Below are 144,179 nucleotides of genomic sequence, written 5' to 3' on the forward strand. Positions count from 1 at the left end.
ATAAAGTAATATCATAAACATATGACACAAAACGTCTAGCACTAAATGCCAAAATAATGAACGAACCTTTAACCTGCTTAATTTGTAGAATGGATTTGTCCATCTTTAAATTTGGAACAGTCCATTCTAAGTTTAAGGGATTCTCATATCAAAATATAAGAACTTAGCTACCAACAGTCACGGATTTATATTACATATTAAGTTGTAATATAAATCCGTGCAACAGTATAAAGCCTGGTCAGACTACAAGGCGAGGCCGTAAAAATCCCTGTCTACAATCATTCGCACTGGCATGCACAAAAGTAATCAGTTCCTTGCAAAAGTGAAGTAAACTGCTTGGTATCCTGCCAAAGAACGATGCAGTGACTGAACTGTGCTCTGGTAAAATTCAGTGCAGTTTACTCCCGTGATCTGGAGGGCAGACTACAGTAGACTACCAACACCATCAGCGAGCGTGCAGGCTGGCCTGGCTCTATACTGGTACAATGTAGCAAAGACTAAACACTTCCGGTTCCAGCAGGTTAAGGGTTAACAAGAAAACATCTATATACATGTATATATACAGATGGTTGTTGAACACATGGACTAATGTAAGTCTTTTTTTTAACCCTAGAAATCTTATCACTGTATAAAGGTTTTTATATAATAAGTTTTCACAGTGTTAGTTAATATAAAATTATATTGACAGATTTCTATTAAAAAACAATTCATTATAAATATGTATTGGACTTTGGCAGTGCTTTGTTCAAATAAATAATTTCAATACACTGAGTTTTGACAGACTGAGAGTTAATTTCATGTTATTGTAACCAGTTTTTGACATTGTTCCATTTATGGAATTTAAGATATTTTGAGAGATTTAATGTTCGGTGCTGAGAATACAGTACACCGAGTTTTAACAGCCTCTTGTTAAACATCTAAATTTATAACATACCCGTGTGGCTTTTGTGCATTAGTAAATATGAAATTGCACAGCCATTTTTTGACGTGACATTATGTGCGTCACACAAACATTGTGTAAAACGTGCAAAATGTTAGCATAACAGCATAAGCACCTAAACTTATATATACATGTGTATTGTGTTGTAAAAATATTTCTCTCAGGCATTGAGACAAGAGCCAGTAAATATGATTATAGTATTATAACCAGTATTTCATTACCCAGACTTGTGGGGAAATTTTTGACATCCCCCCCCCCCCAAAATAACAACAACATACAAAACGGCATGAAACATGTATCAACTAACAACATAATTAATTTTTACATACTCATAGGAACTAAAATTTAGTCTTGTCAATTAATAAATAATGTATATTATATAATGAATAATGTATATTATGTTAGTATAACTTACTTTTAATGATTGAAATGCAAAAAAGAATATGGTTATGCATCTAGTATTATAGTTTTATAACATATTGACATTCTTAGCAGTGCAATCTGGCATGACTTGGGATTTTAATCCATCACCTGCTTAAAGAGACCACAGTGGCCTTTCTAGAATCCTTGGTACTGGATCTAACACCGTACCTCAGTGCTGTGCCAGAAACCAACCCTTTTTGACAGTCATCCTTTTTATGGCTGTCTTGAGTTAAATTGAGTAAATGCAGTATTCAAAAGTAAAGCAGACGATATTTTCCCAGCATTCAAAGGGATGTTGGATTTTTTCCCACAATCAAGCCAAGCCTGCAATTTTCATGTAATTTTGTTGTGATTAAATTCATTAATGCTTCTAAATGATCACACTTTATCCAGATTTATTAGAGGAAAGAGGTTTAACACTTTATATTGTTTTTAGTATAGGACTTTTCTTGCTTAAAAGACTACCATAAATTTCTCATGATCTGTATTATGATTTGAATAACTAAATGTAACACTATACATATTGGGTTACTAAATTGATCGAATGACATGCATGTACAATCAATGACATCAAAAATTACTGAAATATACATGCATCTCGTACAAATATTCAAGCATAAAATACCATGCACAGTACATATGATGAAACTTTAAGTCTATAATTACTTGACAGGGCCCTCCTATCTGATATAAATATGTTATAAACAAACATAGGAGATTGTGAATTAGATAATGTGAATAATATATGTCTATATACATAATATTTCATAAATCACTTTGTTTCTCAGATGTTAACATTATTCAAAGAACACCATGGAAACTGTGGAATATCATGTCAATACTTCTTAGTAATCGAACAACCAAGAAAGAAAACTTATCACTTTTTAACAAGTTTTAAACCTAGAGAAATAAATCTTTTTAATGAGGAAAAAAATCTTTTCTCTCATTAAATCCTATTTCTTTGTAGACCTAAATTTTAACTTGCCATGAAGAGAGACTTGATCCTTTGTTTTTGGATGGATTTTACTTCACACCAATAAACACATTTAATTAGGTCATATGGCAACTTTTCAGCTTTACTGGTGGCACTCTTTCTATAATTTCAGGCACAAACTTAATAATTTATCTAGAACTGTATATCTTTATGACACATAACAGTTTCAAAAGTTTTGAATTAATTTTCATGCATATTTTTTATTGTATTACTTATTTAGTATGGTGAACCCTTCCCTTATTATTACAATCAACAGTTTTAAAAAATTAATAAGTAAATTTAAATGCATAAATGCATTTCATTTATTAATTTAGTACTTTGTACCCTTTTCATATAATAAGTTACAGTTTCAAAATATTTATTTGACATACTTAAATCAAAGATTTGTCTTATGAACAAAAGAAACAAAAAAATAATGGTAAAAAATGACTGAACAAGATTTCATAATAGTTTTTAAACGAACATGAGTATTCATGGTGTAAATAAATACAAAACTAGAAAAATATCCTTTTTTCAAAATCCTTTTACAATTTGTTCAAAAATAAAGAATACAAATTAAATTTTGATATTTTAACTAAAATTTGTTAAACAGAAAAAACATAAATTTTACGACCAAGAAAAAAGGCAAAGAAAATTGTAAGTTTGAGACAATATATATTAAATATGAGGTAGAATACAAAAATAAATTAAACAAAAATGTAAGAAAACAAAATATAACTTTCGAGACATAACTATATTAAATAAACAATTTTACTTTTATGTTTAAAAATCTATCATAAATTTTTCAGAATATGAACTGTTTAAAATAAAGAGGTAATATTTCTAATTAAAAACATAAAGTAAATAACCACAAAAAACAACAACATATTTGTTGACCATAAAACACATCACATCATTTTATATGTACTGAATAACTAACTGTTCAACACAGCTATGTTTAACAGTAATATTTTAGCAAGTTTTGTAAGATAACGAATATTGAAGTTTATATGGCAATATTTTTGCAAATTTTATTACATAAGTAAGAATGATGTTTTTATGGAGTTATTTTATGGCAATATTTAACAAAATGGTTGCAAGATTATAATTTTAATGCTTTACAAATGAACACATAACAACTTAATTAAACAATTAATCCCCCCTAATATGATGAACATGACTGAGACAGTTTTACAGAATATAAAATATGCTGATTCATCAACAGTAAAATGCCAAATTAGCAATATTTCATTTAATACAAATGTAAGATGCTTATTCATAATCCTTATTTAAAATGCCAAATAAGCAATATTACGCAAAGTTAGATGGTAATTTATGATTATTATGTAAAATGCCAAATTAGCAATATTTCACCAAGTAAGATTCTAATGAATGATTATATAAATGCCAAATTAGCAAGATTTCACTTACCGTAGTTAGAGATGCAAAAATTGCCAAATTATCACTATTTCGTTAAGTTAGATTTTATAAAAAAAAATACAAATAAGCAATTTTGTTTACAGCTCCAAAATGTACACAAAAGCCTTAAAACATTATACAACACATAACTATATTACATGAAGAATTATATCTATATGTACAAGATAGGAAGTCATTTATACGATTCCTAATACATGTATTCAGCACAATGATTTTAGGATTTAAAAAATAATCGAGGTCTAATTTTCAACAAATGCCCTACTTTAACTTTAGAACACAATCTCTATATATACATCTGTGTGAATCCTCCACTTAACATCTTTCACAAGAACACAAGATACCCGCTGTCTTAATTAAGTCTGTCTTGTCTTCTATTCCTTGTTTCTGTTGAATGCTGTCTTAATTAACCAGCATCTTTCATTTTTGAAGGACCCTGATTTAACATATTTACTTCCAACTGTATTATTCATTAACGTGATCAGCATTCTAACACCAAGTTTTTTTTGCCACATATCAGGACGAATCATCAAAATTTCAATAGTCTCTTTTCATGATCCCAAGCATCAACACAAGACACCCATTTCTAATTTCTTCACTGAATCTTTAAGCTACATTGATTTAGAATAAATATTATTCTTTAAAATAGTTTTCACAATGCAGCTTGTATGAAAATTGTTCACATTATAGCCATTATCATGCACCATACTTTTATAATATTTTCTGGCAATAATTACACTTAACTTGACTGGATTTACTGTTCCACAAACAATGAACACTAACAGCAGCCATTATTATATCACACAGGTCAGTTTTGGCATTTGATTAGTTTAGTGTAAAACAGAAATATAATACACAATCTCCATCTTTAAGATAACAAATTAACACTTGGTAAACACAAAATTGTTTTTTTTACAATAAAGCCATTTTTTTTCTCTGTACAAGTAATGTTCTGATGGCCATCCTTGCTCACCATACTGGATATGAATATGTAAATGATGACCAGGTACGCAGGTAATGAATGTATGTATGATGGCCATTATATTTCACCATACAGGTAATGCATGTATAAATGATGGCCATCTTTGCTCACCATATGTATAATGAATGCTGAAAAGACCGTCATTTTTTTTCCAACTTTACAGGTAATGAATGTGTAAATGATGGCCATCTTTGCTCACCATATATATAACGATGGCTGTAAATAATGATGGCCTTTTTTTCCCACCATACAGGTAATAATTTCTGAAATGATGGCCATTTTTTTCACTTTACTGTTGATAAATGTGTAAATGACGGCCATCATAGCTCACCGTATGTATAATGAATGTATGAATGTTGGCCATTTTTTCACTATACAGGTAATAAATGTGTAAATGATGGCCATCACTGCTCACCATACATATAATGAATGTATGAATAAATGGTGGCCACTATTTTTCACCATACTGAACACTTGTGAACAGGATTCATTCTGCTACCCAATGGACAGTTGTAAGCCCGAGAAAAGTCTTCAGAATTGGCAAGTGGCAACCTTGCTCTGAAATACAAAGAAGCTAGGATAAATTTTAAATTAAAAAAAAAAAAAAGAAACAAAAGAGCTTAAACCTTCCAATACAATCTAAATTCAGTATAGACTTAAGCTTGAAAATCAAACAGTAAAGTAATGCCTCATAAATACACCTATAGAACCTATATAAAATACTTAATGGAGTGGAGTACTGTCCCTTTGCATTAACATCCTAAACTTTTACTGGATTATTGATAATTATTTTGATAACTATTATTAATTCTAACACTCCTTGTGATTTTGCCTTCGTGGTCAATCTCTACGCATGAGAACTCCAAACCGGTGTTAAATAGCTGATAAACACCGCTCAGACTTGATATTATTTCTTAAGTAAATGTGTAGAAAAGTATCAGAGACATAATCATAATCCGCAATGATAACAATTACCTAATTGGGCCAGGACTGTGAGCTGATGTTCTGATTTTCTCTAGAGCCGCCTTGTCCCTCATGTTACCACACCATATCTGGGCAAAGTTAAGAAAGAACAGCTGGTCATGTGTCATGTCAAGACCAGGTAACAGAGGTTCGGGACCATGCTCTTTCTCCCACATCTTATAGGCCTGCAACAATAGCAAACACTATACTACATTATAAATTAGAATATTGTATGAAAATGTCATATAGTTATGCAACAATAATATTCAAAATTAAACGATTCCCTTACAATATTTTATGATTACATTAATATGTTCACAATTGAACCCTAATAGTTCAGCACTGATTAAAGTAATTCAAGTTTAAGATAAAATATAATGATTATGACAGTATAATGTCCTGGAACTTGCGTGGCATTTGCTTGGCCAGAAACACACACAACCAAATTTGATTTGATGCCAAAACAGCCCAAAAAAGTGAAAACCAATGCCGAGACTTATCTGTACATATATTCTGTGAATTGTCCCTTTTATAATAAACCATACTTTATCCTATTTTAAATATCTATTCAACCCCAAAATACAACAACAATCCTATCAGATTCTTATTTTCTGTCAGGTTTTTCAAGTTGTTCTTCATACTACATAATTTATATGGCAAAATGCTTTACAAATGTAAAAGCTAGATTAAAAGTTACTCACCCTATATGCTTGTTTAAGACCACCATTATCTGCTATATTTTCACCTTGTGTATTTTTACCATCAATCTATAATATTTAGTCAGTACATGTATATAGTTTTTATTGTCAGTTTATTTTCAATATATGCAGATTATTATCAGATTATGGGTGGTTTTATTTAATATTGTCAATTTTATTTGTGTGTGTGTTTGCGTTTGTTTACCCTGGCCACCGGAAAGAGACCATATGGGCGAGCATATACTTCATTTATAACCTAATAATAGGGGAGCTGACATTTCTTTACTTATTGTTATATCCGTACATGTGTTATGTGCATACCATATCCCCCATGACAGGGTAGTCTCTACGTACAACCTCTGCCATGGGAGGAAGATGGGGCAATCCCATTCTAAGTTTAAAAATTCTAAAATTAATTATTAAAATGCACTTATTTTTAAAAATGGCCAAGACGTTTATAAAGGTTACCGTCTTTTATAACAGGTCAATTTACATATAAAACTTAATCAACTGCAATGATATGCAGGGCATAATTCAACTGCTATGCTATGCAGGGCATAATTCAACTGCTATGCTATGTAGGGCATAATTCAACTGCTATGCCATGCAGGTCATAAATCAACTGCTATGGTATGCAGGGCAAAATTCAACTTATATGGTATGCAGGGTATAGTTCATCTACAATGCCCTGCAAGGCATAATTCAACTGATATGCTTTGCAGGGCATAATTTAACCATTTATGTTAGCAGGCATAATTTATGTTAACTTCTATGCAGGACATAATTCAACCATTTATGCTATGCAAGCATAATTTTTGTCAACTGCTATGCTATGCAGAGCATAATTCAACCATTTTTGCTATGTAGGCATAATATAAATCAACTGATATGCTATGCAGGGCATAATTCAACCATTTATGCTATGCAGGCATAATTTATGTGAACTGCTATGCAGGGCATAATTCAACCATTTATGCTATGCAGACATAATTTATGTCAACTGCTATGCTATGCAGAGTCAACTTCTCTGCAAGGCATACATCAAATGCTATCATTCTAAAAATCTTTCAAAAATGCTGTGCATGTTTTACTTACATTGACACCAATCTGTTCTAACTTAACATTAGAATATTGCTCTATAATACACTGGGTTCTATCCTGAAATGCTTGTATAGTTTCATTCTTCCACCACTGCTTCATGTTACCATCTTTATCATACTGTCTCCCTAAAAATCAACAAGAGCTGTCGGAAGGACAGCACGCTCGACTATTCTAAGTGCTTGATAGTTAAAGAGTCTTGATAATGTTAATTTTCTAAGTTCACAAAAGGGCTAGTTTTTTTTTATAAATTCATGTTATAGGCCTTAAAGAGAGTCTAATTATACAGTATTGGCTTGACTATTTGGAAGGTAATGTCACAAGGGTGTTTTATTGAGTATAATAATACTAATTACCTATGAATACATAAAATTGACAGAAAAGGTACAAAGGCTTGTTATTAAGATGTTTTATCAAGTAAATCACTGTTTATTATTATGAATGCATACAATTGTCCCAAAAAAGGCACAAACCCTTCAGTAGTTATGGCGATAACAGCTTACAAGCAAAACTTTACCATGAATTTTTTAAGTTGAAAAAGGGAAGAAAAATCAGCCTAAATGCAAGATAGAATTATGGATCTTTGTCAGTGACCTACAATTCTGACCCTAAATGCATATGTGAAGTTTTAAATAAATATCTTTCATAGTTATTGAGATATGTAAAACTTGCATGTAAACATTAACCAAGAGACTAAGTAGAAAAGGGGATATGAATCAGCCTTAATGCAAGATAGAGTTATGGAACTTGGTCAGTGACATACAATTATGACCCTCAAATTATGACCCTAAGTACATGTGTAAAGTTTCAAGGAAATATCTCTGAAAACCTTTAACCAAAATCTTTAAGTTTCAAAGAGGCAAATAATTCTGCAAATATTGCAGACAGAGTTACGCAATTTTGCAAAATGATGTACATTGTTACTATAAAAACAGTATTGTAAATTTCAATTGAATATTTCAAGCAATAATTGAGATATTTGACTTTACAAAAAAACTTTAACCAAAATTTCTAAGTTTCAAAGGGGCATAATTCTGTCAATATTGTAGGCAGAGTTATCCAACTTGTCAATCTGATGTACCTTATTACTATAAATAAGTATTGTAAGTTTCAATTGAATATCTCAAACAATAATTGAGATATTTGTCTTAACAAAAAACTTTAATTAAAATTTCTATGTTAAAAAGGGGCATAATTCTGTCAATATTGTAGGTAGAGTTATCCAACTTGTCAATCTGATGAACCTTATTACTATTAATAAGTATTGTAAGTTTCAATTGAATATCTCAAACAATAATTGAGATATTTGTCTTAACAAAAAACTTTAACCAAAATTTCTATGTTAAAAAGGGGCATAATTCTGTCAATATTGTAGGTAGAGTTATCCAACTTGTCAATGTGATGTACCTTGTTACTATAAATAAGTATTGTAAGTTTCAATTGAATATCTCAAGCAATAATTGAGATATTTGACTTTACAAAAAACTTTAACCAACGCAGACGCCGACGCGGACGCTGACGCCGACGCCGACGCCGGGGCGACTACAATAGCTCTCATATTCTTCGAATAGTCGAGCTAAAAACGTAAGATTTGAAGATTTTTTTCCAAAGCTAATGGGCAAGATAAAACCTTTATTCTTAACTGCAATACACCTAAAGAATGTCTAAAAACTTCAATTCTGCTAGTTAACTTAGACAGTTTGTCTGTAAGTGATTTATAAATTTATAACCATTGAATCTTGTTTTACAATTACAAAATAATGTTGAATACGAAAAAAAGATTCTATGATTAAATAAACCGGGACCAAGTGAAATTTAAATTGTTTCTAAGTCTTTGGCAGGATTCAAACCCACAGCCATAAGGAGAATGAGATTTTGCCATAATGGGAATGAGATTTCAAGTCAGTTATTCTAACCACTCTGCCAAAAGGACCCAGCTTTAAATCAACCTTTATCCTGTTGGCATCAACTGAATCTACCAAACCAGTGCAAACCAAGATCAGCCTGCATATATGTGCCATCTGGTCATGGTCTGCACTGTTCACTGTACATTCAGTACTTTTGTTTGTTTGTTTATTTGTTTGTTTTAGTTTTTGTCCTTATCTTAACACATTTTTGGTCCTATCTCAGCTGTCGGTCCACTTAATCTGATTTCCTGGATAACCATTAATTATATTTAGCATGTTAAGGGCTAAGATGCTGTATAAACTTACCTTTGTCATCGAAACCATGTGTAATTTCATGTCCAATTACCACACCAATACCACCATAATTTAATGATCTGAAATATAGAAATACAAGGTACTTTGTCACAGTGGTGAAACAAAAATAAGATAAAGCTGATTTCTGTACTTTATTCATATTATTAGAAAAGCCAAAATAAATATGCTTTAGACTGCTTTACTTAATCAGTAAGTTGAACTGAACTGAGCATTACTTGCATAAGTTTAGCAACTGGTTTGTGTTCAGCACAATCATAACTGAAATCTCCCATAAAAATAGGCTTCTTTGATAAGTTCAGTCACTTTAAACTCTTTTGAATAAGTTCCAAAAGAGTTAATAATTTAATAATCAAACAGAATATGGAAAAACAGAATCTCTAAAGAGCACCCAATAAGGCAAATTGAAAATGTTGCAGGCACAGTTTGATTATGCCTGTTTATGGATGCTAGTCGAATTTGAAAGCTACTGCAAATCTCTTGCTGAAGTACAGTAAGTTCAAAGTTATAAGTTATCAAATGGAGCAGAAACCTGACATTTTTCTAAACAATATCACAAGTTAAAAAATCTCAGACCAAAACTGCCTATCAATACATGTACCTCAATAAACTATAAGCATCAGTGAATTTATAATGTATTTCTTAATTATTTCAATAGAAATTATATGAGCCTATTTTGAAAAGTTAACTAAAAATATTTCTTATATAATAAGAAATAATTTTGTGTACTTACTTTGGAAAGTATTCACTGTAGAACGGTGGCTGAAGCATTCCAGCTGCAAACACTGAAATAATAGTCAAACAAATGAGCCGCGTCATGACAAAACCAACATAATGGGTTTGTGACCAGCATGGATCCAGACCGGCCTGCGCATCCGCGCAGTCTGATCAGGATCCATGCTGTTCTCTGAAAAACCCTATTACAAGTAGAGAAACTGATAGCGAACAGCATGGATCCTGATCAGACTGCGCAGGCTGGTCTGGATCCATGCTGGTCGCAAACCCATTATGTTGGTTTTGTCGTGACGCGGCTCAAATATTGAAATAATAGCTAATTAAAATACATAGAGGATATTCAAGTTTTTTCTATAAATACATGATTTATTTTCATTGAGTGTTATGAAAATAAATATTTCATGAGTGGCGGTAGCCACGAGTGAAATATGGTAATTTTCATGCCACAAGATGAAAATAAATCATGTATTTATAGAAAAAACTTGAATTTTCTATTTATTATATACATTTTTCTCTTTTTTGACATTAAAATTTAAAAGACTTTCCCTTAAATTTTGTGTACTAGCAGAATTTAAAAGAAAGTAGTCCGGCAAGACACCAGTGAAAATACAGAAAATATGTTTCACTGCAGTGAAAAATAAATTTTTACAGTGAAAATACGGAAAATGACAGTACACATTTTATTTCATCAACATTTCTCAATATTTCATTTATAAGTATATAATAAAGTGATATATTTCTTGGTTGGTTTTAAAGCGGCCTTTAGCTTTTCTAAAGGTTTAATACATGTATATTATTTTTAAACCATTTCATATAATTGTCAATTCAAAAGAATTAAGGTGTAAAATGAAATTTGCCTTAATAAAATACATAAACAATTAGGAAACCCCTCTATACCTCTAATTTACCAGTGTGCTCTCTATATGTAAATTAGTAAAGCAGACAATTTGTTTCCTGATCTTCTATTTTTAGAAACAAACATCACTGGTGCCCTAAATGCATAGAATAAGTAAGTGCTCCTTAATGTACCTACAGTCTATAAAAGTCATGATAAGTAGCACCGATAACATGATTGGTAGCATAAAAACATATTTTCTCTCCAATTTACCTTCTCACAAAGCTATCTTTCAGGATCATTTAGAAACAGTTACAAGGTCAATATAATTCTATGTTATTTAACAATTATAAATGAGGCTTACTGTTTGCTAATATCGTTCATTTATGTGTAAATTAAAATTCCAGCAGCAAGAGTTAACAAATATTCCAGTGGGGAATGTTAACAATGCCTCTAACACAAATAAACATATGACACGATGATAAAAGTTTACCTATATCAATTAGTGTTAGGATTATAAAAGGCGTTCACTACAGCTGGGTCCTGCTCCCATCTGAAATAAACAAAAAAAAAAGAAACGTGAAATGTTTGTAAAACATGCATGCCCCTAAATTTTACCAACTACCTACTAAGTCTGAAGACTGCATGCCAGCTTTTGTGGGGAAAAAAACATCATCAATTGACATACTGACCTCAAAATCAAATCTTTGACCTATTGAACCTCAAAATAAAATCTTTGACCTACGGAACTCAAAAATCAAATGTTTGACCTACAGACCTCAAAATAAAATCTTTGACCTACTGACCTCCAAAAATCAAATATTTTGACCTATTGACCTCAAAATCAAATCTTTGACCTACTGACCTCAAAAATAAAATCTTTGACCTACTGACCTCAAAAATAAATCTTTGACCTATTGACCTCAAAATCAAATCTTTGACCTACTGACCTCAAATCAAATCTTTTGACCTACTGAACCTCACAATAAAATCTTTGACCTACTGACCACAAAATCAGATCTTTGACCTACTGACCTCAAAATCAGAGGAGGTCATCTACTAGTCATGACCAACCTTATACATGTTATCAAATCAGAGAACTGTAAGTCAAAACTTTCTCTGTATATTTGGTCAGACAAGCTTTTTATTCAGTGACCATGACCTAAAGAATCAGCAGGGATCATCTATAACTCATGATCAACCTGCCAACTAAGTCTGAGGGCTATGACCCAATGTGTTTTCTAATTATTAGTCAGACAAGCTTTTTTATGGTTAATGTCACAGTGACCTTGACCTTTCGCCATCAGAACCTAAAACCATTAGGCTTCATCTTCAAGTTATGATAAACCTTCATATTACATAATTACCATGATCATAGCCAATGAGTTCTCTAGTATTCAGTTATTCAAGTCTATGGACTGACCAACCTATCAACCAATGCACAACATGCTAATTTATATTCTTCAACTTCAACAAATAAAATACTTGAAGAGGCATGAATGCCACAGATTTGTAGTTACTCTACTTATACTGGAGGCAAAGGTATTACTTTAGATACGGTAACCATATATCACTTTTCATTGAATAGCACAAAAGTGTCACACTGACTGTTTATTCCATGTTCAGTGACAAAAAAATCATATTCTGTAAATATTTCCAATTGAAACATCATTTTCATGTATAATGTAGAATTCTGCTTATGACACAGTTAGAGACATGGGTAGTAGTCTGCATTTACCGATGCAATCATTGGATAAAATCTCTGAAATTAAATCGACCCATAACATTTTGATTTTTGCACTGTTTGAATTCCTTTTCGACTACACATGTACCATTAATTTATAAATATTTGTTACTTGAGGGTTATAGGTGAAATGGTAAAACATGCACTTACACATCTTTCTCCACCGGTTGTCTAAATTTAGCCATTGTTCTGTTAGAATCATATCTCTCTACTCGCAAGATGTTCTCGAAATATTCATCTGGTTCAAAATGCAGCTGAAATAATAAAACCAACCAATCAAAATCCATTTTTTCCTGTTTTTTTTTTTTTTTTACAAACCAACTGTTTTTGAATTTGGAACCTAAGGGGATTTCAAGATAAAAACAAGAGCACCGCATGCAATGATAATGTTTAACTGTTTAAATTCAAAGTTAAGAAAAGGGGCAGAACTCCAAAAATATTGCTTTCAGAATTATGCCCCTGGATTACAATTGCATCGTGTCATGATAAGCAAGTATTCCAAGTTTTGTGTTGATAACTTTTAAAATGTTTGAGTAAAAGACTACATTAAAGTTTTTGCATGATGATGACAACTAAACTGCAGCAATCATAATAACTTGACTTTTCCCTCCAAACTGATGAGCTTAAATTTGTGCAGGCTGGCCTGGCTCTATACTGGTGGCAAAGGCAAATCATATTTGGTTCAAGCAGGTTTAGAATGAAGTAGAATTTTGAGATCTAATTTTAAAACAAGGTATATGACACATCCTTCAAAACTGAGGAAATATTGCTTGTATTAAAAAACAAGTTAAGAGAAGTTAATACATGTATTTTTACCTACACATGTATTTCTTTTAATGTAAAGAATAGGAAACTAACTATATTTCAGTGTGAGATGACTGATATCTCACTGAGATATTTTCTAGTACCCTATCAAAGAGCATGAAATAAATTCTTATACCCAGTTAAAATTACCCATAGGGAAAACTGAAACTAAGGTCTTACTGTCTCAAATTTTTTATCCAACTTTTCTGGATCCAGTATAAAATCTGGATATCCTATTCTCTCCTTTATTGCAGTAGCCTGAAAATAACAGATGTTAAACAATTGTTCACTTGAATGTAAAATATCTCCCTTCATTTTCAATATACAATTATCTCCTTTTTTTATTTGGTATTTCTCCATTGTTTAGCATAGACCTTGAGTTTTGACAAATGTCTTAAGCTTTAAAATACTAGAAAATACTATATTAAGTGCTTTCTATAAATATAATTATTTTCTTTATGGCAACCAATAATTTTACCTTCTCCCTAGCAATAGTCTTAGTCCACAGTGATCTTACCTTCTCCCTAGCAATAGTCTTAGTCCAAAGTGACCTTACCTTCTCCCTAGCAACAGCCCTAGTTTCATTATCCATCCAATCATTCTCCAGCAGTAAGTCTATGAACGCAGCTCTCAGGTTAGCTATCATTTCTAAAGCCTAAAAGAATACATTGCAAGGTATTTTCAATGTTATACATACATACATCATTTTGCTTTTACAAATCTTATATGGACATCCAATTGTTTCATCAAATTATCATTTTTTTTTCTTTAATAAATTTGTTATTGCACCATAATCATGATACATCAACATTACTTCAGTCATTTGGCTATGAACCATTCAGAAAAAAAGTTTTGTGCTCAGGTGAGCTACAAGTACACCTGGTTGTTCTCATTTTATCATGGTAATCTTTTAAGACATTAAATGTTTTAATAAAACCCCAAAAAGTAAAGACCAAATCACATACCACATCTTTGCTTTCCTTCCTAAACTTTTCATGTACAAACATGGCACCTGTAGCCAGTCCTAGCCTCTCATTGAGATATTCTACACATTTATTCCATCTTGGTTTGTCCCGGATCACTCCCTGTTAATAGAATATAGATCAGTAAAATATGCAAGCTTATAATGTCATGTTAATTTTTTTAAACTCTTTTTTATTTGTTGTGTTTTAGATGCACCAACACAGTATAGGTCATAAAGTGACTTTCCAGCTTTACTGGTAGAAAAGGATTTCATGTGCCCTTCTGTGCATTATTTCAGGCACGAACATGCACCTGAGAAGAACCACTGATGTTCTGTAAGCTAGTTGAATAGCTGCCTTGCATGAAAGAATCAAATATCCCTGGGATTTGAACCCATAGCAGTGAGGGGCAAGTGGTTTGAAGTCAATGACCTTAACCACTAGGCCTTGGACATGAAATATTTTGGTCTGGAACTTGTATTTTACACCAGAGAATTTTGCTGGGTAAGGAATGTACAAGACTGGCTAACACCAAGTTTGAAATGTTCAGTAAAATCTATGAGAGCTTACTACAAGAAATTGATCAAGATATCATAATTTTTATAATATGCCTCTTTATACTTCAAGCATAATTCCACAATATGTAAGAAACATCATACCAGACAGGTATACAACTGAACCCTTATTAGTCAATTTTATTTTTATCACTTACACTTTACAGACCTTTCATCAATTCCTCATCCACAAGAACTATTTTGTAACAAGGAACATACCTGTACAACTTTTCTGTAAGCACTTCTTGCCTCCTGGAAACTTGATGTTAGTTCTGGTATAAATCCCAATATCAACCTCCATATTACAAAATTACTCACAATCCTGTAATAGAATTTAATGATTATTTATTAATCTTAAGTGTGGGATGATAAAGTTTAAAGATTTCCAGGGTAAATAAAAACTACACACAGTTATCAAGTACAGGGTCTGAAACCAACACACTTAAAATTATAGAAGAAGCAAGAGCTGTCAGCAAGGTAGCATGCTTGACTTTTCTCAGTACTTGACATATAACTCTGTTATAAAAGGTAACTAAAGTTAAAACTTAACCAAAGTGTGACGCTGACACCTGAGAGAGTACAAAAACTCAAGAAGTCAAGCTAAAAATCAACAAAAATGATATTATCAATATGAAACTTTTTTCCTTATGTCCTCAAATTTTCATCAATTTTTTTATAAATATTAACTAAACAAGATATGTTTGTAAAACATGTATGCCCCCTATCAGCAGCCAATTAGTCATGTGAAAAGGTTATTAAGCATGACTTCTGACCCAGTGATCAAACAATTAATAAGGGTTATCAAGTATCTACTGGTCATGACCTTAACCTTTGACCCCTTGACCCAAAACTCAATAGGGGTCATCTGCTGGTCACGACCAATCATCATACAAAGTTTGAAGTTCCTAGGCCTAAGCGTTTTTAGTTAATTGATCGGAAACCGTTTTAACATACAAGGTCAATGTGACCTTGACCTTTGACCCCTTGACCCCAAAATCAATAGGTCATCCGCTGGTCATGACCAATCACCATACCATGTTTGAAGTTCCTAGGCCAAAGGGTTCTTAAGTTATTGATTTGAAAGCATTTTTACCTACAAGGTCAATGTGACCTTGCCCTTTGACCCCTTAACCCTAATATCAATTGGGGTCATCTACTGGTCATGACCAATCACCATACCAAGTTTGAAGTTCCTAGGCCTAAGGGTTCTTTAGTTATTGATCGGAAACCGTTTTTACCTAAGAGGTAAATGTGACCTTGACCTTTGACCCCTTGACCCCAAAATCAATAGGGGTCATCTACTGATCATGACCAATCACCACATCAAGTTTGAAAGACCCTAGGCCTAAGGGTTCTTTCGTTATTGATCGGAAACCGTTTTTTACCTACAAAGTCAATGTGACCTTGACCTTTGACCCATTAACCCCAAAATCAATAGGGGTCATCTGCTGGTCATGAGACCAATCACCATACCAAGTTTGAAGCTCCTAGGCCTAAGGGTTCTTTCGTTATTGATCGGAAATCGTTTTTACCTACAAGATCAAATGTGACCTTGACCTTTGACCCTTAAACCCAAAATCAATAGGGGGTCATCTGCTGGTCCATGACAATCACCATACCAAGTTTAAAGTTCCTAGGCCTAAGGGTTCTTTTGTTAATGATCAGAAACCGTTTTTACCCAAGAGGTCAATGTGACCTTGACCTTTGACCCCTTGACCCAAAAATCAATAGGGGTCATCTACTGATCATGACCAATCAACCATACCAAGTTTGAAGTTCCTAGGCCTTAATGTTCTTAAGTTATTGATCAGAAACTGTTATTGCTTACAAGTAAATGTGACCTTGACCTTTGACCCCTTGACCCCAAAATCAATAGGGGTCATCTACTGATCATGACCAATCACCATACCAAGTTTGAAGTCCCTAGGCCTTAAGGGTTCTTTAGTTATTGATCGGAAACCGTTTTTGCCTACAAGGTCAATGTGACCTTGACCTTTGACCCCTTAACCCCAAAATCAAATAGGGGTCATCTGCTGGTCATGACCAATCACCATACCAAGTTTGAAGTTCCTAGGCCTAAGGGTTCTTTCGTTATTGATCGGAAATCGTTTTTTACCTACAAGATCAATGTGACCTTGACCTTTGACCCCTTAACCCAAAATCAATAGGGGTCATCTGCTGGTCATGACCAATCACCATACCAAGTTTGAAGTTCCTAGGCCTTAAGGTTCTTTAGTTATTGATCGGAAACCGTTTTTGCTTACAAGGTCAATGTGACCTTGACCTTTGACCCCTTGACCCCAAAATCAATAGGGGTCATCTACTGGTCATGACCAATCACCATACCAAGTTTGAAGTTCCTAGGCCTAAGGGTTCTTTAGTTATCACTCGGAAACCATTTGGTCTACGGACCGACGGACCGACAAGTGCAAAGCAATATACCCCCTTTTCTTCGAAATGGGGGCATAATAAAATTCTCAATGAATGTCTCTTGTAGAATTCTGAATAAGCATGCCAATTACACAAGCAAAGTTGGTAAAATGTCTTAAAATAACAAAATAAACTAGAGGATGCTTTTGTAAAAAAGCGCATGTCTCCCCCACTGCTGAGAATAACTGTGAATGGAAACAGGAATGGAAATGGAGATAAGATAATGTAAATACCCGGTAGTCACTTCAATGAAGGCTGTCTATGGATGGTTTCTATTGTTAAGGTTGTATGAGAAGATGCTTCCTAAACTGTTTGTTTTTAACCAGGTATTCAATTTTGAAAATCCTGGTTATTCAATCAGCGTATGGCAGGCGGGCGTCAAACGAAATTGCACTTGATGGTCATATCATATATAGTTTCACAAATGAAATTAAATGAAATTGTGTCTGCTCCATAATTCTTCAAACCTTTAAAGGATTTTGATGATACTTGAAACAAACGTAAAACAAGAGGGATCATCTGCTCAATAAGACCAATCATCCTATGAAGTTTGAGGGTTGTAGGTCTAAAGGAACTCTAGTTATCATCCGGAAAAGGAGAAATTAACCAACGGTCGCTGTGACCTTGACCTTTGACCTACTGACCATTAAAACAATAGGGATCATTTGATTAATAAGACCAATCATCCTATGAAGTTTGAGGGTTGTAGGTCAAAAGGAACTCTAGTTATCATCCGGAAATGAGAAATTGACCAACGGTCACTGTGACCTTGACCTTTGACCTACTGACCCCAAAAACAATAGGGATCATCTGCTCTATAAGACCAATCATCCTATGAAGTTTGAGGGCTGTAGGTCAAAAGGAACTCTAGTTATCATCCGGAAACGAGAAATTGACCAACGGTCACTGTGACCTTGACCTTTGAACTACTGACCCCAAAAACAATAGGGATCATCTGCTCAATAAGACCAATCATCCTATGAAGTTTGAGGTCTGTAGGTCTAAAGGAACTCTAGTTATCATCCGGAAACGAGAAATTGACCAAGGGTCAGTGTGACCTTGACCTTTGACCTACTGACCCCAAAAACAATAGGGATCATCAGCTCTATAAGACCAATCATCCTATGAAGTTTGAGGGCTGTAGGTCAAAAGGAACTCTAGTTATCATCCGGAAACGAGAAATTGACCAACGGTCACTGTGACCTTGACCTTTGAACTACTGACTGACCCAAAAACAATAGGATCATCTGCTCAATAAGACCATTCATCCTATGAAGTTTGAGAGCTGTAGGTCAAAAAGGAACTCTAGTTATCGTCCGGAAACGAAGAATGGACGGACGGACTGACGGACGGACGGACTGACGGACGGACAGGGCAAAAAACAATATGTCTCCCCCAGTTTGAGGGTTGTAGGTCAAAAGGAACTCTAGTTATCATCCGGAAATGAGAAATTGACCAACGGTCACTGTGACCTTGACCTTTGACTACTGACCCCAAAAACAATAGGGATCATCTGCTCTATAAGACCAATCATCCTATGAAGTTTGAGGGCTGTAGGTCAAAAGGAACTCTAGTTATCATCCGGAAACGAGAAATTGACCAACGGTCACTGTGACCTTGACCTTTGAACTACTGACCCCAAAAACAATAGGGATCATCTGCTCAATAAGACCAATCATCCTATGAAGTTTGAGGTCTGTAGGTCTAAAAGGAACTCTAGTTATCATCCGGAAACGAGAAATTGACCAACGGTCAGAGTGACCTTGACCTTTGACCTACTGACCCCAAAAACAATAGGGATCATCAGCTCTATAAGACCAATCATCCTATGAAGTTTGAGGGCTGTAGGTCAAAAGGAACTCTAGTTATCATCTGGAAACGAGAAATTGACCAACGGTCACTGTGACCTTGACCTTTGAACTACTGACCCCAAAAACAATAGGGATCATCTGCTCAATAAGACCATTCATCCTATGAAGTTTGAGAGCTGTAGGTTTAAAGGAACTCTAGTTATCGTCCGGAAACGAAGAATGGACGGACGGACTGACGGACGGACGGACTGACGGACGGACAGGGCAAAAACAATATGTCTCCCCCCGAGGTGGGGGAGACATAATGATTCAAATCTTCATACTTATATACTACATAGAAGATACTGGATGAGTGTAGGTTTATTACTAAATTTAATGAGTTAGATAAAATCTTATAATATGCGAGCCTCTGACGCTGTAGTTTATGTGACAAAATACAAAATATATTTGAAGTCAAGATAAAACAACAACACACTGACCTTTCATCCGTCTGCTCCACAAGGTCAACCATGTCACGGAGGAAATCTGGAGCGAACACAACTATCTCCTCCGACTCGTCAACAGTGACAGGTAAAAACCGGTTAAAATATCTCAGCCAATCAAACTGTAAGAAATGATATCATACAAATGATGAGAAATAATACATGATTACATTAATTATGCTGAAATTCAAGCCTTTCTGTACATGATTGGTTATTTAAAAGTTACGCAATTAAAGCTCTCTAGTAGAAAACAAACTCCACATTTAGTAAAAGAGAAGTCGTGTAAAAGAAATTTCAATTTCATAATAGCGTTTATGTCAGTTAAAAAATCCATGCTAGAGTCATTGTTAGTGACCACTTATAATGATCCTCATGACATGTGAAATTTCAAGTGATAACCTTCAGCATCTTATGCCATATGAAAATTTAACCAACTGTTGCACAAATTCCATTGCTTGTATGAGAAAAAAAAGGCCCTCATTCTTTCAAACCCTTATTAATCTTGTGACACCCTAATAACTTAATTTGGTACTGTCCATCTTGAAAATATTCTTCAAAGAATTAATATAAATGCTAAACTTAATATAATTCAAAACTTCCAAATTATGTACTACTTTGTTAGTTTTTATAATGTAGCATGGGACTCCGTATAATTGGCATTGTTAACATTTTCTGTATATCTACATTAGATTTAATTAATATTTTTAATAACGAATATTTTGAGAGAAGCAGAACAAATTAAACTTATCATTACATATTTTATTTTATTGAATGAGGTCAAAGATTTTTGACTCCACCTTATAAAGGACCACATTTGACAAAATACTGAGAGTACGTAGGTAATAGAGTTGCGCCAATAATGCAGAGTTTAAGTAAATCTTGAAAGGTGAAATTTTTTTGTCAAACAGAAAAGTTTTAAATTTACTTGTAAAATACATCATTATGTTGCTATAGTAACAATATATTCTCACATTGTGCACAGCATTCTATATAACTCCACTGAGGTCATAATTTAGTTTTTCTAAAGGAGTTGCTAAAGATATATCACAGTATCACTCTGTTGCTATGGTAACAAGAACAAGAGGGCCATGATGGCCCTGAGTCGCTCACCAGAAACAACTGCTTTTCAGTGTTAGAATGTCAATATATTCTAATATTAAATTTAAGCATAGAATATGTTTCAAAAATAATTTGAAGAAATGCCATGACCTGGGGTATTTAAGGTAATCAAATTAATATGAGCAAACTTGATAAAAGACTACCTGATAAAAGACTACCTAAGAATGCTTCAAAGTTTGGTGATCATCTATCAATTATTTCAGTAGGAAATGATGTTCGAAAGTTTTTTCTATTTTTAGCTTTAGTGGCCCCTAAAAGGGGCTAATCAAATTAATATAAGCAAACTTGATAAAAGAGTACCCAAGAATGCTACAGACAAAGTTTGGTGATCATCCATCTATTGGTTTTGAAGTAGAAGATGTTTAAAGGTTTCTATTTTTAGCTATAGCGTCCCCTAAAACGGGACAATCAAATTCATATGAGCAAACTTGATAAAAGATTACCCAAAAATGCTACAAACAAAGTTTGGTGATCATCCATTCATTAGTTCTGTAGGAGAAGATGTTTAAACGCATTTCTATTTTTAATTTTAGCGGCACCTAAAAGGGGCTAATCAAATTAATATAAGCAAACTTGATAAAAGACTACCCAATAATGCTACAGACAAAGTTTGGTGATCATCCATCAATTAGTTCTGAAGAAGAAGATGTTTTAAAGGTGTTTCTATTTTATGCTTTAGCGGCCCCTAAAAGGGGCCAATCAAATTAATGTGAGCAAACTTGATAAAAGATTACCCAAAAATGCTACAGACAAAGTTTTGTGATCAGCCATCAATTAGTTCTGTAGCAATAGACGTTTAAATGTATATCTATTTTTAATTTTAGCGGCCCCTAAAAGGGGCCAATCAAAATAATATGAGCAAACTTGATAAAAGACTACAAAACAATGCTACAGACAAAGTTTGGTGATCATCCATCCATCAGTTCTATAGAAAAAGACATTTAACAGTATTTCTATTTTAAGATTAAGCGGCCCCTAAAAAGGGCCAATCAAATTCATATGTCAGCAAACTTGATAAAAGACTACCCAAGAATAATACAGACAAAGTTTGGTGATCATCCATCAATTAGTTCTGTAGAAGAAGATATCTAAAGATTTTTATTTTTTTTAGCTATATAGACCCCTTAAAGGGACTAATCAAATTAATGTGAGCACACTTGATAAAAAGCTACCCAATAATGCTACAAACAAAGTTTAGTGACCATCCATCAATTAGTTAAGAAGTAGAAGATGTTTAAAGATGTTTCTATTTTTAGCTTTAGCAGCCCCTTTTAGGGGTCAATCAAATTCATATGAGCAAACTTGATGAAAGGCTACCCAAGAATGCTACAGACAAAGTTTGGTGATCATTCATCCATTAGTTCTGTAGAAGAAGATGTTTAAAGGTTTTTCTATTTTTAGCCCTAGAGACCCCTAAAAGGGGCCAATCAAATTAATATGAGCAAACTTGATAAAAGACTACCCAAGAATGCTACAGACAAAGTTTAGTGATCATCCATCGATTAGTTAGAAGAAGATGTTAAAATGCTTTTCTATTTTTAGCTCTGCTGACCCCTAAAAGGGGCCAATTAGAATGACATGAGCAAATTCCAGTGTGACTGTCACAAGGATGCTACTGACCAAATTTGCAGTAAATCTGCTTAGTAGTTTCAGAGAAGAAGATAATTGTTGACGCATGACGATGGAAGCCAGAGTATCCCCCTTTGATACTCATAGCTCACCCTGAACCTTTGGCTGTGGTGAGCTAATAAGATAAAATATTTTGGTTTTAGCAGTGTAACAAATGGCCCAATCTAGCACCTTATATGTCTCTCCCCTGTGGTTTACTCATCTATAAAAAAAATTTATGAAAAATTTTGCTGATAAAAAATCTATAAATAGAATCCATCTATAAAAAAGCAAATTTAAAAACTGCTGACAACTCATCTTTATAAAAAAAAAATTTCGCTTTTCACTGTAAATAATTTTGAAAAAAAAAGAAACATAAAAACAATTTCCATATTTTTCAAGGGTAAAAAGTGAGTTCTATTAAAAAAAATTATAAAATCATTACAAACAAAACCCATTTTTTTAAAAAAATTAAACGGAAGCTAAAAATAAGTCATCAAAATTTCTTTTGAGCCGCATCATGAAAAAACCAAAAAATTTTGTGTTTGCAACCAGCTGGGTCCGACCAACCCCTGCCCAATTCCCCGGCAAAAATCTGATCAAGGGTCCATGCTGTTCCCCACCAACCCTTTTAAAAGTAGAAAACTGATAAACGAACCCGCCAAAGGATCCTCATCAGACCTGCCTCGGAAAACCAAAAATGGTTGGAAAACCTGCTGGACGAAAGGGGGACTTGGTTTTGGCTTTTTTTGTATTGGGGGCTCCAAATTTAAACAAAACTATCAAAATCCAAAAAATTTACATTGGCTATAACCAAATTTCAAACTGCCCGCATTCTCCCTCTAAATTTTAAAACTGTTATAAAGGGTTGGGGACCAAAAACAAATTCTGCCCAAAAAATCACACATGTTTTTTGAGGTAAGCCCTTTAAAATTATGAATCTGGGTCATGTAGGTAAAACCTCTTTCTGGGCATTTTTCCTAAAAGGGTGGCTCATTAAAACCCGTAAACCCCTGATTAATCTATAAATTTGTTACTAGAGATGTGCCCATAGGATACAAATTTTCATATGGACACAAATTGTTTTAATTTATTTCCACTGCGCCTAAGTCTAATAATGTACATCCCGATCTACGCTCTCTTTCCAATTTTCAAATACTCATAACGAAAATTTAAAACCTTTGACTGAACAAAACTGTTTTAACTTGTTTCTTGAATAGACAAGTTTAAGTTTTGGTGCACACTTTTGAGCTTGAGCTTTTGATCTCAAAAAAAACCAAGGGTCTATCTCAGACATGACCAACCTCCATTCGCCCCAAATCTGTAGGACTATCCAGCCAAAAATTATCTAGATATTATTTGAAACAACCCACAAACTTTTATTGGAAAAAGCAAAATGACCTCCAATGGAACCCCTTGGGATCCTCTGCCTTTAAGAAAATAGAGGTCATCTAGTCCCTTTTATTGACCAATTTATGTTTAACAGCCTAACCAAAAAATTTGAAGAACTGTAAAGGCCAAAAACGCTTTTCCCATATCTAATTTAGTCCCAGTAAAGGCCCTTTTAAACAGTCGAGGCACAAGTGACCTTGGGCTTCTGACATTGACCCTAAAAATCAATAAAGGAAAGTGATCCCATTGGCCTTTGGCAATGTCCCCCTTTCAAACAAATACCAGAAAAGAGGTGAAAAATTAAACAAAACAAACTATAAAAATTCTAAAACACATCTGATGTATAATTTTAAGATTTGCTCGTAAAATAAAATTTTTACCAAATGGGAAGAATGCATAATAAAATTCCGTCATCCAAATTTTGACCCTTTAAAGTTATCATAAATATACCCCGGGCATGAATATTTGATTGGAGGAAGGTTTTTATCATCCGGTCCTACCCTCAGACATCTAGAAGAAATTCGGGGCATTAAATATTTTCCCCAATCTGCATATCCCCAGGCACATGCTTCCAGGATAAAATCTTCCGGCGCTGACCCACTTCCCTTTTCTATCACTGGCCAACGTCCCAACTCTACCAAAAAATGACCTCAAAAGGTTTGTTCCCCCACTTGTTTTATTTGTTCTGAAAAGGAAAAAAAGGTGCTTTATCCGAGTAAAGTAAAAAAAAGTGTATTAAGTATATAAATTTTCTTTAAAAATTTTCCCCTTTTAAATTTTTAAAAAAAATCTTCCCAAAAATTTCTGTATGAAAAAAATTTAGTCATATTTTTTTAAAAAAAACGAATTGCCCACGCACAAAATCAAAAAGATTGAAACAGTTTTAAAAAAAAATTTATACTTAAAAAGCAGCATAATTTTTTTTTCCCAAAATTTTTTTTTTTTAATCACACATGTTCATAAAAGTGTTTGATTAACCCGAGATTAATTATTTTTTTACAAAATCCCCTTTTCAAAAGGATTTTGGAAAATTCCAATTTTACTGTTAAAAATTTATGAAAAAATTTCCTTTTTTTACCCCCTTTAATAACAAAGTTGAAAAAATTATCAAACAAAGTTTTAAAAGTTATCCAAAAAAATGCTGAAAGTTATCAAAAAACATGTTTTAAAATTAAATTAAAATAACAAAGTGAAAATTTATTAATAAACTTTTTTTGGGTAATTTTTTAATAACATGCCCAAAGTTTAAGTGGTTGCTGAATTTTTTAATGAATCCCAAAGTTTTTAAAAAAGGGAAAACCGCTGGAATTTTTTTAATGAAAGGGTTGAAAATTTAAATTAAATTAAAAAATGTTGAAATTTTATTATGATTTTTTTGAAAGTTAAATAAACTTTTTGAAATTTAAATTGATAAAAAAATGCTGAAAATTTAAATTTAAAAATTTGCTAAAAAGTTTTTTAAAAAAATTTTGGAAATTAAAATTAATTTTCCAGGGGCTGAAAGTTTCAAAAAACATGTTGAAAAGTTATTAAAAACATGTTGAAAGTTTTTTAAAAATTTTGCTTTTTGGGAAAGTTTTTTGATAACATGCTGAAAGTTATTAATAATGTGCTGAAAGTTATTAAAAACATGTTGAAAGTTATTAATAACATGCTGAAAGTTATCAATAACATGCTATCAATAACATGCAACATGCTGAAAGTTATCAATAACATGCTGAAAGTTATCAATAACATGTTGAAAGTTATTAATAACATGTTGAAAGTTATTAATAACATGTTGAAAGTTATTAATAATATTATGTTGAAAGTTATTAAGAATATGTTGAAAGTTATTAATAACATGTTGAAAGTTATTAATTATTTCAATACTAAATCTGAATATTAACACATTCATAAGTAACAATAAGAATGCCTCAGATTCAAAGCTGCATAATGATCCATCACAGAAATTTCAAGGTGTTAATGTTAAATATAAAGATAAATTAAGCTTACACCACAGACCACATGGACACATTATCACAAGAAATAAAAATATATTTTCTTGAAATATTTATCACCATAGGCTGTTTTGTTTTCCATTCACTTAATAATGCTAAATTGAAGCTGTAGACACATTTATTAACAAACAGTCAACAGTCAGGCCCTTAATGATGCTTCAGTGATTGAAATAATTCCTCTGTTTAAACAGTGGCAGCTTCATATACTTATCAATTTTTTAAACCCTTTTCCCTTTAAATATCTTAAATGGACTTGTCCAACTGTCAATCTCGACAAAAGTATTTATCATATTTTAGGTGGATTTCAAAAAACAGGGGCTGCTTCATATTTGTATATTTCAATGTTTTAACCATTTCCCGTCTAAATACACTAAATTGACTTGTCAATTTGTCAACCTAGACAAAAACATTTATTACTTTTAGGTGGAATTTCAAAACATTTACAATGTACTGGCTGAAAAGCTAGCAGCTCAGACCATGATCAGACGACACAGACGTTCTTTGTGAGTTGACATTATGTTTTTTTTTTTTCATCTTCTTTGATCTCATCTTCTTTGATCTCTTAAAACCCCATAAGCAACCTTTTTCCCCACAAGTACAAGTCTGTATGGCACAAACATGGATATTCACCCCATAATGTCACTTGAGTTGTACAGACTTGCCTGTTGATCTTGGTCTGCAGTGGTTGCATGGGTAGATTCAGATACCGCCAGCAAGGTCAAGGTTATCAAGGTCAAGGTTATCAAGGTCAAGGTTATCAAGGTCAAAGTCATCAAGGTTAAGGTTATCAAGGTCAAGGTTATCAAGGTCAAGGTAAACTCTCTTTTTTGTCAATTTACAGCATACAGATTTCTCACAGAAATTCACTATATCTATGAGAATAAAGCTTTATTTAACAATTCTTCTTTAATGTGTCTCGCACATTTTCTCATCAGTCAGTACAAAGATACCCAATAACCTTGCAGTAATTTGTCACAACACAGCCAGTGCTTTAGAGAGACAATACTTTCACATAGATCACATAAATCACAATGAAAGGAAGCCCCACACACTTTCTATCAACAGACAATCAGTGAAAAACACTTCAATGGCTTGTAAATAAATGGAAGGAGTCTCTCCAATTTTCTCAATGAATGAATTCAGCTGCTGCAATGTTTCATTGATGTTGTTGATCAACAGTATATTGACAGGTGTTGATACACAGCTGTGTTTCATCTTTTACTTAACCCTTATCATGCTAAATATGAACAAAATATGAACAAAACCATATATCTTTTATAATAGAAAATTTCAAAATATGTACAGTGACTGAATAGCAAACAATGCAGACCATGATCAGAGAGCTCAGTTAAAATTTTTGTCAATTTGTGTTGCCTCAGATATGTGTCGGATATTCACCCACAGAGCAGACATAAAGTATTTCACTGTGCACTTTCTATACATTATTATATCATATGTTAAGTTAATTTTCCCCACTGCTCCATTTATCATAAATGTTTTATATTGACCTTTCTATCTTTCACAAGCTAATAGATATTACCTTGCCTGGACTTACTTTCATGACAAAGTTAGAAAACAAAAGTAAATTTCGAAGGTAAAAAATAACGGTTTCATAAAGTAAAAATATTCTGCCATCCATGAATTTCAAAGTAAGTGAAGAATTTACAGATGTAGATTTCAACGTAAATGAAGTATCCAACAAATAAAATTTTTAGTAAGTGAAGAATTCAACAAATCTGAATTTCAAAGCAATTTAAGTATTCAATAATACAATTTTAAAGAATGTGTAGAGTTAAATAAATGTGAATTGTATTCAATGAATTCAAAAGTAAATGAAATATTCAACAAAATCTAGTGTGAATTTCAATGTCAGTGCATATGAAATAAATATTCAACAAATTAGATTGTTAATTAAAAGCATTGATAAACCATAGGCCAATATGATTAAGTTTGACTAATGAGCAATGAGAAGAATATTACCATAGTAACTGATATATACTTACAAACATTCACACAGGACTGGTACAAAACTTTGGCCTTTAATGTAGCATTACTGTCATAATCTTTAGGTGTGTCCTCTAACAGTGCTGAAAAAAATTTTGAATACCACTTTTTTATTATAATACTGCATTGTTTGCATTTTTGATTTCATTCAACAATCATGATACTATTGTAATTCCTTTATATGAGCCACGTCATGACAAAACCAATGTAATGCGTTTGCGACCAGCATGGATCCAGACCAGACTGCGCAGATGCTGTTCCATGCTGTTCGCTTACCAACCCTATTACAAGTACAGAAACTGATAGTGAACAGCATGGATCCTGATCAGAATGCTTGGATGGTCTGGATCCATGCTGGTCGCAAACCCACTATGTTGGTTTTGTCGTGACGCAGCTCATATATAGCTGCTGCAAATTGTTATTCAATTTTTGTTTTAATTTGCTTGTTTTGTTTGGTTTTACAGCACACCAACACAATTTAGGTTATATGGCGCCAAAACAGGAAAATATTTTGGCTAACCTTGGGTATCAATTAATGAAAACAAGATTTTATGTATGCACTATCATAAATTGTTATTACTATTATTATAACTATTAATAATATATTTTTGACAGATTATATGGCCACATATAAAAAGTTGTTTACATAATAATTATGAACTTTATAATGAATTTGTAATACTGCACAAATGATGCCTTTATTTGACGAAAAAAAGGAAGAAAGAAAATCACTTCACAAATTAACAGCAGCTGTGTAACTTTATAAATTAAACAAGAGCACCAGATGCATTCTTTACTCTTGTCTGTTAAAATAATAATTTTGACAAAAGTCTAAATTTAACAAGGGGCAAAACTTAAAAAATATAGCTTTCAGAATTATGCCCCTTGTCTTACAACATCTAGCCAAGATAAGCAAGTATTCAGGGGCGTACCTCGGCTGATTTTGAGTGTACGCCGTGTGCAGGTCTTTAGCCGAAGGGTCGCCAGAGATATATATAAAATATAGCTGCATGTGCTAAAATATGGATTTTAGAGGACATCTAAGCTAATTGTACTTCTATTGTCTTTATTATCTATATAGTTATGAAAATAACATCAAGTACATGCATTGAATGTAAGAGAAATTTCACAAAGTCTAACACTGACAATGTTTTAATTTACTATTAGAAAAACAAAACATAGCCAGGTATCACTCTACTGTAATAAAAATGTTTAACAAGTTTTGTCTTTGTTATTGTTCTTTTGTTTCATCAAAACTTAACATAAGATACAATCAAGGTAAAATTTGCTTTAAAAAGATCTGTATGACTTTAATACAAACACAACAGCTTTAATGTTTTAGTGTAACAATATGTTATCGTATTTAATCAGCTAAGATGTAGTATTGCACAATCATTTATTTTTAAATGCGTATTATGTCAATGTTGAAGACAACAAATATTGTCGCCGATAATTTTATTTGTGAATTAGGAAAAATAACATTATTTAAGTTTAGTCTACATGTTTAGACATTAATATTTGCACATGAATATGTAGGCGGTTCACCCATAACAGTTTTTATTCTCAACTCTACTCTTTCAGTTTCCATTCCAAATATCTAACATATTTCATCACCTTTTACAGTTTTTATTCTCAACTCTACTCTTTCAGTTTCCATTCCAAATATTTCATCATGAAGTTTAATGCCTCACATACATAAAAGGATGCTCGCCAACTTGTTATCTAAAGTTGGTGAAAATAAAAGTATTGGGACATGACGTGTCTTATATGGCTATACATTGTTCTCGTATATTTGTCTATGTTTTGTTTGTTTGTTTTTTTGTTTCATTTTACGCTTTTACCCAACAGTATTTCAGTCATATAGGCCGGTTGTTTCCTAAACATTGTTCCTGGAGAGTTACACCAGTACTAGACTACCTTCCTCTGTGCTAAATTACCAAACCATCCCCCGAGGATCGAACCCACGCCAGAGAAATAACTGGATTAGAAGTCATTGACTCTAACACCTAGACCATGGAGGCAGTCTTGTCTATGTTTTAAATATGTATAGATGAGACTATGTATTATAAAGAATATAATATTATTATATGTCATTGTTTGCAGAATTATGCAACTTATTTCTATACACAATAAAATAATACAGTAGAAACATCTTTCTGTAGTGATATATTTTGTTAATACATGTATTCATTTTTACGGTCAAATAAACATAAGGTCAAATAAACAGAAGTTTCAAATAAACAGAGTTCTGTTTGTAACCACAGATGCTGGCAAAGATCTGATTCATAGGGTCCAAAGTACAATTTGAAATGAATATAAGATAAACAAATGTTACTAAATTCAAAGATAATATACAGACTTATAGCTACAAGGTAAATTCCATACAGCTAACTCCGCAAACTCCAAGTTGCAGACAAGATCTTAATATTGCATATAGATCTAGATGTAAAACATGAAATAAATGTTTAGTTTTCATTGATACCTATAGAATCAATTAGTAGCTCAATCTACGTCCAAATTATTGATTTCATTTTGATATTTTATTTTTTTCGAAAACTCGTTTCTTTTTATACACCTGTGTGTATTGGCGTATCGGTAGGTACGCCCCTGGTATTCCAAGTTTGATGTTGACAACTTTAAAATTTTTTTAATAATAGGCTATGTTAAAGTTTTTCCACCAACACCACCATAACACAGCGATCATAAAAGCTGAACTTTTTCTTCAAAACAAATGAGCTAATAAATAAGATTATCCAATGAAAACAGACACTAAAAACATGCAGTATTATTAATACATAATTATCATAACTAATATTTCTACATCAGTGGAAATATTTCAGGTTCTGTAATTATATATGTAGGCTAAATTATGTATATCCATTGATCATTTTATATTCAAGTGATTAACTTATCACCCATTAGTTTATGAATAATATTTCTGTTAATCAACGAAACTTCAAAGACTTCAAAGAAAAAAATATGACCTTTAAATGATCTTTACAGATCATTTCAAAACTGGAAAATGTGTTCACAGGACACAAATACCTCTGCCAATTTGGAACCAAACTGATATGGCATTTAGACTTCTAGCTACTTTTTCCTACAATGTCACATAGGGATTTAATTTTATCAAGGTAGGAAGATATCTACAAAATTTTACCCAAGGTTTTATGGTGATGACCAGAATAATGTACTCAATTGAAAGTGCAGTATACACAGAGGTGGTACCTTTTAGTTTCTTTACTCAAAACACAAGAAATTCTCAAAGATATTGATGTGATTTCAAAAATCACAATTTTTTTTAAAGAAACTCATCCTTAATATATGACTTTAACCCTTAATTGCTGAATTTCTTGACATTCTGTCCATTATCATTTTTAGGGATATCAAGATGATGATTTAAGCCGCGTCATGACAAAACCAACATAGTGCGTTTGCGACCAGCATGGATCCAGATCAGCCTGCGCATCCGCGCAGTCTGATCAGGATCCATGCTGTTCGCTATCAGTTTCTCTACTTGCTATAGGGTTTGTAAGCGAACAGCATGGATCCTGATCAGACTGCGCGTACGCGCAGGCTGGTCTGGATCCATGCTGGTCGCAAACCCATTATGTTGGTTTTGTCATGATGACGCGGCTTATTTACTGTCAGTCAACATTATAGAGCCTGGCAAGACAGGCCAGACATGCAGACTGGCCTTGCTCTATACTGGCGGCAAATGCAAGGCTTAGCAATTTCCGTGCCAGCAATTTGTGGGTTAATATCTGACACATGAATCAAAGAAAAACATTTCTATTTGTTACCATGTGTGAACATTTATCTCACCTCGAAGAGTTAATTGCAGCTCATCATAAAGTTTCTCAAATGTGTTGTAACTCGTGCGATCTTCCGGTATAAAATTTTTCTTGTTCCAATTACCACAAGCATATTGAAAGAAGTTGTTGCACGGATCTACAGAAGAGTCCATCGAGCCCAAAATATGAGCAGCTGAAAAAAAAAACAAACAACATAACAGTTTATTATTTATACATGTAGAATAATTCATTTACACACTTACACAAGTATAATAATATTATTTCATGAGATAAATGAGATGTGAAGCAGCAGCTATATTCCTTTGTACACAAACAGATTATCAACTGACTGTGCACAATCAGTACACAATCAGTTCTCAAAGTACATGCAATAGATATACTGTATGTTATAAGCAATCATTTTATTACCTGTACACAATGAGTACTCAATCTTTACACAAAAGGCACTCTTTCTTTACACAATTATTACTCTTGTTGCACATAATCAGTACTCTAGCAGTACACAGTCAGTACTCTAGTTGTACACAATCATTACTCTAGCTGTACATAGTCAGTACTCTAGCTGTACACAGTCAGTACTCTAGCTGTACACAGTCAGTACTCTAGCTGTACACAGTTGGTAATTTAGCTGTAAACAGTCAGTACTCTATATGTACACAGTCATTACTCTAGCTATACATGTACATAGTCAGGACTATAGCTGTACACAATCAGTACTCTAGCTGAACACAGTCTGTACTCTAGCTGTACACAGTCAGTACTCTAGCTGTACACAGTCAGTACTCTAGCTGTACACAGTTGGTAATTTAGCTGTAAACAGTCAGTACTCTATATGTACACAGTCATTACTCTAGATATACATGTACATAGTCAGTACTCTAGCTGTACACAATCAGTACTCTAGCTGAACACAGTCAGTACTCTAGCTGTACACAGTCAGTACTCTAGCTGTACACAGTCAATACTCTAGCTGACACAGTCAATACTCTAGCTGTACACAATCAATACTCTAGCTGTACACAGTCAGCACTCTAGCTGTACACAGTCATAACTCAAGCTTAACACAAACAGTACTCTAGCTGTACACAGTCAGTACTCTTGTTGTACACAGTCAATACTCTAGTCATACACAGTCAATACTCTAGCAGTACACAGTCAGTACTCTAGTCGTACACAGTCAGTACTCTAGCAGTACACAGTCAGTACTCTAGTTATACACAGTCAATACTCTAGTTGTACAAAGTCAATACTCTAGCTGTACACAGTCAGTACTCTAGCTGTACACAGTCAGTATTCTAGTGTACACAATGAAGCTGTACACAATCATTCCTCTTTCTTTACACACAAACTATATTTTTACACAATCATTATAGCTGTAAACTATCACTATCTTATTGAAACATAATCAGCACTCTGTCTTTACACAATCATTACTTTTGCTGGTCACAATCATAATAATCAACCATTACCCTTCCTGTACCCAAACATTACTCAAGCTTTACAAGATGAGTGTTTAAACCAAACAATTCAATCTTTGAAACAGCTGTACATCAGCTGTTTAAATATCGTCATTGTAACATTACCTGTTTGAATACAATTTCCTGTCATACAAATATCTGTTGTCTTTGTCTCGTTCCCTGAAAATATAAAATTATTCAGTAAATCCATCACGATTCTAATAATAAACCAAAGAAATATTTCTAAATAAATTATCTTATCTCTTATATCAAGAAGTTTTTACCAACATGAAGAGAAATTTGAAAAGTAGCAGATAATTAATCTTATTATAGAAGATGTTTTGGTTTCTAAATACGGGAAAATTTTCTTTGTGGTTTTTATGTGTACTCCGATTTCAGAGCTTAGATAAAGTTACTGAAGACTATTGCAAAAATTGTAAGCAGCTTTAAATGAAGTACCATGTCTTTTCCAATTCTAAAATACAATACAAGTGCCAATTCTAAAGACAATTATTGAAATAAAAGAACTTTACTTAACCAAAGGGTTGCTTCTCTTCATGTACTTAACACACAAGGGCTGTAACTCTTTCAATGAATTCAAAATAAATGGCTGTTACTCTTTTTATATACTTGAAATACAAAAGTTGCCTCACTTGCTAAATACTTAAAGTGTAAAAATAAAGAGGTTAAAATATCATCCTCTATAAACTATAAACAAAGGGCAGTAAATCTTCCAATTAATCTTTAAATAAAGGGCCATTACTCTTGTAATATCCTTGAAATATGGCAAGTATTCTTGTCTTGTTATATCCTTGTTTATTTTAATCAAAGGGCTGTTACTCTATTTTCAACTTTAAGATAAAGGGCTGTAACTACTTCTACATACAGGAAACAAAGGGATGTTACTCTTGTTATAAACTTTTAATGAGCAGCTTTAACAAATTCTGTATATGTAAAACAAAGGGATGTAATTCTTGTTATAAGCTTATGATAAAGGGTTTAAAGGGACTCCACTGAGGTTTTCTGACATGATGGGACTGAAAATATTTTTTCCAGATAAATGTACAATTTGATGTAGGTTTAGACCACTAATTTTTGTGCAAAATGTCAGATCATTCAAGTACGACGTTTTTCCAGAATAATTATTCAAATTGTAAAAAATAACCCAAATTGAAAAGCGTTTAAATGCTTTTCACTCAAATCGGGCTAAGAAAAGCATAAAAATACAATTTTCAATTTATTTCAAAGTATATTTCTTAACTATCTTTGCATATATTTCTGTTTAAAGTGCCCCAGCTCATTTATGTAAGAAATTCAAATGATATGTTTTTAGACTTTTAAACCTCAGAGGAGTCCCTTTAACTATTTTTGAATACATGTATATAAAACAAAGAGATGTAACTCTTGTAATAAACTTTTAATAAAGGGCCTTTACAAATTCTGTATACATGAAACAAAGGGATGTTACTCTATTAATACACTTACAAAAACAGCTGATATACACATTCACAAATTATGAAAAGAAGTGACAACTATTTTACAGTATATTACAGTATTAATTTTGTAAACATCACATAAATAAATTAATAATTTTATTGAAATCTTGATACAGGGTGTAAGCTTCATAAATCTTGTTATATACATGTATATGGTAACACAAAAAAATCACATCTAAAAGGGGTTAAATTTTACCATCTTCTATTTCGATAACCTTTAAAAATTTAATATGAAAATAAAATTGAAAAATTTCACGGGCTCAAAATTTAAAATTTACAAAAAAATTTTTTTTAAAATAAAAAACTCTGTTAAATTAATTACATTTTGAAAAAATTTTTACGGGTTTTTTAAAAATTTCTTTCATTAAATAAAAAAAATTAATTTTAATATAAAAATTGGGGTTTAAAAATCAAAACCATTCAAGGGTTCTCCTTTTAATAAACTTTTTTCCCGCGTAAAAAAACAAAACCAACATAGGGGTTTGTACCAGATGGATCCAGACCCCTGCGGTCCCAAGCTAAAAAGGATCCATTTTGTTAAAACCCTATAATAATTAAAGAATAGAAAAAACAGCTTTGTCCTTAAGACTGCAATCGTATTTACCCCCATCGGTCGAAACCCGCTTTTGTTTTTTTGTCGTGCCCGGGCTATTTAGTTTACACTTGAACCGAAATTTAAACAAATTATCTATATTTTAAAAACAAAAACCTTCAATATACAAGGATGTTGCATTAAGGGGTACTGGGGGCATTAATAAATATGAATGCTTTTTAAATAAAGATTCTTTTAATAAAGCCGGGACAAAAATCTTTTTAAGAGTCACTCGTCCGCAACGAGTGGGTTTCTAAATAAAATCTGTAAAAACAACTTTTTCTATTTGTCCTGATTGAGTTTTTTAAATTCCTCGTAATTAAAACGAAACGGGGTGGGAAAACTCAACAACAAAATGATTTAAATACAAAAGAAAAATTAAAATAAAAACCAAACTGTAAAATACTTAAAACCTAAAAAATATTAAACTGGTAAAACAACATATTTTTCCCCTTATTTCCTTTAAATTTTAAAAATGTATATTTTCCCCTTTTTTCCCCTAAAATAAATGCTTCCATCACATTTTCTTTATTTTAAAGGTCCCACCAAAAACTGGGTAAAAAGGTCAGCTTAGGGTCAAAGGTTAAAAGACACTTTTTAAAAGACAGAGTAATAAAGGCTAAATCCCGGTAATTTTCCACTCCCTGGGGAAAACTTTTTGAACTTTTCAGGTGGATCTGAAAAAGGGAAAAAAGATGATTTAAATAAAAAAAACCCCAAAAGTAAGGTCCATATTATTTACCAAAATACTTTATTTAAATTTTTAAAATAAACAAACCCAAAATTTAATATCAAGCAAAATGGCCAATTGAAGCAGTGTTAAAATTTGCAAAAAAAAAATTCAAATCATAATTTAAAGGCATGGTCAAATGCCCTACTTGACTTAAGCATTTTTCAAAAAGTTAAATATGTTCAAGGATAAATACAACCCATGCACTTACGAGACCACCCCTTAGCTAGGGCCACACTCACCTTTTTGTTACTTCTAAAGGCAACCACATCAGAGAAAGAATATTATAATAAAGAGTATAAGATCATTCAAAGGTCAAGGACATCTTGTCTGTTTGGTCATATGTGCTCATTTTTCCCAGAAGGAATAAAATCCATAAATAAATAACAAAGCTATGACAATTTAAGCAAATTTTAATAATTTGACCTTGACAGTCAAGGTCAATTAAAGGTCAATCATATTAGGATAATTCAACATGTCACTTTTGTCACTGATCTGACATCCTTTTATGACAATAAACATGTAAACCAAGTTTGAAGTGAATAACTTTTACAGTTACTAAGAAAAAAATGGACCAATTAACAGAAATGTTAACCAATGCCAACACCAACGAGAGTCAAGACAATAGCCCATGTGGGGTTTGAACCCACATCCCATGTAGATTTCTGTTTTCTTCCTGAATATTAAGTCTTTGAAATGGAGGTTCTAAATTATGTTTGGCTTCCTGTAAAGTGATTCATTAATTTTTTTGCTGGAAATTTCTCTTTTCCCCATTTATCAAAATTTGTGTCAATTATTTATCTGAAGAGCTTTCAATCATTTCACAAAGTCACAAATTGTTAGCACAACTGTAGTAATTTTTTCCTTAATTTACGTATAAAGTTATACACCTAAGAAATTTCACATTTCAGTGGACCAATTAAGATATAAACTAATCCTAAATAGATGAGGAAAAAATATCACAGTGAAAAACAACAACAAAACAACACTTGTCCAAATCTGCTCTCTGGAACCATGCTGTTTTAAGGGGAAAAAATCTTAAAAATATAACGTAGTGAAATTATGAAATTTCCTCTGAAATTATGAAATTTCCTCTGAAAAAATAACAAAAATTTAAAACTGACAATCACAATAAAAGTGTGGTTTAAAATCCATCATCTTTTTCTTGAAACAATCATTCTTCAACTTGAATTCTAAAAGATTAATGCTCTCTCATCAATAGTTTTTTTTGTTAACATTTTGAAAGGAAATAATCAAACTTCCGCTAAAATTCTCCCTGTTTTGTTTATGTTTGAGGGTTAAATGTTTGTTTTTCCTAATTTGAATCATTTACAGACAGATTATTATCATTACAGCAAGAGTTTCTGGATTCGTTACCAGTACTGTTTTATATTTGCTGATATGTGAGTACTGTACCATATTTGCCAGTTCACTTACTAGTACAATTTTTTGCCGGTTGTATTATGTTTGCCAATACCAGTATTGTTACATTTTGCCAGAGCCAATACTGTTGCATTTTTGCCAGTTGTATATGTTAGCCAATACCAGTATTGTTACATTTTGCCAGAGCCAATACTGTTGCATTTTTGCCAGTTGTATATGTTTGCCAATACCAGCATTGTTACATTTTGCCAGAACCAATATTGTTACATTTTTTTCCAGTTGTATATGTTTGCCAATACCAGTATTATTACATATTTGCCAGAATCAGCATTGTTACATAATTGCCAGAACAAGTACTCTGTTGCATATTTGCCAGTTGTATATTCTTGCCAGAACCAGTACTGTTACATAATTGCTAGTACAAGTACTGTTTTATTTTAAGAACTGTTACATGTTTGCCAGTACCAATACCATTACATAATTGCCAATACTGTTACATATTTGTAAGTACCAAAGCCTAGCGGTAAAGATCACTGGCCTCACACAGTTTTGGTTTCAAATCCCATTAGGGACTTAGGGTTATTTTTTTCTATTAAGGAAGCTATCATGCTAGTGTACAAAAGGTTGGTGGTTCTACTTAGGTGCCTGCTAATGCCTGATATATGTGCATTGAAAGGGCCACCTGAGGTCTTCCCCTACTAGTCAAGCTGCTCATATAACCTTAACAGTCCCAGGGTGACCTAAAATCCAGCAAAACTAATCAATTAAGACATAACTCTTCTTACAGAACTAGCACAGCAGGAAAATTCCCGCCCGATTTTTACGGCAAGAAATAACTAGAAATGTGTCCATAGGACACGGATGCCCCCACACGCCACTGTTCTGTCAATCTTATGACTCTAGGTCAAATATTTTTTGGACTACATGTGCCACAAGTTGAAAACTAAAAATCAACAAAGGGCCATAATTCTGTTAAATTTGGTCGCAGCACAAATTCCTACCTTTACTGCCATCTACAAATTAAGGTTGTTAATCCCTGGAAGTTTAAGCAAAATCTGCCATCCGGTTTAAGAGGAGTTGCGTTCACAAAATTTCTACATAGTATATAATGAAAAAATCAACAAAGGGGCCATAATTCTGTTAAATTTGGTTGCAGCAAAAATTCCTTCCTTTACTGCCATCTACACATAAAGGTTGTTCATCCTTGGAAGTTTAAGCAAAATCTGCCATCCGGTTTAAGAGGAGTTGCATTCACAAAATTTCTAAATAGTATATAGTGAAAAAATCAACAAAGGGCCATAACTCTGTAAAATTTGGTCGCAGCGAAAATTCCTTCCTTTACTACCATCTTCACCCTAAGGTTGTTCATCCCTGTAAGTTTAAGCAAAATCTGCCATGCGGTTTAAGAGGAGTTGCTTTCACAAAATTTCTACATATAGTATATAGTGAAAAAATCAACAAAGGGCCATAATTCTGTTAAATTTGGTCGCAGCAAAAATTCCTTCCTTTACTACCATCTACACATTAAGGTTGTTCATCCCTGTAAGTTTAAGCAAAATCTGCCATGCGGTTTAAGAGGAGTTGCGTTCACAAAATTTCTACATAGTATCTAGTGAAAAAATCAACAAAGGGCCATAATTCTGTTAAATTTGGTCGCAGCAAAAATTCCTTCCTTTACTACCATCTACACATTAAGGTTGTTCATCCCTGTAAGTTTAAGCAAAATCTGCCATCCGGTTTAAGAGGAGTTGCGTTCACAAGATTTCGGGACGTACGGACGGACTGACGGACTGACTGACGGACGGACGGACGGACAAGTGCAACGCTATATGCTCCCACATTGTGGGGGCATAAAAATCGCAATTATTATCTGCAATATCGATAATTTCAATTAACAGACCATAATTACTGCATTTCATGCACTAATAAAATGAGCACACTTGTTTGAAATAATAACCATAAATGGTTCTGTTTCCGATATAAATCAAGTTGTATCACATGCTGAAAGCCATATAACTGCATTATTGATGCTCACTGTGCATGGTAATTTCCTATCATTATTGTATTTGATTAAACGTCCAAATAATCCCCTACTGCATTTTAAGAACTCTCCAAAGCGATTAATAACCAACAAAATAAAAAAATCTGTATCTTGAGAAAGCCTTTTATCATGATGATGGGTATTATAATTTTGATCAAAGAAATGTTTTCTTTAAACAATTTTTATGCCATTAATATAATGGTTAGAAAGATGCTTGTTTCGAAAAGAAATATATGACTAAATTATATGTTACAAATATTAACCATGTCGTTTATGTTGCAAGAAACTCTTAATTTCATCTAGATAAGAGTAGATATAAATCTGAATAAATATTTTCCAGAACTTAGCAAACATGGGTTTATCCTATTTAATCTGGTGGTACAATCAAACGTTTACCATTATAGCTTCATGTTACACTTAGTTACTTTTCACTAAAGAGTAATCAATGTGCAGCAATTATTTTATATAATTATAATATGAGCCACGTCATGACAAAACCAACATAATGGGTTTGCGACCAGCATGGATCCAAATCAGCCTGCGCGTCCGAGCAGTCTGATCAGGATCAATGCTGTTCGCTATCAGTTTCTTTACTTGTTATAGGGTCTGTAAGCGAACAGCATGGATCCTGATTAGACTGCGCGGATGCGCAGGCTGGTCTTGATCCATGCTGGTCCCTAACACATTATGTTGGTTTTGTCATGACGCGGCTCAAATTATTAATAAGTTGTGTTGTAACTGTAAAAGTTTGTTTGTACCAAGGATTAAGACTGGGAAATTGAAAAAAAAAATCCCTATAAACAGTGCCCAAAATAAAAAAAATCCCTATAAACAGTGCCCAAAATGATAATATTGACAATTATGCAGACTCGGTTTGATTGAGACTGTGAAGGTACTTGAAAATGCAGGCTACTATTCAAGGCCCCCCAAATACTGGTTTATTTTTTTTCATTTATTTTTTTTCTATTGAGTTTTACTTGGCAACAACAAAGTAAAAGTAATATGGCGACTTTTCAAACTTTGCTAGTGGAGGCAGACCTCAAGTGCACCTCTTTGTGTTATTTCTCCTATGTAGAACCACTGACATTCTGTAAGCTCGCTGGATTGCTATATTGCAAGAAAGAATCTGAAGACCCTTGCGTGGCTTGATATACTGGTTTAAGGACGTTTTAGAGAGTTTCCATATAGACATACAGGCAGAATTAAAACTGTTCAATAGAATTTCTTTAAACTTAGCATGTTGTTAGAATATTATGACAGAAATATTTTAAGCAGAAGAAACTTGGGTGTCACTTTATAATCTCAATTTTGAGTCATCTGTTCTTAAATCAGAATTAAACCCAATGGGTGATACTAAATTAGAAGATCACACTTTAAAACAACACCCCCCCCCCCCCCCTCTGCCCAAAACACCACATTTGCAGAGTTCTAATAGAGGATTACAATTTAAAATTACCACCCACCCCTGAAAAAAACAACAACAAAACAACCACATTTTCAGAGTTCTATAGTGTCTCCATTACGTAGCTTGATTAGTCCTAAGATTAATAACGCGTTAAAAGCAATAATTACAGCATTTTAATTATATAAGGTCAGCTCAAAATTTAAAGCAGGGTAAAATCCATTACACAAATAAAGTAGAGTAAAGTATGGATGATAATTTACTTCAGCATCTCAATGAGTTGGAATCAGTTTTCTCCTGACTTTAAGAGATTCTAAATGAGAAAGAATGGGATAATGTAACACAGAGCAAGACATTCATGCATCAATCATTCATGTTTTATATCTCAACCTCTTAATACAGCATGATTAATGAATCTATAGCCTTACAGGATTTGTCTCCATTTAAAATTATAAATTACAGAAGCAATAGACTCATGCAGGAAATAAAACAAAATGTGTTTATAGAACAAAATGCAGCCAAATGGGGCTTATTGAGTGTATTTGGGTCAATTTGATCCAGTGGAGGTAAATTACTCAAAACCACCAAGAAATCCCTCAAAAGCCTTTTATAAAGCTGTCTTGTGGTGGTTTAGGGTTCTGTGACCCGAGCTTGGTCAAAAATAACTCAAGAGTATATTATCAAGGCACTGTGACAGTTCCAAATAAAGTGGATTTGTCTACAATTTGTATATTTTCAAGTATTTCAAATATGGATAAAAACAGTAGAAATATATCATTTGGATATTTTTACAAAATATTTCTTGAACAAAAAATGTTGAATTCTAGTTCTTAGTGATTTACTATGATAATTGTTCTAGAACACTTTATTATCCACTACCGGTATAAATAAATACATGTATGTCATATCCAATCATATATCTCAGTACAGCAACAGGATCCATGTATAATTATTTCATAGTTTGTTCTTATATACCTATTCTAAATACTATCATCATAATTTTTTAAGGTATTGAACATAGCAATTTACTTTAACACAAAATGACAAATCTAAAATTTAACAATCTTCATAAAAGTTGGTCAGTCACGTTAAAAAAGTCCTTATCATTCAGATATTATCATTATTTCCCAGTGAAAATATTTGGATATTTTGCAAATATCATCCATCAATTTTACAATTTTATCCATCAAAGCATGGGAAATTTGGACACCCCATGAATACACTATGACTTTTATTTAAATTTCACCAATTTCTGTAAAGGTTAATATAAGTTTAAAATCCGTATCTATAAATTACAATGAAATCAGACCATTTTTGTACATTTAAATTGAAATGGATGGAAAAAGCTTTTTATTTTTCAGTTATTTTATCAATTTATATTTTAATTCTTTACGTTCTTTTCAAACAGTATTTGACTAGTGCCAGTATGACATCATGTATGTCCCCCTTAAAAATATTAAATTTAATGTACATGACACAAATCATTATTTTACAACCATTTTGTATTGTGGAGAATATAATAAAATTATTGCCTCATATATTATATAATACTATACTATTTCACTTTTTTTCTTATAATTTCTATTATAGCATTTTCTTATCATTTCTATTATAGCATTTTCTTATAATTTCTATTATAGCATTAACAAAATAAATCAGATTAACAAGAGTATTCTAGTTCTTATCTGTTTTATACGTAACTACTTAGATTATATGTGATAATGGTTACATATGTCTCTTATAAATCTCAGTTGATTGGTCTTATATGTATTTTAAATGTATATACTGTATTTGTAAATGTGAGAAAGAGACTTAAATAAACAAAATAAATATGTATAAACAACATAATGATCAATAGAGGTATGTATAATGTAATTACTTAATAAGCTAGTTAAGACAATCTTCTTTTTAAAGAAAAAAACATTGGTCACATGGTGTCTTGTTTCTGAGATCATATGATTCTAGAAACCAAGCAGAAACTAAGCAGTTCTTTACCAACAGAGATACCATGAATATAAAAAAACAATCTCGTCATTTACAATTTTTATACAAAGTATTCCTCCACGGATGCCGCAAGGATAATTTTGTTATATTTACATAGTTTTCCTGGGAAAGTTTTATCCCTTATGAAACCAACAGGTATTTAGAAAATCATTAATGAAGAAAGTTTCCTGGTTTCCTGGACAGCTTTATCCCTTATGAAGGATAACAAGACCTTTAATCAGAGGCAACAAAATGTTCTAAGAAAAAAATATATCCCTTACAAAAGAAACATGTTTCATTTACTATTGAGGAGAATAATTGTTTAGAAAGAAATTATCCATGCGTAAGCCACTTACATCCTTAGCTGTCAATCAAAAAATGTCTTGTCTTTTGCTATAATAATTAACTTCTTATTCAAGAAATAAATTTTGAGAAGCCAAGTAAAACAGAGGAAGTTTTAAAGGCTCATTTAGGCCACAAACAATATTTTTTATTTCTAAAACAATTTGTGTGTATGTTTTTTTTGTGATCTGTTACAGGTTTTCAAAAAGTTCCTCATTGGCTATAATATTGCAGCTGAACCTTCTACAGTTGCATTTTTAACATTTAGTACAGTTGTAGTGATTTAGTATACTTATTATGTGGAAGTTAAAATACCACTTTGTTAACATTTTGCTTCCTTCATGATAATTGATATCATTTCACATGTAGAGCTACTTTCTTCAAGTGATAATTATCTAACATGCTCTAAATCTTTTACTGTAACATTTATAACGCATGTTTGCTCAGTCTGTAAAAGACAAAAAAAAAATCTATTCCTCAGGCTTTATGTGCCTTTAAACATTTTATCTTGTTAAAGACTCATTGGTACTATTACAAATGCAATACTTACTCAAAATTAAATACACAATGAAGGTTGCTTTGTAGGCTAAAGTAAATTATTTACAACCAAAGGTAGTATTTTATAATATTATTTATAAGAAGACAAAGAGAAATAATATTTAATTGTACATTCATAGAAACTTTGATCTACTTTTACCTATCATTTGTAACCAGAAGTAGTTTAATCACTCATAACTTTATCTTTGTGAAGGCAAATAACTATGTCTTTGTGAAGGCAAATAACTATATCTTTGTGAAGGCAAATAACTACATCTTTGTGAAGGCAAATAACTAAATATCTTTGTGAAGGCAAATAACTACATCTTTATGAAGGCAAATAACTAGATATCTTTGTGAATGCAAATCACTAGACATCTTTGAGAAGGCAAATTATTATATCTTTGTTAAGGCAAACTACTATATCTTTGTGAGGACAAATTACTATAATCTTTCTGAAGGCAAAAAACTTTCTCTTTGTGAAGGCAAACAACTACATGTATATCTGTGTGAAGGCAAATAACTTGATATCTTTGTGAAGGCATATACACTATGTCACTATCTTTCTAAAGGCAAATATACCTATCTTTGTGAAGGCAAATAGCTATCTTTGTGAAGGCAAATATAACTACATGTATCTTTGTGAAGGCAAAGAGCTATCTTTGTGAAGGCAAATATTATCTTTTTGATGAAAAATATAACTATCTTTGTGAATGATTATAACTTTATCTATGCGAAGGCAAATTACTATATCTTCTATATCTTTGAAGGCAAGAGTAAGCATTTAGAGGTAGTATTTTGTGTATTATTTATGTAAGTACAGCATATGGAAAGCAAAGAAAAATCATTTACAACTATAAAAGCAGTATTTCTATGTGCTATTAATATGTTAAGGCATAGAGAAGTCACACAACATTTGAAATGTTGCTCTTTTTTAAATTATATCTTTATGAAAGCAAAAAGAAATAATTTACAACCAAAGAAGCAGCTTTTTAACAATTTGTCTATAATGGCAAAGACAAATAGCTCAAGATCAGAGAAGTTGCTCTTTTTTTAATTATAATATCTATGTGAAGGCAAAGAGATGTCACTCAAAATTAAAGAGGTCACCTAATCTTTGTGAAGGCAAAGAAAAACTGTTTACAAGTAAAGAAGAATTTTTCAAGCATTTATCTATGAGAATAACAAAATGAAATCACTTACAATTAAAGAGATTGTTTTCGATGATCTATCCATAAAAAGGCAAAGATAATTCATTTATTGTTGAAGAAGGATTCTTTTTTTTGTAAAAGAAAAGAGAAATTGACCAACATTTCTTGATGAATTTATTTTGTTTGAAGGCTATAGTAAATTAACTAAGGTTGTTTGTTTAATTCCAGATGTTTTTTAAATATAAGTAACAAGACCAGTTTTAATATAAGTAACTAACAAGTACTTACCATTACAGAGGCAGTTTTTCTGGAAGGTTTTATCCCTCGTGAAGGCAACAAGAACAAAGGCAACACATGACAGAAACAGCAACGTACATATAGCCAACAAATATTTCTCTCGTACTGTCCACTTCCTGTGACAAGTCCGACCTCGAGAAATCATTATTCCTCCATTTAAATTCTTCATTTCACTGTTTCTGCAACTTTCAGATTTTGAATTCCGAACATTGGAATTGTTTCTAGCAGTGACAGAGGGATCGTTGGAGATGCGCGTATTTCCGCATTCATCAACAACAGTTTCCGCGGTAACGTAATGACTAGGTTGGTGGTAACCTACACCACCATTTATCTCCATGTTTGAGGTAGATAACTGATTGTCCTGCCTTATATTTGACATCTCCTTTAATCTATTATTCCTTCTCTAAGAAAGAAACACTTTTCATCAATATCTTGGCAATTTGCCACAATCTCAGTACGCAATCAGAGTTGCATAATCTTGTTAAAAAGATTTTCTGTTAATTACTTTCAGAATAAATTACACGCAAATGAACAAATAATTTATTGATACTTGTGCAGTCTTATTTTTTTTCTCACTAACTTATTTTCAAATATTTCATTACCAAATATAATTCTAATCATGAAATGCTGTCACTTTTAACATAAAAATATAAATAAGAAAATATTCATCCTTCACTTTTTAATCCTCTTCTTTTTGTGATCTATTTACATCCACTTATCTTCTTATATCATTTCAACAACCGAGTGATCATCAATATTCAATCACATATAAAAAAAAATACCGTAACATTAAAACTCCAAAAATTTGAAATGCAGATTTTTTTTTAATAAAAAAATAATATCCTCCTTTCACATTATAATCCAGTTTTTCCCTTTTTTTCCCCTGTAATTCACTTTTATCTATACTTCACTGTATACAGTACACTTCAATCATGTGAGAGTGGGTTGAAAAATCAAAACTGTTTTTCAACAAGCCACTACTGTAAGTTTTAAAACCAGCCTATGATCAGTGATTTGTGCAAATGTGCTTTTCGCATGCTAGACTTTCATTAATAAACACTATAGCACCTTTAAGTTAGCTTTACAGCACATTCATGCTTGTATATAATCTTTTTTTATTATTATTATTTTTCAGCAAAATATGTACTGTCCTGTATACAGTGTAAATGGTTACCCTAAAAAATGCTATATTTAAATGTCAAACAATTTTCCCAATTACAAAGATTTTTTAAGCTGAAAATTTTTGATTTTCATTAATTATTTTCCAATTATATTTTTTTTTTCAAGATTATTATTTTTTCCTTTTCTACCTTAAGTTATATATTTCTAATCTTAAATCATATTTTTAATATGCACCAATTTTCCCTATTCTCCAATTAAATCACACCATCAAGTAATTTAAATAGTGTAATATTCATTTCACTCGCTATAACTTCACGACCAAACAAATTCCACTTACGAGTAAACCGGGACAGCTCGAGGATATGAAATACAATATAATCAATTTTCAAAATATTTTTCTTCCATTTACGAGAATGATAATCCAGTTTGCAAATTCACTATGAAAATATGTAAAAATCCGTTTTGTTAGTAAAGTCATGTTATGAGAAAATAACTTCCACGTTTTCTGGTTTAGGTCCTACTGTGTAAATTGGATTGTATTATCATATGTGCATTATAACTTCATTCCTCATATTCTTCACATTTCCTCCGACATATTTATATTATACAATATTACATACATCACGTATCCCAAAAAACAATCACCTATTAACTTATAAGTCAAATATTTTTTACGCCAGTTACATTTTAGTGGTATAGTGACTAGTCACTCAAACATTCCTGAATTTATAATTCAATTAAATCCAAATCATAAGGATCGCCAATTATCCACATCTATCTTTTTCTTTCTTCATTTATTTTTCATATATATAATATACATTTATCTATTATTTTCTAACTTCAGTTTTATACAAAATGAACCTTATTTCTCAGATTAATCTTGAATCAATTTTTTGCGTTGAAATTATTCAGCACGCCAATTACTCCTTTTGTCTTTGCATGGTGAGATGTGACATCAGTCGTGTAAATTAATCAAATTATTATTGTCTATGTCATTACCGACACTGTGATCATCGTCATTGTCGTCGAAGTAAACCTGTGACATCTACATTAACCCTATATCTGATACAACAAGAATGATTGTCCACACGTTTATACAATAGCCGAGTCAGATTATCCAGTCGTATCTGATTTTCGTATAAAAGCTTTTCACTGAGCCTCTCAATTGCAGCAGACGTCAGTTTCCCGCTCTTAGACAAATGAGCATTGAGCCGATTTTTGGTACGTTTTGTAGACAAATAATTACAGGGTTTTTTTCTACAGGAAATTTGTAAGACATAGTAAAATACTGTTTTGCTTACATTGATTTGCATATCAATAAAACTGATAGAAAGATCTGTGTCTCTTTTGTGAATAATTTTCTAAGGGAAATGTACATTTATCTTGTCTTTTCATGTTACGCTTTAAGAAACAAGGTTCTTTGAATTACATATTTAACCCCAACATTTCCGCAACAGAAAGATTTTGTTTCGTACATTAATTTCTTTCACAATCGGTTTCATACAAAGAAGGTTGCATCATTTCTTTCAAGGATCAATCATGTACAGATTTGCGTCTCAGAAGTATAACTCCTCCGTTCAAAATACGAAATTAAAATCTTGCGAGATCAGTTTCAATGCAATTAACATTACATCAAAGCTTTATGAAAGAATAAGTGGCTAAATTTAAACATAATTGCCATCTACAATGATATATTCAACTGATATACAATATTGAAAGTTTCTCCTTAATTGTATATACTTCAAATACTTAATTTCAGTAATTTAAATTTAATTACAGTTTATCTTTCTATTTAAAAGTGAATTAAGAGTGCAATCATGTAATATTGCTGAATTTCACTTCAATTAAAAATAAAAAAGATAATTCAAAATTGCCCGAGAAAATATGTAAATTGCAGTTTTCAATTCATTATAAAGTCCTTGTTCTTTTGTAAACATTCAACGTTTCCATGTTTGTTAATTCTCTGTCATTTTCAAAAGCCGGAGAAAAAATTCCTTTCAACAATTATTACTCTAGTGGTTTTATTGTTATTTTAGACATCATCTCTCCTAAACTGCACAAAAGCGACACAGCCGACTATTATCTAAAAACGTTTTTAGACTTCGTTCAATTCTTTTTTTTAAAACAAATTGTCATGTTAGCTAATTAGTGAACAAATTCAACAAAAAAAAATCTTTTTCCACTCTTAATTACAAAGACAAATATTTTGAAAGCACTCAGCGAAAAAAAAAAAAAACTGAAATTTTTTTTTATCTTTCGATCCACCGATATTCAATATTATCAGTAGCTGATATCAGTATTAAATAACCACTTTACCGGCTTATACCACGTTTAACAGTGCATTATGGCTATTTATCAGTTAGCATGTTATCTTAGCCGGCTCTTTGTTGCGTTAGTGATTGTAGTATCTCGTCCCTATCGCAACATATTGAAGTCGGCGGATAAATGAAAGTGCAACAGTAAGATCGGTCATCCATCTTGCTATCAAAACCGACATTGGCAAATCCCATCCATTTTCCGTCTGCTGAATATCATTTGTTTTATGAAATGAAAACAAACGTCCCCGTCTCTGCCTTCAATACCATTATCTTCATCGGATATCAGCGCAAGCATCTCTACAAAATACAGATATATAAAAACATTTTCCAGTAGGCATGATGATTTACTGCTTTCTCCTCAATAAAACTACAAGAAATAAAAAAATATTTAATAAATCATAAATATGTCACCCTTTTTTTTCTTTAAAAAAAAAAAATAGGCCTCCCCAACCACTTCAGTAAGTAAATAACACAGTTTAACAGTAAATGGTGAGAAATGATATCAATTTCCCTTTGATACCTCAATTCTCATATCTCAAATTTGAAATTTTTCAGTTACAGAATTTTTTATTTTTCATTTTCTTGTGGTTTCTGCTTAAATTTTTTTTAAGCATTTTTTACTATTTCTGAAATGATGACTGGAAACATTTTTTCAACAAGAGATGGAAATCATTTTTATATATAGATTGTTATAGGCATTGTATTTACATGCTTCATGCAATAAACTTTTGAAAAAAACATGGACTTTAATTGGAAATTGTAATATAAATCCGTGAAAAAAAACAAAACAAAAAAACAACTGATTTTTTAAGATCCTGTAACACAATTTTTTTATGGTTTTAAATCATAAATATGATACTCAAATTAAGATTTATCAATATTGTAGGTTCCAAAAAGATATTGCCGAATTTAACATTTCATGTAAATAAAGGGAGGTAATTAGAAATTAACTTTCTATAAAATTTAGGTCAAATTTTATAATAAGAAATGAATGCATATATTTTAATGATTACATAATATGCACAAATATTTGCAGTACATATTTTACATATTCTTCAATGTTTGAAAATTGTTGTATTTGCATAATAATGTACATATATATAATTTCACATAGTATGGTACACCACTTTGATCACAACTTACAGGATCTTTAAATCTAAAAACAATTATCAAAATTTATGGTAAATGTTACATTCATGTTCTTTTTGCATCTTCCCTTCATTTATTTGGTTTACAGTTATATCATAACATTCAAGTGACGCACCCCTTATTTCATAGGTGACCCTCCATTTAATTACTTAGTAAATGTCCCTCTATTTAATTACTAAATAAATGACCCTCCATTTAATTATTAAGTAACATTAAATTACTATGTAAATGTCCCTCCTGTTAGTTACTTAGTAAATGACCCTCCGTTTAATTACTTATTAAATGTCCCTTCATTACTTAGTAAATGTCCCTCCATTTAATTACTTAATAAATGACCCTCCATTTAATTATTAAGTAACATTAAATTACTATGTAAATGTCCCTCCTGTTAGTTACTTAGTAAATGGCCCTCCGTTTAATTACTTATTAAATGTCCCTTCATTACTTAGTAAATGACCCTCTGTTTAATTACTTATTAAATGTCCCTTCATTCAATTACTTCGCAAATGTTCCTCAATTAAATTACTTAGTTTATTGTACCTCCATTAATTTTATTATAATAAATCAGTATGTTTCCTTCCCGTAAAAAGCTCATAGTGGCTCCTTTCTTCATTTTTTTCCTTAAGTGTCCCACTCATTATTCATCATAGCATAGATGACACTTCCCTATATTATTTAATATGTGCCCCACCATTTATTAATATATATACATGTCTGTGAGGAAGCTAACCTGAGCTGGCTTACTGAAAGTCAGTGCTGATTGTTCTCAGGTGCCAACTTAAATCTAGAATAAACCACAAAAAGAGCATTGATATCTTCCTTTACCACTAAAGCTGGAAAGTTGCTGAATGACCATTATAGTGTTGGTGTGACTTAAAATCCAACAAAACAAACAAAGAAAACATAGTTGTTATTTTATAGGTATCCCTCCTTTTATTATTATGTAGGTCCCTGCTTTTTATTATTTCAAATGTACCAATTCATGTATTATTTCACAGAATGATGCCCTATCCATATATTACTTTGAAGATGCCCCTCATTTTATAATTTCAGTGTAGGTGCATATGCATGAGCCTTTTCTTAAAGTTTGGTGGATAACTTCCTTACTTAAAGGTATAGCTTAGTGAATAGCTTCCAGCATGGTGAATAGCTTCCTAACTTGAAAGATTTCAACATCTCTAGTTGCATTCCAACCCACAATGGTGAAGAGTTAGTGATTCTTAATAAGTAACCTTGATCTCTCAGCCAGGGTGAGGGCCCCTTTCTATTATTGTATCAGTATTGTCAACTATGTTATTTTTAAATTCTACGAAAAAATAAAATATGCATGTACTATAGTAGTTTCATTACTTATATGATCACACAGATAAAATTTGAAGAAAAAACAACACACTAATCATCTCAATTTTATAGTTTTTCATTCAGTTCAAAATTATAATTTTACTTTAAAACTAAAATCCATAGTATTGAAAGCATGCTGTAAAAAAATAAAAATTAATTGAATTAATTGAATTCTGATAAGTTAAATATTTCTTTATTAATTAACACATAAATTCCCTACAATCTTTATAGTGACTAGAGGGTAAACCACATTTTCTAGCGCTTCACTATTTCTTCCATTTAATTTTACTGCATTGTTTTATCTCCTACGTTATGATTTTAACACATTTTATAAAGATGTGAAGAAAATTTCTAATTTCAGTTAACCGTCATCTTTCATTATCAATTTGTAGGAACTCTTTGAAGATTTGAATTACAGCAATCTTCAAAATACTAAAAGTATCTTGCATTCTTTGAAAAGGTCGATGAAAAGTCAAAACTGAACTGAATGATCAGATAGAGGTTAATTTTTCAAGTACATAAAAGGGTTTCTAATCTATTACACTCGCCATCAGTTGAAAATCTGCTAACATTGATGTTGGTAGTTGAGCATGATTTTTACATCTTTTAAATTAAAATTCCCTTTCGACATTTAGATAACAAAATAGAGAATTTATTGTATGAAAATTTAAAATTCTGAATGGGAATAATAATGAAACTTGATAATGAGTCAGGTGATACTTGAATTTCTCCTTAAATCATGTTTTAATAATGAAGGTTGAGGTTTTTCTGTTTGATACGAAGTTAAAGCATCACGGTGTTTTCTCATAAATACTGCATGCTGAGTGTAACGTCAATTGTCATTGGATAATCATGACATTTATATAATCTATATACATGGTGGTTGTAAAGTTTTGTTTCCTCAAATAAGGAATTGTGCTGATAATATAAATATGTTACAAAGATTCGTCGACAGGATAATTATTTTGGCTGTATAAACATTTTTTTGCAATATAACCCTTGCCTAGAGTCTTAGACTATGTTGTTGTGGTGGTTGTGTTGGTAGGTTCATTCCGGATCACGGCAGTCAGCCACATTGAATTTACCAGACGCAGGCTGTCAAGCAGTTTACCAGTACGAATAAAGTTGCCTTCACTTCCGCAAAGAACTGAAACTTCTGTACATGCAAGAGCAGAGGTACAGTTCGAATGACTGTAGGAAAGATTAACGAAAGTGACCGACATCGTCAGGGAATGGAACCTAGGTCGCCCGATTCCAAGTCAAACGTTCTTTCAGGTTATAGAAGCTTACATGTATAACTGTTTATATTTGGCCAAAACAATGGCATGCAAAATATATTTGTCATTTATAAAATATAAACTTCAGCTCAAAACAATAGCAATTCTAACTAACTCTCATTATAATCACTATGCTGTATATAGGAAGGTTGCTGTTTTAACGATAAACAATTTGCTTTTATTGAAGGTCATTCTGAAGATCATAAACATAAAGGGGGACAATCAATTGGGCCATTCTGTAAATCAGGAAGATAAAGGAGGAACATTTGATTGGGCTTTAGAGTAGGTCATTTTGTATTATCTTGATCATGAAGTGAGATAATTGATTGAGCTTTACTTCAAAATAACTTGTTCTATAGATCTTGATATCACTTGGCTTTACTGAGAGTCAAACTGTTTTTTTAATTGCCAGTCTGGTTCTTTATAACCAATTCTTTTTGTAACTTGCTGTAATGAAAATAGTGTGGTTTCCTAGATAACTGCAGGTTTTACATATTTCTATAATTTGTTACTTCCACTTTCTTATTCTATTGGTAATGATTTCGGCATTTAAAAATCACTTATCCATCAATTTTTAAATCTATAATGAAAGACATCACTCCACCATGTTTATAGATGGTGCTACATAAACAAATATGCACAATCATGTTCAGATCTAGGTGAAATTGGCAGGGACACCTTGCCTTCAGGGAATTCTATTTAACTACAGTAAAAACTCTGAAAACCGGACCCTCTCCGGACTTGAACAAAAGTCCGGTTTTCAGAGGATTCCGGTTTTCAGAGGTTTTTTACATTTATTGATAATTATGATGTGTTTGAACAATGACTTTGTTAAAACATTTTGTATTTACTTTTTAACATTTTTGTCGAAGTCATATTTTAATTTCTTTTAGCAATATTTTAATGTCTTAAGTAATTTTATTATCCAAATCCATGAATATAATTCAGAAAATCATAAATTAAAACACATTGTCTGAAATATATCTTTTTAATTGGCTTTTGAAATATGTAATTAATGGAATTTAGTATTACTATTTTTGCATATAGATCTAATAAATATCCAAACAATGATCAAAATTTTTAGCAAAAAAGGAATCATTTTACAAAAGTTTCTAATTCTTTTAGACATTTTATATCTAAAGAAGAAAAAACACACAACAAATTATAAACATTTAGAAAAATCATACCTATACAGGGAAAGGCACAATTATAATGAAAGAGCTATAATTTAATTGCCAATAAGAAATTAACACACACTAACAAGTGTTTTCACACCTGCATAGATAACAAGAGCTGTCGGAAGGACAGCACGCTCGACTATTCTAAGTGCTTGATAGTAAAAGAGCCTTGATAATGTTAAATTTTTTAAGTTCACAAAAGGGCTATTTTTTTTTTTATAAATTCATGTTATAGGCCTTAGAGAGAGTCTTATTATACAGTATTGGCTTGACTATTTGGAAGGTAATGTCACAAGGGTGTTTTATTGAATATAATAATACTAATTACCTATGAATACATAAATTTGACAGAAAAGGTACAAAGGCTTGTTATTAAGATGTTTTATCAAGAAATCACTGCTTTATTATTATGAATGCATAAAATTGTCCCAAAAAAGGCACAAAGTGACAAACCCTTCAGTAGTTATTGAGATAACAGCTTACAAACAAAACTTTACCATGAATTTCTAAGTTGAAAAAGGGGAGAAAAATCAGCCTAAATGCAAGATAGAATTATGGATCTTTGTCAGTGACCTACAATTATGACCCTAAATGCATATGTGAAGTTTTAAATAAATATCTTTAATATTTATTGAGATATGTAAAACTTGCATGTAAACATTAACCAAGAGACTAAGTAGAAAAGGGGATATGAATCAGCCTTAATGCAAGATAGAGTTATGGAACTTGGTCAGTGACATACAATTATGACCCTCCAATTATGACCCTAAGTGCATGTGTAAAGTTTCAAGTAAATATCTTTGAATACCTTTAACCTTTAACCAAAATTACTAAGTTTCAAAGGGGCAAATAATTCTGCAAATATTGCAGGCAGAGTTATGCAATTTTGCACACTGATGTACATTGTTACAACAAAAAAGTATTTTAAATTTCAATTGAATATCTCAAGCAATAATTGAGATATTTGACTTTACAAAAAAACTTTAACAAAAATTTCTAAGTTCCAAAGGAGCATAATTCTGTCAATATTGCAGGCAAAGTTATCCCACTTGTCAATCTGATGTACCTTGCTACTTTAAATAAGTATTGTAAGTTTAAATTGAATATCTCAAGCAATAATTGAGATATTTGACTTTACAAAAAACTTTAACCAAAACTTCTAAGTTAAAAAGGGGCATAATTCTGTCAATATTGTAGGCAGAGTTATCCAACTTGTCAATCTGATGTACCTTGTTACTATAAATAAGTATTGTAAGTGTCAATTGAATATCTCAAGCAATAATTGAGATATTTGACTTTACAAAAAACTTTAACCAAAATTTCTAAGTTAAAAAGGGGCATAATTCTGTCAATATTGTAGGCAGAGTTATCCAACTTGTCAATCTGATGTACCTTGTTACTATAAATAAGTATTGTAAGTGTCAATTGAATATCTCAAGCAATAATTGAGATATTTGACTTTACAAAAAACTTTAACCAAAATTTCTAAGTTAAAAAGGGGCATAATTCTGTCAATATTGTAGGCAGAGTTATCAAACTTGTCAATCTGATGTACCTTGTTACTATAAATAAGTATTGTAAGTTTCAATTGAATATCTCAAGTAATAATTGAGATATTTGACTTTACAAAAAACTTTAACCAACGCAGACGCCGACGCGGACGCGGACGCGGACGCCGGGGCGACTACAATAGCTCTCATATTCTTCGAATAGTCGAGCTAAAAAGGGATCATTAACTGGTAATTGAACATGTCACCTTTTGAGATTATGTTTTAATATACTTTAAAATACACAGAAAGTTGACACTTAAAATTGCTGTCCGGTTTTCAGAAGATATTTTTATGTAAGTTTAGCATTAGAAGGTACAGAAAAGCGTCCGGTTTTCGGAATTCAGAGGTTCCGGTATTCAGAGGATTTTTTTCAATGAACATATAAGGAGAAAATACGGGACTTTTGAAATGGTCCGGTTTTCAGAGGATTCCGGTTTTCAGAGGGTCCGGTTTTAAGAGTTTTTACTGTATATAACCATTGAAAATGTGGCAAATATGTTAGTGTTAGAGTACTGGTGTGTTTTAAAGAGTTACAGCCCTTTATTATATATTTATTATCTGCAGATTCATCAAGTTTGGAATTTTGAAAATATCAGTATATCATTTATAAATATTTATTTTTCTTCTCTCTTCTCATAGGATTTATGCCCAATTTTATTGTATTTGATCATGGTAATGTCTTCTTTTCTCGATTAACTAAATAATTCATAGCCCAATTAATTATAAAATTCTTCATTAACATATTAACCACCATAATTTAACACCTGTATTTATTATTCATTTAATTACCCTGGCAACACTTCTTCCATGTTTTAATCATTAAATGGTGATTACACATGCATAGCAAATTGCTGTTAAATAGTAAAACAATCTTTGCTCAATTAATCAATTATTTCATCAGCATAAATTAAATATTTTACAAAATGTTCCCCAATAAAAAGTACCTGTTTTTACAGAGTTTTACAATTTTGTTGGATTTTAAGTCACACTCAAGATAGTGTAAAGGTTATATGTAGATTATATGACAACTAGACTTTCCAGCTTTACTGGTGGAGGAAGATATCATATACCTAGCTCTTCATGCATTATTTCATGCACAAGCAGGCCTCTAACCAGAACCACCAAAGTTTCTTTAGCAAGCAGGATATCTACAGAATCACTTGCTCTAACCACAATGCATTTGAATCTCGCCTCAATGACATTGAATTAGTTTGAATCTATGAAGATATCCAGCCACCATACTTAAGATTGTTGGTTTTACTCATGTGCCTACATCATGAAGCTCTGAGGATATCAGAAAATTTTAAAGTTTACATACACTCATACTCAATTTCTGTGCAACTTTAAACCTAATAACCAAAAAAACAACAAGAATTGTCCAGAAGACAATTTGCTTGACTACTCTCAGTGCTTTACAGTGTTACAAGGGGTGTAACTATATAAAAAGGTAACTCAGAGTTATGGGACCTGTGCCTATCATGTTAGATAAACAATAGGGCCATGATGGCCCTAGATCGCTTATCTGACCCATCAAACTCATCCGAACAATTACCTAGACAAGCATTCTGACCAAGTTTCATGACAGGTGAGTCAAAAATGTGACCACTACAGTGTTAACAAGGATTATCCATATTTGAGCAGTGTGACCTAGTTTTTTACCCAGGTGACCCATATTCAAACTTGACCTAGAAATCATCAAAACAAACTTTCAGACCAATTTCCAGGATACTTGGATCAAAACAGTAGCAACTAGAGTGTTAACAAGAATTTTCTATTTTTAGCTCTGGTGACCTAGTTTCACATGCGATTTCGAACTCATCGAAGCAATTACCTAGAAAAGCATCCTGACCAAGTTTGATGATAATTGAGTCAAAAATGTGACCACTAGAGTGTTAACAAGGTTTTTCCATATTTGGGCGGTGTGACCTAGTTTTTCATCCGAGACGACCCATGTTCAAACCTGACTTAGAAATCATCAAAACAAACTTTCAGACCAATTTACAGGATATTTGGATCAAAACAGTAGCCACTAGAGTGTTAACAAGATGATTGAGGCAAAAATGTGACCGCTAGAGTGTTAACAAAGGTTTTTCTATTTTTAGCTCCGGTGACCTAGTTTTTCATCCGAGATGACCCATGTTCGAACTCATCCGAGCTATCAACTAGATAAGCATCCTGACCAAGTTTGATGATGATTGAGGCAAAAATGCTAGAGTGTTAACAACAAAATGTGGACGGACGACGGACAATCATCGATCCTAAAAGCTCATCCTGAGCATGCTCAGGTGAGGTAAAAAGGGACATTTAATGCAAAAACTTAACCAAAGTGTGAGAGGGACAATGACACAGACACTGCCGTGAGTCTATCCCTTGAACAGTGGAGCTATTGAACAGTTGAGCTACTGAACAGTCGAGGTATTTGAACAGTCGAGCTAAAAACAACAAAACTTGAAATGCCAGTCAATGACGTTTGAACAAATCGGCCAAAAATATATAAAATTTCTCCACATTAGTTTTGTTTGCATACCTGTTAATCAAAACATATGGTATAAAAACAATTTATATTGCAAATAGAAGTGTCAGTAAAACAATTACAATACAGGGGTATTTTAAGATTATATCAACACTACAACAATGTTAAACATTTCTACTTATCTATACATATCTAACTACCTATAGAGTTTGATATCAGAAATGTATTATTCATTTTGAAAAAAAAAAAAACCCTTATCTTAACTACACAATAAGCAGGTTGTTTTGATTATGGTATTTTAAAAAACATGGTGCTATATTAAACTGCTTTCTTGATAAATTTTCTAAAGGTAAACAATTTTTTTGGCAATAGATAAAAACTTGCCTTTGCTGCCAGTATTGTCGTCTGGACAAAGGCAAAATAGTTATGTGGCAATAAAAACTTGCCTTTGCCACCAGTATAAAACAATCCATTTATAAATAATAAAGTTTTAGCCAATAACAGCAAAAATCTAGCTAAATTTATTAATTTGACCTTCAAGGTCATTGACGAGTAAAGGTTATAATCAATTTGATCTACTTGAAAGTCTTGTCCAAAGGATTGTTGTATTCAAGTATGAAGACAATCAATTCATAAATAACATAGTTATTGCTAATTATAGCAAAAGCAACTAAAGACATTGGACCTTAAAGGTCAAGGTCATTTACAAGTCAAGATAAAGATCAGTCTGGTTTTCTTGAAGGTCTGGTCCAAATGATTGTTGTGTCCAAGTATGAAGACAATCCATTAAGAAATAGTAAAAAAATGGCCAATGCTTAGGTGTCTAAATGGCAACGACAATGGGAACAACAACCTGACTTTAGCAATAGCTCAAATTTTTTCTTGATTTCCATAACATCGTTATATGACAATTCAAATAGAAAACTCTTAAAATCAAATGCCTGTTCACTTTCATTTACTCTCTATTTTGCACTTTTTGTCATGGAAAAGAAGATAATAGTTACATGTATTACCTTTTCACAATGGTCAACAAGACAAAATGGCGGCACTTGAACTTCAGACTTGACATGAAAACAACGCCACACCAAATCTTCAGTCACTTTTAATGTCCCTTTATATCAGTTTTATGTCCCTGAAAATTCCCAAAATATATTCAAATTTACACGTAAATTAAAATAATGTATATAAATTAAACTTTACCTTTATTCATTTGAATGTAACTTTGCCTCTTTTTCAATTTTATTTTCTAAATAATGGGGCAATAAGTTAATAAAATCTTCAAACTTACTGAAGACTGGAAATTTCACAGATGAGAGTTCAAAGAACCCGTACAAGCTTAAAAGACATGTTTATGTCCATTTATACCATATTAACATGTCATAAAATGTTTCCTATGCCATAGATGCTTACAAAAATGTCAAGTATATGGCTATAAAATCACTTTTGACGGGAAACGGTCATAAAATGGATATTGAATGTTTTTATTCTGTTTGATTTTAAATTCACTTTTTTTTATAAACTTTAAAGCTTTAACATGTTTTTTTTTTTCTTAAACAGCGCTGTTAAATGTTACGCGTAAGTTTTTTTATTTATAATTCTGCCACATAAAGCAATGAGCACTGTATTCAATTGCAATTATTTAAATGGGTCACAAATGCCCAGATATAAGTGAGGGTGTTATATAAGTAAAACATAGGTTTGTGAGTAACAGTAAAAATATCATCCTGAAGAAAATAGTGTTACCTGAGAGTTACAGTATTTTTATGAAGGATGATATTTTTGCTGTTACCCACAAACCTATGTGTTATTTGTTTTATTACCCGTAACAAATACTTCATTGGGATACTTTTTCTATAGGTTTTTAGTTTTCAGATTTTTACTGTGAAAAAGTACTGTTACCTAATTGTAACAGTACAAATTTTTTAGTCACATGGCAATTTTCCGCAAATATGATGGATTGCTGTCCAGATGAAAAAATGGACAAGTCCGTTTAAGATATATAGTGTGTCAAGGCCATGCAGATAATTTTGTCACTTTGTACCTGTCGATATTTTCTTATTTCTATATAGAATTGTAAGAATGACAACAAGTGTACATGTTTAATTGTAGTAATGAACAAAATGCATAAAACAATTACGTTAATTAGAACATAACCTACATTTTCATCAAAATGAAAAACTTGGTAATTTATGAGTGCTTTGCTCGCTACCACTTTCTCTGCCTCCTCTTAAATCAATAAGTTTATGGATAATGCTTAATAAGCTTATTACATAAACTACCGACCGTATATTCTCTAAAGAAAACATCCTGGGGGTGCGGGGGGCGTTTATTACATTTTACAAATAGAGCCCATTAATTATGTTAAAAAAAAAAAATTCAAAATAAACATAATGTTGACTGTTTTTGTATTATTTTCTGCAGAATATTGTATAAGGATTGCCGCCAGGTGTGTTAGAATTTGTGCTTATTAATTTCCTCCGATTGATAATAGAATTTTATTGCTTTGTTAACTCAAGCTCTTTTTCTTCATTAAAAAGGGGATTGGTTTTAGCATTAATAAGTAGAAGGGCATTCTTTATAGAAGAATTATCATAAGTTCCTTTCTCATTTCAACACAAAAATATTCAAATAAAAGTCACCATTGTAACACACACACACAGAAAAAAAACAACTAGAAATTGTTAATAAATTTAAATTTTAATCATTAATAATAGAAAACACACAACAAATTTCACAAAAAGTTGTTTCGTTTTGCCGTTTTAATCAATCAAACTTTTAAAATTCTATTTGATTAAATTTTCTAGAAAGTCCTCGGAATCTCCTGTTCTGTTTATTTAAAGTTTCGAATCAGTCATCAGCAGCACACCGCGCTAATTTACTCTAGTTTATTGAGTTATAAACAATACTGCATCTGTCTAGAATCAGGAATTAATCAAATTTCTCGTACATTTATCAATTCTGTCTTATTGTACCGCTAATTATATTTCCATCAAGTTCCTAAAGTATAATAGATGTCCAGTGTTGTTCATATACTATCTTATTCTGAGTCATATATAATTATATGGAAAAAAAAATTTTGCAGAGAATTTTGACGCATCAGTTCTGAGTTTAAACAGTGCAACCTTTGCAAAGGTGCCCTCTGTTGGGCAATAACCTCTATGTAGCAACAGTGGTAACACTTCCCAAAGTAAGCAAGACTTCATAATAATATAATACTGCTAGATCACGACACAGAGCTATATATAATAATATAGAGAGGAAGCTATATTTTAATAATGCCAGTATGTTTGTGGGTGTTGGTGTGTTTAAGTGGCATTGGGTGGGGCTGGGGAAGAGTGGGGTGACTGTGCCCTACACATAAATGTAACTAACCTCTATCCAGCTTCATTTCTGAAATAGGCTTGCGTTGTATTGAATTTGATGCTGTGTTTAACTGAATGTCAAATTAAGCAGGCACGGGTATACTATTTTATTACTATATCTTAACTCTTGCTATACAAACCTGCAAACAAAGACCACCTAAATGAAACACAAAACATAGCCTTTGTGGACAAGTTGTTTTTATTGGGGGGGGGGGGGGGGTTCTGTTCAATGAAAAATTATTTTAATTCACAGGGTGGTCTTTATTCAGAGGTGGTCTTTAACACATGTTTGAGTGTATACTGGTGGCTATTATGACTGTGACTAAATAATTTTCACACTTAACAATAATTGAGCCACGCCACGACAAAACCAACATAGTGTGTTTGTGACCAGCATGGATCCAGACCAGCCTGCGCATCCGCGCAGTCTGATCAGGATCCAAGCTGTTCGCTCTCAGTTTCTCTACTTGTTATAGGGTCTGTAAGCGAACAGCATGGATCCTGATCAGACCCATTACGTTGGTTTTGTCCTGACGCAGCTCAATTATACCCACACCCACTCCAAGCAAGAAATTAACCCTCATGACTTAAACCCTGGTGGGGATATGTAATTCCTCCTAATTATAATCCATACAAAAATTAACATGATCAACATTTCCCTAAAGATATTGGGAAAAATATGAAATGGAAAAGAGTTAATATGCTCCCCCCAAAAATTATCAGCCTGCGTATGAAAGGTCATGGAATAAGTCGTACATTTTCAAAGCTTGTAGATTTCCCAAAGGTGTTGTCTTGATGGCATATTTGACTCTAAGTCTTCTTTCCTTATTGTTCTCCTGTCAAATCATTATGAGATGAATGTGTTTTAGGAAATACTTGATTTTTTTCAGTAGGTTTTTTCTTCTTCTTTGAATTTTGGAAGTCTAGATTATATATTTTAGATAACTTTGTTCTAGTACCGCAAATTCCTTATTATTTGTAGGATACTAATTTTCATGGTTTTCGTGGATATGTCAATAAAAAAAATTCATTTTGTCTGCTTTAAGATTATTTTGCATTACATTATTTACATTTACCTTTTTAAGCAATAGACAGTAGACAAATTCAACACACAAATTTATTAAGCTTTCTGACAAAACCATGAAATTTCATGCCCAAGAAATTAAGTGAATTCACAGTAGGTAAATGGTAGGGAGAGGTTAATGATGGGTTTATGTATGGTATGGACTACAAGCTCTCCACAATTTGATATGTTTTTTCAGGAACTTCTATTTAAGCCATGCTCTACAAGCCCTGCGTAATATGGCAAATTTTTTCATGAACTTCTGTTCAAGCCATGGACTTTAAGCATTGGAAAATATGGCATATTTTTTAATGAACTTCTGTTCAAACCATGGACTTTAAGCATTGGAAAATATGGCATATTTTTTCATGAACTTCTGTTCAAACCATGGACTTCAAGTCCTGAGCAATTTTGCATGTTTTTTCATTTTCTATTCAAGTCATGAACTGCCAGTCCTGCTAAATATGGCACTTTTTTTCATGACATTCTTGTTCATAATTTCAATGCTGGGTTCCCATTCCCTTTTAAATTATGCTTGTGATAAGTTCATATGGCCACCTTATCCAGTGCAATACAGCACATGTTCTTCCATGACTTCTTGTTTTTGATACTGTTATCGGGCCAAAGTGGGGCAACCCTAATCCTGACCAAAAATCTAACACTACCCTGTTTTTTTTTCTCTTACCTTTAATATTAAAATGTTTCACTTAAGGAAAAATAAAATAAATTGAAAATTCCAGCTTTTATCTAGTATATTATATTAAAAGCATAACTCATCTGAATTGAAATGTAATTATTAAAAGTCTTTCTCATATTTGCTCCTCTATGTTGGTAATTGTTAGTAATTACACCACAACAGTAATTACACCACAATTTTTATATTTAAAAGGCCCTCACCTTAATACTCCCACAAGAGGGTAAAATTTCCCGATTTTTACTATGTCACCTTTTTGATAATAACACATGTAATATTATTTGTCCTTCACTCTTCTTCAGTGCCAATCTTCCACCACTGATCAAAGTAATTTGGATGTGGGAAAGTTGTCTGTTACTTGTGTTTTAAGCCTTAACCTACTGAATTTTAGAAATGGATTTGTCCTGCTTTGAATTTGGAATAGTCCACTCAAAGGCAAAGGGATTTCAGATTCAAAGTACAAATATTGAGCTACAAACAGTATAGAACCTGGTCAGACTTTGAGGATGTAATGTCTCAGGTTAGCTTAATAGGTAGACATTGGACTATGAATTGGGAAACCCTGATGTCAATTCATGGACGGTGCAGGTCACTTTCATTATGATTGATTATGAAATCCTTTCTATAATCATTCACTCTATACCTCTGCTCTAGCTGACATGTACAGAAGTGACCAGTTCCTTGTGAAAGTGAAGGCAACTAGTACTGGTAAACTGCTAGACAGCTTGCCCAGGAACGATGCCATGGCTGAACTGTGCTCTGGCATACTGCCATGATCCAGAAGGGTAAACTACTACCACCATCACTGCAAAGATATTCAAGCCGGCCTGGCTCTGTACTGAAGGTAAATGCTTATCACGTTCAGTTCTACAAGGTTCAGGGTAAAAATGGTAAACAAGGATTGAACATTTACCTTTAACTTCCCAAACTTCTCACTGTACACATCTTGCTCTGGAATGTTTGAAGTATTCTAAACCCTGGTTTCTTTCACAACTACATTTTGATGTTATTTGGGCAACAACATTGTCTTCTGAAAAATAAAGTAACAATTTAGATAAATACAGAAAACGTGCATAAATAATACAATACTGAGTGAATTTGATATAAATGTACAAGGAGGAAAATCTATTTTTAGCCTCAGGGATCTTGACCTTTACAAAATCCATTTGACACTCAACACAAGGGTAGAAGTATTTTACAATTACCAGAAACAATGAACATTTAGAAAATCAGTGCTTTAAGGAAGATGCAATGGTAGGTTAGTGTTGAACAAACTAGAACTGCCACTGTCATGGCGTGAATAACCCCGCATACCACTTTGTCAGAATCAACAGTGACCATTGAGAGCTCAAAGACAACCTCTGTCACTAAGCATCAAAATCAAAAGGGGTCATCTACTAATCATGACTAACCTCCATGCCAAATATGATGACTGAGGGTCAAAGGATTCTTAAGTTATTGGGCGGACAAGCTTTTTGAAGTCAAGGCCCCTGTGACCTTGACCTTTAACCTGGTGACCTCAAAATCAATAGGGGTCATCAACTAATCATGACTAACCTCCATGCCAAATATGAAGACTGTGGGTCATAGGATTCTTAAGTTATTGGGTGGACAAGCTTTTTGAAGTCAAGGCCTGTGACCTTGACCTTTGATCTGGTGACCTCAAAATCAATAGAGGTCATCTACTAATCATGACTAACCTCCATGCCAAATATGAAGACTGTGGGTCAAAGGATTATTCAGGGCGGACAAGAAAAAAACCGATGGATGCCAGACGGCCGGACGGACAAGCTGATTCCAGTATACCCCCCTTACTACTTTGTTGTGCGGGGTTATAACAAGCAAAAATTCTTGCAAGCATAAAGTAAGGGTTTTTAGATTTGCTTTTTTATCAATTATAGCACAAAACTACACTCTTTTACAAAGCACCTGTGCTCAAAGATCTGACAGCAAATTGAACAATGTTCACTGAACACCACACAGTATTTTAACACAGGGGCACACAACAGGGAAACTGGAAAACCAGCAGTTGGGTACATGCAGTGATAAGGGCACTAAAGGAGGAGGAGGCCAGGTAACAAAATATTATAACAAAGTGGAAACATGGCAGTGGTTAATGCATTGGACAAGTAATCTAGGGTTTACTAGTTGTGAGGGTTGAAACCTTCTTATGGGCAAGCAGTTTTATCCTCAAGAGAAAAAGTTCACACCAACTGCTCATAACTGGTTGGTTTGAGGAATGGATTAGAAGGTGTGTCCATAAGCTAATAGATTCTGAAACAAATTGTGTGTAAACAAATAACACTTTTTTATTTACCTATATGTAAAAGGTTATTATAGAAGGTGACTGTATCTGTAATTTACAAAACTATCAAAGCTTAAAAAATAAGAATAAAGAACAACAACATATTTAAGAAATTTTAAAACCCGACATTGACCTAAAAGACACAAATCAGTTAATGTAAGCTGACGGAAAAAAATGTTAACATTGTGAAATGTCTCGACCAAATTCCCAAATCTAATCAGCATTTGTATTATATTTTGCCATAATATTTCCAAAGAAACCTTTCAAATTCTCATAAATGACCGTAAAAGATTGAAACACAACCATAATGTTGTCTGGAATAGGAAATCTTTTAATCTAGTAAAACACTGAATGTACCATATCGTAGCTTTCAGATGGTAATTATTAAATGAGACTATATACATGCTTAACTACAGTCGTGCGGAAATCTTCGACGTAAAAAATCTGATTTCATCAAACGTCAAGCAAAAAGTCACTCCAATCCATTTTCGCGAGCTCGGACATTACTAATAAAGGAAATGAAATGACAGATTTTGTGATTGAGATAAGTTGGTAATGATATCCTTGGCTCAAACCAATTTGCTCTTTTCTGAATTCTTTAAATGGAATTGTAATGTTTTGAAATTTGAATTAAGCAGAGATCCAGATAAAATGCCTGTCAGCGAAAAATACTCAGAGAAAATTCGAAGTTCAAAGCGATTTTAATATTTAAATAATGATGTCTTTATGCAGATGAATACTTAATAATTGTTCCATCAAGTAAAATGTTGTGAAGTTTATAAATTAGGTGATCAATAGCACATGGTTGTACTGCCTTAGGACAACTGTCGTCTGCATTAACTGTTAAATAACATTCAGATAGTTCAATAGAAACTGCAAGTACTTATGCCAAGAGAAAGATGAAATAGGCAGAACTTTTTAAAGCTTAAGAATGCATTATTACTATATAAAAACACTTTAAAGGGACTCCACTAAGGTTTTTTGACAAGTTGGGACTGGAAATATTTTTTTCAAGATTTTCATACTATTTGATGAATTCTAATACAAATATATTGTGTACAAAAAAATTCAGATAATTTGCTCGCTCGTTTTTTTCAAAATAATCAATTTTTGTTGTGCAAAATGCTTTTTACTCAAATTGGTCAAATAATCAAACTAGGTTTCAATTTTCAATTTAGTTTTCTGATATATTTCTTTATTACCCTTTTTTTGCTTATTTTACAATTTTAAGTGCCAAAGTTGATCTATGTAATTCAAATTTTAGGTTTCAAGGATTCTGAACCTCAGTGGAGCTTATTCTTTAAGATTTTCAAGCAAATTGAATAAGCGGACCTACATATGAATATTTCATAAATTTTTGCCCATTATGATATCATACAGGTGTCAATCTTTTGAAAAGAGAAAAAAGTTTCCAGCGGAATTTCAGATTTCTTTTTAATGGATGAGATACGATTTAGCACATGCACCCCCTGCAGACAATAATCATCTACGTAACACTGTTACTGTTTCTATAACATTCCGCATCAGAATATCTATCGTTTTAATGCCGGTTTATCATAGTCACATGCTCATTTTTGTGTGAAATAATCAAACTAGTAAATTAGAAATGTCTGTAGCTCCTGGCTGGAACAATGATAACATCTGACAGCTTGAAATTGTTTTAAATTTACTGTCTATAAAACATATTTTGTGACATCCATTTCCATGATGCCATGTTTATCTCTCTTCCTGCAAGGAAAATTGTTTGTAGAAGATGAAATACAATGATAAGGAAAGATGCAAAACCGTTGGGTTCATTTGGTATAGAAATGAAAATGGAAACATTAAATCTAAATGACGCAGTTTAAAAATTTCCTACCTCACACATTTTAATTTTTCTTAAAATTGTTAAATTTTGTACAAGTATGAAACTGCATGCAGGTGTATATCATAAGATAATATTGGAAGAACCTTAGTGTACTAGACAAAATATTGGCAGAACCTAAGTGTACTAGACAAAATATTGGCAGAACCTAAGTGTACTAGAGGAAATATTGGCAGAGCCTAAGTGTACTAGAGGAAATATTGGCAGAGCCTAAGTGTACTAGAGGAAATATTGGCAGAGCCTAAGTGTACTAGAGGAAATATTGGCAGGGCCTAAGTGTACTAGAGAACAAATTGGCAGAGCCTAAGTGTTCTAGAGGACATATTGGCAGGGCCTAAGTGTTCTAGAGAACAAATTGGCAGAGCCTAAGTGTTCAAGAGGACATATTGGCAGGGCCTAAGTGTTCTAAAGGACAAATTGGCAAGGGCCTAAGTGTTCTAGAGGACAAATTGGCAGAGCCTAAGTGTTCTAGAGAACAAATTGGCAGAGCCTAAGTGTTCAAGAGGACATATTGGCAGGGCCTAAGTGTTCTAGAGGACAAATTGGCAGGGCCTATGTGTTCTAGAGGACAAATTGGCAGAGCCTAAGTGTTCTAGAGGACATATTGGCAGGGCCTAAGTGTTCTAGAGGACAAATTGGCAGAGCCTAAGTGTTCTAGAGAACAAATTGGCAGAGCCTAAGTGTTCTAAAGAGGACATATTGGCAGGGCCTAAGTGTTCTAGAGGACAAATTGGCAGAGCCTAAGTGTTCTAGAGGACATATTGGCAGAGCCTAAGTGTTCTAGAGGACATATTGGCAGGCCTAAGTGTTCTAGAGAACAAATTGGCAGAGCCTAAGTGTTCAAGGGGACATATTGGCAGGCCTAAGTGTTCTAGAGGACAAATTGGCAGAGCCTAAGTGTTCTAGAGGACATATTGGCAGGGCCTAAGTGTTCTAGAGAACAAATTGGCAGAGCCTAAGTGTTCAAGAGGACATATTGGCAGGGCCTAAGTGTTCTAGAGGACAAATTGGCAGGGCCTAAGTGTTCTAGAGGACAAATTGGCAGAGCCTAAGTGTACTAGAGGACATATTGGCAGAGCCTAAGTGTACTAGAGGAAATATTGGCAGAGCCTAAGTGTACTAGAGGAAATATTGGCAGAGCCTAAGTGTACTAGAGGACATATTGGCAGAGCCTAAGTGTACTAGAGGACATATTGGCAGAGCCTAAGTGTACTAGAGGAAATATTGGCAGAGCCTAAGTGTACTAGAGGAAATATTGGCAGAGCCTAAGTGTTCTAGAGGACATATTGGCAGAGCCTAAGTATACTAGACGAAATATTGGGAGAGAACCTTAGTGTACTAGACAAAATATTGGGAGAACCTTAGTGTTCTAGAGGAAATATTGGCAGAGTCAATATTGGCAGAACCTATGTGTTCTAGAGGACATATTGGCAGAGATTAAGTCTACTAGAGGAAATATTGGCAAAGGCTTAGTATACTAGAGGACATATTGGCAGAGTCAATATTGGCAGAACCTACGGTATGTGTACTAGAGGAAATATTGGCAGAACCTAAGTGTACTAAAGGAAATAATGGCACAACATAAGTGCACAAAAGGTAATTTTAGCACAACCTTAGTGCACTAGTGGTTAAAATGTATATCCATCAATTTTATTAAAGTAAAATGAGCAAACTTATTTCAGAACGTGTATAATATTATATACCCTTAATTTAAGCACTATTACAGACCTACGGTATGCATATTGTATGAAGCGGCAACTTCAGTTTTCATGTGCTTGTTAGATGGACCACATAGCAGCTGAGTATTACAGATTTAGAAGCTTTTAATGTTTATTGTTCTGGTATAGTTTCCAAAAAAGTCACTCATTGGCCAAGTACCTGAACCATTTATTTTTATATATTGCTTTTTTGGCAATTAGTACAGTTAAAGTGAATAAGTATTTTGTATGGAAGTTAAGATAAGACTTTGTTGACATTTTGCTACTTTTATAACAAACTATTTTACATTTTATCGCTACGTTTTCCAGGTGATAATTATCTAACATGCTCTAAGGTTGCTATTTAAACGTTATAAAATTCATAATTGCCTGTTTCAAAAGAAGTATAGATTAATTCATTTCTGAGGCATAATGTGCCTTTAAAATAAAAAATTCAAAATTTCCAATAAAAATATTTGCGACTATTTTAGTGAGTTGATAAGTCACTTAATAGAGTCATAATTTAAGAAATGGATGCCATGAAAAATTTGATTTTGTACAGACAAAAACAACTGCTAGTAAACAAATCTTCTTCATAATCAACACCCCCAGCTAGAAATAGAAATAAATCTGATTGTTTCCCACTGATATGAACAGAAACGTAATTATGTTTTTGCAAATAATCATAAAATTTATTAATTTGTAATCTGGAAAATTCTATCCATGACGCTACTAATACACTACAGCAAAAATACCCGAAAACACTATATCACATTTAAGGTGTTATGGTAATGCCAATTATATAAAGGTACAAGTCAATCGAGTCTGTCCTCTTTTCTTGCAAAAATATTGATATCTATTATACAATACAAGTATAGTGTATGTACTATGTATATGTAATAGAAACACCACAGAAACTAAGTTTTTTTAAATCATCTTGTTACCAAGGGAATCAACCAACACAAAAAATTACTCTTATTATTCTCCCTTATCTGCAAACCATAGAATTTGAATAAACCATAGAATTTGAATGAATAAACCATAGAATTTGAATAAACCATAGAATTTGAATGAATAAACCATAGAATTCAAAGAAACCATAGAATTTGAATAAATCATGCCAGAAGACAACAAAAAACGATACTGGATTTTCAAAGCATTTAAACTTACTGAAAAACACATATTTGTATAGCAATTTTTCTTTCCAAATAACACATACACTGTAGATATTTTCATTGAGCCAGTAACACTTACACTGAGCAAGTTGTTTTAGACATTGCCATCTTAGGCTTTATTTCACCACCAAATTCAATTTTAATCATTCCTTACCTTTTAACTTTGATCAGTCTATGATGCTTGCAAACCTTGCAGTTCTAGTACCATCAGTTTTTATAGCATTATATCTGAATGTGTACATAAATTATAGATGTCATTGATTCAGTGCAAGGCATTGCTATCATACATTGATATTGGATGACAAAATATTGACTATACACTTATTTATTAATAATTTACTAATAATTACTTGTCCATAATTCACTTTCATACATATTAAAATGAATTTTCTGTATAATACATGTTCTGTTCATACAATTATGATTGTGTCTTGTTTATAAATGCACATTGATGATTTCATGATTATTTTCTGACCATTTTTATTTGTTTCGGTCGTCAGACCAAACAAATAATGGTAGCGAAATTTCAGAGTCTAATGTTGTTAATTGCAAATGCCGAAAGTAGTCCACTTTTTTGAAGCGGTTACTTCCCTTTTGTATGTACACTAACGCCGAAAAATTCAGGGGAGATCACTGCGTAAAGATGGTCAAAAACAGGCGCGTTAATTTTCAAGCAAAGTAATTCCCGAATGGTCGAAGATTTCTAATATTGTTTTATTGTATTTTCTGATCGAAAATAAGTAAATACACAGCGGAATTCAATCTCTGACACAGAAGTTTACGACAAACTTAACAACAAGTAGTTCTCAAAACAGCTTAAAACTAGCGATTTAAAAGAAAGAAATATTTTATTCTGTTACAAGTATCCAACAAATTACAACGCATTTAAAGTTAAACAATAGTGTTGGCTTATAGAATTGTCAATAAATGCACAATCACAAATTACGTGGATGAATATGATTTTATCAATGAAAATACTATTTTTAGCGATGTTGATTACCGAATACTACACAAACCGAGTAGTGGAATATATAGATTCTACATGTCGGACTGTTTGGGCGAGAAGATTTTCGCTAAAATATTTACTTCAATTTTAAACAACAGGTTTATCCTGAACAAAATACCTCGAAATTAATAAGGATTACAAACCCGAAATGCAATGGAAGTTCTTAATTTAGAATGACTTGATGTTATTCAGGCTTTGTGTATATAACTTCTCCGTGGTACAGTGGTTACGCGCTCGCTTAGTGAGTGAGAGGTCTCGAGTTCAAATCCCAGTCGAGGAAACTTTTTTTTTTTTGTTAAATTCTTTTTTTAGTGTCTTTGTTAAGGAAGTAGCCATGATATGCAAGGATAAAGTGTGGCTGTCGTAAAAAATGATCATAAATGATTTTTTGATGCAATCTAGTTATGCAGAATTCCGTATTTATCAAACTCTGGTGCCTTGCAAAATGAATTATAATACATAAAAATAAACTTATACAGGAAAATGCATACAGATATACAGTACGATTTAGATTGCAAAGATCAGAAAATACCACAGAACTTGCAGTCCTTTGATTCTTTATAAATATACATGCTTATAGTAAGCTCCAGGATTATTTACATCTGTGTTAAACAACAGTTAAAGTCGTTACAAGCCCTAATTTAGAATAATATGGTTTTCTTCAGTCTGTTCACATATAAATTCACCGTGGCTGAAGGGTTTTCGGGCTCGCTTAGGAAGCGAGAGGTCTGGAGTTCAAATCCCAGTAAAGGTAACTCATTTTTTTCAAATTGTTAAAGTCAAATAAACATTGGATTGAATATCAGTGTTGCAATTAGTCTTATAGCCAATTTACTACAATTAAAACGCTGGAAAGCATTGGTGGCACTATACATATAATCTCACAACCTGCACCTTTCTTACATTCTGAGACCCAAACAAATTCAGCGCCTTCTGTGCTTTGATTTTTTTCATCACTGCTATGAAATATGTCTATTTTAGTACATAACAACAGCATAGTTTAGACATGGACACTTGCTTCTCTATATGTCTTAGGTAAACTTTCTTCATTTCTAGATATTTAATAATTAGTACAATTAATGATTTTTTCGAATGTGTATGAATTACTGAATGATTAATGATCGCCAGAAAAATATTGATGATACAACAATATGGAATGACAGCTCTAGATTTAAGCTATTTTTATAGCAACATTCATGTTCTGATGTTATGTTTTTTTATAGGAATATGAAGCAATTCAATGATAAAAGGCAGGCCTCGACATTAGCGGTGGTCCGTTGGTCCGAGACCACTTGATTTTGGCAAGGACCACCTAATTTTAAAACCCACTGGTCCGTCGGACCACTTGAATTTTCTGGTTGATGCAAGGCTCATTTGGGAGAATGGCGATTTGGTCAAAAACATGTTATATAATTTTGTTTAAAATCTATGTCCAATGTACATGTATATGGTTCATTAATCTCTGATTAGTTAAAGAAGTTCTTAAGTCATCAATAACTTTCATTTTAAGTCGCTAAAATTTTGTTTATGCAAGTTAAAAGAGTTAAGAATTTGTGACATTAATTTAGGTACAAAATTCATTCAAATGGAGCTAGTAATTATGCATCAAATGATAACCACGGCGGAACATTAACATATATGTTATGTTACATGTAAATCAACCGTGAGTATCCGATGATGGTAATTATATGATATTGGATAAACTTAAATTTCAGATACTTGAATAACGGCAGCAAATGAAAGGAACTGGAAAAAATACATCTAGTAATTCTATGCTATTTATCTTTATTTTAACTGCTTAACGATAAGAAATCTGTTTCTTCTAGAGTTAAAATTATTTCATAAGGTTAAAAATACCCAATGTCAAAAATGAATATTAACCAACAAGCAACAGGGGTGTAAAATAATTCTGTATTATAAATCTGTGAGAAAAATAAGATAAGTTATAGTAAATAATAACGTTGTCATTATTTTAATAATTTAGATATTTCCTTGTTTTCAAAGACAAGAGTAAAATAATTTATTAGTTCCATTAAAAATTATAATCTATAAAAGATGCTATGTTATTACCATGATTATAAGACGTACCACGTATCAGCAATGAATATTTGAATGACAGTAAGAAAATAACAGACACAAATGGCTTCACTATTCCCTAACTTGAGTTGAGGGAGAAATCACTTTAATATAAAAGTTAACATAAACTGTTGTGTATTTTTGACTGAGATAAAAACAAATAAACAAATAACTCTACGATAAAATACCTACTGACTTGCTCTCCCTTTTCTGATTAGATGAAAAATATATATCTAAAAATATCTGTTTTCTTAATAGGTTAATAATACATCTTTGTCATAAAGTTTAAACATTTTTTTCTACATTTGCAGTAAAATGATATAATAATGATAACTGACCACCTGACTTCTGGAAGAACCACCTAACTTTCAAATCTAGTGGTCCGGCGTACCACCTGCTAAAAAAGTTAGTGTCGAGGCCTGAAAGGTATTACACTACATCATTTTCCATGCTGCAACTGAAATGACCCATTGACAACATTTGACGTTTGTACTGTATAACTAAAATAATCACCTGGCTATAGTCGGAGCCATTTGGTAATATGTTGGTTCCCATCTTCAAAGCGCAGGGCATTTGAATACGGCAAAGCTGGGGAGCCAATCGTGTATTTGTTGAAAGATTTTGTAAATGGAGTAAAACAGTGATAACCTTGATGTTTTTTTTCGCCTGTTGCTTTGTTTATATTGATGTTGAAGTTTAAAATTGACCATCATCGTGGAGAATAATATCTTCTGTCGATGGACATAAGGAATATGTGAAAATATTGGAAATAGAATACTTAAATACATGGTGATATTGACGATAGGTATGCTGATTTGTTTCGGCAAACATTTTTATCTTGTTATTTTTATTATAGATGTTGAAATATGAATTATTTTCAAAACTGCTTATATTAAGTTTTTTTATGTCCATGTATATGATCAGTACATGTGCTGGGATTGACAAATTGACATTTTATTTGGTTTTTAAAGGCGTTTTGAGGTCTACAAACCCAAGTGTCTCTGACCGAAAGTGTACCACTGATAGTAGACCTATATACTTTATTATGTCATTAAAAAGATATTCAAATTGATTGTCACAAAAAATAAATGAAGCTTACATATCAGGTAATGTGCCACTATCTGAAATATCTGCTATATGCTGGTTGAGGTTTCACATGTTTCTTATGATACAAATGACGTTCAAAATATAAAGGGAAGCTACTCACATCACTATATTCTTATTGTTTCCCCTCAAAACTGAACATAGGGACCAAAAACTGAGATTAAAGTAGATGTTTTTATTTATGTTTAACTTTAATCGACGCCCTGTAATCAAGCAAATGATTCAGAATGAAAAGATTACGGTATTATAACATTAGGTAACGGATCCATATGATAAAATCAAGAGTAACTTCCCTTTTATATCTTCTTTCACAGAAGTCTCTACAATGTCAAAGAATGAAAACAAAGATTGTGTAAAGAAAAAGAATGTAAATGTTTTGGAATCCATACAAACATTCGTTGACACAAATATTAGATTAATTCAGGTAACATTTTTCTCGAAATTAATATCATTATTCAAGAAAAAAAGCCTCAATATGCAGTCTCATTCCGGACTTACTCTGTTACTGTAATTGGAAATAGAAGATTAATTGCTTTGGATGCAGGATGTAATTTTTTAGTTAGTCATTAAAAATTATTTGTTTTTCCTTTGATTTGAATTGAATAGCTGTCAAGGATAACCGATGAAAGTGCAAGCAGTTATTTCCAGGAGGGTCCTTACCACTGCTTACCTCAGAGACGGCTATGAGATACAAGGAAACCCGGGAACCTGTGCTTCTTTTACATGTCCAGTGTATAGCACTGATATGTGCGATGTTTACATGGGTTTCTTAAACTTTCTTTCCAGTACACCTCTAGGTAGGTGGGAAACATTAAGTGTCTCTTAGCCTAATTAAATTGGGCGTGAACGGTTTGACCCATTTTACAAAAAAAATCTCATACTTTCAGACTATGGAAAAAGACATTGCTCGTCCAAAATTACCTCTATGTCTCTATGACAAGTCTAATTAGTTGGACTATATAAATATTAGCTGGCAAAACCTGTAATTCGGTTAGAGCGCGAGACTTGTAATCTCGATATTGTGGGTTCGACTCCCGGGCTGGCCAACTAAAATTACTAATCAGTCTTTCGGATGAGACTTTAAATCTAGGTCTCGTGTATGGGTGCTTAAACACTTGGCACGCTAAAGAACCAGGAGAAGCTTCTGGAATTGAGGCATCTGTCTGTATCTGTAATTGCACTATCCTCCAAAAAAATAAAATGACTAATACTCTTCTGGAGGACTCGCCCATATGGGCAACCGGTGGCGAGTATAAATAAACGCAAATACACACACACACACCTGTAATACACAGTTAATTAATATCTGAGTGGTAATATTTGTGTTTTTGTCACTTCAGAATGGTCTGTACATTGTAGGGGGTATAGGAGTTATTGTAGCTGCTCGCAGTATCTATGTGGTAAGTTGACAGAGTCATATTCCTTTTTTTTGTTTGGTATATTCCCAAAAACCAGTATAAAGGAATAAGAAAGTCTAGCTTTAACTTGCAAATATTTATTATTATATTATTTATCTGTGTTGTGTGCCATATTCGTGTGATTGAATAAAGTTGGCTCATTTCACATCCAGTCATGTATAATAAAGCCATGGATACTCACAGTATAATAAAGTTTGTGACAGTATTAAATAAAGCCATGGATACTAAAACTGTATTAAAAAGCCATGGATACTTATACTGTAAAATAAAGTCATGACAGTGAATTTTCTTACTTAAATGGGAAGAGGCCTTAGCCTCTTGATTTTGGGAAAATGTTGCTAAAATGGCTAATTGGGAAGTTAAAAAGCAGGTGTAAGTTGATATTTTTTTGATGAAACTGTAGTGATTTTAAGAATTTCCAGTTGAGAATGAATTGCCTTTTATCAAGTATATTTACAAACAGTGAAATTTACTTGCAATGAATATTTTTGATATTTATTGAAGCTCTATTGAAATACTGTTAAAGTGATTAAAATAAATCTTTTATCAACATCTGGAGCCAAAAAGATAATGTTTTATTATCTACCATACACCTACTAATAATATCTTTAAATGAAACTTGTCCATTCATTCTAATCTTGGACAAGAGCAATTCATAAATTTTAGGAATTTAAAATTGTTTGACTGGAAGCTGTGAATTATTGTTGCAGACTCCATAATCAGATTTTGTATTTGGCTGTGCTGGCCTGAATCTTGGGGTCCTCACTGTTGCGGCAATCTGTTTCCCACCAACAAGTCTTTCATTAAGAGTACATTCAATTGATATTGTGAGTCTGATCTTGGTCCTACTTGTTCGATGTTGTCCATGGTTAAATATTCTGTTGTCTATACCAACAAGCTTCTTAAAGAGTTAAATTAAATAAAATTATTATTATCATTGATTTATTGCATAAACTTTACTGCCTGTCCTGAATGTGATTTAAGAGATGTACATTTATATTTATTTCAGACAAAAATATTTACAAAAGTTGAAGACATTCCTGCCCAATTTTTACGGGATAGAGTAAAGTTACGTGGGAAAGTCCAGCAAGTTCATCACGATGGCATGTTAAGTATTGAACACATTCCGATTCTTCGTCTGAAGATACCATTTGTCAAACAAAATATAGGTAATACACCATAATTAATAGGATGAATTTGTTAGAGCGCAAAGACTTGTAATCTCACATTTTGTGCTTTCCATTCTTTGGTTGGGGCGTCTGTGGCTGAGTGGTTAAGGTCATTGACTTCAAACCACTTGCCCCTCAACGCTGTGGGTTCGAATCCTGACAGGGACTTTGGATTCTTTCATGTGAGGAAGCTATCCAGTTAGCTAAATGGAAATTCTGTGGTTCTGCTCAGGTGCCCTTTCTTGCCTGAAATAATGTACGGAAGGGCACCTAAGGTCTTCCTCCAGTGGAGGACCTCCACCAATAAAGCTGGAATTTCGCCATATGACTTTTAATGTGTTGGTGTGAGGTAAAACCCAATTAAACAAACAAACCATTCTTGGGCTGACCAACTAAGATAACTACTCTTTTGAATGAGACTTTAAATCAAGGTCCTGTGTATGACTGTGCTTAAACACTTGGCACCCTAAAGAACCAGGAGAAGCTTCTGGAATTAGGGCATTTTTCACTGTCTTGCATTATCCTCTAAAATCTAAAATGAGTAATACTCCTCTGGAGGGTTCATCTATATGAGCAACTGGTGGCGAGTAAAGTTTTTTTTTCATCAACACACAAAATACATTTGCATATGAATTATCCAAATAAAACAAGTACAATGTGTGTGTGTATATATATGTAAATTTCAAGACATTATCCAATTATACAATTTGGCATTTGCCAAAATGAAAAAAATAAAATAAAAATTAATTGGACTTACTGAGAAGCTAGGTCTTGTGAGCCTTTATATATATTTCAAATTGATACTTTGCTTTGACTTGTTTCAGAGAAATTAAAGAATTAGAGTATGTTTAAGCTCATGTTCAACCTAGCTGAAATCCAAAATAACCTTTTTTGACCAATTTTAACTAAAACATATGATCAAACTGTTTCAGCCTCAGAAAAACTGAACTACATTCTATTTTGTGACTTTTCTTTTTTAAAAGAAGTAACAGGTGTTATGACCATATGCATGAATAGAAATGAAAGTCATGTAATAGGTTGTTTTGCAACTATTTAAAATTTCTTAAATTTCCCAAAATTTCAAATATTTTTTCTCCAATTTAAACTAGGGACCTTTTCCTAATATAGTTGGAAAGCCCCTCTTTTTACTTTAAAAATAATGAAATAATGTCAGCTCAACTGATTTGACCTTGATATTACTTATTAATGTACAACTAAGCAGTATTTGATGTTATTGAATCACAATAATATTATGAAAGATATATACATTGTACATTGTGTCTAAATTTGTTTAAATGTGGAATAGTCCCTTTGAAATTACAGTCTGTGAAATTAGGGTTTAAAAATTGTTGTCATTCGGGCAACCAATTTAAGAAAATCTTGTTGTCCAAAGTAAAAACTGGTTGTCAGAATATTTTCATCAGAACATCTCCAAGCAATTATTGATCAAATCTGCAAACTTATCTTCAGTGAGAAACAGTCATAAATGTAAGCAAACTGTATTTGATATCTTGCATTGTTGACATTTTGATGAATGCTTTCTGCAAATTTTTACTTGTCCATTGAGCAAGTAAACTTTTAAAAATTGGTTGTTCGGACAAAAAAATTGTTGTCTCGGGCAATAGGACAACTGCTAATTTCGCAGACTGACATTAGATAATTTGTACATGTGCAGTCTTTGTAATTTCAGATTGTTTGCCTGTAAAACTAGCTTGTATAGATGTGAGTCCTGAGGGTAGATTGTGGTTAAACAGAAACATCCTACACAAAGCAGTCTGGTTCCATCTGCTACATAGGAATGGTTCCCTAAATGGCATGGGTTCACAATTGTACAGTAAAATTGAAATTCCAAGGGTAAGTAACATAGCAACATGATTTTTTCTTGTGCATGGTTGCAACTGATACTTCACTGATTCTTATAAATGTGTCACAGTCTTGTGAGCTCAACTCAGCACAAATTGCTCAGAGGTTAGCTTTTGTAGTTTTTGTGATGGCAGTGTGTACAATGTTTTGTCAGTTTCGACTATTTCTTTCAACAACATCTCATAAACCACTTGATAGATTTTGACCAAAAGTTATATAAGTCATGCCCTGAAAAATGATCCTGCCCTTAATTTGAATATCAGATTCAGAGACTGAGTATAGCGTAAAACACAAAGATGACTGCTTATTCTCAGAACAGATAAACATGCTCAGAGCTTACGATCTTTTGCATGTAGCTTGACCTTGTAGTCAACTACATAGTGATAAGATCAAAGCCAGCCTAACCTTGACGTCAACTGCATAATGATAATCATGCCCTTGGGATCAAAGCTTGCCTACCCTATTGGTAACTTTGTTTGTTTAGACTAACATGCTAGAACAATTGTCTTTTTGTGTGAAATAACAATACCAAGAGCTTAGATAATTGTCAAGAAACATTTCTTAGCAGATATCTACAAATATTTTTTTTTTAATTTTCATAGATGTAGATCACATATCATGTTAACTATGTCTTTGAAATCATGTAGCCTCGAGAAGAAAAGTCGCCTGGTCATCATGGTCATCTTGTTTATCTTAAAGTCCTTGCAGAATCTGCATTATCAAAATAATGTTTTGATTATAATATAATAATGATGAAGACTCGTGAGAGTCGAAACGTCGGTTATCATCATTAAATAAACCTTAAAACTTATCCTGTGTTGATTGTTTGTTCCACTTTTATTGTTTCTCTTGTATAATATAATAATGTATTTATATATGAAAGAACTTTTTTTCATGCTTTCAGCGATTCAGAGGAAACATCCATGTGAATGAGGAGCTTATTAGACTAGGTCTGAGTAAAATCTCCTCACTGTCTCATCTTGAAGAAAATGACATGTTATTAACCAATCAAAACTTGTTACTATATTTAGATCAGTTAGTGAAATTGGAAGACATTGCCTCTAAGAAAGGTATAGGTATGTGGAAACAGCCTGAAGAAAATTCTTGGAGGAAAAAATCATTGACAGCTGTAGGAAGTATTCTAAGTAGTCCATTTCGTGCCATAAAGTGGATGTATAAAAAATGGAGACATAAAGAGTAGTTTGGTTTTTAGATTTTTAAAAAATAAAATACTTCAATACATTTTATAATGTTGAGAACTGCAACATATACTTTATATATGTATTAGTTCCATTTGTGCTAAATTTTAGATATGAGTGACAGAGATTAAAATTTGTAATACTCATAGACACCCTTAATTATAGTAAACACACATTGTAACTTTCAGTTACAGAATAAACTTTCATCTTAAATGGAAAAAGAGACAATTATTGATTGATTATCAGAGGCGGATGTTTTCAGGGATAGTCGATGTATTACAAACAATGACATAGTTTGATTAGATCAATAGGTAAAGTGTTAAGACCGTGAATCATGCAAGCGGGTTCGATTCCCAAACGTTGCAGGTCACTTTCATTGTGATTGATCATGAAATCCTTTCTACGGTAATTCACACAGTACCTCTGCTCTAGCATGTACAGAAAGTTATCAGTTCTTTGTAAAAGTAAAGGAACTATAGTACTGGTTAACTGCCTGACAGCTTGCTCAGGAATGATGTGGTGGCTGAACTGAGCTCTGGTGAATTTATTGAGGCTTACTGCAGTGATCCTGAGTGAAAACTACATGTACCAACACCACTACAAACAATGCAGAAATTCTGGTCAGCTCAGTGGTTGAGCGTTGTACTGTGTATCGGGCAACCAGGGTTTGATTCCTGGATGGTGTTGGTCACTTTCCAAAAGTTTTATTGTGATTGATAATGAAATCCTTTCTAAGGTTATTTGTCCTGTACCTCTGCCCTTGGCAAAAAAGTTATCAGTTCCTTGCAAAAGTAAAAGCTCTATAGTACTGGTAAAGTGCTTGACAGCCTGCCCTGGAATGATGTGGTGGCTGAACTGAGCTCTGGTAAATTCGAAGTGGCTTACTCTAGTGATGCTGAGTGAAAACTAATAACACTACCACTATAAACAATAACACCAAGACTCATGTATACAGTTTTAAAGTATTTATTATTAAATAAAAACTAGAGGATGCTTTTGTAAAAAAGCGCATGTCTCCCCCACTGCTGAGAATAACTGTGAATGGAAACAGGAATGGAAATGGAGATAAGATAATGTAAATACCCGGTAGTCACTTCAATGAAGGCTGTCTATGGATGGTTTCTATTGTTAAGGTTGTATGAGAAGATGTGACCTTGACCTTTGACCTACTGACCCCAAAAACAGTAGGGATCATCTGCTCTATAAGACCAATTATCCTATGAAGTTTGAGGGCTGTAGGTCAAAAGGAACTCTAGTTATCATCCGGAAACGAGAAATTGACCAACGGTCACTGTGACCTTGACCTTTGAACTACTGACCCCAAAAACAATAGGGATCATCTGCTCAATAAGACCAATCATCCTATGAAGTTTGAGGTCTGTAGGTCTAAAGGAACTCTAGTTATCATCCGGAAACGAGAAATTGACCAACGGTCAGTGTGACCTTGACCTTTGACCTACTGACCCCAAAAACAATAGGGATCATCAGCTCTATAAGACCAATCATCCTATGAAGTTTGAGGGCTGTAGGTCAAAAGGAACTCTAGTTATCATCCCGGAAACGAGAAATTGACCAATGGTCACTGTGACCTTGACCTTTGAACTACTGACCCCAAAAACAATAGGGATCATCTGCTCAATAAGACCAATCATCCTATGAAGTTTGAGGTCTGTAGGTCTAAAGGAACTCTAGTTATCATCCGGAAACGAGAAATTGACCAACGGTCAGTGTGACCTTGACCTTTGACCTACTGACCCCAAAAACAATAGGGATCATCAGCTCTATAAGACCAATCATCCTATGAAGTTTGAGGGCTGTAGGTCAAAAGGAACTCTAGTTATCATCCGGAAACGAGAAATTGACCAATGGTCACTGTGACCTTGACCTTTGACCTACTGACCCCAAAAACAATAGGGATCATCAGCTCTATAAGACCAATCATCCTATGAAGTTTGAGGGCTGTAGGTCAAAAGGAACTCTAGTTATCGTCCGGAAACGAAGAATGGACGGACGGACGACCAACGGTCAGTGTGACCTTGACCTTTGACCTACTGACCCCAAAAACAATAGGGATCATCAGCTCTATAAGACCAATCATCCTATGAAGTTTGAGGGCTGTAGGTCAAAAGGAACTCTAGTTATCGTCCGGAAACGAAGAATGGACGGACGGACGGACTGACGGACGGACGGACTGACGGACGGACGGACTGACGGACGGACGGACGGACGGACAGGGCAAAAACAATATGTCTCCCCCCGAGGTGGGGGAGACATAATGAATAGTCATACATACAGAGTGAAGTTTGGACCATTTCTGTCAGCACAATATAATCACTTCATGTTAAAACATAAAAATATAACACATTTCTAAATTAAATAGAATATCTACAACAGAAATTTACCTAATAATGTCATTGGAAATAGGACAAATAAAATGTCCCATTTAAAAGGCCAAGTGTCCATTTTCACCAATTACAGTAATACACATTATATGTAGCAAAAACTTGAACAGTCCTTAAATTTGTATAAAAGCAAATTTATAATTCACAGTTTTAACAATTTCTTACTTATCTTTGAATACAAAAAGCATTTTTTTTTCGTCTACAATTATAAAGAAATTATGAAAAATTATCCAGATGACCAAAATAATTGTTCCAAATGTGTATATCTGGAGAAAAAAAAAGGATAAACTTTTGAGCAAATTCACTTTCAAAGTGTTTTCTTTTCTCCAAAAATTTACTAATACTATTGGTTGTCTATGCTAATAATGTCACTGAACAAGATGTTAGTATTATACATCGGAGTTTTTATGGAAACAAATTATTCTACATAGAATTGTTTTTATGTGACCAAGTTTTTCTTATATAATATTGTGTTCAATTTTAAAAAGTGTTTATTTTGAAATTATTTCTAAGTGAACAAGCTGTCAGATTTTTCTTACCTTAAAGGGGTATAAAGTTTTCAGTTTTTAACAACATTCTGTCTTCAACGACCTTACTATAGAGCTGTATGTAACTGGAAGAATATAAATTTTAGTTCTTTTTATCTTGCTTAAAAAACATAATCAAATTCATAAACAGAAATGACAATTATTGTGAATTTTCAGTTAAGCCAGTGGCACATACACAGAATCATCATCAGTCGTATTAATAACATACATAGCAGTGGAATACTTTGGAAAGGGAATGTTTTACCTTTGTTTTTGTTTTTTTATATATTTACCTTAATTCATGTTCATAACAGCAACATTTTCTCCAGAAATGACCACTGAATATGAAGACAATCATGATTATATACATGCTTTGTGTGCCTGTACCTGCTAAATATCTTAAATGGACTTGCCCATCTTTCTATCTGGACAAAGCCATTCATCACTTATAGGGAATATTTCAAAATAAGAACTGACTAAATAGCAAACAATGATCAAAGGATATAGACATGCTGGCTGATATTTGTCAGCACTGGTCACATGGTACAATCTGCAGCCACTGGCAGGATAATGGATATATCATTGAACAAAGTTGTTCTTATTTTTCATTTTTCCTAAATTTACACACTAATGCTTTATAGTTTTTTATAGCATAAACAAATTATTTTTGCTTTACAAGTTTTTCAAACTATAATTGTTGTGAATTAAAAACTTGCTTTATTTACAATTTACTATTTTTATATTAACATAAAAATTAGTTGTTTCTACTCAAACAAAAATAATTATTTATTCCTTTTTACATAAGTTTCCAGGTGAACACATAACATTAATAAGAAATTTTTTATGTCAACAATTTGTTCAAAACGAAGTTGTTTCTAAGTAAACATGTTGTTTTTAACCCCAAACCTGCTGGAACTGAAAGTGATTAATTAGCTGTTACCACCAGTATAGAGCCAGGCCAGCCAGCGTTTCCGCACAATCTGGCCAGGTTCTATTTTGTTGGCCGACTTATTTATATTTTCACCTCGATATTCCCAAAATTATTTCTTACTTGTGTTTCTATTTAATATTTGCATTTTAATTGCTTTCTTCACTAGCATAATGAATCAAATCGATGCTGACTACCAAACTCGCTGACTGCCAAACTCTTTGTAACGTTTTGACGTTATCGCTATTGTTGTCATGTGACGCTGACATAATTTCCTGTTTATCATTTATTTATGTACTCTAATTAAGGCTGTTCAGCCGAAACGTTGGTATATTAAAGGGAATTTTAAGAATTTGCAGTTGACTTCTTATTTTTACTATTTATCAAAATTATTAATAAACAGATCCAAACATGGAACTATGGTAAAGTCCACTAAAGAAATTCGACAGGTTAAGTGTGAACAATGTGAATGAATACTTTAAAACTGGGACGGAACATTTACTGTCGAAAAAAAAATCTTACAACAAATAATAATACAAACGATAATTACAGAAATACATAAATCTTATGGTACAGTGTTCTTACAAGAACTAAAATTGATACTAACACTACACTGACTGGTTTAAATGAAATTATAAAAAAGCATTTATGAATTTATTCTGCCATTAACCCTTAACATGCGGGAACTAAAAAGTGATTCTTGTATAAAAACTACGTGCAAATGGTAAACATTAACGGAGAAAAAAATACACATTAACAGATAGATTCACAAGACCATATGCCATTGTTGCATATTTTGCAGTATGTGTGACTTGGGGGTGCAATGTAAAAATAAATTTCTGCAATGATGTAGTTTCATTTAAACAAAATTGTCTAATGACATCGCATTAGCATATGGAAAGTATGATGATATTGGTTTCTTTGTTGAAACCACACACCCCAGATAACTCAATATGAAATTACAGAATTAGACATAAACTTAATGACCTTTTTTTTTCATGCAGTAACATCTCCAGAAGCCCTCACACTTATCAATTCCTTCACCCAGTGGCTCATGCTTTAAATGCAACTTCGTGCTTCTGCAGATGTTATTGCACAAATGAAGCTCCATGTACCCTCTATTAGCAGTATAGATCCGGGCAGAGCTAGTCTGCACATCCATGCAGTCTAACCAAGGCTTTATACTGTTTTCACCACAAGTTCTATATCTTAATATTAAAATGCCTTAAACTGTGTTCAATTTCAAAGCAGGGCAAATCCGTTACACAAATTCATCCGTTACACAAATTCATCCGTTACACAAATTCATCCGTTACACAAATTTATCCATTACACAAATTCATCCGTTACACAAATTTATCCATTACACAAATTCATCCGTTACACAAATTCAGCAGGTTAAGGGTTAAGTGAACACAAAACAAACTCTGCATTATTTGATATGTAAAGAAAGAAAAAACACAAATAAAATACATGAACTCATCTAGACAAAAAGAATCAAACAATTACCCTCAATCCACTCCATTCGCCTTTTAAATAAGCAATTTTCTATTTCCACAAATTTTTCCTCATTTTCAGAAAAGATAGATTTTTTTACTGTTCAATGTTAATTAATTCCATGTAAAAAGGGGTTTTCTAGGAATATTTCATACAAAATTTGCATTCAAAAAAGATGAATATTTTAATCCTGATTTAAATTCATTGAGAACATAAAAACAATAATTCAGCTTTCGATTTCACTGACAATATGAAATATTATGTAATTAAATAAATATATTAATGCACACTTTTATTACAATATCTACAAGCATTTAAACAATACTGTTGTGAAGGTTTTTGATAATTGACATTAATTTTGATGAAAAAAAAAAATAAAAAAATGGAGTTTTTATATGAAATATTTAGAGGCACCCAGAGAATGATTCATCACTAATTTAAAGGCCCATTAAGTCTCAGAAATGAATCTTTTTTTCTTCTGTAGAAACGGCCAACATCTGTTTTAAACTGTTGTAATAATAATGGATTCAGAACATGATACTTTGCCAAGAGCCTTACCTTAAGAGAAAAAGCACTGAATATGAAATAATTTGTGACAGACATAGCAAAAAGTACACAAAGTGGTATTTGACTTCAAGACAAAATAATAAAGTTCTAACTTCCTAAATTGCCAAAATGCAAAAAACACAAACAAGATTGCTTAGCTATAAGGCCAATGAGTAATGTTTTGGAAACTTTAACAGGATACCAAAAGTAAGAAGTTTTTGAAAAAGTGAAAATATTATCCTTATTTTTCAGGCTTAATGGGCCTTTAATAAAAATCTATCCATAAAAATATTTTCATTTTAAAAGAAACACATGTTATTCTTTTAACGACAAATCAATGAAAATCTTTTTCTGCCCTGAAACCTTCAAACTGTATTTACGCCATTATGCAAAACAAATAAAGATAGATACAAAACATAATGAGAAATTATATCAAACTCATCAAAATTGGCGAATACTTTGTCTTCTTTGATCTGATGTTTCCTTAAAAAGCTTTTCACACAATGTAATAATTAACATTTTTTTTTTCTCATACATTTTTTTCTGGAAATTTTCCAAATTTTTTATAAAGTGACAACAAATAATTGGTGCTTTAACAACAATCAAAATTGCACAAAGATGGTGCTGCTGTAATACATGTAATTATACATGTATAATACATGGATTTATCAAAAATATGAACAGTCAAACTGGTGCAATGAAGTATATGTGTATACAATGTACAATAAGGTATGTAAACAAGCATGTGCTGACACCTGTCTCCCTAAGTCAACAATAATGACATCTTTGTTGTAAAACAATATATTATACATTTTTCAGTCCTTACAAAATTAAAGAATTGATATATCTTTTTTATTTATTATTATTTTTCTTCAATGTCTGTATTATATCTCTTGTTTGTTTCGTTAATCAGAGCTCAGACATTCATGGGACCAGTCCTTAACTCTATTGCTAAAACTTCTCAAACATATTAATAGACAATTCAAGGGTTAAAATTCTAGTTAACTCCTGTATTAAGAAAAAAAAATTTTCTTTTGAGTATATTTTTTCTTTGGAAGCTTACATTACAATTTTCTAAATTATGCTACTTTGAACTATCTATAACAAAATTATCAGTTAAATTAAAATCGTCAGTTACACAGTCACATGCTCCCAGATGCTGCCATCTTTGCACGACAAAGATAAAATCATGGCCGAACAAAAGGGAAAAGTAGGAAAATCTACTCTTGCCCTTAAATGACCTTGACCCACTCAACCTGAAACCCCCAAGGTCCATTAATTTTTACTAGCACACCTAATACCAAAGATAACAGTTGCTATTATTGACCAATAAATTTCTTGAATTTTGATTGGCTTATATGCTTTGTATACAGTGCCATATATACTTTGTAGACTGGAAACACATAGATAATTTGGTGCACGTTGAAAAACCTCAAGGGATATGACAAAAAATATTATGCATTTTAAATCAACATTATTTTATATTCCATTTTTATAAACTTGTCTTCAAAAATAATTTGCATTATCATAAATTCACTACAGCCCCAGCCTAGTCATATTTATCTCAGCCAGGCAGTATTTTCTCATATATTCCGTCAGCAACTTATATAACCAATAATAAATAAAAGAGCAATGAGAAATGGTCAGTGTTAGTTGTTGTGTTGGCTAGAGTAGAAGTTGTTGTGTTACTGAAGAACATATCCAGTAGCCACAATACTCCAATGAAAAAATAATGTTCAGAGCATAACATGATGAAATATTGTCATTAATGTATCATTCAAAATAAACACAAGACAAACAATTTAATAATATAATTAATAATACATACATCATCCTGAAGACGGCCTTTGTTAGACCGACACAAGTTGATTAAAATAAACATTAGGGATGGTTAGGGATGTGTTGTTTCAACAATCAATAAATCAAGTACAAGTAACCTTATTCTTTATGTATAAAATAAACATGTGATGTACTAAAAGACATTTTTATACAAAATTCCGAAAGGAAAGTTTTATTATTTTTTGTCATTAACATAGTCCTTGTATAAAATTTAAAAAAGTTTTTTTTATTTTGTTTTCAGAAATAAAGACCTATAGTCTTTGGCTCAACTTTTTAATAATTAACAAAGACAATTTCAAAACAGGTAAAATTATTGAGATCATTTTTAAAATGTTTGTTTCTTCTCTACATTGAATCTGAAGTTACTTTTAATGGTGAAAAAAATGAACATATGAAGAAATTATCTTTTATATATGAAAAAATGCACAGAAATTATACTTTAAGTGATACTAATTTCATATGAAAATATTTCATTTTTTTTCATACCACTCAGGAAACTGACTCGACACCTTTATCATTTTCTATATGCTCAACTTCTCTAAAACTTACGAGTAGTTTCACATGCGAAAATCTAAAAATTTTGCCAATACATAAGATTTCTTATGAATAAAAATTATTTGTGTGTTTTATTGTAAAATGGATGTTTTGTGAGACAGTTGGACGTAAAAAGTTTTTATATAAATGACCGATCAAATCTAGGACACTCGATGATAAATCATTCAAGAGTGAGCTTCCTATACAATCGAACTAAAATAAATTTGTAATAAAGGGACTTATTTCTTTCAAGCCGAACTGAAAACTGTGCAAAATGTTACAACAAAAATGCACTTTACAAATTAATTATAATAAAACTTTACAAATTTGATGATAACTACATTAAATTAATACTCTTCAACAGCATGAAAAATTTTAAATTTTGCCATCACTTTAACCTTTCAGATTGTTAAAATGCTCAGCATTTTTTCATATTAATACTCGGAAATCAAACTAGATGTTTTCCTGGATGCACATAAACAGATATAACAAGGCCACTTATGGCCCATTTAAAAAAAAAAATTACAGTACAACCCTGACCATAAATCTGTACCATACCGTATGCACTACAGTACACTTAAGGGAACAAAATCAGTGGCTCAAATAACCACTGTCTATTATTCATTCTGAACCCTTATTCTACAATGATTCATTGAATAAAAGAGTAAAGCCTATTCTAAATATGAATAACAGCTTGACATGACTTTCTTTAAAAAAAATCATTAAGGTTTCAAAATAAATATTATAAACAATCCTTAACGATGCATAAATAAACATATTATGATTCTATAAATAAAACACCCTAAGGATTATAACACCTCAGAAATGTGTTTCTTCAGTATTTTCCTCAAAATTTCATTTTTCAAATTCAAAATTTGTCTATATAGAATGATAAAAAACCTCATTGTAACATCACACACTACATAGAATTGAGAGGCATTAAACTCTAGGAATTATAACTGATTTCAACAAAGCATTATCTCTTGGTGGGGTGTAAACAGGTCAAATTGACAATGGCTACATGAGCAAGATAGGTAGAGTTGTCTCCCTTTCACTGTTTTTTTTCTTTTATTCTGCAGTTTTATTTTGTTATGTCAAGTATAATCCCTGCACTACACGTAGAAAATTCGAACTTTTGAGGTGCTGACTAGGATTCCATCGTCGAAAAAACGTGTTTCTATCACAACATTACCACTGGAAAACAAACAAAAGAATAATAATTATATTTTCATGTCACAAGTAAATCTCTTTTCTTTCAAATAATTAAAAAGTTTTTTTTGACCCTATCTGTGTCATTGATAACTTAATATTCATCAGGAACTTAACATCTATAGATAAGTCTGCTGCTATGAAACTGACAGACAGCCCTTTATCATATTAAATATCTTAAATGGACTAGTCCATCTTTCAATCTGGGCAAAACCATTCATCATTTGTAGGGAAATATCAAAATTTTTGTCAAAGGGTGAGACTCGAACCAAGGTCCCTCAGAATACCGTTCCGCGGCTCTATTCACTGAGCTATCTGGCCTCTTAAACATCTTCTACCCTATATAGTGAACAGTTCTTAACATAAGTATTGAATGCCAGCTAATCTTGGTCTGCACTGGGGGTATGGATAGAAATCAGTTGTACACTATGAGTTCAAGTGTATATAGCTTTATTGGGCTCTATATGAATCAGAAGAAAATTTGTTTTTTTTTATACCAAAGTTTCTAAACTGAATGAACAATTTGTTAATTTCCATTGAAACTGGTTGCAAATGCGTAAAATCAACACAGAATCTACGCAAATTAGCACTTGAATGTTTAGTTAGTGAAACTTTATATTCTGTTGTGTATATAATTAATGAACATTGAATAACAGACACACTGCTTGTATAGTAAACTCACTAAAGTGTTTATACTACTGTTATAAAACTCATGCATCTTTTAAAACCATGTGAATCCCACTGAATTCTCGCTCAATAGACTTGACACTTTTTGTTGGTATTTAGATATCAGTGAATTAAGGGAAATGTTTATTGTTAATTTGAAATTTGTGAGAATGGCAAACAGAATCTTTTCCATTTTGGTTTAAATACCTGCTATGGTAAAACATGTGTTTCCTTAATATGTCAAAAACAGGATGTGGAATTGAAATTGATTCATACAACCTGAACCAACTGGCATCATTATCAAACACTAAAAGGTTGTTTAATATAAAGAAATAAAAAATCTTCATTATCAAACTCTAAAAGGTTGTTTAATACAAACAAATAAAAAAATCTTATGAAACCAGAAGCTGTCTAGTTATTAAAGGAACTCCACTGAGGTCCAAAAGCCTGAAAACATAAAACTTGAATTTTTTACATAATTATATCAGCTGGAGAACATGGCAAAAGCCAATAAAGAATTATGCTCAGAAATAAATTGAAAATCAAACTTTTGTGTTATTCTTAGCCTGATTTCAGTGAAAAAGTAATGCAATGCTTTTTTAAGTTAGGGTCATTTTCATAATTAGAACAATTATCCTGGCAAAAAGGAATGAGCGAATGATCTAGAATTTTGCACACAAGTTACTGGTCTAATACTACACCTAATGGGACATTTATCTCGAACAAATGATTAAAGTCCAATAATGTAAAAAAAAACAACCTTGGTGGAGTCCCTTTAATAAATTAGAAAAGATGTAAAACTTACTTGAGTACATTTGCTGGCATCATCTGGCTCTCTGGTGCAGCTTCTATCACACTTTGCCATGTGTTTGTTGAGCCAGGAATCACAAAACCAAACTCAAACAACCATTCTGTCAAAACAATCAATGAGCAAACTATTCATTGTATGTACAGTACATATTATTTATTACATTTTTCATCCATGTAAACGTAACAATGAAAAAAAATTATTTTTTTTACCTTTGATCTCATGTTATCTCATCATTTGAAGTAAAGCTCATTCAAACATCCTAAATTATTTGTTTGTTTGTTTGTTTCATTTTTTTACGCCTTTTCCCAACAGTATTTCAGTCATATAGGCGGGTAGATTCCTAACCATCGTTCCTGAAGAGTTACACCAGTACAAGACTACCTTTCTCCATGCTAAACTACCAAAGCATCTCCCGGGGTATCGAACCCACGCCAGAGAGGTAACTGGATTAGAAGTCATCAACTCTATTCCCTCAACCACGGAGGCGGTCTTCCTAAATTATTTCTTGGAAAGTATATTGACTATTTCTGCATCTCTTCTATGATTGTTAGTCTACGTCAACACTTAGTCATCTCCAGAGAAAGTAATGTCATTGAAGTATAGTTATCATTATTTTATTTTGGTTGGGTTTATAATCACACTGCCACTGTTAAGGTCATATGGAGACTTTCCAGCTTTCCTCGTGGAGGATAAGAACTCGTGCTCCTCGACATGAGATGGCACCCCGAGTAGAGACCCACTGGTCGATCATTAACTGGCTAGAAACCTTCCTCAAATAAAAGAATCCAAAGCCCCAGGTGGGATTCGAACCCAGTCAGCAGCGAGTGGCTAGTCATTTAAATTCAGCAGCCTTTCCTATTGGCCATAGAAGTTCCAGGTAATTTCTTAAATTTACCTCAAACCATAAGATCTCAAAATAAAATGGACAACATGATAATAGATTCTTTAAAATTTGCTTTCATACTAACACTATTTTAGTTTTCTAATGTATACAAAAAGTACTAATTGTTTGCTAGCTGAAATTGAGAAATATTATTGAGATTTAATTCTGTGGTAAAAATTTGTTATATGAATACTGAATCTCTTTGCCCTAACTTGGCATATATCAGACAGAGGCAATAAATCTTAATATTTAGAGGAAAAAGAAAGTACGGTATAATATCTGCAGGGTGACGGCCCTCTGTACAACAATGGTATCATTTCTTCCTTATCTTACCATTCACAATAAATTTAACCTCTGAAGGACAACACCTGTCAGGAACAACCAGACTCTTTGTGTCCCCAAATCGGTTTTGTTATGTACAGGTTGTTTTGTAGCATTTTCTATTTTGATTCTCCCTATTATTTAACCATTATTTACCAACACAACAAGCTCTTGATCATTTAAAACAATACATTAAGCACAAGATGATTTCAAAGTGCCTTCAGCTTTTCTAAAGATTAAATAAGCAGCGCCATGACAAAACCAACATAATGGGTTTGCGACCAGCATGGATCCAGACCAGCCTGCGCATCCGCGCAGTCTGATCAGGATCCATGCTGTTCGCTATTAGTTTCTCTATTTGTTATAGGGTTTGTAAGCGAACAGCATGGATCCTGATCAGGCTGCGCGGATGCGCAGGCTGGTCTGGATCCATGCTGGTCGCAAACGCAGTACACTGGTTTTGTCATGGCGCGGCTTTTAGATTTTCAATTATTTTATTTACTTGTCAAATCAAAAGAATTAAAGAGGAAAACTGAATACGACGACGATAAAATACATGAACAATGAGGAAACCCCGTGATACCTTTAATTTACCAGTGCGCTCTCTATATTCAACTTAGTAAAGCGGACGATTTGATTCCTGATCTTCTATATTTAGAACAGAGACATCCCGACTTGTTATAAATAGCTCTCAGGACGCTGTTTTGAAGAAGGTTTAAACCTGATATGATGCACTTTTTCAAGACAAAATTACTGAAATACTTAGTTTGAAACAACACTGAATTGTTTTTCCAACTGAAAATTATGATCTATTATCAATAGATAATATTGATACACATGATAGGTTTAAAGATAGTTAGAATTTGTTTCTAAAACAAAATAACTAGTTTATTTCATACAAACCTTCTAAGCATTTTCCCTTGAATAAAACTTTTTGTTCTAATCTGAACTTCTCCATTGCCTCTTTTGATGAAAAGTTTATTTCCCTTGACACTGCTCGACACTTCAGAATCTTTTTTGGGACTCGCGCTGCAAAAATTGACATCATGTCATAAATTATTAGGGAAATAAAATGGGAAAAATTATGAAAAACAATTTTTCTTATCAATGTAACGAAATAAAAAATTGTCTAAAATTCTTTGTGTGTCCTTATGTACATGAACCAAGTCAATATTTATGTTATAAAAACAACATTTATGTCAAATTACTTATATGTAACTGGGAATATGGACATATTATAATGCAAAATTGTGTGCACAAATATGTAAATAAATTGTATATTTTATATTGGTATTGACACATTATAATGTGAACACACATATGTATGAATAAATTGTATATTTTATCTTGATATCGACACATTATAAAGTGTACTTGGGTACACATATGTGTGAATTAATTATATATTTATCTGGATATGCACACATTTTAAAGTGAATTTGTATACACAAAATTATTGTAAATAAATCATATATTAATCTAGTGTTGAGTTTACCTTCATGCTCTACTCCTGGGGCTGACCTGAAAACATACAAACAACATATCAAATTTATTTGTTTATTTTCCTGTTTATTTATTACATACAGATTTCTGGGGTTGATCCACTTCATCAACTTTCCTGGATAACTAACCAGTAATTACCATTTTTCTTCAAATGACAGACTACTTATCCCATGTGCTTTAAGAATCAGTGATGAGAGACACATAACCTGTAACTAATAGACTCTGTGAATCTCCAAGATCAACTGCCCACAGAGAAATTCTGTCTCACCTGAAGATCAAACCAGGGACCAAGCCGCCCCTGGGTTACTAATCTGATGCTCCACCTATTGAATTAAGAGGGCCGATAATTATAAGAACATGTAGCACAAATAATATGTTGCAAAGTATATTGTTGAAATCAAATATATAAGAATACATTCGTATTTCAACCATTTTTGAAATTTTGCATAGATACATTTGTATATTGCAATGCATAATAAACAATGTAGAACTAAAACATCATTAGCGCCTAAAGTACTTAGTATCACTGTCATGTTTTTAAACATAAATTAGATTTCATTAAAATGTTATGATAGAGCATCCAGCACAAGTTGCAGAAGCCACTTTCAGAAAATAATTTCATTCTATCTGAAATCTTCTTGCATGGCTGCATGGGTATCAATTATTCATTACTTACAGTCAACGATTCTGTTATTATCAGATGGAATTCTGTATCTGACAGTCAATACCAAAGCATCATGTTTAAAATAGAAGCTTTTTATATGTTTTGTTATTCATGAAAACCGTATATTCTTTAAAAACAAGCATTTTCCTTTTGCAAGTTTCACAAGTTTTCAGTCCTTTTGGACAATTTTTCATTTTGGTGAGAGACCCTTTTTAAGAAACCAAAATTAAAATTAAAGACTATGGCACATGTTGTAACAGATGGACGGTCCAATACCAGATTATATTTTAAAAACCTTTAATTTTATTACCATATTTTTTTTTTTTTTTTTTTTTTTTTTTTTTTTTTTTTTTTTTTTTTTTTTTTTTTTTTTTTTTTTTTTTTTTTTTTTTTTTTTTTTTGGTATTTGTAGTGTACGCTTTTTCCTAAATTCTATTACAAAAAACTTCTTATGACAAGTATCACATTCCTGTTGTTGTTGTTATCAGGAGAGGTAACACATTGGATTTGTTTAAAAATTAAAACATGTTAAGGGGTTGCCTGTTATCTTACAATAATCATTTAAAATAATATAGGTACATGTATTTTAAACTTTCATGTATGTAAGTGACTTTTTATCATTCTGTGCATGAATGTAGCAAGGTTCTAAACAACATATAACTGTTATATTTTATAGTTCAAATATACACAGAAAAGCAACCTGTTAGTGTTTTAGACACTGGGCCACGGGGCCATAATATTTGGGAGGAATATGGGTAAGAAGAGAAAGCAAATTTAATATTTTTAAATAGGGAACTTTGTAGTCTTAAAACTGTATAATGTTTGCATCTTTTGTTAGAATATTCATAAAGCTTATGACCGACAAGCTTTTTCAACCAGAGTAAAAAGGCGATTATTTTTATAAGCCTATAAAAATTTTTCACTGAAAAGTCTGAGGGAATTTTTGTTTAGGAAAATAAAATAAATTTTTCATACGGCTACTTACAAATCATCACTTGACTGCCAGAGAATTTTCCCACTATCTGCATCTCTAAGGTTCATCCAATTTCTGTTGTATGTTTAAGGAAAACAACATAATTTTATAAATGCTTACAAATTAACACTGATCAATTTAGTGTTTGAAATTATTTTTATAAACAGTTAAATAAACTAGACTAGCTGAGTTACAGCCAGTTTACCAAAGTAAATCTGTTACAATTAATTTGAAAACTGCAATTCTATTCAACAAAACTAATTTTAAACACAAAGTCTTTCAGACTATTCTTTTAGAGAAAATAAAATCTTCCAAGGTATAATGTTCATATATGTTAAAAAAGTGAAGGTTCACTGCGTCAAGAATTTTGAAACATTTAAAATCATGTCAAAACAAAAGTAATCAGTTATCACATGTGTCACCTAATATTGTATTAGTTAAGTATAACAGTAGTCCAGACAAAACTTTAAAATATTAAAATAATTAAAGGGCCATAACTCTGACAAAAATCATTGAACTGGAAAATGCCAACTGATATGCAGAAATTAACTTCAAAATAAAACAACTAAACATTATGTTGATCATTCCTGTAAAGTTTGGATGAAATTTCCCTATTAGTTTTTGAAGACAAGTGCTTACAAGCTTTGTGACAGACAAATAGATGGACAGACAGATAAATAATCCATATATGGTCTACACTCTGTAGAGGCAACACAAAAAAGGTATATGACTCAGTGAAGTATAATTCATCTTTGGATTAGATTTGCATTGAAAAAAATCTTTATTGATTGTTTGGTAAATAAAAACATGTTCAGTACATGGATTTCAAATATTTTGTAAAGTTGGTATGACGATATAAAATTATAAAAGGAAGTATAATTCAATAAAGAATTGATAATAAATGAACTTTAAACTATCTATATGTAAACAAGGAAGAAAAGTAGAACAATGACTAAAATTAATATAAAAACATTTTTGTTTTGATTATAAAAATAATAAAAAATATTGCCTGGCTAAAAATACATGAAGAAAATAAGATACTTTATTTTGACATGCTTTTGTCAAACAATGACCCTCATCAAGATAAAACTTAAACATTATTTATCTGCTTAATTCAGGAAGTTATAAGTAAAAATAATTCCTGGAATGCATGACTGTACAGTAATTTGTAAAGGAACTCTATGTAATTGTTCTTTACCAGGAAAGGAATATCAAAATGTATAAAATTTCAAAAATATTTTTAAAATTTGACTTTATAGTTTACAATAAAAAACAAGAAACATGGCAATGCCACGAGACCAGGTTTTCAATTATCACCATTGTAGATAAATATGTTGTATTTGAAATACAAGCAACAAACAATGTAACTATGTGCAATGTAAAACATGAATAATGTAGGAGGAATTGCCACAGAAGAAGTGTTCACTATATATTCTGTATAATGAAAAAAACAAAGGGCCATAAAAAGGTAAAAAATTATCCAATCACAAAACCCCAACAATATGCGCCAGGGCACTGGATGACAAAGCTTCTGTGAAAGTTTGAACAAAATTTGTTGAGAAATGTAGGAGTTCAGCACAGAAGAATTTGTTCACTATATATTCTGTATTTAAATACGAAAAAAAAACAAAGGGCCGTAATTAGGTCAAATATCATCCAATCACAAAACCCCAACACTATGAGCCAGGGCACTTGATAACAAAGCTTCTGTGAAAGTTTGGTCAAAATCCGTTGAAAAATGTAGGAGAAGTTGCGCATGGTAGAAATTGTTCACTTTATATACTGTATAAAGAAAAAAAACAAAGGGCCATAATTAGGTCAAATATTATCCAATCACAATGCCTCGACAATATGCGCCAGGGCACTTGATGACAAAGCTTCTGCGAAAGTTTGGTATACATACCTCAATCTGATAACCAGTTTTTTCCTTTGGAAAACCTGGTTAAAAATTACAACAATTTATTTAAAGAAGCTATTATAAACATAACTTTAATAAATAACTGAACAGATTGTTTCCCTTACATACTTGAGATTTTTTTCATGAAATGCCATGCTAAGATTCTACTTCCTCGATGAATACAAAATTTTATTTTAAAACATAGGGCCACAATGCCTAATATATCTGACACCAAATCATTTAATCCTCGTAAAAAGTTTTTAATTTCCTTCTAATTGTTCTGTCTTTGGAAGTTGATCACTAGCAGTTTTGTATATATGTTCTATTGGTTCTGCTTCTGTAAAAGAGATATTTTTATCTTACAGCCCTGCACATGGGGTATAATCACTGTCTTGAGATTGCAGAGATCCCTGACCTGTCTAATTCTAATTATCAGATTAGTGGATACAATAAGAATTTCACCACATTATTTTTTCTGTGATTTTGTAAGAACAAAAAGTTTTGCCAACTCATTTTACAACTAAATCTTTACTTAAAAGTACATATATTCCTTAGAGTATAACTATAAGTTATTATGATCAAAGACAAAAACATTTATGCAGATTTCAGTGTGTTTATAGTTGCACAATGTATATTTTTAACTATTTACTTATATATGCATAAGTGATTAAAGTTGCACTGATTGACTTAACGTGCTCAACCTTCTAAAAAAGTTGGCCTTGCTGTCTACAGTAAACCCTTTTAAATAGTGATATGTTTTGAGTGTTGGCCTAGTAATCTATCTGTGACTCAAATCATAGTCAGGAGGATTTCTTAGGTAACACAGGGAAGTCAAATTCCCTTTTTTTAAATTATCTTAAAGACTTTATAAATTACAAATGTATGTTTAAAAAACAATCAAATAATTTGTTTTTAAATATATAGATTTCTTTACCATTACCAATCAATAGAGTTTTGAGTGTCAACTGTCATTTCTATTTCTAGTACTTGGGGCAGTCTGAATTTAATGTAACTAAATGATAATCAGCAGGGTATTCCAATAAAGGAACAATCACAACTTTTTAGCTTAAGAATTATCACTGAGGTGTCTTAGCTGAAAACAGAAGCGTTGCATGAAATACCTAATGACACGTTTAAAACGAAAAATAAAACAATGAACAAAAGTATTTTTTATCCAACTTAACTGTACATAGGCTTTGCCTACTTTCATATTACTGCATACTTGGAATTTTCGGGATACGGACAAAAGCCGCCCCGGACGAAAGCCCCCCCATCTAAAAATGACAAGGTGGAAAAAAAGCCCCCCATGAAATATTTACACATAGGACAAAAGCCCCCCATCAAAAATAACAGGTAGGACAAAAGCCCCCCAGTCCATGAAACATTGTTATTGAGAATCTTCGTTCAGTTTAATTCCGGAACTTTGATGTATTGAGACAAGTCAAATGCAATTGTTTATAAGAAAATTTACATAAAGATTTAAATTTAAAGGTACTAAAAGTTCTAATTTGATTTATTGTTAATTCGTATATAATTCATTGATGATATGAATGTTTTTATGTTTATTTTATATTGTCAAGTAAAAATGTAAATGAATATTTTCAAGAGAATCATTTATCAACACTTATCAAGGAAATAAAAAGTGGAAGGGCGCATACTTTGTCTAGATTTATTTGAAGTATAACCCAAGTTCCCTAACACTGGGTGTGTGAAAAAAGATAGTTAAGAGTCTGGTCTATAAACCTTAGGGGGGCTTTTTGTTTGCTGGACTGGGGGGGGGGGGGTGCTTTTGTCCCTACTTTTATTTTTGATCGGGGGGGGGGGGGGCGTTTGTCCTATTTGTAAATTTCATGGGGGGCTTTTTGTCCACCTAAACATTTTTTAGAAGCCCTGGGGACTTTTGTCCCTACACTCTGAATTTTTCCTGTAATTCTAATTCAGGCCATCCAATAATTTAAAATAACTAGAAATGTGGTCCATAGGACACGGATGCCCCCACAACGGCACACTGTTCTGTCAATCTTATGACTCTAGGTCAAATATTTTTTGGACTAACATGTAGCCCCACAAGTTGAAAAACTAAAAATCAACAGGGCCATAATTCTTAAATTTGGTCGCAAGCAAAAAATTCTAAATCCTTTAACTACCATCTACACATTTTTAGGCTGTTAATCCCTGGAAGTTAAGCAAAATCTGCCATCCGCTTTTAAAGAAGAGTTGCATTCACAAAATTTCTACATGGTATAGAGTGAAAAAATCAACAAAGGGTCATAATTCTGTAAAATTTGGTCGCAGCGAAAATTCCTTCCTTTACTACCATCTACACCATAAGGTTGTTCATCCCTGTAAGTTTAAGCAAAATCTGCCATCCAGTTTAAGCATACATGTTAACTTTTTCTGGTGCCAAGTAGGGAGATTTGACCATAAAAGTAGGTAGATTGATCTTCTGTTGGGAGGAGATTTTTGGAAACCAGACTTTTTGCGTACAGGAAGGTCTTAACACACAATAATTAAAAGTCATTAACTACAAGTTCTTTTAAAAACATTTTATTTTGCATGATAACTAATTAAACCCAATTTTATCATTAAAAAACTTTCTTTATAAAACATAACATGTTTTTTTTTCCACTGCACTTGTGTTTGATGTTTAAGTAATTTAGCTCAACTTTCACTTAACACACTTTACACAATTGAACTGTCTTTATATGTCTACATGTTTTTTGACTTCACTGTACACAAGTGTTAGCTAAATGGCATACACAGCCCATAATAAGACAATCAGGTTGCTTCTCACGAATACGAGATAGGACAGAGTTGTGAACGGCCAACCATCCGACACTAGCGTTGTCAGACCCATACCCAATGCATCTTGCTTCCATGGTATATTTCTGATCCCTGAAACAGAAAAAAAATATCAATTATCATACCTAATATATATATTCATCATTTCATCAATTTTAAAACAATTTAAATTGATCCTTCCACTTAAATGTATAAATCATAACCTTACAGAATATTACATTTTGTAGACACCTGTCGTGGATGCGTGTTAATCCCCATGACAATTAACAATTTTCATACAAAATAACATAATTGGCATAAAAATTGACAGTGGTATTTTGTTTAACAATAAGGGTACTTACCAGATTTTAGTCTCCTCGCATGTGCCTGTTATCAGCAATTTTATAACCCCGAAGTCAAGCTGTGAAAAACTGACAATATACAAACAAATTTGCCAATACCAAGGTCAAGGCGTAATAGACTGTGTTACATTTTTAGTGAAATATGGGTAAAACGAATCGATAAATGTTTACACTGATCATTGATTACCGAAACGCTTGTGTTGTAAAATTTTTATTGCTTTTGAAATGAAATATCGGTAGTTTGTAAACCCCGAGCGGTAGGGGGGTCTTAGTTGGCCAAAATCGGTAGTCTACCGCCCAAATCGGTAGGGTTCACAAGTATGGTTTAAGAGGAGTTGCGTTCACAAAATTTCTACATAGTTTATAGTGAAAAAATCAACAAAGGGCCATAATTCTGTTTTAAATTTGGTCGCAGCAAAAATTCCTTCCTTTACTTCCATCTACACATTAAGGTTGTTCATCCCTGTAAGTTTAAGCAAAATCTGCCATCCGGTTTAAGAGGAGTTGCGTTCACAAAATTTCAACATAGTATCTAGTGAAAAAATCAACAAAGGGCCATAATTCTGTTAAATTTGGTCGCAGCGAACAGGGTTCTCGGGGACGCTTATTTCGGCGTCCCGGTACGCATGTTTATTACAGCTGGACGCAATTATTTCAGAGCAAGGATTCCACCTACGCTTAATTTTGCCTGGGGACGCATAAAATTACCGATTGTTTACAACCACAAATACACAAATACGTCAGCGCGTGTCAGTCTATAGGTAGGCGGTCCTATGCACATAGACCCGTGAAGCGATTAGCCAATCAGCGATAACGCTTCCGGTCATTATCTCGCAATAGTGATCAGACTAATGTATACACGCGCTGTACATGTAAATACCAGATATAACACAAGGTGATAATTTTATATCTTTGATCAACAGTTGATTGGAAATTGGCAAATTTTACCGACAAAAGGATAAAATTATCGACTATTTACGCCGCAAGTTTAAAGACTGTTTCTCAAATTATAAATGAGTGTAATTTTGAATGATTGTCGAATATTTTCGGCATTTTCTAGGCACAATTTTGCTTTAGTTTCATTCTTGCAAAAACGTTCTACAATAGTATTAAGAATTTAAGATATTATGCCGAAATGCCAAGACAACAAACAAAAATACACATATGCTTTTCTTTGATCCGAAAATTGATCCCGAACATCGGCGATTTCACGTTCGCCAGAAACCCTAAAATTTCGCAAAAATTCTCAGTTTCCAATCCAAACACGTGAATGAATTGTTCTTTTATTATTTAATCAACATTAAATCTTTAAATATCGATCTTCAATTTGCCCCCTTTTGGAGATATTTGCTAAAATAATTGCCGTTCGGATGAATCTCTTACACACTGTGTGAAGCTGTACACGATTTTCCTATTCATTCCGCTAAACGCTGCCTATATACATTTACGATTTTTTTTTTACAAATATAAACTTTTTGTCTTAAGAGTGGACTTATTTAACCAGAATAAAATTTGATTTGGTATAAATGTGAAAAAAAAACACAAAAAAAACACCATAAATTGTGTTGATGCATTATAATGAAATAATTTCATAATAAATATTAACAACAAAACAATAATTCAGAGGTTTTTTTTGAATAACTATACAGTAAACTTTGAAAGTCTCTTGAAGATTCAAAATATCAGCAATGCTATTGTGAGCATTGAATGACTAATCTATAAACATATTAATTGCGACGCGCTTTTGGACTCCAACTTTTTCAGGGTTGGGAGTCCATGTTTTAAAGTCCTAGTGAGAACCCTGAGCGAAAATTCCTTCCTTTACTACCATCTACACATTAAGGTTGTTCATCCCTGTAAGTTTAAGCAAAATCTGCCATTGGGTTTAAGACGAGTTGCGTTCACAAGATTTCGGGAGGTAAGGACGGACAAGTGCAACGCTATATGCTCCCACATTGTGGGGGCATAAAAAGCACTTTACTCTTTACTTTTATTGCTGACAAAGGGGTATCGGGGCTACTGTCCCCAATATGAAACAGATGAGCAATGGAATGATAAAACAAAAATTTATGACTTATCAGACTGTTGTTTTTTTTCATAACCATGCATTAGAAATTTCTGTGCATACTATTAAAATGAATTTGTCACCAATTTTGCACTTGTCTTCAAATCTATTCAGACAGGGTCCTGAAAATGTGACTGAAAAAAAAATGTCCTGAAATTGAAATTTATTCTGATATTTCTAAAGTTTGAAATTGACAAAAACTTGATAAAGTCATCTGGAAGGATACAGTTTAAATCCTTTCATGATATCTTCAGCACGTGACGGCATTTTGAGGTTCGTAAAAGTGACGACAAAAAAGAAATTTCAGCTGTCCGTTTCCAACAGGTTCCCTATGTCAACAATCCAATATGGCCGACTTCCGCTACGTACTTCTTTTCTTCCGCGTAATAGGTAAACAATGGCACAATAATGTGCTTAAAGAGAACCATTGATGCAACTTTAAATGTAACTTATATATTTATTAAACTATGGTTACTATTCATAATTTGAAAATATGACTTTCAATCAAATAGTAAGTGCTAAACTTTTGAACTATTTTATACCAAAGTTTGAAAGCAACTACTTCCGGATAGATGTCCTTAGGTTCAAAAATTAGGACTATGTTATAATCTGTGGTTTATTTTGATTTATTTTTTAGTCCTATATACTTAGACATAGAAGCAATTGAGGTGTCAATACATTGAATCAAGAAGGTAAGTACGATAATTTGAATTATTACTTTCTACAGACAGAATGATCAAGTTTATCATTTTACATTGAATCTATGGAGTTCATGCCCATATCATGATGTTTTTTGATTGCATTTTAAATCTGTATTATTTGATTTCCTTTCAAATATACACATGTAGTCTAAAGCCCGACAAGCCAGCTTCACATGGCCTATGACTTCCCCAAAAATAGCATATTTTGATTTGAGATGAAACATGATAATTTGGCCCAAAGTTAAAAGGCAGGTGTACCACATGTAAACGTACTGGGCACATTTAAAATTTCACATCCCATATGTCATGCAAAACTTGGGTTTGATATTATAATGGAGTAATTTTTTTCAAGAAAGGAAAAAAATGCTGCAAAAAATTTCGACATCATCCACAGGCCTCAAAAAAGCCCCCGTCAAACCACTGGCCCGCTTCATTTTTCCCAAGGAAAGTCCGGGCAGGAAGAAAAAGTTAATCAAAAATCGCCACCCCCAGTACCAAAAGATGTTTTTCAAACATGTATAAAATTAAAAATTTTTCGACAAAAAAATCCTCTCAGGCGCGTTTTTTAATTTCAAAAAAGATTTTGTCAAAGGAAACTGGGAAATTGTCTGGTAAGATAAAAATAAGCCTCTCCTTCATTTACAGCAGCAATAACCAATGTTTTACACATACAGGTTTGGTTAAGTTTTATACTTAGCGGCAATAGCCATGAGATCAATTCCACAGCTAAGTGCTTTTAGAATCTGAATGAAATAAGTATACAGGCTAAAGTATGAAGAATAGTATTAAAAATAATATGTGATTGAATAAAGCCAGTTATACCTATAGACTGGTAAATAGTAAATTTGAGTAATGTGGTTTTGATTATAACTTTGTAAAAAGGGGCATAATACTGAAAGCTATATTTTTTGAGTAATGCCCCTTTTTAACTTAGAATTTTTTACAGACAAGCGCTAATATTGCATGTAATGTTTTTATTTTCAGATAACAACTCACAATGGCAATGAGAAATCTTGTGGAAGGGGAATGTGGCGGGTCAAATGCCCTGATGAAATTGACGTCACACATGACCAAAGACAGAGCTATGAGACAGGTTTGTTTTATCATCATCTTTTTAACAATTTCTGTTAAACGAAATGTAATTAGGTAATAATACTTATACTTCAAGTTCTTAAAGTTGTCAGGGTAGCTGGATTTTAAAATCATTGAGAGTTGTTGATGTTCTGAAAAGAAATTTTTTGTTTTGAATTTTTAAAGGCATAGAGAGAGTTACAAAAATGATTAAAAAAAAGATCAGCCCTAAGTATGATAGATGAATAAGTTATTATTAATCACTTTCTTCTTACACAAAATTATGAGACCTACCATGGATTTGCTGGGAATGATTCTTGATGAATTAAGATTATTTAAACATTATGCTTGCCTTAAGATTATTTAAACATTATGCTTTAAGGCAAGAAGTAGGAACTTGTAGATATTTTAAATTAGAAATAAAAACACACAAGTTAGATTTGTGACTTGGAAATTATGGAGAAAATGTGCAACATGTTCAAAGTTTATAAAATTATTTTCTTTGTAAGTCTTTATATCAGTAAATTATTTGCTCTCTGACTGATTATGTGTTAAGCCTATTTATCACATAAACCGCGGCGCAGGAGTGTAATAAAGCCATTTAATAAAACCGATATTACACTAGACGATATTACACTAGTGTAATAACACTTTGACGTCACGTCATTTGCGTTATAAACATAGCGTTAAAGCGCGCTAATGTTAGCGTGACACTATAGGCGCGTCAGAGAAAAATGACTCTTGATAACAGTTTACCGTTCTTATTTTATATACGTGATAAATAGAATATTATATTCGTGTAGATTCAATACTAAATTTATTGAACTCGTTGAATAAAAGAATATTATGCTCGCCAGAGGCTCGCATAATATGATTTTATTTAACTCGTTCAATAAGTTTAGTATTAAACCTACACTCATTCAATATCCTCTATTTATTTCATTACATACATAAACATGCATTCATTGAAAATTTTGCAGAATAAAATTGTCCCATTAAAGTTAATATATATATTTTACTTTATAGGAAGGTTTCTTACCTACTAGGCCTGGTTCCAGAGTACAACACCCTGTAAGTAGATTAGATACTATAAATGTTTATTTTATATATCATTTATGTATTTAAACTAGATTTACATGTTTAACTAGTTTACAAGACCAGATTAGCATATATTTACAGTGCTATACAGTATACATGTATATTATTAACTTTATTAACTTCTATCACAATTGGATTTTCATATATTTTAATTAATTTTACAGATTGAAAGACCTCTAGCTGAAGCAGCCCCCCATGAAGTATGTATTATTTTATGTAAACTGTGAATCTTTTGTGATTGATTTATCAAGTAATCAATAAGTTGATTGATTTATCAAGGAATTAATAGGTTGTTAATAAAAAGTACTGCTACTACAACAAAATGATTTGTAAAAAAGTAAATTTAAGAAATAGTTAAAAATATAAACAGGTTACCTACAATTTTAGCTTGACAGATCAAGGAATTTGGAGAGCTATGTTACTCACCCCGGTGTTGGTGTTGGCGTCACGCTTGTGATAATTTTTTAATGTAAGTTGGTATCTCAAAAAAAACAAACAACTGGGAAACTCTAACAAGATACAAAAAAAAAACAGTTTTGTTTAAATAAAAATGATAGCATTTCTGACGCATAATGGGCCTTTAAATTAAGTCAGAAGTCACATGTTAAGATTTGAAGTAAGAATTTTTGTTTTGTAGATAGTAAAGTGACAACAGTATCTCTGATTGTATTTTACTATGTTTTTTTTTTAGCTAGTGGATGAGTTCTTGGGTAGTCAAAGGGTTGCTATGGCACCGCAGACATTCCACATGGGCAGTTTACTACAGGAAATGAGGGAGATAGAGGGCGCTGAACAACATTTTGTTCCACAAAGAGGTAAGAGTTTTACTACAATACCCTCAATGTATTATTATCCCCCGCCGATGGAATCGGGAGGGGGATATAGTTTTGGCGTTGTCCGTCCGTCCATCCATCCGCACTCACAGGAGAGTAATTATGTGGCTAGAGGGACAATAGGTAACTGTTCTTTCTCTTTGATGTCATTCATTCCGTAATGCTTTTATGTGGCTATTTTCTTTTGTGTGGCTAAAAAGAACAATAGAGAGAACAATAGAGTAGCCACATAATAACTGTCCTGTGAGAACGGCCGTCCTTCCGTCCGTCCATCCGAATTTCGTTTCCGGAGTAGTTCTCTGCAACTACTGGCTGGAATTCAACGAAACTTTATGGGAATCATCAATATCAAGAGGAGATGCACATATCGTCAGCTTGTTCCGGTCAGGCCCTTGATTAGTTATGCAGTATACATATAGAGTAAAATTTTGTTTCCGGAGTAGTTCTCTGCAACTACTGGCTGGAATTCAACGAAACTTTAGGGGAATCATCAATATCAAGAGGAGATGCGCATATTGTCAGCTTGTTCCGGTCAGACCCTTTGACTCAGAGTTATGGCCCTTGATTAGTTATGTAGTATGCATATAGAGTAAAAATCGTTTCCGCACTACTTCTCTGCAACTACTGGCTGGAATTCAACAAAACTTTATGGGAATCTTCAATACCCAGAGGAGATGTGCATATCGTTGCCTTGTTCTGGTCAGACACTTTAACTCAGAGTTATGGCCCTTGATTAGTTATGCAGTATGCATATAGAGAAAAAATTGTTTCCGGACTAGTTCTCTGCAACTACTGGCTGGAATTCAACAAAACTTTATGGGAACCTTCAATACCAAGAGGAGATGCGCACATCGTCGCCTTGTTCCGGTCAGACACTTAAACTCAGAGTAATGGCCATTGATAAGTTATGCAGTATGCATATAGAGCAAAAATCTTTATGGCGCTACTTCTCTGCAACTACTGGCTGGAATTCAATGAAACTTTATTGGAACCTTCAATACCAAGAGGAGATGCGCATATTGTCACCTTGTTCCGGTCAGACACTTAAACTCAGAGTTATGGCCCTTGATTAGTTATGCAGTATCCATATAGAAAAATATTAGTTTCCTCGCTACTTCTCTGCAACTACTGGCTGGAATTCAATGAAACTTTATTGGAACCTTCAATACCAAGAGGAGATGCGCATATTGTCGCCTTGTTCGGGTCAGACATTTTAACTTAGAGTTATGACCCTTGATAACTTAGGCAGTATACAACCAGAGCAATAATCGTTTCCGTGCTACTGGCTGGAATTCAATGAAACTTTATGGGATACTAAGAGGAGATGTGCATATAGTCGCCTTGTTCCGGTCAGATACTTATAACTCAGATTTATGGCCCTTGATTAGTTATGTAGTATGCATACATCTCATTGGCATTTCCAGATATTACTATTTAACACAAAGTTATGGCTCTGTTATTGCCCTGAATGTTTATCAAGTTCAAAGAATATTACTGTTTATGCCATGATTAATATATAAATAAAGCCTCATGTTTTCAGTTGTAGTTGTTGCTGACTTCAGCACACTTGTTTTTCATTGCTGTGAGTTCAAATTTTACCTTGAATAAAGAATTCTATCATGTGAGGAAGCTATCTTGCTAGCTTGATAAAGGTAAGTGGTTCTACAGGCGGTGTTTGCTTGTGACTGAAATGATTCACAAACGCACTCCTGAGATTTCCCTCACCAGTAAAGGTGGAATGTGACCATATGAATATAACAATTAGACAGTGTGACCATGGATTCAACAGAAAGAATATTGTTTTGGCCTTTGCTGCGTGTATATCCCATATATTGCACAGATTCAACATTACTTTTGGACAGTTCATGCGCCATTGAATATTTCCTATATAACTGATGTAAAGAGTGTTTTAACAATGTGGCTTTGAAATTTTTAGGAAAGTTGAATGTTTTATTTGAAAATGAAATGTATATGCAATGTTTTACTTCGATGAAAGTGTGTGTCTACAATATATTGTCAGTGTATCTGTAATGGAACCATAGTTCTTTATCTAACTTAATTGATCAGTGAAAAAATGGATATAATGAGCATTATAAGAACAACAATGTTATAATGTTTGGTAGGACCAGCAATTGCAGAGATGGCAATAACAGATCCTGGAGGGTGGGCCAGTGATTTTCTAGAAACAGAGAATGAGAAACCAGATGATTGGTCACATGACTTTCTTGGTAACGCCCCTAGCAACCAGATATCAAGAGTTCCACCAATGAACATGAAGTGGGCGGAGGAATATTTAGATCAGACTGAACACAGACCTTGGTAAGTGAACTTTCTCTTCATATAAATATTTCTATTTAATCCATCATACAGTATATATTAACTTTTTGAATGCTTATAGCCAGGGCAGCCATCTTTAGTACAGTGAAGGTTTAGAAGATTAAAAAATAATTTGACTCTCCTTATTTGTAACAAAGGGAGGTAAATATTACATGATAATTATCATGCAGTATGGTATATTTTAGTTTTATTTCAATGATTTTACAAATGTACTACTCTGTTGGAAACAAAGGGAGGTAATTGTTACATCATATACTCCTTTGATTTGAGGATATGGCTCAGTAAGAAAAACTGTTGAAGGTATTATTAGACCAGTCTTACAAGTTACAATAAAAATAGTTTGAAAACACCCTGGTGTTGGACACGTTGTTCTTCCCTCTTCTTATTATCCAATCTGTTTTAAATCTGTTTTATGTTTTCCATCCACTAGGACTGAGGAATCAGAAAGAGAAATTTTAGATGACAGTAAATGGATTGATGATTTCCAGGCCGGTGATAATGACTTACAGAAGACAGCACAAGAACTTCTAGACAGTGTTGATGATCCAAAACTTAACAGTTCAGAGGTAGTTTATTATTGTATGGTATTTGTCCATCATTCTTAAAGTCTCTAAATGGCAAATTTCTGTTGAGATATTTAAAGTGATTAATAAACTCTTCTATATTCATTGAATTGTGCCTTGTTTTGACTTTGCTGTGTTGGGAGAAATTGTATATAGTTATCATATCCTAGTGAGGGTGATACAAGGAAAGGTTCACTGGAGATCACTTTGTCAAGCTATATCAATTCACTGTATTACTAGCTCATCAGTTTCAAAGAAAAAAATCAAGCTCTTGTAATGACTGTGTTGTTGTTGTCATTGTGGTTGAAAACTTTATGTAGCCTATTATTTGAACATATTAAAAGTTTTCAGCATGAGGAATACTTGCTTATCATGATAACAAGGTGAAGTTGTTAGACAAAGGGCATAATTCTGAAAGCCATATGGAGTTATGCCCCTTTTTACTCAGAATTTATTCAAAATTGGTTATTTATAGTCATTTCCATTTACAGATGAGCATAAACACCACATGTGGTACTTTTGTTGTTAATTTAATTATAAAATAAATCTAATCATTATGTCAAAGAAATTTGCCATTTAGTGCACATATGCATAAATTCATACCACCTTCCTTATTCAAAATGTATATTCTGTACCTATATACAGTATAATCAGAAATGCTTTTTATGTTCTCACAACTTTTCAAACACACCTAAATAAACACTTCTATTTTTCTTCAATATTCAATGTATCTTTATTTTCATTGATTGATTTTTAGTGTAATTATTCTTGAATATATAGACTTCCTTTATTATTTGATTAACTTCTCACCAACCACCAGAAACTTTGCATATGTCTTGATCATAATTTGAGGTCACTGTACAATGCCCATAACTTTATTTCATTATGGACCTTTGTGGACTTAATATTGGTTAATGTTTTTTAACCAGGTTTTCCGAAGGAAAAAACTGGTTATTAGATTGAGGTATGTCGGCAGGCGGCAGGCGAGTGGGTGGGCGGGCGTAAACAATTTCTTCTGTGTGCAACTCCTCCTACATTTCTCACATATTTTGACCAAACTTTCACAGAAGCTTTGTCATCAAGTGTCCTGGCGCATATTGTCAGGGTTTTGTGATTGGATAATATTTGACCTAATTATGGCTCTTTGTTTTTTTCCTTATATAGAATATATAGTGAACAATTTCTTCTGTGCGCAACTCCTCCTACATTTCTCAACGGAATTTGACCAAACTTTCAGAGAGGCTTTGTCATCAAGTGCCTTGGGGCATATTGTCAGGGTTATGTGATTGTATAATATTTGACCTAATTATGGCCCTTTGTTTTTTTTCCTTATACAGATTATATAGTGAATAATTTTTACCATGCGCAACTTCTCCTACATTTCTCAACAGATTTTGACCAAACTTTCACAGAAGCTTTGTTATCAAGTGCCCTGGCGCACATTATCGGGTTTTGTGATTGGATAATATTTTACCTAATTATGGCCCTTTGTTTTTTTTCCTTATACAGAATATATAGTGAAAAAATTCTTCTGTGCTGAACTCTCAACGGATTTTGTTCAAACTTTCACAGAAGCTTTGTCATCCAGTGCCCTGGCGCATATTGTCAGGGTTTTGTGATTGGTTAATTTTTTTATCTAATTATGGCCCTTTGTTTTTTTTCCTTATGCAGAATATATTTTGAACACTTCTTCTGGTGCAATTCCTCCTACATTATTCATGTTTTACATTGCACATAGTTACATTGTTTGTTGCTTGTATTTGTATTTCAAATACAACATATTTATCTACAATGGTGATAATTGAAAACCTGGTTTTGTGGCATTGCCATGTTTCTTGTTATCATCTGTGCTTGAAATAACAAACAGAAGAGCACCCGAGGTCTTTATCAACCAGTAAAGCTGGAAAGTCACCATATGACCTAATCTATGTTGGTGCAGTGAATAATCCAACAACAAACCTAATAAAAATGTTTTGTATGCAATAATTTTGGTTAAAGTTTTGTATGGACAAGTTTAAGTTAAAGTTTTGCATAAAAGATGAGTGTTCAAAACTACTGACAGTATCCAAATGTCTTTTTGTGTATGCCTACCATTATCCAGGCTCTTGCTTTACTATCAAGCACAGACAATAGTCAAGTGCTACTTGCAGTTCTTCTGTTTGTAATCCTTACCCTTTTTGTAAAAACTCATAGTAATATAATGGTCACATAGAAACAGATTTATTGTTGATTTTATACATGGTTATGGGAAGCATTCGTATTTCATTGTAATTTTTTCTTATGTTAAATATAAGTTTTAGACAGGAAACAGTCTTTGTGGAATTTGGAAACCTGTGTTGCATTGAATTTTAGAATATTCAAAACTTTCTGGTAAAACAATGGAAAGAAATGTTAATCTGTTACGTTCTATGTATATATTTTTTAGAAGGTAAGAAGCAAAACATAGACAATATTGCTTGCCTTCTGCAATTATAGCAAGTCAAGTGTAAACCCCTAAATATTCTTATGTTAATATATCTAAAAAATGTTGTACTTTTTTGGCTGGACTATTTGAAGAAAAGGGAGAGCTATAAGTTCAGAAAAGGGCCAGAGGCTCTGGCCCTTTTTGAACTTTGAAAATTGTATATTATCCAGGCATTGTTTAACTATTAAGCGCTAGGAATACAATTTTTTTATCTTTCAAAGTTTATCTATGGTATACAAAAAACATTTCATTTCATCATACACGTTTTCAGCATACATATTAATTTGACATGACATATCATTAAAAGTTAAACTAGTAACATTTTTTTTTATCGTTCACAGTTTATCAGATTTGTTAAAAAGATCAGTGAGGGGGATGTAACAATTAAAGATAATGAAGTGATAGAAAAATCAGTTGATGATAAATCTGAGGAATGGGCCAATGAATTTGCTATGAAAAATCAAGAAACCCTACCAAATAGTCAGGTACTGATAACAATTGTAAATATTTACGTCCTATGCACCAGTCAATTATAATCCTGGCTTTACTACACTAGGGGGAGGGGGAGCAGAGATTTTGACATATGGATAATGAATCCCTTTGTAAAGGCATTGCTCTTTGGGGACAGTCGAATGGTAAAACACAGGAAAATGTCTTTCATGTTTCAAGTGGGGGCCTATCCACCCAAAAAAAAACAAACCATTTATCTCCTGGAAACAGGGTTTAAATGGTTTAAAATTTAAAAAAATTTTTTTCATTACCCCGGTTTTTCTCAGCTCTTGGGGATAAATGGGGGGGGGGGTTTGGGAGGGGTTTTTTTGGGGGCCTGTTTGAAAATTAGGGGCAATTTTAAAGCGTTTTTGGCTTTTGATTACCTTAGCTTTTCCCCACCATTCCTTATACCTATTTAATCTGATTAAAAAATAAATTTATTGAGAACAATATAAAAATAAAATTTAAACAATACTATAACAGGGTTTCTTGCTTTCAATTTATTCCCCCTACATTCGTGCTTTTCTTTTTTAAAAAATTAATTCTACCCTTTTAAAGATGAGTTCAATTAGATTTAGTAAATGATTGATTTTCATACATGTTTTTTTTGTTTATTTCAAGTAATTTTTCCCGTATTTTCTTCATCAGTACACCAAAATCAGTTGTAACAATTGTTTTTGAAATGCAAATTTAGGCATTGTTGAATATTTTTTCTGTTGACATATTGTTTTTTGTTTTTTTTTGTTTATTGATTTCTAGCTTTTAGAGGCACTGACATTCTATTCTCTTTAATACTTCAATAGCTACATGTACATGTTATACAAACATGTTGTATGTAAGTTTTTTGGCTTAAGATACATGTCTTGTAGCAGTTTCTGTTTTTATGTAACAACATTTATAGCAATGCTCTTTAGTAATAAAAATTTGGAGAGCATGTAGATTAATAATGTATTACAATTGTACTTCTGTCAAACTTAACACTCTTCACATCATGTATTTAGCATGGAGTTCTAATTTTCAAATTTTCAAATTTTTTAAATCACATGTAAGAATGAAGAATTATTTAAGGTTTGTTCCATATTTATCTAATTGAATAGCTCTTTTAAAACTTTATTAAGATTTTCTCATTATGCTCCCCGAAAAAATTTCGGGGGAGCATATTAGTCGCCGCCTTGTCCGTCGTCCGTTCCGGGCCGTCCGTCGTCCGTTTCCGTCCGTTCCGTCCGTCCCCTTTTCTTTGTCCGGGACATAACTTTGAAAACAACAAGAGGTATCAACATGGAAACTTTGTAGGTAGATAGATCTCATTAAGTAGGTGTGCAGTTGCACAAAGAACCGGTAACTCTGCCTTGCCTAATTTTGAATTATTCCCCTTTGTTTATTTTTACACTTTGAACTTTTGTCCGGACATAACTCTAAAAGTATAAGAGGTATCAACATGAAAAACTTTGTAGGTAGATAGATCTCATTGAGTAGAAGTGCAGTGCACAAGAACGTAACTCTGCCTTGCCTAATTTTTTGAAATTATTCCCCTTTGTTTATTTTACACTTTGAAACTTTGGTCCGGGACATAAACTCTAAAAGTATAAGAGGATCAACATGAAACTTTGTAGGTAGATAGATCTCATTGAGTAGAAGTGCAGTGCACAGAACCGTAACTCTGCCTTGCCTAATTTTTTAATTATTCCCCTTTTTTATTTTACACTTGAACTTTTCCGGGACATAACTCTAAAAAAGTATAAGAGATATCAAACATGAAAACTTTGTAGGTAGATAGATCTTCATTGAGTAGGTGTGCAGTGCACAAGAAACGCGTAACTCTGCCTGCCTAATTTTTTTGAATTATCCCCTTTGTTTATTTTACACTTTGAAATTTTGTCCGGACATTAACTCTAAAAGTATAAGAGGTATCAACATGAAACTTTGTAGGTAGATAGATCTCATTGAGTAGGTGTGCAGTGCACAAGAACCGTAACTCTTGCCCTTGTCTAATTTTTGAATTATCCCCCTTTGTTTATTTTACACTTTAACTTTGTCCGGACATAACTCTAAAAGTATAAGAGGTATCAACATGAAACATTTGTAGGTCTAGATAGATTCCATTGAGTAGGTGTGCAGTGAACAAGAACCTTAACTCTGCCCTTGCCCTAATTTTTTGAATTATCCCCCTTTGTTTATTTTTTACACTTTGAACTTTGTCCGGACATTTTCTTAATGTATAAGAGATATCAACATGAAACTTTGTAGGTAGATAGATCTCTTGAGTAAGTTTTGCAGTGCACAAGAACTGTAACACTGTCTTGCCCTACTTTTGGAGTTATTGCCCTTTGTTCAATTTTGACACTTTGAACTTTGTCTGGACATTACTCTAAAATTATAAGAGATATTAACATGAAACTTTGTAGATAGATAGGTCTCATTGGGTAGGAAGTGCATGTGCTTAAGAATCATTACTTCTGGCCTTGCCTTATTTTGAAGTAATTGCCCCTTTGTGTATTTATTTTAAACTTTTTTTGACTTTTGTCCTGGACATTACTTTAAAAAAAACTATTAGAGATATCAACATGAAACTTTGTAGGTAGCTAGATGTAATTGGAATAGAAAACTGCAACGCTTCAAGAACCTAAACAAAGCCTGGTCTAATTTTGGAGTTATTGCCCTTTGTTCATTTTTTTTATACTTTCCTGTGTCCAGAACCTTCTCGGGGAGCATCACCCGGTTCAACCGGTTCTTGTTAACATTATTTGATGATTTGATAGTTTTGTTGAAGTAATAAGCTGCCAATTTAAGGCTGATACAGTGACAAAGGTAGCATATACAAATGGTAACTATTCACTACTATCTATGGTAAAATATTGTTGGATATAACAAATGTTAACTATTCACTACTATCTGTATAATTATTTTACAGAGATCACTGGTAGATAAATGGGAGGAGGAGTTTATGTCAGAGAAGAGTGCTAATGATGCTGAATTCTGGGAGAAACTTGAACAACATTGGCAAGATGTAGCACAGTAAGTTTTGATAAATAATTCAAGTATTTAATCTTATGTATAGACCCAGGTCTGCCTACACATCCAAGCAGTGTGACCAGTTGGCTTAAAAAGCCCTTTAGAGCTTATGTTATTATATGTTTTATTTTACTTTATATGAATTATAAATAAATATTTAACTCATTTTTTGCTGTTTTATAGCTCTGTTTTATACTCTTAGAATAAGGAGGCATAGGCATCACACTTCATGCAAGTTGGTATCTCAAAAACTACAGAAAGGAATGGGTTGAAACCGCACATACTCATTTGAGAGCATAATATCACTTTCTAAGGCCTTTAACTCTAACTTGAATTTGACAGAATTATGGCCCTTTTGGAACTTAGAAAGTTATTCATTTGATATTGAAACCTTTCAAACTGACATTGGACTGATCTTGATTCAGAGCAGGGCAAGTTGATTTTTCAAAAGTGGGAGGTGTCATTTTCATTTATATTCAAGTTTAAATTAAAAGAAAGGGCATAAAAATGACCACTCAATTAGCACAGCTTAATTCAAAGAATAGTTACGTCTTTAAGAAATATAATTGAAGGTTTAGATTAAGCCCTTGTTAAAGAAAAGCTCCAGAAAAAAAAAAAAGGGTTTAAAAAACTTCAATGCCTAAACCTGATGAAGAAAGTTTTATTTGTCATAAACTTTGATTTCAGGTCAGGAGAAGAAAATGCATGGTTGACAGATTTTGAAAACACACAGCCATATAAGGTAATGCATTCTGTTGATTTACTTTAATATGTAACTTCTGAGAAAATGTACCTAGTTTGTATGTCAAAATCAATCCAGTACTTAAAAGCTACCAGCACATATCGATGGCTGAACGCAACACTGGTCTAACTTGATTTTTTTTCAAAAATGACTTTTTTGCATTTTTTAGTCTTATTGCATGAAATACATCAGTAAATAAAATATTAGAAATGTTTGTAAAATTTTATGGGTTTTATTTACCACTTGGCATTTTGCTCTATCTCAAATATGATTATAACTTAAATGCAACAGGAGAGCTAACTCAAGTTAGAACTGTGTTGCATTAATCAAAATTTACTTATTGGATGATAACACTGTACTAACTCTAGTTAGCACAGTGTTGCTGTTAAATTTGAATTACAATAAATTTCAGTATTGTTATATTTGCAGATATTAAGTTAGGTCTGGCATATTCATAAATACTAATATTTCTACATTTTACCCATTTTTGTTGCCAAAAATTGCAGAATTGTAAATCCAAGGCTCTTAATTAATTGTATTTTGTTTTCAAGGAACATTTATAAGTTTAAATTTGCTATATTATCTCTACATAGTCATATAAGATTGAAATAAAAAATAATAGTTAATTAACCTTTCAAAAAGATTTTATTACAATATTTTAATCATATAATTCACTGTTGATGAAAATTATTTACAAGACAATTTGTGTTGTTTTTAGTTGTTGTTGTTATAAATCATAGTAAATCTATTAATACTGATGAAACTAGATCTCCCACCCTTCCAAGATTTATAATATTTTAATACAATTTGCTCCTAATTCTTAAAGGGACTTCAATTTTGGCATCATGGGACTTAAAATATATTTTCGAGATTTATGTACAATTTGATGACGGTCTGGACAAATAACTTGTGGTGTAAAAACTTTCAGATTATTTGCTAAGTTTTTTCCCAGAGCAGTTATGTGAACTATAAGAATGACCGGATATTGAAAAGCATATTAATGCAGCTTTAAACTCAAATTAGATTCTAATAGAACCATGATAAAATTTTCAATTTCATGTTAAGAATAATTTCTTTATATCTCTTGTGTATCTTTTTGTTTATGTGGCCCAAGTTGATGTTGATTCCTTTCAGAAATTCAAATCTTAAGTTTTTATGCTTTTGGACCTCAGTGAAGTTTCTTTAAGTATCTGTATGTATAATAAGGATTGTAATCATTTAAATAAAACTTTTGGTTTGGTTGGTTTTACAGCGCACCAACACAATTGAGGTCCTATGTCGCTGAAATAGGAAAGATTTTTTTTTGCACATTAGATAGGATTATCTTCTGTTTACACCGGTGCTAGAAAAACCTGTTTTACATCCCCCATGTAAGACAAGTCAATGTTTTTAAATGAAGTCATTCCCAATGTCAATGTTAGTGATATTATAGTAAATGGGGACAATGCTGGTGATATCATAGTAAATGGGAACAATGCTGATGATATGAGGGTTAGTTGGGACAATGCTGATGATATCATAGTAAATGGGGACAATGCTGGTGATATGAGGGGTTAGTTGGGACAATGCTGATGATATCATTATAGTAAATGGGGACAATGCTGATGATATGAGGGTTAGTTGGGACAATGCTGATGATATCATAGTAAATGGGGACAATGCTTGATGATATGAGGGTTAGTTGGGACAATGCTGATGATATCATAGTATATGGGGACAATGCTGGTGATATGAGGGATAGTGGGACAATCTGATGATATCAATGGGGACAATGGTGATATGAGGGGTTAGTTGGGACAATGCTGATGATATCATTATAGTAAATGGGGACAATGCTGATGATATGAAGGGTTAGTTGGGACAATGCTGATGATATCATAGTAAATGGGGATAATGCTGGTGATATGAGGGTTAAGTTGGGACAATGCTGATGATATCATAGTAAATGGGGACAATGCTGATGATATGAGGGTTAGTTGGGACCATGCTGATGATATCATAGTAAATGGGGACAATGCTGATGATATGAGGGTTATGTTGGGACAATGCTGTGATATCAGGGTTAGTAAATGGGGACAATGCTGATGATATCATAGTAAATGGGGACAATGCTGATGATATCATAGTAAATGGGGACAATGCTGGTGATATCATAGTAAATGTGGATAATGCTGGTGATATGAGGGTTAGTTGGGACAATGCTGATGATATCATAGTAAATGTGGATAATGCTGGTGATATGAGGGTTAGTTGGGACAATGCTGGTGATATCATAGTAAATGGGGATAATGCTGGTGATATGAGGGTTAGTTGGGACAATGCTGATGATATCATAGTAAATGGGGATAATGCTGGTGATATGAGGGTTAGTTGGGACAATGCTGATGATATCATAGTAAATGGGGACAATGCTGATGATATGAGGGGTTAGTTGTGACAATGCTGGAGATATGAGGGTTAGTTGGGACAATGCTGATGATATAGTAAATGGGGACAATGCTGATGTTATTATAGTTAGTGGGGACAATTCTAGTAATATTACAACTGGTGGGGACAATGCTGGTGATATCAGTTAATGTGAGTGTTTAAGTAGGGAGACAATATTTTGGGGGACAATGCTGGTAATAGTTGTTTAAGTAGGGACAAATGTTATAGTGATATTATAGTTTGATATGCTGGGACAATGCTGGTGATGAGATTATAGTCTAATTTGGTGGCAATGCTGCTTATATAGGTGGTGAGGACACTAGTGGTGATATTATAGTTAATAGAATAGACAATGTTGGTATCATAAGGGAAGTGGGGACAATATTGGTGATATAATTATAGTTAGAGGGGAATAATGCTGAGATGACAATGCTGGTGATAAAAGTGTGATTGATGACAATACTGATGTAATGAGGTCTAATTTGGTGGCAATGCTGCTTATACAGGTGGTGAGGTAAATAGTGGTGGTGAGATGTGTATTCAGAATAGTAATGTTGGTTAATAAGGGCTAGTGGAGACAATGCTGTTTATATAAGAGCCGTGATGGTGATAAAAATGCTGTAAATCATTTTGAAGGTGAAATTAGGGTTTTTGAGAGCATTATGCTGGTGATGAGTACTGGCAAGTAGAGAATGGTTAAAATGATAGTTTATGTAAATTAAATATAGAAAATAGTTATTAAATGGGGAAAATATTTGATAAAAAAAGTAAGAATGATGATAGATAAAAGAGAAATGGTTAATAAATTACTGTAATAGGAATATGGGAAAAAAAATTACGTTTAAAAATCTGACAAAAAATTGAGTATAACGGATGATGAGAAAGGAAGGTGGACAAAGCTATAGATACAAGTGCCATGCCAATTTAATTACAAAGTGAGGTAAAAGTTTTTTTTCTTTGCAACTTGGAGAGATAACCTTAGTTTATGCAAAATTTCCTTGAAATTCTGACTACATAAACATATAAACTTATAAATATATAAATGAAGATCCAATAGGCAAAAATTAGGTTCATTTTGAATAAAATTGCCTGTGTTTTTAGAATTGCAAGTTTTTTATACATGCTTCTTTTTTTGCTTCAATTGTTACATTGAATAATGCTTAAATGTAAAAAATCTTATCTTGTCTACAAAACATTAATTCCAAACTGAAACTTTATAATTAAATTTTTTTTTCTAAAATATTTTTATGTGATAAAACGACTGACTTTTAAGATTGTCTGATTTCTAGTATGTTATGCAAAAGTTGTCAATTTGTATAAACTAACATTTTGGTTTCCTTAGAAAAGTTGTTTTCTTTTAAAATAATACTAAAATATGGTTATAGTTACAGCTTTTTTTCTATTATATTATCCTATTTTTTCAAACATAGCACTTATTGATTATTCTTTTGGCCTTATTGAGCTCATTTTGTAAATGCAACATAGGGCTAAGTCAAGTTAGACCAGTTTTGCTGAAAGTTTATCATTGAAATTTGGTGATTTATAAATGGAAAACTGATCTAACTCATATCTTTTCAAATATCTTTTTTATTTAACAATATTAATTTATGAAACTCCTTTAAACTAATATTTTAACTTATATGGATATAAAAATCTAAAAATAATAACAAAAATGTCCAATTTATAGAATTAATTAAGTTTTTATAGCCTCCTTGAAAATTTGTAAAAATCAAGTTAGACCAGTGTTGCGTTCAGCCATCGATATATATCTCATCTACACTCCCAGTATGTATCAATATTTTAGAAACTGTAAATTCATTTAATTTTGAGGGCATGAAATTTTGTGGTTTTGTCAAAAACTGACATTTTCGTGGTTCTTGAATTTGTGAATTGTCTTTGCAAAAAAGTAAAGTGCAAATAATGTAATACAAAAAAATAAATCTTACAGCCCATGAAATGAAATATATTTATATATTATATTCATGGATTGACCTGTCCATGAAAACAACAAAGATTTATGTCCAACATAATGGTTTTGAAATATGTCAGCTTTTTTTATCTCGAGTTTTTATTATTGATAATGTCAGGGTCTTCATTATTAACACTTTAACAGATTGGCTATCCATATTCAAAATAGTTGTATTTTCAGCCTGTAAATTTACATATATACCCCCTTGACCTTTTGGCGAAATAGGGGCTGCTTTTGTAAGCACTTCCGTTGCCTCAGATATAAAATAAAATTAATTAAAAGTTATTCCAAAACTAATATAGTATAAAATTAGTATATTTTTATTGTCATGATAATCAGGAATACAAGTTTGAAGAAGACAACCCGTTGATAAATCACCCAGATCCTTTCCAAGCTGGTCTTGAGAAGTTAAAACAAGGAGATATACCAAACGCTGTTTTACTGTTTGAAGCTGCTGTGAAAAAAGATGAAAATCATGCTGAGGTAATGTGAACTTGAAATTATTTTAAGAGTTTTAAGATCAATTATTTGGATTATATATTCACCCTTGCATTGTGGTTAGCGCAAAGCCTGATCATTATTTTGCAAAAATAAAAGTCATTCTGAAATGTAAAATTGAAATACTTTTTAGGGAAATCCACTGACCTGGTAAAAAAACCACCTCAAAACAAAAAATTTGAAATTCTTGCATAAATCAATTAAGACGCTTAAAATAGAAGTCTGCAAAAGATCGTAATGAATATAGAGTAGAATTTAATTTTTTTGCAAGATTTTTATCCTGGTTTGAGAAAAAAGCAGTGCAACACTTTTCATTATTTAGTCATTTTGCATGACTAATGCAATGGTTAATTGGGGAAAAAAGAAATTAGTGAATGATCTTAAATTTTTATCTTACCTGTCACAAAGTGACAAGGTGAGCTTTTGTGAGGGCTTTTCGTCCTGCGTCATGCTGTGCGTCTGTATGTCATCTATTAACTTTTACTTTAAACGAATCTCCTCATAAACCTCTAAGCCAATTTCAAGAAAAAAACTTAAAAGTCTTCTTTTAAAAAAACACAAAGAGCTAAAGCTTAGATAATAGGCATGAAACATCTTCTAGTGAGTGTCTACCAAGTTTGTTCAAATAAAAGCCCTTGGGCCAAAATTGGTCCCCACTCAGGGGGGTCATTAATTTTTCTTAAAAGTATATACATGTAGTAGAAACTGAAAAAAATCGTCGTTAAAAAACAAAAGGGCTAGGGCTAAGATATTCAGCATGAAACATCTTCTAGTGAGTGTCTACCAAGTTTGTTCAAATAAAAGCTCTGGACTCAAAATTGGCCCCGCCCCGGGGGTCATTAATTTTCCTTATATGTATATAGTAAATACTTAAAAAAATCTACATTTAAAAACCCCAAAAAGATAGCGCTATGATATTTGGCATGAAACATCTATTAGTGGGTGTTAACCAAGCTTGTTCAAAGAAAGTCCTCGGTTCAAAATTATTCTTGTTCATGGAGATGTTTTATATTCAGGTGAGTGATTTCAGGGCCATCATGGCCCTGTTGTAAAAATAACATTTCTCTGAGGGTAAAAGTGCATATTAGAAACCCGAGAACTAAAATTTCACCCAAGGTGGAGCTCTATTACCTGTACAAACATGTATTGTGTTTTAGCTGACCTGTCACAAAGTGACATGGTGAGCTTTTGTGATCGCTTTTCTTCCTGTGTCCGGCCGGCGTCCCTCTGTACATGAAATTTAACTTTAAACCACATCTCCTCATAATCCGCTAAGCCAGTTTCATCCAGAAACTTAAATAACCTTCTTTTAAAAACCCCAATGAGCGTAGATGTTAAGCATGAAACATCTTCTAATGTGTGTCTACCGAAAACCCAAATGAACAAGTATTCTGACCCAGGTGACCTATTTAGGGCCATAATAGCCCTCGTGTTATGATACTTTGTAACAATGTTCACCACCATTAAATGTATTGCTTCATACATAATCCAGTTCAAAGGTCAAGATTACACTTAGAGCTAATTGCTATGCATATCTTTTAGGCCCACATGTCCATCAAAAGCTTTTGACAGGTATCTTTTGCAACAATATTGACCTAGTTCTTCTTTAATTAATCTACTGCGTTACTAACACAGTAGAAAATAAATCATTCAGCACGGTCACGTGTCACAGTCCAAAGGTTCAGAAAAATCCCTGGAGGGTCATATATAAATGTTTGTTAACCCTTTCCCTCATGAGCATATTGTGAAAAATGGCCGCTTTCATTGAAAAGCCTCCTGTTACAAGTTCAAACTGCTATGAAACTATGAAAAATGCTTCAATACTAATCAAACTTGGCACAAATGTTGACTGGACCATTGCCTTTGTAATGACATGCTCAGTCTTAAATTTCCTGTTACCATAGCAACGAGGGGACGTCTCCAATTGCCAAAAATCACTATTTGTCTTGATTTTTTCCATCAAAATTTATTTCAAAGTGCTGCAACTTCACAAGGGATTGAGATAGAGTCAAACGCTTTTCAGTGTTGGTTACATGTTACCTTATGATCGACCTGGGGTCATTTTTAGCCTCTCACAAGTCCAAAATTTTCTTGGTGATGAGGGGGACTACAGCCCCCCTTCAAACCCCCCCCCAACAGAAGGGATAACTTTTTTTAGCAACATTTCTCAAACGAAAACGTGTTTGGGGCCCAAATAGGACATTTTTTTACTATTTGAGGCCTAAAAGAGGGGGGGGGCCGAAAGTGCGTTGTTTCGCGTATATATGAGGTAAAGGGTTAATGTATGTGTAAGCCGTAATCATATTTCAAGCTAAAGTTTTAATTGTTATATTGGTTATTAGATATATTATATGATTAATCAAGTATAACTTTTAGAATCACGAACTATTACAAATAGCAAAACCAAAGTAATTCATTTGTTTCCCTCTATGTTTGATATGATCTTGATTCCATTTGTTCCAGACACACAGGTTGCAATATTGTCCTGTACCATCACATAGCACTATGAAAAATAAATGAAAGAACTCCATACTATAATAAATGAAGGTTTATCTCCATTGGGGGGAAAGCGAACTGTTAGTTTTCAGAGAAAAAATTTTAAACTATTAACATTTTGAAGTGTCACTCCGATTTCTTTCAACTAGGTATTTTGAAAAAATTAGTAAGACAGTAGTTTTTCTGTCATCTTCTGGAGGCATGCTGCTTTAAAGCCATCATTTATTTACTATTATCTTAGATATTTGGTTTTTGTATGATTTACCCAACTTAATGCATTATGGGGTTGAGGTAATGACTAAAGAGGATTTAAGAATAGAATTTTATTTAATTCATGCACAGAAGTATAAGCAAGCCATTAATGAAAATGAATATTACACTAAGTGTCATCACAATGTAACATGATATCATTGTGTTATTCAAACATCAAAATAGGCTAAATATTAGCATTGCACTATATGTATATGTGCATCAATGAAAAGAATGATTCCTTTTTACTGAATATCATTTTTATTTTTGGCATGTAATAAATAAAAATTTATCATTTTGTGTTTATTTCTTCATTCTATCTAAATTTATAGAACTCGTTAAGCTAAACAACACTATCATCATCTGAACTTTTTCTTATTTTTCCAACAGTTATGTAGTTTTTTTTTGTAATATAACAAATAACAGTTAAACCAGATGCATTCAAAAATGGGAATTTCAAAAGAAATTATCACCTATAATGAATAAAACATGTTACACACTTTGCAAACATTTTGAGAGAAAGGCATCTATTTAAAAACATGTATATTTTTCTTTTGTGAATCATTTGTTTTACTGTTTACATATCAAACACTTCAATGTTGACATCTGTATATCTACTAATACACATCTTTGTCATTTGTTGATTACAACAGACTGATCTAATTCCCCTTTTTTCACTATCAGCTTTTATAACCTCTCCTATCAGCTCACCATCACATGTAAACTGTAAAACATTATTGGAGTTAGATCCAGATACCAGCACACTACCTGTTTCAGTGAGATAACAACAGCCTGCCCTCTTTAATTGTCCATCATTAAATGATGTTATAACCTGGCCATTATTGTCCAGTATTATTAGTCCATTATACCAGTCAGCAACATAAATCCTAGTAGCATCCTTACTGACAGCTATACTGTATATGTTAGAGAACAGCTTATGTCCTGATTGATCCTTACTGAACTGATTAAGTTTCCTACCTGACAATGTATACATATATACTGATGTGTTACCATCTGAGATATATAAATTATTGTTTGCATATGCAAGACCAGCACATTTGAAATCAGTTTTGAGCTTGTTTGTTGTTTTCATATTTCTTTCTAGAGAAATGAAATGAACTTCCTTTTTTAATTGGAATAGTTACTGCTACTTGTGTGTTATTGATCATACACACTTGCCATGGCTTTCCAGGTAGATCACAGTAGTCTGTGACAGTATATGTGTAACTGTGTAACCGTTTAAGCTTGTTGTTGTTGTTATCAACTAGAATTATTGTACCATCTTCCATACAGCAGGCACTCCTGATATTACAACTGACATTATCCGACTTAACTTTTAAATTATATGATTGATTTCCTTTAATCTGAAATAAATTGTCAGCTGTCTGTAAAGGTTTCTCTGATAGTGTACCAATGGTCTTCTTTTGTTCTAACTGTGTAAGTATTGTTCTATCAGGTTGAAACTCTATGTCTTCTACTGTACTTTTTATTTTGACATGCTCCATATACTTGTTCGCAACATTTGCAGCATCTTCTCCCATCTTAACATTAACAAACACTTCAGAATGATTTGTGTTTGTAAATGCTAATTTATCATAAGCTGATCTAATCCTGGACTTATTTGCTTGTAGCTGTTTTAAACTGTCATCGATTTTGTCTTCAAGACATTTTACTTTACTCTCTATCTCATTAATAGAACTTTTCTCCAGCTTGTCAAGATGGTCATTGATTTCTTGACGGAATTTTCTGATAAAAGCCAGTATTTCTGCTTTCCTCTTTAACAGCCTTTGTTTATCCTGTTTAAATCTATCAGCTTGTTTTTCAAGGGTCTTGCCTATTTCCTTGAGTTTTGTTTGAATGTCTCTCGATTCAACTTGGTAAGTATTGTTTTGGATAAATTCTGGTATGTAGAATGTGTCCTTACATAATCTGAAAAATAAGTTCAAACAGTTTATGAGGCTATGAGATGACAGAGGAGATGATATTTTATTTAGTGTTATATATCAAAGATAGTCTAAGAATATTATGTAAAGTACCTATATACTATGGAGGGCGATCGTTGCCAAAATTCCAGACATGTAATGTGTTCCTTTTGAAAACTACTTTTGAAAATGCGAACATGTATGTCTAGCATTTTTGATTGCATTCGTGCACAGCAAATGATATGCCTCTTAATCCAATCTTTTAATTGAAGGCAACCTGCTTTTAAATAACACGTTTACATGTAAATCTTAACAACTGACCTAACATGGAGAACAACAACACATTTACAAGTTCGTATCTACCATTGCATATAATACATAAGCATGTTTACACACTTGTAGATATATATCTGTACCTGAAAAACACAAATGAAATGTTAAACTCGAATGCAGAAATTATAATTTAATAAAACGTGTTCCAGTCGTTAGAACTACAACAGTACGTTTACACAGTTACATGTTTAAAATGACAAAAAGTAGATTCACAAAGTTAGACGATTCTAAGTCATGCATGACGCCCCGCCTCTCTCTGAGTATTTGCGATCTTCTATCACGGAAATGTACGGACAGGTATAATACCCGTCGCCTCACTCCAATTTCTCAATAAAGTGAAGGAAAACACGGCGTCCATTCTAACTTTTTTATTTCTATAAAAAGTCCAATATTATTGGTATCAAATGAAAGATTACTCCATAAGCTTTCTATGAGTGCCTCGGAAATAAAAAATGAATTAAATAGATTATGGAATTTTTTAGGTTTTTTTTACTCTGAAAATAACACTCTCGAATTTGTAAGAAAAAACACGGCGTTCCCTCCAAACTTTTTTTTAAGTTCGTAATATATTTTGATAATTTTGGATTGAAATAAAAGTGTGCTTCATACGATTTATGATATATATAATTATATAATGCCCTAAAAATAAAAAGGAATTAAATCAAACTGAATTAACTTTCGTTAAAAAGTTTATCATGTTACTTTTCGTAAAATAGAGAAAATAAGAATCCCTAAAGAACGCTCAAAACGACAAAATTGAGAATGTTGCAGGCCCGGTTTGATTGAGCCTGCTCATGGGACGGTAATGGAAAGAGCAAGTTATCGTCCACGCCCCCTAGCACCGGCTTAAGCAAAATTCAACATGAACTGGTACAATTTTGAAAACATCCGCAGATGTGTTAATATGGCGATTATCATGGGAACCTTCAATGTGACACGTAAGTGCCATACCATGAAAAACGGCATATGATCCCCAAGTAAAAAAAAACACACTCTGAAATTCAGTAAGAAAAAAACATGGCGCCCCCTACTTACTTTTTAGCTCACCTGTCACAAAGTGACAGGGTGAGCTTTTGTGATCGCTTTTCGTCCGGCGTCCGTCCATCGTCCGTCCGTCCGTCCGTCCGTAAACTTTTACTTTAAATGACATCTCCTCATAAACCACCAAGCCAATTTCATCCAAACTTCACAGGAATGTTCCTTTGGTGGTCACCTTTAAAAATTGTTCAAAGAATTTAATTCCATGCAGAACTCTGGTTGCCATGGCAACCGAAAGAAAAAAAAACTTTAAATATCTTCTTTTAAAAAACCCTAAAGAGCTAGAGCTTAGATATTTGGCATGAAACATCTTCTAGTGAGTGTCTACCAATTTTGTTCAAATAAAATCCCTGGGGTCAAAATTGCCCCGCCCCAGGGGGTCATTGATTTTCCCTATATGCATATAGTAAAAACTTAAAAATTCTTCTTTTAAAGAACCCAAAGAGCTAGAGCTAAGATATTCAGCATGAAACATCTTCTAATGAGTGTGTACCAAGTTTGTTTTCAAATAAAAGCCCTGGGTCAAAATTGGCCCCGCCCCAGGGGGGTCATTGATTTTCCCTATATGCATATAGTAAAAAACTTACAAAATCTTCTTTGAATGAACTCAAAGAGCTAGAGCTAAGATATTCAGCATGAAAACATCTTCTAATGGGTGTCTACCAAGTTTGTTCAAATAAAAGCCCTGGGGTCAAAATTGGCCCCGCCCCGGGGGTCATTGATTTTCGTTATATATGTTATAGCAAAAACTTAAAATAATCTTCTTTGAAAAAACCCAAAAAGCTAGAGTTAAGATATTAAGCATGAAACATCTTTAGTGAGTGTCTACAAAGTTTGTTCAAATAAAAGCCGTGGGGTCAAAATTGCCCCGCCCCGGGGGGTCTTGATTTTCCCTATATGCATATAGTAAAAACTTAAAAAATCTTCTTTGAAAAAAACCTAAATACCTAGAGTTTAGATATTTGGCATGAAACATCTTCTAGTGAGTGTCTACTAAGTTTGTTCAAATAAAATCCCTGGGGTCAAAGTTGGCCCCGCCCCAGGGGGTCATTGATTTTCCCTATATGCATATAGTAAAAAACTTAAAAATTCTTCTATTAAAGAACCCAAAGAGCTAGAGCTAAGATGTTCAGCATGAAACATCTTTCTAATGAGTGTGTACCAAGTTTGTTCAAATAAAAGCCCTGGGGTCAAAATTGGCCCCGCCCTGGGGGGTCATTGATTTTCCTTATATGTGTATAGCAAAAACTTAAATAAATCTTCTTTATAAAAACCCAAATAGCTAGAGTTTAGATATAAAGCATGAAACATCTTCTAGTGAGTGTCTACAAAACTTGTTCAAAAAAAGCCTGGGGTCAAAATTGGCCCCGCCCCGGGGGGTCTTGATTTTCCCTATATGCATATAGTAAAAACTTAAAAAAATCTTCTTTGAAAAAACCTAAATAGCTAGAGTTCAGATATTAAGCATGAAACATCTTCTAGTAAACGTCTACAAAGTTTTGTTCAAATAAAAGCCCTGGGGTCAAAACTGGCCCCGCCCAGGGGTGTCATTGTTTTTAACTATATGTGTGTAGTAAGAACTAAAAAACTTCTTTTAAAAGACCCAATGAGCTAGAGCTTAGATGTTTAGTATGAAATATCTTCTTATGGATGTCTACAAAGTTTGTTCAAATAAAAGCCCTTTGATGAAAATTGGCCCCTGCCAGGGGCGGGGGGATGGGGGGGGGGGGGAGATCATTGTTTTTCATTACATGTGTGTAGTAAAAACTTAACATTGTGAAACATCTTCTAATGAGTGTCTTCCAAGTTTGTTCAAATAAAAGCCCTGGGGTTTAAACTGGCCCCGCTCAGGGGGCCTATATACAGGTGAGCGACCTCAGGGCCATCATGGCCCTCTTGTTTTATTTCTTGGTCAATTTTGATAATAAACAAGATCATCAAGGAAAGGCGGCGGAAAATTACATAAGAATTGCAGATTCGGTTTGATTGAGTCTGCACATGAGGGATAATGAACAAGTGACGATTATCATGCAACCTTCAATGTGACACGTAAGTGACACGCCCCCTAGCACCGGCTTGAACGGTACTCAATTCTAAACACTTAATAGCGCTGGCATCAATGATCCCGAATGACCAGAAAAACACTGAAGTGAAGTACGGGGCAACTTTTTACAACTGCCACACGGCACTTGGCACCTGCTGTTGTGAAGTATTAAAATCTGGAAACAAAATGATCCCTCGGAAGCATTAATCACTACAAAATTACATAAGAATTGCAGACTCGGTTTGATTGAGTCTGTACATGAGGGATAATGAACAAGTGCAAAAAGTTTTTATTCATACTGAAAATACCGTTATAAAGATTGTACATATGTGCTACGGATAAGTATTTTCTTGATTTCGGAAAGGAAATCTCGGTGGCCGCTTTAAAATCCTATTTTTGCAAATACTTGCATAGTTTTTGTTGAAAGTGAAATTTGTGCCAATACATTTTTCAATGATACCAATAAGAGTATTGGATGTTTTTACATTATCAATAAAATTACTTCCTTGAAGTTGGTCATTGTTTCCCCTAAAATATTCCAAATCGCCGATGTTTCTTAGGAATATATGATAAACAAGATCAACAAGGAAAGGCGGTGCTCAATTAACGCAACCCTACATGACCCAGCAATGAGAACAAGTGGCAAGAAGCCCAGGCGGTCCCCAAACAAAACACATGACCAGGGCACTAGGCATAGCACGGACAGGCTAATCACTAAAATGATAAATAATTTGTAACTGATCAGAACACGATATTAAATAATAAGGTAATGCACAAGTTATCTTCATCATAAATGGTAAAATCAGCAATTTCAAGTGATGTTGCTATTGACAAAACTTTTGTAACAACTTGCAAACATATATATGTGATGAAAAAATGCCGTATGTTGTCCTTCAGTTTTATTTAAAAATATGGGAGAGGCGCCGTTTTTATACCTGTCCGCAATAGAAGGTCGTAAATACTCCGAGAGGGCGGGGCGTTATGCTTGACTTAAAATCGTTTAACTTTTGTGAATCTACTTTTGTCATTTTAAACATGTTACTGTGTTAACGTACTCTTGTAGTTCTACAACTGGTAACACGTTTTCTTAAACTCTATTTTCCGTATTCGAGTTTTACATTTCATTTGTATATTACAGATCTATAAGTGTGCAAACATGCGTATGTATTGCATGCAATGGAAGATACGAACTTGTAAATTTGTTGTCGTTTTAGGTCGTTTCTGTTTTTATCTATTTTAGATGTTAGGTCAGTTGTTACGATATATATGTAAACTTGTTATATAAAGGCGGTAACCTTCAATTAAAAGATTGAAGTAAGAGGCATACAATAAAAATGGTAGGCATACAAGTTCGCATTTTCAAGAGTCATTTTAAAAAGGAACACTTTACATGTCTGGAATTTTGGCAACGATCGCCCTCCATATAATACCCGTCGCCTCTCTCCTATTTCTCAATAAAGTGAAAGAAAACACGGCGTCCATTCTAACTTTTTTTTATTTCTATAAAAAGTCCAATATAATTTGTATCAAATGAAAGATTACTCCATAAGCTTTCTATGAGTGCCTCGGAAATAAAAATGAATTAAATAGATGTATTGATTTTTTTGTTTTTTTTTAGTCTGAAAATAACACTCTCGAATTGGTAAGAAAAACACGGCGTTCCCTCCAAACTTTTTTTTTATTTCGTAATATATTTTGATAATTTTGGATTGAAATAAAAGTGTGATTAATACGATTTATGATATATAATTATATAATGCCTCAAAATAAAAAGGAATTAAATCAAAATGAATTAACTTTTCGTTAAAAAGTTTATCATGTTACTTTCTGTAAAATAGAGAAAATAAGAATCCCTAAAGAACGCTCAAAACGACAAAATTGAGAATGTTGCAGGCCGGTTTGATTGAGCCTGCTCATGGACGGTAATGGAAAGAGCAAGTTATCGTCCACGCCCCCTAGCACCGGCTTAAGCAAAATTCAACATGAACTGGTACAATTTTGAATTTTGAAACATCCGCAGATGTGTTAATATGGTGATTATCATGGAACCTTCAATGTGACACGTAAGTGCCATACCATGAAAAACGGCATATGATCCCGAAGTAAAAAAAAAAACAAAACACACTCTGAAATTCAGTAAGAGAAACATGGCGCCCCCTACTTACTTTTTTTTTATTTCTTTGGTCAATTTTGATAATTTTAGAATATGATAAACAAGATCATCAAGGAAAGGCGGCGTTGATCATTTTAGACTCAAGTAAAAAATTCTGGAAACAAAGTGATCCCTAGGAAGCATTAATCACAACAAAATTACATAAGAATTGCAGACTCGGTTTGATTGAGTCTGTACATGAGAGATAATGAATAAGTGCAACATCCCTCACGCACCCTAGCACCGGATTGAGCGGTACTCAATTCTCAACACTAAATAATAGTGCTTAAGAATCCTTAATGAACTTTCTAGTGATGCCTTAAAAATGAAAATTAATTACGTAGAAGTATTAAAAATTTTGTTTCTAACTTATCGTTGTTTTTTTCTCTTAAATCCACACTCATATATTCGGAAAAAATACCGTCGCTTCCTTTAGATATTTTATTCAAAAAGGAAAATAAATATTGAATGAAGTTAAGACCATAAGTTTTGAACAAGTATATTAAAAATCTGGAAACAAGGTGATCCCTCGGAAGCATTAATCACAACAAAATTACATAAGAATTGCAGATTCGGTTTGATTGAGTCTGCACATGAGGGATAATGAACAAGTGCAACATGCCTCACGCCCCCTAGCACCAGCTTGAACGGTACTCAATTCTCAACACTTAATAGCGCTGGCATCAATGATCCCGAAAGACCAGAAAAATATAACAACACTGAAGTGAAGTACGGGGCAACTTTTACAGCTGCCTCACGGCACTTGAAACCTGCTGTTGTGAAGTATAAAAATCTGGAAACAAAGTGATCCCTCGGAAGCATTAATCACTACAAACTTACATAAGAATTGCAGACTCGGTTTGATTGAGTCTGTACATGAGGGATAATAAACAAGTGCAAAAAGTTTTTATTCATACTGAAAATACCTTATTAAAGATTGTACATATGTGCTACGGATAAGTATTTTCTTGATTTCGGAAAGGAAATCTCGGTGGCCGCTTTAAAATATACTTGCATAGTTTTTGTTGAAAATGAAATTTGTGCCAATACATTTTTCAATGATACCAATAAGAATATTGGGTGGTTTTTTACATTATTAATAAATTACTCCCTTGAAGTTGGTCATTGTTTCCCCTAAAAATTTCCCAATCGCCGATGTTTCTCAGGAATATATGATAAACAAGATCAACAAGGAAAGGCGGCGCTCAATGAACGCAACCCCACATGACCCAGCAACAAGAACAAGTGGCAAGAAGCCAAGGCGGACCCAAAACAAAACACAGGACAGGGCACTAGGCAGAGCACGGACAGGCTAATCACTAAATTGATAAATAATTTGTAACTGATAAGAACACGATGTTAAAAATAAGGTAATGCATAAGTTATCTTCATCATAAATGGTAAAATCAGCAATTTTCAAGTGATGTTGCTACTGACAAAACTTTTGTTACAAATGTAACATATATATTTTATGAAAAATGCCGTATGTTGTCCTTCAGTTTTATTTAAAAATATGGGAGAGGCGCCGTTTTATACCTGTCCGCAATAGAAGGTCGTAAATACTCCGAGAGGGGCGGAGCGTTATGCTTGACTTAAAATCGTTTAACTTTGTGAATCTACTTTTGTCATTTTAAACATGTTACTGTGTTAACGTACTCTTGTAGTTCTACAAGTGGTAACACGTTTTCTTAAACTCTATTTTCCGTATTCGAGTTTTACGTTTCATTTGTATATTTCAGATCTTTTAGTGTGCAAACATGCATATGTATTGCATGCAATGGAAGATACGAACTTGTAAATTTGTTGTCGTTTTAGATGTTAGGTCAGTTGTTACGATATATATGTAAACTTGTTATATAAAGGCGGTAACCTTCAAATAAAAGATTGAATTAAGAGGTTTACAATAAAAATGGTAGGCATACAAGTTCGCATTTTCAAAAGTCATTTTAAAAAGGAACACATGTTTACATGTCTGGAATTTTGGCAACGAACGCCCTCCATAATATACTAAATATTCCATATACTTTCTTAAAATTATCTTTGTTTAAATACTATAGTTTACCTGTGATCAACTGCCATACATGTAGAACAGCCAACATTATCATGGTTCTTACAGTACATATCAATGTGTTTATGACTGTGTCTGTCACATCTCTCTGCTGGTGCCCTTTGCAGACCTATACTGGTTCCCGACTTAACTTGAGATTTATCCAATACCTTGTGACCAGCTAATACAGGCACTTTACTGTGAACTTTGACACAACTAACACAGAAATAATCGTGACAATCTACACAGTATTTTTCACCTTCAGTGTTCCTGCCTTCATTTCTACAAATTGAACATAATACGTCAAATATTTCATCCGAAAGTATATCCGTATCAATTTGTCCACCTGTAGCCATTTTGTCTTTTTCCCTGACTACGTTTGTTAGTTGATCTATTTACATTGTAAAATCGATAAAATTGTCCCTATTTCTTTCACAGTTATTTTAACTCTATAATTAAGAGAACTGAAAGCCTTATGAATCTTCTACATTGTACACCTGGAAAAATATAGATTTCTACATTTTTTTTTCATTGATATAAAGCTTCTCCTATTGCTAAATAATGTCTAAATGATTTGACCTACTTTGGGTTTAACTTATCAAAACTGCCCTTATACCTCCTTGCACAAAGTCTAACTTTATCTGGTGAAACATTATCTAAAGTTTATTCATATTCACTACAAAATTGTTAAACTTTAAGGTATATAAATAATAAAGTGTTTACATAGGGCTGGTTTAACATTTAAATCAATATAACACGGAAGAAAATATCTTACTACTGGCAAAGCAAGTAGTGTCCTTTTTTTGTTGTATTTAGGACACATTCAAAATTGAGCTGTTACAATATCAAAATTATTTATTTGTCAGAATTCAATTAATTAGCTTTGATTGGCTATGAGTATCTTTTGCTGTTTTTAATACGACTTATATGAGGGTTTGTCCATCGAATATTCTAATTAGACCTCATTATCAAAGCACGTCTTCAGTGATTTTTCTCAGTTAATTGGGAAAGGACCTTAGCCTCTTGATTTTGGGAAAAATTATTGCTATAATTGCTAATTTGGTAAGTAAATAAACTTGTGAGTTCAGATTTTTGGGAAAACTGCATGATTTTAAAGAAAATTTCATTTGGGAAGAGGCCTTTTATCGAAGTCTGTTATATAAGCAGAAAAGTCACTGGGCTTATACAAATATAGGATTCAGATTTTAGAAATTAAGCAAGTGAAAATATTTAAGTACTTTTATTTTATTTATTGAAAATATACTGGTTTCCTAGCAGTTTTCAATACAAAAAGTCGCCATTTTTTACAAATTAGATAAGAATCTGTCACAGGATGAGTACCCACTTTGACAGAACACAGTTCAAGGTACCTAATTTTCCAGCATTACCAGGCTTTCATTTATGTCCTTAACTATACTTATTAACAGGAATATATGGGGCTGAAATTTAACAATATTGGCCTGAAATTTAACACCTTTTCTCAAATTCATTGAAAGATTTTTGAATTTTATTTATAAAAATTTTTATGAACAAGATGGTCAAATCTTCAGTTTCATTCTGCATACTTACTCTTCAATAAGTAGAAATTCATGACTTCTATTCCGTTTTAAACTCTTGTCATTAAATTGTAAATGTGGCGCATGCGCAATTTATTCATCTTTGAGAACAAAGAAAACATGTTGTGGAATTTTCTTCAAACTTTAATTACTAATTAGTGGTGATTAATTTTGATTTTAAATTTCATTGCAGTTTTTCAGACCTTTTTTCATTTTGAATTTAAGTCCGTACCAGTAGTAAGCAATGTCAAAGAAATATAATTGTCCAACCTTTTCTGTGTGGTCTGCAAATATATTGATTTAAAGAATCTTAGAGGTGGAACTCAATTATTGCTCATAAGCTTACAAACTGGAATTATCTAAGTTTCGCCTATTTCTATATGTTGCAAGTCCTCTAAGGTAACTTTGAACAACAGGCCGAACTTCAAAATATATAAACCACTGTACTATTTTAACTTCAGTGTTGTCTTGAAAACAAACATCTTTTGATTTCATAAAGTAACACATATACTCTATCAGTCAAAATATACTGTACTGGTCGAAAATGATAAAGAGTAGCGGAAAACTGCTAGAGCCTGGTAACTGCTTGGAAACCAGTATGGATTTTATGTTCCGAGTTCTAAAAGAGGTCAATAAGAAAAATTCATCTGTTTAAAAGGTTTGATGTTTAACATGTAACCAACGCTGAAAAGCCTTAAACTCTATCTCAATCCATTGAGAAGTTGCAGCACTTTGAAATCAGTTTTGATGAAAAAAATAGTGGTTTTTGGCAATTTTGAGATGTCCCTTAAATCATTGCCATGGTAACAGGAAATTCAAGATTGAGTATACGGTAACAAAGGCTATGGTCGAGTTATAGTAGTTTCATAGCAGACATTTACTTTATAGAACTGTAAAATTTCATAGCAACCAGGGGCTACCATAGCAAGCATTATCTATCTACCATCTACCATTAAATTTCATAGCAAGCACTGAATTCCAATGAAACCATTTATCTTGTACAGCAACCAGTGACTTCTTATGTAACTGTTTTTTCCATTAGCAAAAGCAACCAGTAATGTTTTTACATGTGCACTATTCCAGATACAAGTATGAACTTTGTGATATCAGTTTAAGATTTAGATTTTATATCTGTTTTTGTTTATAGTTTACAATATTACCTTTTCCTTGTCATGGAGAGTATTTATATTCTGGTGAGCGATATATGAGCCATCGTGGCCTTCTTGTTTTCTAACAAATTATTAGTCCAGACCTACATCAAATGGTACAAAAGTCTGGAAAACAAAATATTTCCAATCTCTTCATGTCAAAAAGCCTTAGTGGAGTCCTTTTAAGTATTTTAGCTCAGCTTTTGGAGCATTATGGGAAATTCTATTCACCCTTGCTTTGTGGTTGGCGAAATGCTTAAAGACCATTTCACATGTAGCTTTACATCTTATTAACAACTGTCCGTATTGTTTTGAAACTTTACACAGTCATGTACTAAGGATAAAAATTGAAGATCACTGGCAAAGATCCATAACTCTAGCATGTATTGTGACTAGCTTATTCCCCTTTGTGAAATCTCTGTTGTTTCAGCTGAACTTTTGGTTTATATACAGAATTTAATTTAGTTTATTTTTGTAAGAAGCTATAAGCTAATAGACACACTTTCGAATCCGTTCCTGGAACCAACCTGAACAATGAGTGTAAAGTTTCTTGCTCAAGAAAACAACGACTTGCCAGTGACATCGGCTAGCGATCATTTGATGACGAGTTTGATGCGTTAACCACTTGGCCATGCCGCCTTTTTTACCACAGAAAGTTGTAACAAGGTTTTTAATAATTCTGTACATGAACTAATACACAACTGTGGCAATTTTGAGAAATTAAAAATCACAAATTAATCAATAAAACAGAGAAATTTATTATGATTATGATAATTTACACCATGTTTAATTGTATATTCTAGGCATGGCAGTATCTGGGTACAACACAAGCTGAAAATGAACAAGAACCAGCAGCCATTTCTGCACTAAATAAGTATGTTTATTGTATGTTAAATTCTATATCAACTTCTAATGGAAAGGTAATTTGTCCATTTTGTTATAGGTATATGTCTGCAGTTTACCAGACTATCAGTTATTAATAGAGGAATAATGTACCGTTTTTGCATGCATTATCACCTGCAGAAGCACAAGGATGTATTAAAAGTCTGCGTCCATTAGTAAAAAGTAATGCTAACATTTAGCACATCTATACACTGTGTTTTTATAATGCAAATAACATCACGTCAAATATATGTACAACCGTGCAATATCAGTTTTATGAAGTCGCAAAAGCGGGGCACGGATATATGATAAATCATCATACTCAACCAGGACAGGGATATCATCACACTTGTCAATTCAATGTCATAAAGTACAATCAAACTTAAATCTATCAAATAGTTGCAGTGTGTGACAGGGTAATTACTTAGGTGTGACAAAGAGATATAAATTGACTCAATAAAATTAGCAGTGGCCTAGTGGTTAAGGTGTCTGCCTCTCAACCCAGGGATCATGGGTTTGAGCTCTAATCAAGTCACCACTGTGTTTCTTCATATAACATCAGTATTGGTTGGTTCCAAGAAATGAAAAAGATTTATATAAATTGCAAGAACTTGTTTAAAAAACAGCTTAAGTATGTTTTTACCAAAAGAAACTCATTTATTATCGTTGTCTTTCATTTCTAAGACAAATGATCAAACAATGAGTAAAGATTATTATTCTATTTCTTTTACTTTTTCAGATGTTTAGAACTTGAACCAGGTAACCTCGTAGCATTGATGTCACTGGCAGTCAGTTATACAAACGAGTCACTGGCTTCACACGCCTGTCATACGCTCAAACTCTGGTTGAAAAACAACCCAAAATATGCACACCTGGTACCCGAACCAGTAGATGCTCAACCTAGAGTATCATCTTATGTTTCCAGGTATATTACTTTCTTTTTTCAAACTTTACAATATCTCCATAAAGCCAAAATTAAGCTATTTACTCTGCCTCTCATTAAACCCCCAAAAACAAAGTTTGGGGGGGTTTATAGGAGTCACCCGGTGGTCGGTCGGTCCAGACGTCCGTTGCATTTTCCTTGTCCGGAGCATAACTTGAAGACTAATGGTTGGAATTCAATATTACTACATACAATGGTCAAGCACATTGAGAGGAAGTGCAGTGCACAAGAACCATAACTCTATCTTGACTAATTACAGAGTTATTGCCCTTTGTTACTTTTCCTTGTCCGGGGCATAACTTGAAACTACTGGTTGGAATTCAAAACAACTTCATACAATTGTCAAACACAATAAGGGGAAGTGCAGTGCACAAGAACCATAACTCTATCTAAAGTAATTATAAAGTTATTGCCCTTTGTTGTTTTTCCATTGCTTTTTTCTGTCCGGACCATAACTTGAAGACTAATAGTTTGAATTCAATATAACTACATACAATGGTCAAGCACATTGAGAGGAAGTGCAGTGCACAAGAACCATAACTCTATCTTGACTAATTACAGAGTTATTGCCCTTTGTTACTTTTCCTTGTCCGGGGCATAACTTGAAACTACTGGTTGGAATTCAAAACAACTTCATACAATTGTCAAACACAATAAGGGGAAGTGCAGTGCACAAGAACCATAACTCTATCTAAAGTAATTACAGAGTAATTGCCCTTTGTTACTTTTCCATTGATTTTTTTGTCCGGACCATAACTTGAAGACTAATGGTTGGAATTCAATATAACTACATACAATGGTCAAGCACATTGAGAGGAAGTGCAGTGCATAAGAACCATAACTCTATCTTGACTAATTGCAGAGTTATGCCCTTTGTTACTTTTCCTTGTCCGGGGCAACTTGAAAACTACTGGTTGGAATTCAAAACAACTTCATACAATTGTCAAACACTATAAGGGGAAGTGCAGTGCACAAGAACCATAACTCTATCTAACGTTATTACAGAGTTATTGCCCTTTGTTACTTTTCCATTGCCTTTTTTGTCCGGACCATAACTTGAAGACTAATGGTTGGAATTCAATATAACTTCATACAATGGTCAAGCACATTGAGAGAAAGTGCAGTGCACAAGAACCATAACTCCATCTTGACTAATTACAGAGTTATTGCCCTTTGTTACTTTTCCTTGTCCAGAGCATAACTTGAAAACTACTGTTTGGAATTCAATACAACTTTATACAGTTGTCAAGGACATTAAAAGGAAGTGCCGTGCACAAGAGCCATAACTCCATTTTGACAAAATACAGAGTTACTGCCCTTTAATACTTTTCCTTGTCAAGAGCATAACTTGGAGACTAATGGTTGGAATTCAAAACAACTTCATACAATGGTCAAGCACAATAAGAGGAAGTGCAGTGCACAAGAACTATAACTCTATCTTCAGTATTTATAGAGTTATTGCCCTTTGTTCCTTTTCTTTGTCTTTCTGGACTAATTACAGAGTAATTCAATTAAACTTCATCAATGGCCAACTACATTGAAAGGAAATGCAACATATAAGAACCACAACTATCTTTAATTGCCCATTACCATAACTCTATATTTCAATTCTTGTACAAGGTATTCTGTTACTAGTAACATCCTCATTTCCGAAGCAGTCTTGTTGGGGTATTAATCACATTTAGTGATAGTTCTAGTTCAAATGGAAGTGTTAGCTGTGTTATGTTGATGGACGGGTGGGGGAGGGGTTGATGTTGGTGGTCGAGTGGGGGTTCAACCTACTGAGGATAAAATATGTATGTCTCACTTTATATAGCTATTTAATAATTAATGGGAGAAAGTTAGTTAGCAGCCAGTTAGCTGAATTGGTAAACCGGCAAGTTTATGTGATTCCATCTTTCTCTTACGTCAGTAATAAAATGATGGTAACAGTAAATTATTAATAATACATGACTGATCAAGTGTTCGATAAAAAGGTTTCCCATCTGATCAATACCTGAAATAAATTTTAGTAATTGTGTCACTTTCCTTTATAGCTTGACTATTTAAAGAATAGGGAAAGCTACTATATTCACCCATTGTCCGTGTCGGTGTCAGCATCACTCTTAAAGTTTTTTTAGTGCAAGTTGGTATCTCCAAAGCTATCGAAGGAAATGGATTGATACTTCACACACTTATTTAAGAGCATAAAAGAACGTCACCTTAACTCTAACTTGTATTTTGAAAGAATTAACCCTTTCCCTCATGAGCATATTGTGAAAAATGGCCGTTTTCACTGAAAAGCCTCCTGTTACAAGTTCAAACTGCTATGAAACTATGAAAAATGCTTCAATACTAATCAAACTTGGCACAAATGTTGACTGGACCATTGCCCTTGTAGCGACATGCTCAGTCTTAAATTTCCTGTTACCATGGCAACGAGGAAACATCTCAAAATTGCCAAAAATCACTATTTTGCCTCGATTTTTTCCATCAAAATTTATTTCAAAGTGCTGCAACTTCTCAAGGGATTGAGATAGAGTCAAAGGCTTTGCAGTGTTGGTTACATGTTACCTTATGATCGACCTTAGGTCATTTTTAGACTCTCACAAGTCCAAAATTTTCTTGGCCCCTTCAAACCCCCCAAACAGAAGGGGGCACATCCCCCTTCTGGCAACCCCCTGATGTATCTTTTGGATGGGGGGCGGCGCCGAAAAAGTGCTCACTTTTTTTAGCAACATTTCTCAAACAAAAACATGTGTTTTGGGTCCAAAAATTGGACATTTTTCACTATTTCAGTCCTAAAAAAAGGGGTGGGGTCGAAAGTGCGTTGTTTCGCGTATATATGAGGTTAAGGGTTAAGGCTTTTTTTTAATTTACCAAATTTTACATTAATTTAAATTATATAGGCTTTTGTTTTATTGTTAAGTACTTAGAATTGTTGAGAACACTGTCCTACTGTAGATGCTTATTTCTTCCTAGCAAATTTGTTGATTCGGTTAATTAACAAGACGTCCTGTTACCTTTGGATAAGTTTAAGTAAGATAGTGACCTGATTTTGTTACAGTCATGAACATAAGCAGATACAGGATCTTTACATCAATGCAGCACGTACAGTGTCTCAGGGTGAAATAGACGCGGACGTACAGAGTGGTCTCGGAGTTTTGTTCAACTTGAGCGGGGAATACGATAAAGCTGTAGATTGTTTCTCAGCTGCGTTACAAGTCAGGCCAAAGGTATTTGTAACATTTGATGTGTACAAGTTTAGTTGATGTTTTAGCCTTTAACTTTTAAATGGTATTAAGCTATATCTTAATATATTTTCATAAAATTTATCAAATGTCAAATTTTATTGTTTCTATAATTTTATGGTCAATTTTCAAAAGAATTATAAAATAGAACTTCCATTATTATTTCATACAGGCATTTTGGAAGTTAACTTTAAAAAAAATTCAAACATGATTTCTTGTAACAGATATTTAGTTTAAACACTTTAAAGGGCAATGGTGACCTCAAATGTACCTTCACTAGATGACACTGGCTTGACTTAACTGTGTAAATTTCAGAATTTTAAATAGCAATAAACTTTAATAGCTGTTGTAAATGATGGTTGAAAAAGGGGAATGCTATAATTGTTCTGATCAATGACACACGGTTAATTGTTAGAAAAGCAGAAAATAAGAAATAGTCTAAAGTTAATGTTATATTTTTTTTTATCAAAAACACCATGTACATGTAACTTGTTAACAGAGAAGAAACCTACCGAAATTGTTGGTATTGTTTTTCTTATCAGTCTAGAGTGTAAATTATTACCCCTTAACCTGTTGGGGTAATATATTTTACATTACTCACCAAAGCAGGCCATAGATAGTACTGTTGGCTCTTCAGTCAATACATATTTTGAAAATTTCCCTATATGATAAATGGTCTTATTGGTATGTAAAGTTTTTGTATGTTAATCATATGATAGCTGTGGTAAATATATTAATATTTTTTGTATGTCATTCCTAGGATGCGTTGCTATGGAACAAACTTGGTGCAACGTTAGCTAATGGTAGTCGTAGCGAGGAGGCTGTAGACGCGTACCATAATGCATTGCATCTATCTCCCGGCTTTATACGATCACGATATAACCTTGGTATAGCATGCATAAATCTAGGTGCTCACAGGTTAGTTATTGTCAGCTTTACCATAGAAAACATACACAAGTTAAATAATTTAGACATGAAAATATGATCATGAAAGAGTTGATATTAATTCATTTTGGTTTATTCTAAATATATGTACTTGTATATCTCCCAAAATTGAACAAGAATATAGAATAAACATTGTAGACGTAATCTAAAGATATAAAATTTAGTTTTAACTCAAAGTTACTTTATCAATGGCTGACATTTATATACATGTAGTTTATTTCAAATAGATGTCCATGCATCCAAAAATTTTAACAAGAAAATAAAATATACATGTACATTGTATATATAAAATGAAAATATAAGATTTAGTTATAACTCAAAGTTATTTTATCAGTGACTGACATTTATATATTTTATTTTAATTTAACTATAATATAAAATAGGGATGGCAACGAATATCAAAATCAAAACTCGAGTACTCGGTCATTTTTCCGATCGAGTACTCGGTTACTCGGATGGTTTCCAATGATCTTTAAAGTTTTATCATACAATATCAACACCGTCTGCATGCTACTTTCGTTTTCTATTTTAATTTATAGAATTCGTAACTATAAATAGGATTGCAAGAAATACATATATAAATATATATAAACATAAGAAATGTCAATGACAGCATTTATTATATACCTACAAATTTTCTCCTTAAAATACAGGATGAACTGAAATACGCTTCAACGGATAGAAAATTCTGTATTATGTTAGTGACAAATACGGTACCATATATGGAAGTGCCGGACTATTTTTGACGTTGGTTGTATAAACGTAGCATTTGGAAACGGAAACCAAAATTATAAAAGGCGTGGCCGGTTTTGCAAAAATTACGTATTCATCCGTCGGTCATAAATTTATTCCTTGACAGCTACATTTCATTTTTCTGAAATTTCTTATAGAAGTGTAGTATAATGAAAATAATTTATAATTCAAACGAAACGGTATATAATAAAAGGAAAATTGTGTTGTAGCCTATGCATTTTTCTACTCTCAATTTTGGAAAATTGATATTTCGCTCGACCTTCGGTCTCGTATGATATCAATTTTTCCACCGCTGATCATAGCAAAATACAAAGCTACAACATAATATTCCGTATATATATTTACGTTTATATAATTAACAAGTTTCGGCTACAAACTGTCTAATATTTAAAGGTGATTAAATATCATAACAGGCCGAATGACATAAACGACACAGGACTGTGTTCAATCCCATACGCGTGTCAAACTGCTGATCGCCTCGTTAAACTTACGATATCATTTTCACACCTCTGCAAGGATGCTTTGATTGCATTTAACAAGTATTTATACAGATACGTGTACATTTCCGTATTTCTGAACTAATCTTTCTAAATGGCAAAAAGTAGAAATTAAATTTTTTCCGAGTTATCGAATATCAATTTTGTTAACCGATATTCCGACATTTGATCGAGTACTCGTTAAACCGGTTACTTGTTGCCATTCCTAATATAAAATATATATTATTAAAATGAACTACAGATATAAAATTTAGTTCCATTATTTATCAGGGAGGCGGTGGAGCATTTTCTAGCTGCGTTAAGTATGCAGAAACAGAGCCACGGAATGAAGGACCCGCAGTCTGTGATGTCACAGAACATCTGGAGCACATTACGTATGGCCATCTCCCTCATGGGGCGGCCGGAACTCTACCAATACTGTGATAATAAAGACGTTGATGGACTTAATAACGAGTTCGGATTGAATTCAAACTCTTGATGGAGTTCAAATGATGGAAAGTGTATTGATGTTTCAGTGGATAAAAATTTAAATGGCTCAAATTTATCACAGGCACGGCAGTTTGGTTGCGATGTACACGGTGATATAAACTCGCGTCACAGGGGAACAGACTTCCATACAATCATCAGGGGAAGAGATTTCTGTACAGATAAAAGTAGTTCTAGTTTACAAAATGATGAAAATGCTCAGATTAGTAGTGATTTAGATACTGATTTAACTGAGATAAGAGGAAATGTTGAGAATGGAATAAAGTGCTCTGATAACAAGAAAAGTAAAAAGAAATATGCAACAGTATCTAAACCACAAGAGATTATTGTTAGTCAGACTGATTTAAATGTTCCAACAAAGCTAGATGGTAACAAGTCGGAAGTTAATTCTCAATCTAGAGTTAGTTATGCAAAACCGTGTGATATTGATGTGGTAAAGGGAGGTAAATCTGTAGAGAATGTTAACAATTGTGTGACTACTGATAATAATTGTTCTGATTGCCTGCCAGGTGTTCTTAAATTGATATTTGATTAACAATTAATGAACATATCATTATGATTATGAATTGATTGTTTTGTTTGTTAATGTATTTTGAAATAATTCATTGATTTAGGAAAGGTGTAAATGTGTATTTTAATTGATGTTTTTTTGTTTATTTTTTGTCCTTCTCTGTCACAGTTACTGTTTTAGCTCACTGTTACATGTTATGACATCTAGCTAAAGAAAAAGTTTGTTACCTACCTACATAACATGGAACTATCACATCATTGAATTGGTCTGTATCAGATTCTCAGATGTTATAATTAGATTTTAATACTTTTCAACATGTGACCTGATTTATCTTAGATAATTAGGGACCTTAATTTGGACTTTTAACTTTTGGAGAGTTGCAGGTCAATAAGTTAAAGGTCAAGGGCACTTATTCTAAATATAGATTGTTCTATTTTTCTCGAGTTTGGCCATCAATGTATTCAGCTGTGGCACTGTAGCATGGGAGAGC

At 32.8% G+C, this 144,179-nt stretch overlaps 4 protein-coding genes, 1 long non-coding RNA gene and 1 pseudogene across 6 annotated transcripts in view; 2 read left to right on the forward strand and 4 right to left on the reverse strand.

Annotated features, from left to right (window-relative positions):
* Positions 1-4,909: 4,909 nt before the first annotated feature.
* Positions 4,910-46,624, reverse strand: LOC132722518 (neprilysin-1-like; annotated as a pseudogene).
* Positions 46,625-47,336: 712 nt separating this feature from the next.
* LOC132722513 (uncharacterized) lies at positions 47,337-74,299 on the reverse strand. The gene is made up of 4 exons (XR_009624618.1): positions 74,189-74,299; positions 63,880-63,996; positions 58,861-58,979; positions 47,337-49,176 (listed from the first exon to the last, which is right to left on the reverse strand). It is a non-coding gene; the product is annotated as an uncharacterized LOC132722513 (long non-coding RNA).
* A 159-nt stretch (positions 74,300-74,458) lies between these two features.
* On the forward strand, positions 74,459-80,007 carry LOC132722512 (protein C3orf33-like). Its single transcript, XM_060707021.1, has 5 exons — positions 74,459-74,617; positions 75,534-75,593; positions 76,621-76,780; positions 78,471-78,634; positions 79,548-80,007. Exons 1-5 carry the CDS (start codon positions 74,519-74,521, stop codon positions 79,842-79,844), a joined length of 780 nt encoding a protein of 259 aa, XP_060563004.1. The 5' UTR covers positions 74,459-74,518; the 3' UTR covers positions 79,845-80,007.
* A 2,700-nt stretch (positions 80,008-82,707) lies between these two features.
* LOC132722515 (retinal rod rhodopsin-sensitive cGMP 3',5'-cyclic phosphodiesterase subunit delta-like) lies at positions 82,708-102,636 on the reverse strand. Its single transcript, XM_060707024.1, has 6 exons — positions 102,477-102,636; positions 95,158-95,220; positions 93,501-93,526; positions 92,909-93,034; positions 90,796-90,901; positions 82,708-89,309 (listed from the first exon to the last, which is right to left on the reverse strand). The coding sequence occupies exons 1-6, from the start codon at positions 102,515-102,517 to the stop codon at positions 89,228-89,230; spliced, it is 444 nt and encodes a 147-aa protein (XP_060563007.1). The 5' UTR covers positions 102,518-102,636; the 3' UTR covers positions 82,708-89,227.
* Positions 102,637-102,788: 152 nt separating this feature from the next.
* The window catches only part of LOC132722514 (peroxisomal targeting signal 1 receptor-like), a 41,581-nt gene continuing 190 nt past the window's right edge, over positions 102,789-144,179 (forward strand). Inside the window, exons 1-16 of one of the 2 annotated variants that reach the window (XM_060707022.1) lie at positions 102,789-102,942; positions 103,936-104,044; positions 105,049-105,093; positions 105,285-105,320; positions 105,812-105,935; positions 108,077-108,272; positions 108,721-108,856; positions 111,659-111,802; positions 114,721-114,824; positions 115,509-115,563; positions 120,299-120,442; positions 136,246-136,316; positions 137,064-137,249; positions 140,314-140,482; positions 141,258-141,415; positions 142,963-144,179. The exon at positions 142,963-144,179 is cut by the window's right edge and continues 190 nt beyond it. In XM_060707022.1, coding sequence (XP_060563005.1) covers positions 103,949-104,044; positions 105,049-105,093; positions 105,285-105,320; positions 105,812-105,935; positions 108,077-108,272; positions 108,721-108,856; positions 111,659-111,802; positions 114,721-114,824; positions 115,509-115,563; positions 120,299-120,442; positions 136,246-136,316; positions 137,064-137,249; positions 140,314-140,482; positions 141,258-141,415; positions 142,963-143,170 — 1,872 coding nt within the window. In that variant the 5' untranslated portion in view covers positions 102,789-102,942; positions 103,936-103,948 and the 3' untranslated portion in view covers positions 143,171-144,179. The remainder of the gene's footprint in view (positions 102,943-103,935; positions 104,045-105,048; positions 105,094-105,284; positions 105,321-105,811; positions 105,936-108,076; positions 108,273-108,720; positions 108,857-111,658; positions 111,803-114,720; positions 114,825-115,508; positions 115,564-120,298; positions 120,443-136,245; positions 136,317-137,063; positions 137,250-140,313; positions 140,483-141,257; positions 141,416-142,962) is intronic. The other variant, XM_060707023.1, reaches the window with a different exon arrangement.
* LOC132722508 (transcription intermediary factor 1-beta-like) lies at positions 123,160-133,470 on the reverse strand. Its single transcript, XM_060707016.1, has 2 exons — positions 132,754-133,470; positions 123,160-125,131 (listed from the first exon to the last, which is right to left on the reverse strand). Exons 1-2 carry the CDS (start codon positions 133,092-133,094, stop codon positions 124,267-124,269), a joined length of 1,206 nt encoding a protein of 401 aa, XP_060562999.1. The 5' UTR covers positions 133,095-133,470; the 3' UTR covers positions 123,160-124,266.

The sequence above is a fragment of the Ruditapes philippinarum genome, unplaced genomic scaffold, assembly GCF_026571515.1.
Source record: "Ruditapes philippinarum isolate M1 unplaced genomic scaffold, ASM2657151v2 ctg7119_1_1_1_1, whole genome shotgun sequence".
Taxonomy (NCBI): Eukaryota; Metazoa; Mollusca; class Bivalvia; order Venerida; family Veneridae; genus Ruditapes; species Ruditapes philippinarum.

Bases quoted from the DNA above. Each gene is read 5' to 3' on its own strand.
- LOC132722515 (XM_060707024.1), bottom strand. From the start codon at position 102,517: ATGCCGTCACGTGCTGAAGATATCATGAAAGGATTTAAACT. The intron at 93,527-95,157 runs GTAAGTAGCCGT...GTATGTTTTCAG, and splicing joins TGGCAGTCAAGTGATGATTT to GTCAGCCCCAGGAGTAGAGC. The intron at 93,035-93,500 runs GTAAACTCAACA...CAATTTTTGCAG, and splicing joins CCCAGGAGTAGAGCATGAAG to CGCGAGTCCCAAAAAAGATT.
- LOC132722512 (XM_060707021.1), top strand. From the start codon at position 74,519: ATGTCAAAGAATGAAAACAAAGATTGTGTAAAGAAAAAGAATGTAAAT. The intron at 75,594-76,620 runs GTAAGTTGACAG...TATTTATTTCAG, and splicing joins CTGCTCGCAGTATCTATGTG to ACAAAAATATTTACAAAAGT. The intron at 78,635-79,547 runs GTAAGTAACATA...TCATGCTTTCAG, and splicing joins GTAAAATTGAAATTCCAAGG to CGATTCAGAGGAAACATCCA.
- LOC132722508 (XM_060707016.1), bottom strand. From the start codon at position 133,094: ATGGCTACAGGTGGACAAATTGATACGGATATACTTTCGGATGAAATA. The intron at 125,132-132,753 runs GTAAACTATAGT...CTTATTTTTCAG, and splicing joins TGTATGGCAGTTGATCACAG to ATTATGTAAGGACACATTCT.